This window comes from Carcharhinus amblyrhynchos, chromosome 20 (genome assembly GCF_965287045.1).
Source record: "Carcharhinus amblyrhynchos chromosome 20, sCarAmb.v2.hapA, whole genome shotgun sequence".
In the NCBI taxonomy this organism is placed as follows: domain Eukaryota; kingdom Metazoa; phylum Chordata; class Chondrichthyes; order Carcharhiniformes; family Carcharhinidae; genus Carcharhinus; species Carcharhinus amblyrhynchos.
In genome coordinates this window covers 49,563,069-49,687,771 of record NC_137343.1, presented here as the reverse complement: position 1 = coordinate 49,687,771, position 124,703 = coordinate 49,563,069, and the positions used below count along the sequence as shown (strand labels likewise).

Below are 124,703 nucleotides of genomic sequence, written 5' to 3'. Positions count from 1 at the left end.
CCATGGGACCGGAAATCAAACAGACAGAGCCTTAAAGGGACCGCACCCCCAGACACCAGCCTGCTGTTAAAGGGAACCGCTCCCCCAGACACCAACCTGCTGTTAAAGGGACCGCTCTCCCAGACACCAACCTGCTGTTAAAGGGACCGCTCTCCCAGACACCAACCTGCTGTTAAAGGGACCACTCCTCCAGACACCAGCCTGCTGTTAAAGGGATGGTTCCCCCAATACCCACCTGCTGTTAAAGGGCCCACTCCCACAGATACCCACTTGCTGTTGAAGGGAACGCTCCCACAGACACCAGCCTGCTGTTAATGGGACCGCTCCTCCAGACACCAACCTGCTGTTAAAGGTTCCGCTCCCAGGCACTAGCCTGGCATTGAATTGACTAGAAATCAAACACAGAGAGAGCCTTAAAGGGACTGGTCCCCCAGACAGCAGCCTGGAATTAAAGATAGTGCTCCCCTAGACACTCGCCTGGAATTAAAGGGGCTGGAAATAAACACAAAGAGGGCCTTAAGGGGATCGCTCCTCAGTGAGCAGCCTGGAATTAAAGGGACTGCTCTTCCCTACACCAGTCTGGAATTAAAGGGACCACCACCAGATTTTGATTTATTATTGTCACATGTATTAGTTTACAGTGAAAAGTATTGTTTCTGTGTGCTATACAGATAAAACATACCGTTCATACAGAAGGAAACAAGACAGTGCAGAATAAAATGTTCCAGTCATAACTAGGATGTAGAGAAAGATCAGCTTAGTGCAAGGTAGGTCCATTCAAATGTCTGAATGCAGCAGGGAAGAAGCTGTTCTTGAGTAATTTGGTACGTGACCTCACCTACTTATAATAACTTATAGTGATCCAGACACCAGCCTGGAATTAAAAGGATCCCTCCCTCAGACACCAGCCTGCTGGTAAAGGGCTGGCTCTCCCAGACATCAGCCTTTGTTAAAGGGACCGCTCCCCTAGACACCAGCCTGGAATTAAAGGGACCAGACATCAAACACAGAGAGGGCCTTAACGGGACCCCCAAAGACCAGACTGCAGTTAGAGACTGCTCCCCTAGAGACTAGCCTGGAATTAAAGGGAACATCCACCCAGTGTAGTAAAAATCATCTGTAGAGTTTTTATGGCCAAAAACAATTTGAGTTCAGGTTGTATTTGAGGGGGCAGACACCTCCTTATGACCTTGACCTTATATTCCACGAGGTGTAATCTTTGTGCATCTACATGGTACGCCAGGTAGGTCACCTCAGTGCATGAAAGGTGCACTCTCTTTCTTGAGGTAAACTCCTGGAATCTCTTTTCTGGAATCTCTAAGTTTGTTATAACTGCTTGGCCACACTCAGTCCAGCTGTAAGATATGCTACAACCCTTTTTGAACTGGTGAATAATGCTTAGCTCTTCAATCTGTTTAACTCAGTATCCATTTTCTCTTTTAAGACACTTGGTACTGGTCTTGCTCTAAAGAATCAGGGAGTTGCCACTGGATACACATAAATCATAGAAACCTACGGTGCAGAAAGAGGCCCTTCGGCCCATCGAGTCTGCACCAAACACAATCCCACCCAGGCCCTACCCCCCATATCCCTACATATTATACCCACTAATCCCTCTAACCTACACATCCCTGGATACTAAGGGATACAATTTCTTAGCATGGCCAATCAACCTAACCGCACATCTTTGGACTATGGTGGAAACCGGAGAGCACCTGGAGGAAACCCACGCAGACACGAGGAGAATGTGCAAACTCCACACAGACAGTGACCCGAGCCAGGAATCAAACCCAGGACCCGAAGCTGTTGAAGCAGCAGTGCGAACCCACTGTGCTACTGTGCTGCCCCTTGGCTTGTAGTCCTTTGACTTTGCCTCATTCATCACAGAAGTCCTCTAGTATTTCCTTATCAATTCGGATCGATAATTGTAAAATCTCGGCCCAATTCAACAGGATTTAAGCTAATCATGGTTAAGAAAGCTAGGACCTTCACCTGTAACTGTTAACACTGGGAGCTGAGTAGACTGTTGTCCATGCCTTACAGGCACCATTGTGCTGCCTTTTATTTCTATTGCTTCTCCCGCATAAGTCTTCAACTCAGCAGAAATGCTCTTCAAGTTCAATGCTTGGATTCCCCCTCTCAGGTACTGAAATATCTGCTCACCCATCACAGTGGCTGATGTTCCTGTAGCCACTTCCAACTTAAGAGGCTCCCATTTATCTGCAGCATTATGGTAATAGGGTCTATCTTGCCTATTGTTGGGGCACCAAAGCAGAAAGCGGATGTTATGAAGCCCGACTCGACCCCAACAGTTTTTTCTATTTTGCCATTAGTGTGAGGATGAGGATTTCCAGCTGAATAAATTATGTAAATGCATTTTAATATGTATTTCCATGAGCTCGCTTGTCTTTAATGTTGAGCCTAGAGAGGTTCTCTCCAGCAAGGAGAACACCATGAATGGAGAGTAGTTGTGTTAGCCTCACCGATGGAACCAGAGGCCACTGAGGTCTCCTGTGGAGGCCATGGACAAGGGGGGTGGTGCCCCGGCACTTTGGCACTGCCAGCCTATCACCTTGAAAATGCCCACTGGTCACCTTGGCACTCTCCCCGGGACAGTGCTGGGGATGGGGTGGGGGCGCGGGGGGGGGGGCAAGGCCTATAGGGCGGGGTCTCTGTGGGCAGGGGCTATTGGGGCAGGACTCATAGGGGTGGGACCTGAAGGGGCGGCCCGATGGAGAGTGGGCCACTGCACTCTGCATCACAATCAGATCAAGAGGAGAAAGATGGGCTCGCTGCTGTTCTGCATCGCAATTGGATTTGGGCAGGCATGACAGTCTGCGCGGCTTGTGGGGGGGGGGGGGGAGCGGGCAGCAGGGGTGTTATTTCCCGGCGGCGTGGGGCTCGTGATCGGCTGCGGGCCCCCGCGATTGCAGTGGGGTGGGAAGAGTTTGTGAGGCTGCCTGCAACAGTAGGGGCCTGACAGCTCTTTCTCTACAGCTCCCTCTACAGTTGCTATCACGCATGTGCAGGCACAGAGGTCTGCACATGTGCAATAGCTCCCTCCACAGGCTGGCTGGTGAATTAAGCCCGAAAACCAGAAATGGTCTAGCCCATATTTTCAATGTCTAAGTTGGCAAAACTGGGTGTGAAAACTCGCTCAAAAATATGGATCACGAACCTTCCCATTTCCACATTAGCTAGACACTTATAATCGCTCTCGTAAAATTCCATCCACAGAGTGTGTCACGTGGATATGTTCGAACAGTATTTTGATGGGGAAAGAAAGCAGAAGGATTGTTAGTTGTTACAACTCAGAGTGAAGACCCAAATCCAGATGTTTCAGAATTTGACATCCATCAAATTAAATTGGAAAATAAGGAAGTTATCAAAAATTGGAATAAATTATTGAGTCACCTTCCAGAGGAAAATTAAAATGACCTGAAAGACTTATTAAAATCATACAGAGAGATATGTGACAATAAGCTGGGAGGTACTAAAATAGCTGTGCATGATGTAGATGTAGGAAATGCTGTTCCAATTAAACAACATCCTTATAGGCTTAACCCTCAAAAGTTGGCACAGGTCCAAAAGGAGGTTGAAAGAATGCTTACAACTGGCATAACTGAAGTGAGTTGCAGCAAGTGGAACTCACCCATTTGTAACGGTGCTGAAACCAGATAGTCCCCAACAACTGTGTGGATCATACGAATGTGAATGCAGTTACAAAATCAGATTCATATCCTATTCCTTGGTTGGAGGACTGCATTGAGAAGGTGGGACAAGCAAACTTGACTTGCTCAAAGGAGACAGGCAGGTACCTTTACACAAAACAGCAAAGGAGATTTCAGTTTTCATGACACCAAATGGTTTGTACCATTTCAAAGTCATGCCATTTGGAAATCCAGGTATATTTATTACAAGTACTCATTCCTCTTTATCTCTCGTGCTCGTTATCTCCTCAAAGAATTCTCATAAGTTTGTCTGGCATGATTGCTCCTTCATGAAGCCGTGCTAACTGTGCTTGATTATATTATATATTTCTAAACGCGCTGCTATTTTTCCAATGACAGATGTTAAGCTAACTATAGTTGTCTGTTTCTTATCTCCTTCCCTTTTTGGACACACATATACCCACACAAACAATCACACACGCCCACACATACACACAAACATAAACTCAGAAATGCAAATTCACAAACACACATGCTCACACGCAAAAATACATGCACACAAATACGCATGCACTCACACACACACTCATACATACACAAATATGCAGAAAAACACACGCACACAAACACATGCATGGGGAACAAATACACACACAAACATAGCTATACAAATACATAGAAAACACACATGCATACAAATATGTGTATGCACAGCCTCACAAACACACACATTTTCTCTCTCACACACACACACCCTTTTTTTTTTTACACACACACTCACACTGACTATTGGCCAATGTGGGTCTTATTCAGTCAATGGCTGACAGTAGTATGAGTTTAAATTCTTCAGGTGGAGGGGGAGGGATGGGGATGTCCTTTTCTTCACACATTCTGCTCAGACATGTTAATATTAGAGTCTGCCCTTTCTGACCTCCAGGACCACTGGAGTGAGTGATGTCTTTTTGGTGACAGAGAGCCTCAGAAATAGCATTGGCTGCTTGATGATCCAATGATATTGCACTGGAATTTTGGCCAGCCCACCCCACTGGAAAAGAGTCAGGAACTGACAGTCTCATAGGAGCTCGACTCCAAATGAAATTAATTACTGATAAGTGAGGATGAAGGATTTAGACCCCTGCGTTAGACAGACACAGGGTGAGCCAGGACTCTCCCAGATTTTCATTAAATGTTCCTGGTGCCTTAACAATTTCTGCAACATTTTCCAAATGTCCTGCTCTCCAGCTTTTTCCTTTTGTGATGATGGGAGGAAGGTAGCTGCTGTAACCGGAATGTAAACTGGTGTTGGAGTAAAATCAAAATTAAAGGATACAAGATGGTTACCTGGCACAAAATGGGCTCTGGGAAAGACATTAAGCTGCGCTGACTTGGACACCGATATTGCACAAAGAGTTAAAACCTGTTAGTGTCTAAATTACTGCGGGAGATAGATCAGAGCTTGAGGCACCTGAGCTTGAAATAAAGCAGAGCCAAAACAAAGAGTTTCGGTAACGAGATCAGGCACTGATGGGGGACATAAATGCATAAACATATCTACTCTATGTATAACGATGTGTTACTGTCGATGTCCATACTTGTCTACTCTATGTATAACGATGTGCTAATGGCTAATGTCCGTATTTATCCATTATTTGAAAATGTATAAAAGATGCTCATCTGCCATTTTAAAGTTGAGAAGATTGACTGCATGCAGTGCGGAGTGCCCAGCGCTTCTCCCAAAGCTTTGTTCAATAAACTGCATGTTGAATCTTTAAGTCTGACCCCGAATGGTGATTATCCCACAACAAATTGGCGTAATCAGCAGGATCTCACTGCTGGTGAGTTGATCGGATGGCCTCGATCGATGAACTAGAGTAGAAATTATTGAATCTGTGGGAGTCAGACTGAGCCAAAGATGCAGTTAAAAATGAATGAAAATTAATGGAATCTATGCGACTATCAGATAGATACAGGAATTGATTGCTTGTACTGGTCGACTAAGGACAAGGAAGTGCCTGTCTCAAATGCGCAGCCTTAGACCGGTTGTTAAGAAAGGAAATCCCCCGTGCGAAGGTTAGGACCCTGAAGTGGGCGTAGAGGCACCAAGGCGCTTAGGATCGTGAAACACAAGTAATAAAGGTCATTTAGCATCAAACTCTGTAGTGGCGAACAAACGCAGAGTTTGCCACCTGTTTGCATAACTCTGCCTGTTGAAGTGGTGGAGGCTGCCTCGCTAAATATTTTTAAGACGCGGGTTGATGGGTTTTTGATAAGCAAGGGGATTAAGGGTTACGGGGAGAGGGCAGGAATGTGGAACTGAGCCACGACAGATCAGCCATGATCTTATTGAATGGCAGGGCAGGCTCGAAGGGCTAGATGGCCTACTCCTGCTCCTATTTCTTATGTTCTTATGTTGTAAAGTGGTGCGGTAAGAAGCTGATCACTCTGACCTAGAGCCAGACTCCAGTGGAGGAAACATGTTGCTAAGGAAGTAATCGTGGCCAGGGGGATGTAGAAGTATGCAGGATGGCAGAGAGAGAAACTAAGTGGGGACCTGCAGGTTCTCTTGTTCATAAATATATCTCAGACAGACACACGCTGATTAAGAAGATACAAAGGGATAGCTGTGATGTTTCTCAGACCTTAGAACAACAAAGAAAGTGGGAAGATGGCAAAAGAGAGACAAAACAAAAAGACAGGGGTATTATTAGTGCATCAATAAGCTGGACTAATTGAACAAGTAGTCGCTTCCATTAAAAAGCGGAATGAAGATAAGGATAAGATCAAAAAATTAGAATCCAGAGTAAGGGAGCTGGGGAAAAAGGAATTGAGGATTAGAGTAGAATCAATGGGGAGGGGAAACTGTTCCTCTGCCCCCTTATGAGTCCACACAACAAGGACCAACTGCCCCTCCAGAGGAAGGGGAAGCACTAGAACACAACTTGGCGCCAGTAACCCAAGGGGGAACAGATGCGCAGCCAAAAGCAAATTATAAACCATTGACCCCTGGTGAAAGACAACAGATAATGGCCTCCCTGGGTAAAATACAGCCTAGAAGTGCAAATACGAAGTTTTGGTAAGAATTAGATACAGTTAGGTATGCACCTAAGGGATAGACACCAATTGGTGAGGGCCGCATGTCCAGCGGATAAATGGAGGCAGGTAGCCAGAGGGCCCACCATTCCCCCAGCACAAGACTACAGTGGGGGACATTGGACGCACGAGGTAGCCCTTACAGCAGAAACAGATGCCCAACTGGTACCCTTCACCCTGTTTAAAACAGAATCCAGAGAGTTTTAGGAAATGCTCCCGCTAATTGGAGCAGAATCACAACAACCAAGCAATGAAAGGAGGCAGGAGCTTCTGAATACGGGGAACGGTTGTTCCAAGTATACCAGGAATGCTCAGGGCAGGGAAACCCAGGACGTAGGGTTTGAGCCTTTATTCAAGCTTTCAAGGATGGGGTCTCCAATGCTCACCAAACCATCCTAAAGTTGGGAGTGATCATGTCCCAGGATTATGATGAACTAGTGGGGCGGGTTAGTGGCGTACACAGGGGGGAGGAGGAGAAATCTCAGATGAAGATAGGACAGGGAAGAGTAGCCACCTACGATAGTGGGAGCGGAACTAAGCCCAAACTGACCTGTCACAATTGTGGCTGACAAGGGCACTTTACAAAGGAGTGCTGAGTCCCAAGGAAAGGAAACAAATTTGGAAACAGTGGGAGAGATTATAATTACTGTAATAAAAGAGGACACACAGAAGCAATATGTTGGGACAAACATGAGAGACCCCCGCCCCGATCCACGTCCACAGCCGAATCGGAGGAACCAAGGAACCTCTGAGGTCAGCAAGATTGACGGCCTGCAACCCCCATTCATGAGGGTAAGAAGAAGGGAAGGATCTATGTGTCTGCACCAGTAGGGGGCAGGCAATGTGAGGTGCTGGTGGACACAGGAGCATCCGTATCTGTCACCGACCTTCCCTTACCCACTACAAGTAGGATGATTTATCTAACAGGGATAGAAGGGAACAAAACACTCACCTACCAGAGTGAGACCACGTTAGTGGAAATTAATAATTTGCATATACCGATGAAGTTCTACGTGTGTAAAAATTACGAGGGTACAATAATGAGAAATGATTTAATGAAGGAGAATGAGATTTTGATTGACTGTGGGAAGGGAGAATTAATCTGGCCAAAACAGGATGGCTGGAAAACCAGAATAGGAAAACTCACAAGTCACCTCGAAACGATCAAAATAGCCGCAGCCACTACCAGAGATTGATGACTAAAAACAGGGGGATTTGGAGCCATCTGTGCCTCTGTCCCCAGAGTATGGGCTGAAATGAAATTAGACACTGGCCCCGGAGCAGAGAAGCTACGACATCTTCTCCTGAGTCTTCAACATGTCATTGACCCGATAAAGGTGCCCGAACCGGAGCAGAAGCCCCACCGACAGTACCCAATAAAACCGGAAGCAAAGGCAGCTGTAGTAGAAATAGTTAAAGGCTTAGTGGAGAAAGGAATCCTGAGGGAAACTACGAGTACCACTGACTCCCCAACCTGGCCAGTGAGCAAATCCGACAGAAGTTACTGACTCACAATAGATTACACACCGGCCTCAATAAAGTCACGTTCAAATTGCACCCCATTGTAGCAAACCCCTCGACAATCTTGAATGGATTGTCACTGGAGTATAAAATCTTTACTGTGTTGGATACAGCCAATGGATTCTGGTCCCTACCCTTGGATCCCAGATGACATCAACAAGTTCCATCCCACCATCAGACCCAGCATGGACTATTCTCCAGAATCAGTTGCATTCTTGGACACACGCATCTGCATGAAGAACGGTCACCTCAGCATCTCACTGTACCGCAAGCCCACAGATAACCTCATGATGCTCCACTCTCAAGCTTCCACCCTAAAAACGTTCAAGAAGCTGTCCCCTACGGACAAGCCCTCCGTAAACACAGGATCTGCTCAGATGAGGAGGATCGTAACAGACACCTGCAGACGCTGAAAGATGCCCTCATAAGAACAGGATACGGCGCTTGACTCATCAATCGACAGTTCCGTCGCCCCACAGCGAAAAACCGCACCTCAGAAGACAAACACGGGACACGGTGGACAGAGTACCCTTCGTACTCTCAAAGGGTGGTGACTCAAAGGGTGGTGAATCTCTGGAATTCTCTGCCCGTTGAAGTGGTGGAGGCTGCCTCGCTAAATATTTTTAAGACGCGGGTTGATGGGTTTTTGATAAGCGAGGGGATTAAGGGTTGTGGGGAGAAAGCGGGAAAGTGGAACTGAGCCACGACAGATCAGCCATGATCTTATTGAATGGCGGGGCAGGCTCGAAGGGCTAGATGGCCTACTCCTGCTCCTATTTCTTATGTTCTTACGTCATTCAGTACTTCCCCGGAGCAGAGAAGCTACGACATCTTCTCCTAAGTCTTCAACATGTCATTGATGAAGACGAACATCTCGCCAGGGCCATCCCCACATCCCCACTTCTTGCTTCAAACAATCGCACAACCTCAAACAGACCATTTCCACAGCAAACTACCCAGTCTCCAGAACAGTGACCACAACACCACACAACCCTGCCACAGCAACCTCTGCAAGACATGCTGGATCATCAACATGGATGCCATCATCTCACGTGAGAACACCATCCACCAGCTACACGGCACATACTCTTGCAACTCGGCCAACGTTGTGTACCTGATATGCTGCAGGAAAAGATGTCCCAAGGCTTGGTACATTGGGGAGACCATGCAGACGCTACGACAACAGATGAATGAACATCGCTCGACAATCACCAGGCAAGACTGTTCCCTTCCTGTTGGCAAACACTTCAGCAGTCAAGGGCATTCATAGAATCACAGAAACCCTACAGTGCAGAAAGAGGCCATTCGGCCCATCAAGTCTGCACCAACCACATTCCCACCTAGGCCCTAACCCCATATCCCTACATATTTACCCACTAATCCCTCTAACCTACACATCTCAGGACACTCAGGGCAATTTTTTTTACTATTGCCAATCAACCTAACCCACACATCTTTGGACTGTGAGAGGAAACCGGAGCACCCGGAAGAAACCCACACAGACACGAGGAGAATGTGCAAACTCCACACAAAAAGTGACCCAAGCCGAGGATCGAACCCGGGTCCCTGGAGCTGTGAAGCAGCAGTGCTAGCCACTCTGTTACTCTAACAGATTGGACCTTCTGATAAACGTTCTCCAAGGTGGCCTTCACAACACACGACAGTGCAGTCACTGAGCAGAAACTGATAGCCAAGTTCCACGCACGAGGACAGCCTCAACCGGGATCTTGGGTTCATGTCCCACTATCTGTAACCCCCAAGACTTGCCTGAACTTGCAACAGCTGACTTACTGTCCTGTCTGGAGACAATGCACATCTCTTTAGCCTCTTTAATGCCATTCACATTGTCTGCACCTTCAAGACTTGAATAGCAGATTAGCTGTAAAGACTCGCATTCTAATCGGAATTCTATAAACTGTGCGTGCCTTTATATGCCCTGTTTGTGATCAGAACTCTCTACTCACCAGACGAAGGAACAGCGTTCCAAAAGCTAGTGGCGTTTACTACCAAATAAACCTATTGGACTTTAACCTGGTGTTATGAGACTTCTTACTGTGTTTACCCCAGTCCAACGCTGGCGTCTCCACATCACAATAAACGGTTACTATTCAAACGCAGAAGGGCCAGTAGTAACCGGACTGCCAAGGTGCATAGCCACCTTAGATTGTGCCGTCTGGGCCGTAAAGGTTAGCGAACCTATAGTAATGACAGGGAACATAATCCTCCATGCCAAACACACCTTGGCGGAGATGCTAAATACAGGAAAGTTAAGGTCTGTCTCCAACATGAGCAGGGCTAAATGGGAAGCCATTCTCCAACCTCCCAGCAAATCAGTTAGAATAGCAAGGGACACAGGAGATAACCCAGCAGAAGGAATTTTGGATACAGGAGAACCACATAACTGTGGAGATGTAGATTTGGATGTAGAAGAAGGTAGGATAAAGGATACAGCTTTAGCAACAGCTGAGGAGACCCTTTTTGTAGATGGCTCACGTAAATATGTGGAAGGGTCACCCTGGACAGGGTGGGCAGTAGTAAATGACAAATTAGAAATGGTAAAATCAGAAGGAATTGACGGAGGTCTATCCGCACAGGTGGCGGAACTAGTCGCACTCACAAAGGCACTAGAATTGTCTGAAGGAAAGACGGTAAACATATATACCGATAGTAGGTATGCATTCGGGGTAATACATGATTATATGACGGCATGGGGTAGAAGGAGGTTTGTAACCATGGGAGGAACTCCTATTAAACACCAACAAAGGATCGAGGCATTACTAAAAGCCAGCGAAAAACTCCAAGAAGCAGCAGTAATAAAAAAAGCGCGTCAGAAGGAACTAGAAAGGGATAACCCAGATCGGTTAAATTACAAAGGGAACCAAGCCGCAGATAGAGCAGTGCAGTTAGCATTAGAGCAGGAGGCAGCTGGAGAGCTGCCAGTAGCAGTAAAGGGCCAAATAGGAGACGATATTCAAGACTTACACAAGGATACCTTGAAAGAGGAAAAGGGTAAATCAGAAGCATAGGGAGCGAGCAGAGGGACTGATAACGTTTGGAGACAAAATGACAAGGTAATGGCACGGACTGCATACAAAACACCCTCTTGGAACTACACCACGGATTCTCACATGCGGGAAGAGAGGCCATGATAACTAGTATAGGAAAGGAATGGTAGTGGAAAGGAATGGGAAGGGACATAGCCCGACATTGTCACCGATGCGTGACGTGTGCGGAATACAACCCGGTCTAATCATAAAAATTAAGATGGGACACCAGCCCCGATCAAAAGGGCCCTGGGAACATCTGCAAATAGATTTCACAGGGCCACTACCACAATCCCACGGTAAAACCTATTGTCTGGTTATTAAATAGACCAGTTTACCAGGTGGGCAGGAGTGTTCCCTACCAGGGATTGTAGGAGGTAATCCCTAGATGGGGAATACTCATACAAATTGATTCGGATCGAGGGACGCACTTCACGGGAAAGGTGGGAAAAACAGTGTGCCAACTGATGGGAATAAAACAAAAATTCCATATCCCTCATTACCTGCAGAGTTCTGGAATGGTGGAACGCATGATCAGAACCCTTAAGAATGCCTTGGCCAAGGCCATGCAAGCGTCAGAAAAACATGGACAGAAGTATTACTCACTATATTAGTGAGGTTAAGAGCCACCGCAAACCAGACAACCAGATTATCCCCTTCCGAACTAATGACAGGAAGGATGATGCAACTACCAGAAAGCATCGTAACAGGTGGGGCCGACACAAGTCCGCCAAAAGACAAAATTAAACAATATGTTCTTGGAACTAAGCGCCCAACTAAAAGGGGTGAGTAAATTAGTAAAGGATAATCAGGAAGAAAGAGACGCATAGAGAGAGCTTGAAATGCTCCCTGATGTCCCAACAATGGGAAGTTACTTCATGGTAAAAACATGATCTGAAAAACCAGGGTTTGCACCAAAATGGAATGGGCCATATGAGGTCATAATTACTGGAGATACCTGTACCTGTTCTGGACATAAAGGGGAAAGGTGTATAGAAACATTGGACCCAGCTGAAATTATACAAAGAAATGAATGAGTGATATTAAAGTGACCAGAGCGCTTTCCCCAAAACAGGTGACAGCTACAAGCAAGATTAACTGACACGTTCGGGTTGGCGATACAGCCTTTGGGAAATTGTTAACATAGAGTAATAAGATTGATACTTACCTGTTGTCAACATGTCTAAGATTGTGTATATAATTGCATCACTCTATATTGTCGCAGTTGTAAGATTGACAGGGCTATAGGATAACTTATTCTACACGGCTCATGTACATTTACACATAACTTTCCCACAACACTGGGAATGATACAGCAGAGCTGAGGGGGTGACCACCCTGGGATGACTGACAACTGATCCCCCAAGGAGACAACCCCAGCCAGGTTTCAGCTCCAGGAGCTCTGGTGGCTCCGGGCTCCCAGAGGCAACGTTGACAACATCTCTTATTAGCCATGAGTTAATTGGAGGCACGGTGGCACTGTGGATAGCATCGCCTCCTCACAGCGCCAGGGACCTGGGTTCGATTCCCGGCTTGGGTCACTGACTGTGTGGAGTTTGCACATTCTCCCTGTACCTGTGAGGGTTTCCTCCGGGTGCTCTGGTTTCCTCCCACAGTCCGAAAGACGTGCTGGTTAGGTGCAGTGACCGTGCTAAATTCTCCCTCAGTGGACCCGAACAGGCACCAGAGTGTGGTGACTAGGGGATTTTCACAGTAACTTCATTGCAGTGTTAATGTAAGCCTTACCTGTGACAATAATAAATAAACTTTTCTCTGTTTGTTTTAGCGGAGGATGTGGACATCGCTCCAGGTATAAGTGCTCAATGAGGGAACTGGGGAGAAACTGGTCTGGAGTGCGGCACAATCACGCAGACTCTCACATCCTCACAATGTGAAACTCAGTATGATGAGGAGGTGGTCAGTGTGACCTAGTTTTGATATTGAAAATCAGTGGCACCTTAGGCAGGCAGCAGCTAATCTCCCGATGCCCCAGGGATTCAAACTCAGCAAGACTCACAACTGGGTTAACGTCCTGGAGGAGGGTAACCCAGAGACAGAATCTCATTGAGAATCTGTTTTTTCCAAAGGGGAAATAAAACATAAGAACATAAGAAATAGGAGCAGGAGTAGGCCATCTGGCCCTTCGAGCCTGCCCTGCCATTCAATAAGATCATGGCTGATCTGTCGTGGCTCAGTTCCACTTTCCCGCCCTCTCCCCATAACCCTTAATCCCCTCTCTTATCAAAAACCCATCAACCCGCTTCTTAAAAATATTTAGCGAGGCAGCCTCCACCACTTCAACGGGCAGAGAATTCCAGATATTCGCCACCCTTTGAGTGAAGAAGTTCCTCCTCAACTCCGTTCTAAACCGCCCCCCCTTTATCTTGAGGCTGTGCCCCCTAGTCCTACTGTCTTTTTTGAGCGGGAAGAGTCTCTCCACCTCTATCCTATCCATCCCATTCATCATCTTATACATCTCAATGAGATCTCCCCTCATTCTTCTAAACTCTAACGAGTACAAGCCTAGTTTATTCAGCCTCTCCTCATAGCTCAACCCCCTCAACTCCGGTATCAGCCTAGTAAACCTCCTCTGCACTCCCTCCAAGGCCAAAATATCCTTGCGCAGGTGCGGCGCCCAAAACTGCACACAGTACTCCAGCTGCGGCCTCACCAATGCCCTATACAGCTGCAGCAAGACCTCCCTACTTTTATATTCAATCCCCCTCGCTATGAAGGCCAGCATCCCAAAACAAAATGTAACTTATCGACATACTGGACCGATCAGCACTATTGGGGGATGCTTGTTTTTGTGCAAACCTCCTGGGAACTATCATCACACACGTTAACTATGGAGGCAGCCTTCTGTCTGCTGCTCCATATGTCAGCTCACTCCCAGTGCCTCCACCCCGCTCCCCCACACCCAACTCCAGCCTCCTCATAAACAGGTTGAAGCCTGATTTCCTTCAATGCTCCTGCTCCTGTTGTGGGGTCGCGGTGCGGATACCTGCAAAGAGCAGCTGCAATGAAACAGAGGCTCCCACCTTCAAAACTAGGCCTGAATGTAACCAGAACGACCACCCCCATCTCCAATAGACCATCTCCGATGGTCAAGGCAAGCCAAAGCCGCCTTCCTTTTACTCTGGTCTGGGCTGACTTCTTCCACATCACAGATAGGGTGAGAGCGGAAATGAGGGTGGGAATGAGGTCGAAAGTGTGAGGTGGAAACTGGGAGTGAGGGCGGGAGGGAGTATGAGGCTGTGAATGGGGGTGAGGGTGGAGATGAGAGTGGGGGAGGGACTGAGCGTGGGTGTGGTAACTTGAGGCCACATATAAGGTAATCAAATTCATTGTTGAAAGAATTATCCTCTTTATATAAATAAATAACTAAGTTTAGTAATATCGGTAACTCAGAACAGTGACAACGATGAAAACAGGAGCACTGGTAAAACAGGTTCTGCTTACGGAACACTCTCTTGAAGACTCAAAAAGCCCTCCAAAACCCGCACATGCTCAGAATACTCACGAGATGCCAGGAAAACAATCGCAACTAGTGCCGGAAGCAAATGAATGGGTCAGTGTCCATCCTGTCCTGGCATCTGTCGTGCCGGGAGTGTCCATGTCAATCTATCCCAACACCCCGCAGCCTTCCAGCATCTGGCCCCCTAGCGCCCGCCTCTAATTCCTCTGGCACCCCCCCGTCATAATGATCACGCCTTCTGTTCCCGCAGATGGTCCCTAATTTCCAGCAGCAGGAGACTACAGGAGGTGGTGTCCCTGACCTGTGAATCCATGGTCCCTTTAAGGAGCGTGCTGGAGCTGGTGGGGGAGGGCGAGCAACGACAGCGAGTGATGGCCACGTTGGCGTGCAACCACGAAGTGAGCGTCTGTAAAACCATCATTCAAATGACATATCTCATGACACTGGCCCCTGGGACACTCCAGGGACTAGTGGGGAGGATGGAATCACCTGCCTCTGTCTTGCACTGGACCTTGTGTCCTTTGTTGCAGGAGACGACCCTGGTGCACCCAGCTTGTCTGGTGTCACAGTTTCCCCCACTGCTGAGACACCCCACAACAGATTGGAGGAAACCTCAAAGGAAGGCCCCGAGGACCACCACCACCACACCGCTCCCCCCGCCCCCAACCGAGGCCAGCACACTCCATTCGACACAGGCTTCCACCACACAATCCACCAGCGCAGATATCTCAGTGGAACAAGTTAGTGGTCGGGCTTCTGGATCACTTACTGGTGTACACAACACATAGATGCACATCGAGTGAAGGTGGAATAACTGGTCCCGATGCCGGGCCACTGGGATCCATTATTCTGAAGCTGCTGGAGATGCAGCAGCGGAGCCGGGGTGAGTGCAGGAGGGATGTTAGCATCACTGCAAAAGTTGCACATTTATATGGAAGAGTCCAACAGCCTTAAGTTGCAGGAAATGGTGCTATGGTTGGCAGGGTCCAAAGCATCCTAGAGACAAAGTGGCTCATGGCTGTGGGCCTAGAGAGCTTGGCCCAGACGCAGAGGCTAAACCAGAGGGGTTCCAGAGCATGGCTCAGTCGCAGAGGGCTAAACCAGAGCGGTTCCAGAGCTTGGCCCGATCTCAGAGGGCTAAAGCAGAGGGGTTCGAGAGCTTGGCCCCGTCACACAGGGCTACAGCAGAGGGGTTCCAGAGCTTGGCCCAATCTCAGAGGGCTACAGCAGAGGGGTTCCAGAGCTTGGCCCAATCTCAGAGGGCTACAGCAGAGGGGTTCCAGAGCTTGGCCCAATCTCAGAGGGCTACAGCAGAGGGGATCCAGAGCTTGGCCCCGTCGCAGAAGGCCATTGACTCCAGCTGTCCTACCATCCCATGGAGGGTCCCTGGGACCAATGGGCTAATTCTCCCCTCCTTTATACCAGATCATCTCATGGGCAGGAGGATGAACAGGGCGGCATGGCTACAACCATGATATCCCAAAAGTCAACTAGGGTATGCCCACCAAGGCATCTCAGGCCATAAGGCATGAACAGACAGTAATAGACAGCTTGCCATGGCATCCCCAGCACCCACTGGACCACATGATGATCTACATGTTTAGGGAGTAAAATCCATTCCTATTCATTAAGCACATTGCCTGATTTTGCTGTGACCATAAGGTGACGTACATGGGGCATGCCAGTGATGGCGGTGAAACCTGCAGTCCAGGCTTCCTGTTGGCCTGGCCTGCATCAATGTGAGTGTACTGGCCTGCCTGGGTAAACAGAGCTGTTCTTGGAGGGCATCCCCTGGCCGACTTTTGGGGTGTCCCGGATGTAGCTGTTCCACCCTGTTCATCCTGCAGCCCATGAGATGCACCGGTGTGCAGAATCAGATGGCCCGGCGATGGGGTCCCGGTTAGAAGGTCCTGGCATGAGCTCAAGCTGTTCCACCTCCCTCGATTGCCCATTGACATCCATGGGATGGTGGGGAGGCTGGAATCATCTCACAGATGCACTTATACACAATGGATGAAAGATGCCACAGATATCCCCGCTGGAGGCCTGGAAGGACTCGGCAGTGTAGATGTTTAAGACCGCCATGACCTTCACTGCCATCTGCAGGTGTCCTCCTGTGCCTCAAGGTGCAAGGTCCACTAGGACATAACACACTTGCTGCACTGTCTCCTAAATGAGATGGAGCCTGAAGCAGCGTCCATTAGCCCATTGAGTGACACACGGGGCCCTGTCTGCTGGCCCCTCCCCATGGCCCAATGGGTGGCTATGTCCTGGCCTTGACTGGCAGCCCCCTCTGCCGCAGCCTCTGGCCCAGGCTGGTCATGCAGTGGGCAGATGTCTCCTTCCTCCTCAGTGACCACTGCAATGGTCGCCATCTCTGCTGCCTGGGTTATCCATCCCAGCGTCCTGTGTCCCCATGAGTCTGGACGTTGGCAACCCGACCCCATTCCCATTGCTGTGCGCCACCTCACCACAGCGGACACAGAGAGCATGTGGGTGGTTGTGCAGGGGTATCCCTCGGGAACCCTTGAAGCATAGACATGAGTGCATCCACCTGGATGTCTGGGGCTGTTGCTTCCAGGAATGGCTTACAGTTCAGACTGACAGTGGAGCAGCACCCTCATGCCTAGCACGAGATGGATTCTCATTGAAGGCAGCACCGCTGAGTCCATGCGTTGTGAAGAGCCATGTTAACACCAGGCAAAGTTCCCTTTCTTGGAGCAGCAGCTAACAGAGCTGCTGTTAGTGGGGCTTGGGCTGGAATGTCAGCAGTCAGCCACAGACCCTGTCCAGCAGACAGCTGGCAGGACAACCATAGCGACATTGGGGAGGTTGGTAATCGATCTCATGTGCAACCGTTCGAGGTTGTTCAGTGGGCAGGGAGAAGGGATGGCGACCCCTGACCTGAGGACCCCCAGGCCAACACGAGTCCCTCCCAAACCCCGGCCCCCATGCAAACCCTCACCCATCCTGCAACATGGCCGGGGCTCAGATCTCCCCCACATTCTGGGGTTGGTACTCAGCGGTAGGTACCTCCACACGCCTTTTTGTTACAGCTGCAACTGGCCCCGACATTTATAGACCATCATTCCAGAGAGGTGGGAAACATCTGGGAGGGGGAAAACAGCCCATGCCGAACTCATTAATGATATTGAAATCCATTCAATTGCATTCTAATAAGCTTTACTTCCATTTTGAGCGGGAAGTTGTTCACGCCAGGTAAAAATGGCTGGGAAGATATCAAACCACTTGACACTGGCTCAAATCTGATTGTTAGCATCGCAAACTCTTTTCCAGCTTCGCTATGCTAATCGACGGGCGCAGTGCACTTCTTCTCAAAGTAAGATCGTGCCAATGTCAACAGTGAAATATGGCAATGTCCACAATGATGACTCCACATCCTCTTACAGTTCAAATTCATGCTTTTCATCCCCCACAAGCCCTTCTAACTCTCTGCGGTTAGACACAGTTGCTCAGCCTATGGGGACATTGACAAAGTGGACATTTCGAAAGCAGTCATAGCAAATGTGTGAGGGCCCATTCGACCTTTTCACAGTCACTGCACACAATTAGAGAAACTTCTAACAGAAATGCCTTGATGTATCAGGCCCTCACTCACCCTGATGTCTACGGCCATGGAAAGGGTGGTCACATGGAGGGTATCAGACAGACTTTATCATGGCTTTCATCTCAACGCCACTCTAAAGAGGATTGATGAAATTCTAGCCTGGGCCATTCAGGGCCTGAGTGAAATCTCTCCAGCTCACGGCTAACAGGAAGTGTTGATCGACCATAACAGGAAGGATGGAGAAGGTGGTCATGAAGTGGCCACTCTGCCCAAGCTGCTACCACAAGGCCGGAAAAGAGCGTGCAATGCTAAAAATCAGATTTGCATCAGTGTCCAGTGGCTTGTCTCTATCCCCCTATTCAAAGCCACTCTGATGCTTCCTGTCCCAGTGGCCAGGTCTATCCCTCACCGTGTGAAGATGGGTGGCAGGATTCTCAGTGTTTCAACTTCTAGAGGACTTCAAGTCAGAGCATCTGAAGTGTCAGAGCAGAGATATAAATCACCTGCCTCTATTGATGGGGTAGCACCATGCAGGAGTTGTTGATAAAGGAAGGATAAGGACTTATCGTTACACAAGGGTAGGCACGTGGGTGTCTAACACTGCTGAATTGTAAACTTTCTGTTCATTTTTCTGCACAATAAAATGTATTCGTTTGCTCCACTGTTTGATCTAAACCCATGGAATGGTGTGGCATTCCTCTCAAAGTAAGTCTCTTGAATCTCAAACTTGGTCTATTCTAAACAAAACATTATTGGTCTCGAACAAGTTCTCAGCCACAAGTTGGGGTCTGGCAAAGGATCATGACAGAGTCGATCCTCCTGTTCCCCTCCTCTGTGCCCGGAAGGTAAAGAAGGGAAATCGCTAATCTCAGACACAGCTGCACAAAGCCAACAGCTGCACGCCACCTTTAAACAATGGGGAGCTTGGTGAGCACAGTAAGAAGTCTCACAACACCAGGTTAAAGTCCAACAAGTTTATTTGGTAGTAAACGCCACTAGCTTTCGGAGCACTGCTCCTTCATCAGATGAGTGGGCTACCAAATAAACCTGTAGGGCTTTAACCTGGTGTTGTGAGACTTCTTATTGTGTTTACCTCCATCCGACGCCGGCATCTCCACATCATGACTACCATCGAGCCTGGTGAGATCAGGTTCTCACCAGCCACTGACTTTATCTCGAATGTAGGACTTTATTGAAAACTGTTTCACGTTACTGAGTATTTCTGAGAAAAGAAATACAAGTACGATCCTGCCGCAGGCCCGTGTAAAGGCTGCCATTCCACAAACACACCAATGACTGGAATCGGAATTTCACATCCCATTTCAGTCACTGCGCACTCCGTGTTTCTCTCTCTCTCTTGGGTAAGCCTCACGCTGAGGGCTTCAGGCCTCTGTGGATCCAGTTCCAGGAGGGTGGCAGAGCCAGGTATCTGGACCACTGAGTCAATTCGGTCAGGACCAACATCCGGGAGCCGTCTCACAGCTGATACCAGCCAGTTGATCGAAGAGGTCTGCTGGTATTAGCCTGTGAAAGTGGTGGAACAGGTTGAAAGTTCTGTGTGTAAGTAACTACTGGACGCATATCGCGTGATCTTTAGTAACCCCGTCAAACGGCAGTGCAGCGAGAGTTATTTATTTCAGCCAAGGTGTTAAATAACAAACAAGGTGACAGTACATTGAGTTATACATAGAAACATAGCACATTACAGCACAGTACAAACCCTTCGGCCCTCTATGTTGTGCCAAGTTATGTCCAATCCCAACATCAAGCTATCCCACTCCCTATCATTCTGGTGTGCTCCATGTGCCTATCCAATAACCGCTTGAAAGTTCCTAAAGTGTCCGACTCCACTATCACAGCAGGCAGTGCATTCCACAGCCCAACTACTCTCTGAGTGAAGAATCTACCTCGAACATCCCTCCTTTATCTCCCACCATGAATCTTATAGTTACGCCCCCTAGTAACAGCTACATCCACCCGAGGAAATAGTCCCTGCACGTCCACGCTATCAATTCCTCTCATCATCTTATAAGCCTCTATTAAGTCGCCTCTCATCTTCCTCTGCTCCAAAAAGCCCCAGCTCCCTCAACCTTTCCTCATAAGACCTACCCTCCAAACCAGGCAGCATCCTGGTAAATGTCCTCTGCACTCTCTCCAATTTTATTATATTGTCTGTCTCTGTCAGGTATTTGAATCCTTCCCAGTAATGGTCTTTAATTGTGGGGCTGAGGGAGATGGCTCTCAATGGCAACACCTTCTCTCGATATGCTAAACACTTCCCTCAGATTTCTGCTGCAGGCACCCTGCAGCCTTTTGTTACTTTGGTGCATCTTATCTCGGCGAACGTGGAGGTTATTCTCACTGATAGCGTGCACTGCTCTTACCCACCTCTCCCTTCCTTGCTTTGCTGAGAGATCCTCTGCTTGATGACAATTTTGAAATGGTATAAAATGATGCATCCAAATCCAGCTACTCAATAGTCACTCAATCCAAAATCTGTACCACTTACCTACTGCTCCCTCAGATAGCTGGTTCGCTATTCCTGCCTTGGAGAATTACGACATTTTAAGCCCCCTACCTCCACTCCCCCTCGCCACGTTACAGGGAGTTGAACAATTAACAAGTCAGAACTATGTTAATGAGCTCATTTCACATTTTATGGTGGCTTAAACAGCTCAGTGGAATTTTGGGAATGTAAAACATAGTCAGTAAGTGGACGCTGTTTCCACTCAGTAACCAAAGAATCACTGGATGGCACAGTGGCACAGTGGGTTCGCGCTGCTGCCTCACAGCACCAGGGACCCGGGTCCAATTCCCGGCTCGGGTCACTGTCTGTGTGGAGTTTGCACATTCTCCCTGTGCCTGCGTGTGTTTCCTCCAGGTGCTCTGGTTTCCTCCCACAGTCCAAAGGTGGATTGGCCATGGAAAATGTGTGGGAGGAAGCCAGGTGGGGGGGGTGGTGGTGTAAGGTAACCTGTCGGAGAGCCGGTGCAGACTCGATAGGCCTAATGGTCTCCTTCTACACTATAAGTATTCTATATGTATGACACAGACTGAGCTATGAGGAGAGGCTGAATAAACTAGGCTTGTACTCGTTAGAGTTTAGAAGAATGAGGGCAGATCTCATTGAGACATATAAGATGATGAATGGGATGGTTAGGATAGAGGTGGAGAGGCTCTTCCCGCTCAGAAAGGACAGTAGGACTAGGGGGCACAGCCTCAGGATAAAGGGGGGGCGGTTTAGAATGGAGTTGAGGAGGAACTTCTTCACTCGAAGGGTGGTGAATCTCTGGAATTCTCTGCCCGTTGAAGTGGTGGAGGCTGCCTCGCTAAATATACTTAAGACGCGGGTTGATGGGTTTTTGATAAGAGAGGGGATTAAGGGTTATGGGGAGAGGGCGGGAATGTGGAACTGAGCCACGACAGATCAGCCATGATCTTATTGAATGGCGGGGCAGGCTCGAAGGGCTAGATGGCCTACTCCTGCTCCTATTTCTTATGTTCTTATGTTCTTAATCAGTAAGTGATTTAGTTGAAATCAGACAATGAAACATGTTTTTTTTCACAGTGAGTTGTGATCTGGGATGCCCTGCCTTAAAGGGTGGTGGTAGCAGATTCAATAATGATACCCAAAAGGGAACTGGATAAATACTTAAAAATCAATAACTTCAGAACCAGGAGGAAAGGTCAGGGGATGAGAGTAATTGGATAAACCTTCCAAAGAGCAGTTACAAGCACAATGGGCAGAATGGCCTACTTCAGTGATGCGTGGTTCTGAGGTAATCTTACAGCACTGTAGAAGCCTAATCTCAGTTATGACAGTAGCTGGCTCATTCAGTGGGACTTCCCTGGGCTCGGGAAAGTAATGATGTGGAGATGCCGGTGTTGGACTGGGGTAAACACAGTAAGAAGTCTCACAACACCAGGTTAGGTTCTGAAGAACCTTCCACACACCTGACAAAGGAACACCGTTTCCGAAAGCTTGTGAGATTACTATCAAATAAATTGGTTGGACTCTAACCTGGTGTTGTGAGACTTCTTAATAGGGAAAGTAATGCAGTCTCGATTCACGTGTAAAATGAGGTACCAGAGAGCCGGGGCCCCTCCAGGAACCCTACACAATCTTGAATCAGGTCAGCAACTACATGCTGAGTTCAAAAAATAATAACTAAACAACCAACTGCCCTGTAACCAGGGAGCAACAGTCTGTGTGTAATAGATGTGGAAATATACAGGAGGTGAAGCAACTGCTCCTCTTGTGAAATGGTAACGGAATTTGAGTCGAGCTGGGTCGAATGTGTAACCAGAGAGGGAGGAGAGAAAGAGAGGGAAGCAGGGGAAGAAAAAAGTGGGAAATCAGGAGGAGAAAATAAAGGGGGAGGGGAAGAGCAGAAAGCCAAGAGGCAGGAGTGACACAGAGGAGGAGGGATAAATGGAGGGATATGGGAGGGTAGGGAGAAGGGAAGAAGAGAGGGGAGGAGGAGGGAGAGGCTAGGGGAACAGGAGAGATAAGGAGGAGGAGAGCAGGAAGAGAGGGGAGAGTCGGCAAAAAGGGGAAGGCGAGGGAAAAGAAAGGGGAGGAAACAGGATGGGTGGGAGAAGGGAAAGGAGAAGGGGAAGAGGGCATGAGGCAGAGGGAAAGGGAGGAGGCCTCCAGTTAATTATTCTGATGAGGGAGGGCATGACTACAATAACTCACAGGCTCAATCCCAACCTCACCCTATCAGCCATCCTCCCGTGAAGCTAGGCATACCAGGCACTAAGGGAGGTAGTGAAGGAAGATAGATGTCGCTTACATCCACAGGAAGATTTTGAAATAAATATTATAAGCAATAATGAGATTGAGACAACCTGCCTACTAAGAATGAATATTATCCTTTTTGATTCTCTTCTGTCTCAATCATTCATTCAAGGATCAGGGTTTCCCTGTGCTGAGACTCCAGTTGGGATTTTGTTGGAGTTGATGTTCCCCCGCCTATCTGTTCAAAAATGGATGTCACAAGTGAAAACTGGTCATTAACCAAGGTTCTGGAAGATTCCCAGTGACTGGGTAACTCGTATCTCAGTCAGAATGTAACTGGTTCCTCAAAGGTCACGGCTCCCCGAGCTCACTCACCACATCCATCTCAGTTACCCTCTGTGGAAGCTCAAGTGAATTCACTGAGGAACCACATGGCAGAATAGGTAAACAAACGCAAGACAGGCTTCTAGGACTTTGTCACAATGATGATACGTCACAGTCATTTAAGAGATTGTGACATCAAGAATGGAATTTGTTTGAAGTAAAAATGCTTTAGTTTAATATAATTGCTGCCCTTCACAATTGCCGTGAACACTCTTGATCCGCTGTTTGGAGGCATTACTGTGACGGTGATAGGTGCTGGGAGAGCAGGGGAAGGTTTACGCTCTGGGCAGGGAAGGGATTGTTCAGGGGAAACATTTCCTGCCCTACAGCTCTGACAGCTCATTGTGGGGTGAACATATAGTATCATCCAACTCCTCGAGTACTTCACCACCTTACCCCAACTCTTCCTCCTCAGGCTTCGAGTTCCCCATACGTATAGCAAAACTATGGAATAGGCAGCAAATTATGTTTAACCATAAGATATGCTCTGCGCTGTGCTAAATAAGCCCCATAAACAATCTAAAACTGCTGTTTCAAGTCACCACATAGTTTGTTCAGTCAGAACTTTTGTTGCTGCATTGCTGTGTCTGCCCAGGTTCCTGGCATAAGCCAGTTGGTGAACACCACCTACTATCCAAAGGCCTGTGTGGAACAGAGGGGATAGTGAGAACAGGCACACAGAGTGAAAAGAAACCCTTTTGACAACAGTGCTGCTTGGTGTTTGGGAGGACATAGGGCTACATGCCTGCATTCAATGGTAGCCTGCCCTGCAGAACCCAACAATGTGGGCAAATCCTGGTGCTTTAACTACCAGTCTTCATGGGGAAATTGTCGTGCCACCAGGAAGTGGCCATGTCGCTGAACGTAAAATGTTAAAGCCCCAGAACCTTTGGTGCCTCTGGCAGTGCAGTTCATGCCCTGCTGCTGAGATCCAATTCCAGCTGCAACAGATAGCACAGAGCTGTCACCCTGTAAATAGAATCTGAGAAAATTCTCCCCACTTATCTAAACCATTCTCCTTCTCTGCTTTAAGAACTCCCAATTCTCCATTCTCTCTCACCTCGTCTTCCATGCCTGAACCATTCTAGTAAATCTCTTCAAAGACTTAGAATCTTTGCTAAAGTGTGAGGCTCAGAATGGAACAGAATACTCCAGATGATGCAAAATCAGTTCGGTATAAAGTTTTAACAAACCTTCCCTTGGCTTTGTACTCTTACTCTCCTCTTAATAAAAGATCTGATATGCTTTTTAATGGCCTTCCTAACTTGCCCCACCACTCTGTATACTGTACCTGCACCCTCTTAGAATCGTACAATTTAGTTGGTATCCTTATTCTTCCCACCAAAATGTATCACTTTAGGCTTGGTATGTCTGCCATGTGTCTGTCCACTTAATCAATCTTTTTCTTTATTCTTAATTAGTTTGTCAAGTTTTGTGTCATCTGCAAACTTTGAAAGTATGTCCTCCCTGCAATACAGACATCAGAGAGCTGGGGTCCTATTACCCTGGAACACCAATCTCGATGTGGAGATGCCGGCATTGGATTGAGGTGAGAAGTCTCACAACACCAAGTTAAAGTCCAACAGGTTCATTTGGTAGCACTAGCTTTCAGACTGTTACTCCTTCTTCAGGTGAGTGAGGAGCTGCATTCACAAACAGGGCATACATAGACACAAACTCAATTTACAAAATAATGGTTGGAATGCGAGTCTTTACAGGTAATCAAGTCTTAAAGATAAAGACAATGTGAGTGGAGAGAGAGTTAAGCACAGGTTAAAGAAATGTGTATTGTCTCCAGCCAGGACAGTTAGTGAGGTTTTGCAAGCCCAGGCAAGTCGTGGGGGTTACCATAGTGTGACATGAACCCAAGATCCCGGTTGAGGCCATCCTCATGTGTGCGGAACTTGGCTATCAGTTTCTGCTCAGCGATTCTGCGCTGTCGTGTGTCATGAAGGCCGCTTTGGAGAACGCTTACCCGAAGATCAGAGGCTGAATGCCCGTGACTGCTGAAGTGTTCCCCGACAAGAAGGGAACACTTCTATCTGGTGATTGTCGAGCGGCGTTCATTCATCCATTATCATAGCATCTGCATGGTCTCCCCAATGCACCATGTCTCGAGACATCCTTTCCTGCAGCGTATCAGGTAGACAACGTTGGCCGAGTCACAAGAGTATGTATCGTGTACCTGGTTGGATGGTGTTCTCATGTGAGATGATAGCACCCATGTTGATGATCCAGCATGTCTTGCAGAAGTTGCTGTGGCAGGGTTCTGTGATGTCGTGGTCACTGTTCTCCTGAAGGCTGGGTAGTTTGCTATGGACAATGGTCTGTTTGAACAAATTGGCCTGGCTACCAAATAAACCTGGTGGACTTTGACCTGGTGTTGTGAGACACCAATCTCTCTAGTAAACAACCAGTCATTACTGCTCCCTGCTCTCTGTCCCTTAGCCAATGTTCTATCTATGCTGTCATTGTCTCTTTAATTCCAATGGGCTTCAATTTTGCTAACATGTCTAATATATCAAATGTCTTTACCTGTTTTACAGAACATCAACTATACTACACCCTCAACAGCCCTCTCTAATACTTCCTCAAAGAACTCAATCAAATCAGTCAAACATGATTTTCCTTGAACAAACCAGTGCTGACTTTCACTTATTAATCTGTACTCTTCCAAGTGGCAATTAATTTTATCCAGAATTACAGCTTTACACACTGCTCCTCTTTGAGGTTTGGGTTTAGTTAACAGTGAGGCTGAGTATCTTGGACTACAAGAAGGTATAAATGGAATGGTCAAGTGGGCAGATAAATGGCAGATGAAATTTAACCCTGAAAATTGTGAGGTGATGCACTTTGAAAGAACTAATGTGACCAGGAAGTATTCAATGAATGGCATGACACTCCAAGGTTCTGTGGAACAAAGGGAACTTGGCATGTTTGTACATAGATCACTGAAGGCAGAAGGTCATGTTAGTAGGGTGGAGAAAAAGGCATACGGGACTTTATCAACTGAGGCACTGATTACAAAGAACAAAGAAAATTAGAGCACAGGAACAGGCCCTTTGGCCCTCCAAGCCTGCACCAACAATGCTGCCCGACTAAACTAAAACCTCCTATCCTTCCAGCGGCCATATCCCTCTATTCACATCCTATTTATGTATTTGTCCAGACACCTCTTAAAACTCATTATCGTTTTTGCTTCCACTACCTCCCCCAGCAGCAAGTTCCAGGCACCCACCACCCTCTATGTAAAAGACTTGCCTCATACATTTCCTTTAAACCTTGCCCCTCGCACCATAAACGTGTGCCCCCTAATAAATGACTCTTCCACCCTGGGAAAAAGCTCCTGACTATCCACTCTGTCCATGTCCCTCATAATCTTGTAGACTTCTATCAGGTTGTCCCTCAACCTTTGTCGTTCCAGTGAGAACAAACCAAGTTTCTCCAACCTCTCCTCATAGCTAATGCCCTCCATACCAGGCAATATCCTGGTAAATCTTTTCTGTACCCTCTCCAAAGCCTCCACATCCTTCTGGTAGTGTGGCGACCAGAATTGAACACTATATTCCTAAGATTCTATAATGCTGCGACATGACTTGCCAAATTTTAAACTCAATATCACGGCCGATGAAGCCGAGCATGCCACATGCCTTCTTGACTATCTTCTCTACTTGTGTTACCACTTTCAGTGACCTGTGTACCTGTACACCCAGATCCCTCTGCCTATCAATATTCTTAAGGGTTCTGCCATTTACTGTATATTTCCTACCTGTACTAGACCTTCCAAAATGCATTACCTCACATTTGTCCGGATTAAACTCCATCTGCCATCTCCCCGCCCAAGTCTTCAACCAATCTACATCCTGCTGTATCCTCTGATAGTCCTCGTTGTTATCCGCAAATCCACCAACCCTTGTAAAAGTCTGCAAAGTTATTAATCGAACCAGTTATATTTTCCTCCAAATCATTTATATATATTACAAACAGCAAAGTTCCCAGCACTGATCCCTGAGGAATGCCACTTGTCACAGCCCTCCATTCAGAAACACAGCCTTCCACTGCTACCTTCTGTCCTCTATGGCCAATACAGTAAAAAGTCTGACAACACCAGGTTTTAGTCCAACCTATTTATTTGATAATATACTCACAAGCTTTCGAGGGGACTGCCTCTTCGTCAGGTGAATGGAGAGTTCTGGCCTCAGACAGAGCATATAAAGCACAGACAGTTTAGAGATTACTGATTAAAATGCGAATCCTTACACCTAACCTGCTGTTCAAGACCTGAAGTGGCTGATAATGAAGGTTCATGTCGCACTATCTGTAACCCCCGTGACTTGCCTGGGTTTGCAAAACCTCACTTACTGTACTGTCTGGAGACAATACACATCTCTTTAAACTGTGATCAGTGCTCCTTCCACTCACATTATCAGCCACTTCAGGTCTTGAACAGCAGGTTAGGTGTAAGGATTCGCATTTTAATCAGTAATCTCTAAACTGTCTGTGCTTTATATGCTCTGTCTGAGGCCAGAACTCTCCATTCACCTGACGAAGAGGCAGTCCCCTCGAAAGCTTGTGAGTATGTTATCAAATAAATAGGTTGGACTAAAACCTGGTGTTGTCAGACTTTTTACTGTGTTTACGCCAGTCCAACGCTGGCATACCCACTCTATGGCCAAGCCAGTTCTGTATCCAGCTTGCCAGCTCACCTCCGATCCCATGCGACTTCACCTTCTGCACCAGTGTGCCGTGAGAGACCTTACTGAAGTCCATGTAGACAACATTCACTGCCCTACCCTCATCAATCATCTTTGTCACTTCCTCGAAAAACTCGATCAAGTTTGTGAGAAACGACCTCCCCTTCACAAAACCATGTTGCCTCTCGCTAACATGTCCACTTACTTCTAAGTGGGAGTAAATCCTGTCTTGAAGAATCCTCTCCAATAATTTCTATACCACTGATGCAAGGCTCACTGACCTGTAATTACCTGGATTATTCTTGCTACCCTTCTTAAACAAAGGAACAACATTAGCTATTCTCCAGTCCTCTGGGACCTCCCCTGTAGCCAGTGAGGATACAAAGATTTCTCTCAAGGCCCCAGCAATTTCCTCCCTTTCCTCTCTCTTGGGTATATCCCATCAGGCCCTGGGGACTTGTCTACTTTAATGTTTCTCAAGAACCCCAATACCTCCTTCTTTTAATCTCAACATGACTCAAACTATCTACACATCCTTTCCCGACTCATTATCCCCCAAGTCCTTTTCTTTGGTGAATACTGACACAAAGTACTCAGTTAATATCTCACCCATTTCCTCTGACTCCATGCATTCATTCCCTCTCCTGTCCTTGAGTGGGCCAACCCTCTCCCTGGCTACTCTCTTGCTCTTTATTTATGTGTAAAAAGCCTTGGGATTTTCCTTAATCCTGCTGGCCAATGATTTTTTGTGATACCTTTTAGCCCTCCTTACTCCTTGCTTAAGTTTCTTTCTACTTTCCTTGTATTCCACACTTGCTTCGTGTGTTCCCAGCCTCTTAGTCTTGACAAATGCTTCCTTTTTCTCTTTGACTAGGCTCACAATATCTCTCGTTATCCAAGGTTCCCAAAATTTGCCGAACTTATCCTTCATCCTTACAGGAATGTGCTGATTCTAAATCCCTATCAACTTACACTTGAAAGCCCCCCACATGCCAGATGTTGATTTCCCCTCAAACATCTGCCCCCAGTCTTCAGTTCCTGCCTAATATTGGTGTAATTAACCTTTCCCCAATTTAGTACCTTAACTTGAGGACTACTTATGTTTATCCATCAGTACCTTAAAGTTTACTGAATTATGGTCACTGTTTCTGAACTGCTCCCCTACTGAAACATCGACCACCTGGCCGGGCTCATTCCCCAATGCCAAGTCCAGTCTGGCCCATTCCCTAGTTGAACTATCTACAGAATGTTTCAAGAAGCCCTCCTGGATGCTCCTTACAAACTCTGCCCCATCCACGCTCCTAGCACTAAGTGAGTCTCAGTTAATATAGGGGAAGTTAAAATCTCCCACCACAACAACCCTGTTACTTTTATACCTTGCCAAAATCTGTCTACATATCTGTTCTTCTATCGCTGGCTGTTGGGCGGCCTATAGTAAACCCACAACATTATGACTACACCCTTCCTATTCCTGAGCTCTACCCGTATTGCCTCACTGTATGAGCCCTCCGAGGTGTCCTCCCGCAGTGCATTTGTGATATTCCCCTTAACCAGTAGTGCAACTCCCCCTGTTCTATCCCACTGAAACATCTGTATCGTGGAACGTTAAGCTGCCAATCCTGTCCTTCCCTTAACCAAGTCTCTTTAGTAGCAACAACATCATAGCTCCAAGTACTAATCCAAGTTCGCTAAGTTCGTCTGCCTTATCTGTTACACTTCTCACATTGAAACAAATGCACTTCAGTCCATCAGACCCTCTTTGCTTAGCAACCACATCCTGCCTGCTCTTTCTCTGAGTCTTACTAGCCCTCCTCTCTGGTTCCCCTTCAATTAATTCACCTTTGCTTTGGTTCCCACCCCCCTACCAAGCTAGTTTAAATCCTCCCCTGTGACACTAGCAAACCTCCCAGCCAGAATATTTGTGCTCTTCCAGTTTAAACGCTACCCGTCCTTCTTGACCAGGTCTAGATATCTGAAACCCTCTCTTCTACACCAGTTATTTAGCCACATGTTCAGCTGCATTGTCTTCCTATTCCAAGCCTCACTGGCATGTGGCACAGGGAGTAATCTTGAGATTAGAACCCTACAGGTCCTGCTTTTTAACTTTCTACCTAACTCCCTAAACTGCTGCTGGGCCTCATCACTCTTCCTACCTATGTCGTTAGTACCAATATGTACCATGACCTCTGGCCGTTCATCCTCTCCCTTCAGAATGTTTTCTGTCCATTCAGAGACATCCTGGACCCTGGCACTAGGAAGGCAACATGCCATCCTGGAGTCTCTTCCACGTCCACAGACGTCCTATCTGCACCCCTAACTATAGAGTTCCCAATAACAATTGTTCTGGTGCTCTTTGTCCCTCCTTGTTCAACAACAGAGCTATTTGTGGTGCCACTGCTCTGGCTGCTGTTGCTGTTTTCCCCTGATAGGCCATCCCTCCCAACAGTATCCAAAATGGTATACTTGTTAGAGAGGGGGATGGCCATAGAGGGTTCCTGCACTGGCTGCCTGCCCCTTCTCGCAGTCACCCATCTACCTTATTGCACCTTGGGTGTGACCACATCTGTAAAGCGTCTATCTATGACACTTTCCGCCACCTTCATGCTCCTCAGTGCATCCAACTGCTGCTCCAACTTATCCACGCGGTCTGTAGAGAGCTGCAATTGGATACATTTCCTGCAATGTAGCTGTCCGAGACGCTGGAAGCATCACGGATCTCCCACATTTACAAGGATGTTGCCTGGATTGGGTGGCATGCCTTAGGCCGCAGCTGGAGTACTGTGTACAGTTTTGGTCGCTGCACTTACGCAAGGATATTTTGGCCTTGGAGGGAGTGCAGAGGAGGTTTACTAGGCTGATACCAGAGTTGAGGGGGTTGAACTATGAGGAGAGGCTGAATAAACTAGGCTTGTACTCGTTAGAGTTTAGAAGAATGAGGGGAGATCTCATTGAGACGTATAAGATGATGAATGGGATGGATAGGATAGAGGTGGAGAGGCTCTTCCCGCTCAGAAAGGACAGTAGGACTAGGGGGCACAGCCTCAAGATAAAGGGGGGGGGCGGTTTAGAACGGAGTTGAGGAGGAACTTCTTCACTCAAAGGGTGGTGAATCTCTGGAATTCTCTGCCCGTTGAAGTGGTGGAGGCTGCCTCGCTAAATATTTTTAAGACGCGGGTTGATGGGTTTTTGATAGGCAAGGGGATTAAGGGTTATGGGGAGAGGGCGGGAAAGTGGAACTGAGACACGACAGATCAGTCATGATCTTATTGAATGGCGGGGCGGGCTCGAGGGGCTAGATGGCCTACTCCTGCTCCTATTTCTTATTATGTTCTTATGAGGATAGGTTGAGGGAGCTCGGTCTTTTCTCCTTAGAGAGACAAAGGATGAGAGGTGACCTGATAGAAGTGTATACGATGTTGAGAGGTATAGATCGAGTGGATTCTGAGAGGCTTTTTCCAAGGGCTGGAATGGTTGCTATGAGAGAACACAGGTTTAAGGTGCTGGGGAGTAGGTACAGAGGAGATATCAGGCCTTCATGACACACGACAGCACAGAGTCGCTGAGCAGAGACTGAGAGCCAAGTTCTGCACACATGAGGACGGTCTCAACAGGGATCTTGGGTTCATGTCAAACTATCTGTAACCCCCATGACTTGCCTGGATTTGCAAAACCTCACTTATACTGTACTGTCTGGAGACAATACACATCTCTTTAACCTGTGCTTAATGCTCTTTCCACTCACATTGTCAGCATCTTTAAGACTTGAATAGCAGGTTAGTTGTAAAGACTCGCATTCTAATCAGTAATCTGCAAACTGTCTGTGCTGTTATGCTCTGTCTGAGACCAGAACTCTCCATTCACCTGACAAAGGGGCAAACCCTGAAAGCTTGTGAGTTTACTATCAAATAAATCGGTTGGACTTAAACCTGGTGTGGTCAGACTTCTCACTATCTCACAAGTGCAGCACTTAACCCACTGACAGACATTTCCAGCACCAGCTAAATTAAGAAAATTTATAAAACTCTTACCTTCAGTTTTACCTTCTCACAGTGGCCTTTTTTTGGTTACAGGAGGGAGGGAGGGAGGGAAATACTGATGTAGTGTTTCGGGATTACTACTTCTTGATAGATACTGCTGGGCTGACTTCTCCCAGAATGTACCAGTGAAGTCCCTCAGCCTCCTCTACCGATGCCTGAGGGACTTCACGAGCATTACAGAAGCAGGGAAGTCGTATTTGAGTTGTATAGAATTTGGTGAGTTCCCGTGTGCGGTTCTCAACGTGATAGCACTGGAGGGAGTGCAGAGGAGATTCACCAGGATACTGCCTGAGATGGAACATTTAAGTTACGAAGGCAGTTTGGATAGGCTTGGGTCTTGTTTGTTGGGGTAGAGAAGACTGAGGGGTGACATGATCAAAGTGTACAAGATTATGAACATAGAACATAGAACATTCCAGCGCAGTACAGGCCCTTCGGCCCTCGATGTTGCGCCGGCCAATGGAACCAATCTAATGACCCTCTAACCTAAACTATTCCAATGTTACCCATGTGCCTATCCACTGACCATTTGAACGCCCTTAAAGTTGGCGAGTCCACAACTGTTGCAGGCAGGGCATTCCATGCCCTTACTAACCTCTGAGGAACATGGAGAGAGTGGGTAAGGGGCAGCTGGTTCCTTTAGTTGAAGGGTCAGCCACAGGTTCAAGGCGAGGGGCAAGAGGTTTGGGGGGGGTGGAATGTGAGGAAAACCTTTCTTCCCCAGCGGGTTGTGAAGATATGGACTGTGCTGCCTGGGAGAGTGGTGAATTCCTCACATCCTTTAAAAAATATCTGGATGAGGAGTTAGCACATCGTAACATTCAAGGCTGTGGGCCAAGTGCTGGTAAATGGGATTAGGTAGGTAGGTCAGGTGTTTCTAATGTGTTGGTGCAGACCCAATGGGTCAAAGGGCCTCTTCTGCATTGTGTGATTCTATTGTATGGTGTTCTGTTCCTGAAGATGAAATGCTACAAGGTCTCTTCCTCTTCGGCTCATTCACACTCTTGTAGTACGTGGTCCGCCTTTCTTATTGCTGCTCCTCCTGGTTTGGGAGCCTCATGCTCAGCCTGGCGGCATCACCCCCCACGATCAGCAATTCACAAGAAGCAAATCCTGTGAAACACTCCCCATTTCCTCCAGAATCTCACTCTGTCCAGAAGTACTGGAAACTTCACCAAACAGCCAGAAACTCACCAAAAGCAGCAAAGCTGCAATCAGAGTTTTGCCTTGATGGAGATGAGGCTTAAATACTGCTCGTCAAGGCTGCTTAGTGATTCTGTATAAGCTGCGTGAGTTTATTGATGTCTTTTTTTCACATCCACAGGAGATTTGGTCTGCCTTGTTGCCCAACAAGGGGCATACACGCGGTGGGTCGTGCGAGGGCTGCTCTTGGATGTTGCTTCGAGAGTTGCCTCAGGCTTCATGTCGTTAGTGTACGCTTAAACTGGACCAACTGACGGGCAACACGACAGCTCAGTGACTATCACTGTTTGCTGTGCAGTTACAGGGACCCGCGTCGGATCTCCAGCTTGGGTCGGTGTCTGTGGGAGTTTGCACATTCTCCCCGTGCTTGCGTGGGTTTTCTCCGGGTGCTCTGGTTTCCTCCCACACCCCAAAAACGTGCTTTTAGGCTGATTGGTGTTAACAAATTGTCCCTAAATTAGACCTCCCTTAATCTGGCGCACATAATTCTCAGAACTTGCACACCTTTATTGCGGAGTCCAAGAGGCGTAAGCAAAAGTCATAGGTAGAAGAAGGATTGGAATGAGGCACTCACTGAGTGTTAAAATGGCGGCGTGGGCTTGTTGAGCCGAAGGACCTGTTTCCTGTGCTGTGTTGTTCTTTGTTCTTTGATTCTTCCCAGCATGATTCAGTGGGAGGTTAGGGTGAGCTTTCAGACAGACACCGGTTCAACAAAAGGGCTGAATCAAATACAGGATGCTGTTAATCAGTTACAGACAGCTGTTAGGGCCATTGTGGACTCCTATCGAGTGCCCATTCTGAACATCACCTGGTCTTCCATACACACTGTCACACATTCAACTTTTATGGCACCTGTCTGTCAGCCCTGATAATGTCATAATCTCATCTTTCAAAATGTACGACACTGCTACGTTTTTAGTGAGAAGCCTGACATGTCTGATACCAGCCAGGTAGCAGATAAAAGTGGAGTTTATAGTTTCCTCCGCTATCTGTTTCATGACAGAGCTGGAACCGCTCCAGAGGAAACTTTTGGTGGTTTCTATTTCCTCCTCACACATCAGCAGCTCCACTTGCTCTCAGAGGCACGTACTTGCTGATGCTACTGACCTCGCTTGACTGGGATATTTACATCAAGATAAGAGATAGTGCTGCATGACTAACATACACAGCCCCTGACTGCCTCAAGTAATCCCTGTCCAGGTATAGCGTGCACTAAGTGCAGTGTATCGTAGAATCCCTACAGTGCCAAAGAAGGCGATTCAGCCCATCGAGTATACACCAACTCTCCAATAGAGCATCCCACCCTGGCCCATCCCCATAACCCTACAAATTTACCATGATAATCTCCCTAACCTAATCATCTTTGGACACTAAGGGGTAATTTACCATGGCTGATCTGTCTGCCCTGCACATCTTTGGATTGTGGGATGAAAACGGAGCACCTGGAGGAAACCCATGCAGATATGGAGAGAACGTGCAGAGTCCATATAGACAGTCAGGCAAGGACAGAATCGAACCCGGGTCCCTGGAGCTGTGAGACAGCAGTGCTAACCACTGTGCCACCCTGCCACTCCATTCACTCAGCCTTGTCCTATGCCAGTATGACATTTTTTTCCATTTCTAAGGTACTGCCAATTTGTGCAAAATTATGGTTAATCTGAACTGTCAAAAATAAATAACAAACCCCAATGGTCAAAAAGAGACATTCATCCCAAATAAGGTAGGAGTAGCTTTCTCGCCCAGAGCCTACCCACTATTGTCAGGATGATCTTGGCTGCTATAGAATGCTTTCAGTTCCAAGTATCCTCACCTCAGTACAAATAGAGATGGCTATTTCCTAAATTCTAATGGTCTCACACTCGACTTCGAATCTCAGGGAATTCAGCCTGATTTCAGAAAAGGTTTCTGGGGAAAAGAGGAAAAGGCACAAACATCATCAGATATCTTCCAGCAGGAAGCACTTGCTGAAAGGTGATATTCCAAGAGAAGGACAATATTCAGGCTGGGGTGCCTGGCTGGGTATGTGGGGTCCAGTAATTTATAGTGTATGCATTGGAAGGTCACAGAGCACGGTGAGTTTGTTACAAAAAGGAGGGTATTCCATTCAATTTCAAGACATGTTTGTAAATGTACTCTCAGGATGCGCAAGACACTGTCACAAGGTGCTCTGAGAAGGTGATTTCTCTTCAAATGTTGTATGCTATTCTGTGAAGGCGCTACTAGATCAGGAATTCCCAAATACCGACCCATAAATAATGAAGGAACATCGATGTATTGTCCCAGTGATAGGAAGATAGGAGCGGAAGGAGGCAAATCGATGCAGGAGTAGGCCATTCGGCCTTTTGAGCCAAATATGATCATAGCTGATCATGCATTTTCAGTATCCCATTCCTGCTTTCTCTCCATACCCCTTGATCTCTTTAACTGCAAGGGCCAAGTCCTTCCACTCCTTGGAGTGAAGAAGTTCTTCCTTATCTCAGTCCTGAATGGTTTACCCCTTATTCTTAGATTGTGATCCCTAGTTCTGCACGCTCCCAACATTGGGAACATTCTTCCCGTATGTAGCCTATCCAGTCCCATCAGGATTTTACATGTTTCTATGAGATCCCCTCTTATTCTTCTAAATTCCAGTCAGTACAGGCCCAGTCCAATCCAGTCGCTCTTCATATTTCAATCCTGCCATTCCAGGCATCAATCTGGTGAACCTTCACTGGGCTCCCTCAACAGCAAGAATGTCCTTCCTCACACTAGGAGAACAAAACTGCACACAATACTCAAGGTGTGGCCTTACCAAGGTCTTGTATAACTGCCGCAAGACATCCTTACTCCAAAACTCAAATCCTGAAGGCTCGCATGCCATTGGCTTTCTTCACCTCCCGCTGTATCTGCATGTCAACCTTCAATGATTGTTCCCCCATGACTCCCAGGTCACGTTGCACTTCCCCTTTTCCTAAACCAAGAGAGTCGGAATAAACGGGCTCTGTCCAGAGTGGCAGGCAGTGATTAGTGGGGTTTTGCAGGGTTCAGTGCTGGGACCCCAGCTTTTCACAATATACATTAATGATTTGGACAAAGGAATTGAATGCAACATTTCCACATTTAAATTTTAAATTCACCTCATTCTAGCTGTCTTCACCAGTCTTTCTCTCTTCATATATCTGTAGAAGCTTTTGCAGTCAGGTTTTGTTTTCTGCAAGCTTATTCTCATGTTCTATTTTCCCATTCCGAATTAAATCCTTTGTCCTCCTCTGGTGGATTTTAGATTACTCCCAATCCTCAGGTTTGTTGCTTTCTCTGGCCAATTTATATGCTTCCTCTTGGGCTTTAACATTATCCATGATTTCCCTTGTGAGCCATGGATGAGCCAGGTTCCCATTTTACTCTCATTCCAGACAGCGATGTACAGTTGTTGAAGTTCATCCATTTTAAATGTCGGCCATTGCCTAGCTACTGTCAACCCCTCAAGTATCCTTTGCCAGCTTATCCCACTATCCGTGTACCATACCATCAAGGTTTGCTTTCCTCAAGTTCAGCACCCTAATCTCAGACTTAACTATCACTCTCAATGTTAATGAAGAATTTTACCACATTATGGTTACTCTTCCCCAAAGGATTTTGCACTACAAGGTTGCTAATTAATCCTCTCTCATTACACAATACCCAGTCTAGGATGGCCCGCTCTCTAACTGGTTCCTCTACACCTTGGTCGAGAAAACAATCCCTTACACATTCCAAGAAATCCTCCTCCATCGCCTTGCTACCAGAGCCCAATCAATATGCAGATTGAAGTCATCCATAATAACTGCTAATACCTTACTGCTCGCACCTCTAATTCCCTGCTTGATGCCATTCCAACCTCATTATTTCTGTTTGATGATCTGTACACAACTCTCATTAGCATTTTTTAGTTTTTTTCTTATACAATTAGATCACGGCTGATCTGTTGCCTATCTAGCTGCAAATTTGAATTCCTTGCCTTGTATGCATCTAACCCACGTGTAACATTTTCAGTTAATCCCTAGCTTTAGCATATTTAGAAAGAAAGTTTCAGATTACTGCTGCCCTTTGTGTGAAGAAGTGCTTGCTAACATCACCTCCACACAGCTTCATTCTAAATTGACGCTCCTTCCTTCTGGGCTCCTTCACCAGAAGAAATGGTTTCACTTTGTCTACCCAATCTAATCTGTCAACATTTTCTAAAAAAAACTCACAAATAGCATCCAGGCATCCATGAGCCCGAACAGTCAATCTCATCAACTAAAACAATTACTTGCATTTGTACAGCATCTGTAATGTAGTAAAACATCTCACAGTGTTTCACAGGAGCATTTGATAGGGTCGGCACAGTGGTCAGCACTGCTGCCTCACAGCGCCAGGGGCCCAGGTTCAATTCAGGCCTCAGGTGACGATGTAGAGTCTGCATGGGTTTCCTCCTGGTGCTCCGCTTTCCTCCCACAATCCAAAGATGTGCGAGTTATGTTGATTGGCCATGCTAAATTGCTCCTTTTTGTCGGAGGAACTAGCAGGGTAAATATGTGGGTTTGGGCAATAGGGTCTGGGTGGGACTGTTGTCAGTGCAGACTTGATGGGCTAAATGGCCTCCTTCTGCGCTGTAGGGCTTCTATAATAAGATTGCCCTATGTGCAGAGATTTGTAGCACCATAGAATCCCTGCAGTGCAGGATCTCATTCAGCCCATCGAGCCTGCACCAACAACAATTCAACTCTATCCCCATAACCCCATGTATTTATCCTGCTAGTTTCCTTGACACTAAGGGGCAATTTACCATGGCCAATCAACGTAGCCTGCACATCTTTGGGCTGTGGGGAGAAACCAGAGGACCCTGGGGAATCCATGCAGACACGGAGAGAACGTGCAGAGTCCACATAGACTGTGACCCAAGGCTGGAATTGAACCAGGTCTAGATGCTGTGAGACAGCAGTGCTCAGTGTGCCATCGTGCCGCCCAAATTGAGAAGAACGAGACTATATTCTCTCAAGCATAGATGAGAAGTGATCTTCTCACGTGATGAGAAGTGGGCAACACGGTAGCACAGTGGTTAGCACTGCTGCTTCACAGTTCCAGGGTCCTGGGTTCGATTCCTGGCTCGGGTCACTGTCTGTGTGGAGTTTGCACATTCTCCTCGTGTCTGTGTGGGTTTCTTCTGGGTACTCCAGTTTCCTCCCACAGTCCAAAGATGTGCGGGTTAGGTTGATTGGCCATGCTAAGAAATTGCCCCTTAGTGTCCAGGGATGCATAGGTTAGAGGGATTAGTGGGTATAATATGTAAGGATATGGGTGAGATTGTGTTCGGTGCAGACTCGATGGGCCAAAGGGCCTCTTTCTGCACTGTAGGATTCTACGATTCTACACCAGTACGAGTCAAGATCCACATCTGTGTTATTAGGACATATAGAATTCTTAAGAGGTTTTGACAGGGTAGTTGCTGAAACACTGTTTCCCCTGATGGGCGAGTCGAGAACTCGAATCATAAACTCAGGGTAAGGGGATATAGGAGCAGATTCCTTCACTCAGAAGGCTGTGAAGTTTCAGAATTTGTTCCCAAGGGAGCCATGGTTTCTCAATCATTAACTTGATTCACTATCGAGATTGGGAGCTTTTTAGATACTAAGGAAATCAGGGGATATGTGGATTAGTTGGGATACTTGCAGTTGATGAAGGCAATCAGATCAAAGCTCAAAAGGTCATGTAGCAGACTTGATTTGATTTCTTCAGTTTTTACACAGATTTTTCTATAATTCCACTTTTTTCTACAAAACGCAAGAGCAGAAATTTGGAGCACTGGAATTTTTTTTAAAGTTTGTTCTCTATGTTACCACACATACACGTTAAATAGCACCATTTCTCAGTGCTCCTTTAGACTTGTCTTTTGTTCCAAACATGCCATTCATAGTTCCCTCCTTTCTACCCTTCCCTAGTTACAAATACAGTGATGCATTTCGCCAATGACTACGATTTGCTTTCAACTTTAGTGTAAATGTTTTCTTAGAGTCACTACGGTATACAGTGAGGCCATTCAGCCCACTGAGATCATGCCAGCTCTCCGTAGAGCAATTCAGTAATTGCAACTGATCTGATCTGCACTCTGTAGACTCTGCCACATGTTGGGCAGATGATGTTTGAAGGGTTGGATGGATGGATTTTGGAGGTTTTTGTTCTCCCTCCAATGCCATGACTTTGCCTCTGCACATTCTCAACAACGTCTCTTGATGTGTTTGGTGTCTTCCTGAATGGGTCACTTGCAAGCTAAGGTCTCCCATGGAGATGTTTGATCTTTGAGAACATCCCTTAAGTGATTCCCCTATCCTCCTGGTAGTCTCCTGCCACAACTGACCTCCAAGTCGCGCAATTACTTCAGTTGTGTGCATCATTGCAACTCCAATAGCACTCAAGCAGTTTGACATCATTCAAAACTAAGAATTCCTCTTGATTAATACGACGTCCACATCAAACATTCACTTCCTCCAACACAGTGCACTGTGGTAGCTGTGTGCATCATCTGGGAAGATGGTGGCATAATGGTAATAGCAGTAAAACAGAGATCCAAGGTATTCCCATATCGAAACAGATACAAATTCCACAGAACCTGGTAGAATTTAAAAGGGCCAAATGGTCTACTCCTCCTACCATATTCTTGATAAACATTTAAAATATAAAATTTGTCTTGTATCGTCTCCTCAACTATCATCCTCAAATATTTGGCTACAAGAGACCTAATGGCAATAGTACAGTATTTAGATTAAAAAAAACAAGTTTTAAAGACAGTGATACAACCTGGAATGTAAAGCTTGTCAGAGTAATAGTCACTGCTAAACAATTAATGCGAAAACCCATCTGGTTCACTAATGTTCTTTAGGAAAGGAAATCTGCCAATCCTTACCTGTCTGGCCTCCATCTGACACCAGAGCTACAGCTCGACTCGTAAATACCCTCCAAGGAGGCATGTCAGGAAAAAATATTTTTTTAAAAAATTAATGTTAAATAGAGCAGCAGCAAGGATAAACTACAATAAAACCCTTCTCCAGTTGGGTATGGTTACTAGGGATAAATGCTCCCACCAAATGAACTGATGAGCAAGCTCCAGGATACCCCCACGGGGGGGGAGGTGAAGGGCTGTGAGCTGGTTTTATAAGCCACTCAATTGTCATAAATGTTGGCCTTGTCAGTGATGCCCACATCTCAGGAAATAATATTTGAAACAATAATGTTAAATGGAGCAGCCCCAGAAATAAACTACAATAAAACCCTGGTCCATTTGGATCATGTTCTTTTGGTAGTCAGGAAGGTGTTCATATTCTTCCCGCCAAAAGGGCCACGTACGACGTGACTAACGACGTCACGACGCTGACCTCTTACTCAGAAGACGCCGGGTCGACACGCTACGTCGCGACGCAGGCGGACGTTGGTCGACGTTTTCACCCCCCCCCCCTCCACCCTCCACATTGACGTCGGCACGCCACTCGACCTGCTCTGCTGACGACAGGACGCCGGGCGAAGGCCAAGCCCAGTGCCGCCATCTTGGCCCGGAGGCCAGCGGGAAGGCGGGCGGAGGGAAAGCGGGAACCGGGAGGCAGCTGCAGCCGCCCCCTTCCCCACACAGACAGAGAGAGAGAGAGCCAGCTTTACAACAACCGGCTCCGGGCCATGAAGAGGCGGCTGTGAGGAGGAGGAGGAGGAAGAAGAAGAGGCCGCAGCTAGTGGCACGGTTGTGAGCGGCAGGGCCCTCCCCCCGGGGCAGGAACCACCACCGCCGCCGCGTTACTGAGTGTGTCCCGGGGCCTGGTGTTCAGGCCTGGGCTTCGATTAGCCCAAGAAGGGGGTGAGGGGGTGGGCGGGGGGGGGGCGGCGGCGGCGGGTGGGGTGGGGTGGGGAGGGGAGCTGGGGTGGGGGGTGAAATCTGTGACAGCGGCAGCGCCATGGCCGCCGCCAGGTTCGAGTCGCAGGACCGGACGAGCTGGTACTTTGGCGTGCTGAGCCGGCAGGAGGCCCAGGCCAAGCTGCTGGGCCAGCGGCACGGCACTTTCCTGGTGAGGGACAGCAGCACCTGCCCGGGGGACTACGTGCTGTCCGTCTCCGAGAACTCCAAGGTGTCTCACTACATCATCAACAGCCTGCCCGGCAAGTTCAAGATCGGCGACCAGGAGTTCGACAACCTGCCCGGCCTGCTGGAGTTCTACAAGATCCACTACCTGGACACCACCACCCTGATCGAGCCGGCCCCCCGGGCCGCCAGCACCGGCCCGCCCGCCGCTGCGCTGGCCAAGCAGCAGCAGCAGCAGCATCAGCTCCTGCTGGGAGGGCCCGGCTCGTCCCCGGGCCCGGCCGGCGACGACAGTGCCGAGTACGTGCGGACTCTGTACGACTTCCCCGGCAACGACGTGGAGGACCTGCCCTTCAAGAAGGGCGAGCTGCTGGTGATCGTGGAGAAGCCCGAGGAGCAGTGGTGGAGCGCCCGCAACAAGGACGGCCGACTCGGCATGATCCCCGTGCCCTACGTCGAGGTGGTGGTCAAGTCGTCGCCCCAGCAGCAGCAGGCGGGCGGCTACCGCAACTCCAGCAGCTACGGCATCCCCGAGCCCGCACACGCTTACGCCCAGCCCCAGACCAGCAGCCCCCTGCCCACCGGCGCCAACCCTCTGCCCACCACCCAGAACGGACCCGTCTATGCCAGGGCCATCCAGAAAAGAGTCCCCTGTGCCTATGACAAAACCGCCCTGGCATTGGAGGTAGGTACAGCAATCAAGTCAGCCAACACGAGCACTAACAGTCTTGTAGAGTATATTGAAGTTAGAATTATCTGGTGGCACAGTGGTTAGCATTGCTGCCTTGCATACTGCAGCAGGCGACGGTGCAGAGGGACCTCGGGGTCCTTGTGCATGAGTCGCAAAAGCCCAGCTTGCAGGTGCAGCAGGTGGTCAGGAAGGCGAATGGGATGCTGGCCTTCATAGCGAGGGGGATTGAATATAAAAGTAGGGAGGTCTTGCTGCAGCTGTATAGGGCATTGGTGAGGCCGCAGCTGGAGTACTGTGTGCAGTTTTGGGCGCCGCACCTGCGCAAAGATATTTTGGCCTTGGCGGGAGTGCAGAGGAGGATTACTAGGCTGATACCGGAGTTGAGGGGGTTGAGCTATGAGGAGAGGCTGAATAAACTGGGCTTGTACTCGTTAGAGTTTAGAAGAATGAGGGGAGATCTCATTGAGACGTATAAGATGATGAATGGGATGGATAGGATAGAGGTGTAGAGACTCTTCCCGCTCAAAAAAGACAGTAGGACTAGGGGTAGGGGGCACAGCCTCAAGATAAAAGGGGGGCAGTTTAGAACAGAGTTGAGGAGGAACTTCTTCACTCAAAGGGTGGTGAATCTCTGGAATTCTCTGCCCGTTGAAGTGGTGGAGGCTGCCTCGCTAAATATTTTTAAGACGCGGGTTGATGGGTTTTTGATGGGAGAGGGGATTAAGGGTTATGGGGAGAAAGCGGGAAAGTGGAACTGAGCAGCGACAGATCAGCCATGATCTTATTGAATGGCGGGGCAGGCTCGAAGGGCTAGATGGCCTACTCCTGCTCCTATTTCTTATGTTCTTGCAGCACCAGAGACCCGGGTTTGATTCCCAGCTTGGGTTACTGTCCATGTGTGGTCTGCACCTTCTCCCTGTGTCTGAGTGGGTATCCTCCAGGTTTCCTTCCACAGTCAGAAAGCTGTGCTGGTTAGGTGCATTGACCATATTAAACTCTCCTGCAGTATACCCAAACAGCTACCAGACTGTGGCAACTAGTGGAGTTTCACAGTAACTTCATTGCAGTGTTAATGTAAACCTACTTGTGTCAGTAATAAACTTTATTCTTCCTGCAGCTGAAAGGCTGTGGGGAGATTCAAAAGATACTTATGAGTGAAAAGGGCATAAAACTCTTTTCCCACAGGCAGTATGGTTGATTAGCAGGGCAAGAATGGGTTTGGGGAGGTCTGATAGAAATTATTATTTGGAGCACACTCTCTGAAAAGGAGGTAGAGGCACATTCAGTAACGTCCAAAGTGAATTTTGCATATAATTGGAAACCCAATGGGAAAAGAGTGTTGCACTTTCCAGAGAGGCATTGTACAATGAGATGAGTGGTCATCTTTGCTGTATAACTGTTTAAAAAAATGCAGATGTAAATATGAACCGTTTCATAGGAATACTGATAACCAGTAACACCAGTCATAGAAAGGTTTAATGTTGAATCTCAAATAATACCTGAAATAAGCCAAGAGAGTCAGAGTAAAAGATTTGCATTGTGAATGTTTTAAACTTGTTTGAAAATCTGCGAGGTATGGCACAAACAGGCTGTTCAAGAGGAGTCTGGCCTCTGATAGTTCCCTCTTCAGGAGGGAAGGCCCAGTTTTTGACTGGATGGATAGCTTGGCAAAAGTCTGTTCCTATTAATCTGTATATTTCAAATGATGGGCATTTTGATTGAAGGTCCACCAGTGAGACAGCAGCTCTTTAAACCTACACATTTCCAAGCCTCCCTCATGTAAATCACACTGAGTGAGAAAACAAAGTGTAAGAAAGATTGAGATATATGAGCTTAGTCTAGAGTTAGAGGAACTTTGTCTGGATATCATCTTTGGATACTTGAAATTTGAACACTTCAAGTTTTACCTTTGACTCTTGTTGCATTCCTGCTTAAGAGGATTATTTTAAAAGATGATTTGTGTTGTACATTTTTCAGAGATTTCTCAAACCCACTACCTATTCAGCAGCCGTTACTTTGACTTTACCAATTGCCTGTTTGAGTATTGAGGTTGAATGTAAATTTGCAATTGCTGGTCGCCAGCAGTCCAATTGAGATGCGTGACCTGGAGCTGGCCTGCTTCGTCACAATGCATGGTCAGTGGAGGCCTGTGAGAGGGCAGTTTGTCTGCATTGACAGACAGCCCTGTTGTAAGAGAGCCTACAGCAGCATTAGATAATCTTCATTGAAAGTGCACAGAATATATACAAGTTTAGTGTTTAAAGTTAACTTGAATTTGGAAAGTGTCATGTTTTGAAGAGCCAGATGTAAGAAATATGTTACTGATTCTGCCAAGAGTGGAAACGGTAACAAAAGGGACAATCCACAATAGATGTGTAGACAGCTTTATAACAATTATTTCAGACTGGCTGATTGCCATCTGCTTGTTAACTTTTGATGACTGTATTTATTGCCATCCTTTGAAAACAAGGTGTGTGTTTTTGAAATTGTAAGTATGAAACAAGGGTCAATGGAAGATATTTCTGAGAGGATAGTGTAAAATCTAAGCTGGTCCTTTTCTAACGTGATATAATTCTTCAACTGTGGTCAAGAGAGCCAATCCTCCCATTTGAAGTTGCTCTGTCATTTCCTAAATTTGCATTGTATTTTTGCGTTTGTAAGTTGGTATTGCAGCAAGATTTTCACAATTTTATTAACTGTTGATCAGGCAGTGTGTGGAAGTGCCACCAGACCTTCTGTTTGCAGTATGAGCACTGTAGAAATACATCTACACTGTTTGTATATGCCAGAGTAAATGATGATTGATATAGGTTTTAAGTCTTACACTATGTTCTGGTTGGGTACTATTCATTTGTGTCAAGTAAAAGTGCTGTTTTTGTTTTAAACCAGAGAAATTATATTTATCTTGTCAGTTTGATTTTAGCTTTGGGAACTTGCAGACAGCCATCAACTAAACAGATCATAACCAGGTTATGGGGCTGATGGCATGTCAATGGGAGAATTTCCATGAATATGTTCAATGCAAGTCAAAGAGCTCAGATTCCAATCACCTAAACAGTTCAAGGCAACTTGTGGCATTACAGTCCAAACAGATTGGCCTGTATTTTCATGCATTACACAGTCAATCTGACTTTTTAAAAAGAGAAGTTGAGAATTATAAAGTAGTGCTAAGGATTTCTGGTTAGCCTAGTTTTTCATTTTTTCGACTGTGGTCACAATGTTGAGTTTGTGCTAACGTTGTATCATCAGTTGAAATCATTAACTTGTGCTTCTCATGGTAATAGGTTACCTGGTTCCTCTTAAAATTTTTCCCCTTCTCCCTTTGGAGTTCATTGTTCAAACAAAAATAGAAAGGAATTAAAGTTGATCTAAATTGTTCTTAATTGGCTGGCATTTTTGTAAATTGCTCTGTGCTTCTGTGAATTGTGACTTCATCACTATAATCACTTGGAACTTTAATTATCCATATATAGACTGGGTTAGTGGTAGTGTAAGTGGAGTGAGGGACAAGAGATCTTGGAGTGTGTTCAGTAGAATTTTCTACATGAGTATGTGCTCAGTGAGAAAGGTGACACTGCTGGACTGGGCTGTTAGGAATGAAGTGGGCCAAGTGGATCAGGTTTCAGTGGGAGAACATTTCGGGGACAGTGGTGGTATTCAAGGCTTAGGATGACTCGGCAGTAGGGAATCTTGAGTAAGAATAATTAACTGGGGGGATGTCTACTTTACTGGGGTAAGAACAGATCTAGGCTGAATAAATTGGACTCAAAGATTGGCAGAAAAAACAGTTGTTGAACAAGGGACTACCTTCAAATAAGAGATGGTTTGGACATGTCAAGAAATATTCTCTTAAGGGAAAGGTGGGGCAGATAAATTCAGAGCTCCCTGGGTGATGGAGGGAGAAATTAAGGTCACAAAGAAAAATTGTGCTTATGATATGTGTTGCATAGAAAATACAACTAAGAACCACACTGAACACAAAGTTGAGAGGGTAGGTGAAAAATCAGGAGAAGCAACATGGGAGTATGAAAAGAGACTGGCAGGTAACATAACAGGGAATTCTAAAGACCTGTAGACATATAAATACTGAAAAGGTGATTAAAAAAAGATATGGTTGATTAGGGACCATAAGGGGATTTATAGATGGAGACAGGGAGCTTGGTGATGGATTAAAATAATATTTGCATCTGACTTTACCAAAGAAGAAGATGCTACCCAGGCCATGGTGAACAAGGTGGAAATTCAGTCATTAGATTTAAAATTGATAAGGAGGTGGTATTGGAAAGACTGCGTGTACTTAAGGTGGTCACATGAGATGTCTGCAAGGATACCGAGGGAAATGTGTGGAAATTCTAGTAACACTGGCCAGAATTTTTCAGTCTTTGTTAGACAAGCCCAGCAAATACATTCCAGTCAGTTTAACTTTGTGTGTGTGTGTAAGGGGGGGGGGGGTGGTTTCGAGAGACTGTAGTTCAAGACAAAATTAATAGTCACGTTGTGTTTGGTGCAGACTCGATGGGCCGAAGGGTGTGTCTCTGCACTGTTGGGTTCTGTGTTCTACATGGAGATTTATTTAAGGAGAGCCAGCATGAATTTCACAAGGAAAATCATGTTTAACTTATTGGAGGTTTTCGAACAGTTAACACAGGGTTAATGAGGGCAATGCTGTTGATGTGGCATACATGGACCTACAAAGGGCATTTGATGGTGTCTCACAGCAGACTTGAGAAAAGTTATATCATGGAATAAAAGTAACAGCAGTAACATGGGTACAAAATTGGCTATGTGACAGGAACCAGTAATGGTCAGTAGATGTTTATCGAACTGCTGGTTTGTAGTGGTGATCTCCAGTGATTGGCATTGGAACTCTAGTTCTTCTGATGTATATTAATCTAGACAGTACAGGAACCATTTCAAACTTTGCAGACAAAACAAAACTTTGAGGCATTGTGAACTAAGAAGTGTGCAGAACTTCAAAAGTACATAGGCAAGCTGGTAGAATGGGCAGATAGATGGAGGTTGGTAGATGGAGTTCAAAATGGACAAACGTGAGGTAATGTATTTTTGGTAAGAAGAATGTGGAGAGGAAGTACAAAATAAAGGATGCTACTCTAAAGGGGGTGCAGGAGCAGAGAGACCTGGGTGTAAATGTGCATAAATCATTGGAATGCAAGTTAAAAGTGCATAAAACAGACAATATCCTTGACTATTAACAGGGGCATAGAGTACAAAGGCAAGGAGGTGATGTTGAACTTGTGTAAGACACTGAGGGCTGAGAGGAAATTTGATAAATGTATTCAAAATCATGAGGGGCCTGGGCAGAGTAGCTATGGAGAAACCATGTCTACTTGTGAAAGGATCTAGAATGAGAGGGTATGGGTTGGAAGTAATTGACAAAAGAAGCAAATGAGAAAAAACCTTTTCACAGTGAGTGGTTAAGGCCTGAAAGGCATTGCCTGAGTGTTTGGTGGAGGTACGTTCAATTAAGGCTTTCAAGAGGGAATTAGATAATTGAAGATAATGTACAGGTTCACAGGGAGAGTGTCACTCAGTAAAATGCTGATTTGGATAGCTGGTGCAGAGCTGATGGGCTGAACGGCCTCTGTTTACACTGTAATAATTCTATGATGGTACAGTTATTAATTCTGGAGGAAAAATTTCTTGAAGAGGCAGGTGGGAGATTGATTCTGAATCTATAAAATCACTTGAACTGGATTAACTAGGAACCAAGAGGACATTTAGCCCCTCGAGCTCATTCTCCCATTCAGTGAGATTGTGGCTGATCTGCAGTATACTGGATAGGGATAAATCTTCAAAATGCAGTGATAAAAATGAAAAATGCTGGATAAACTTGGAACTGGAGAGAGAAATCAAGATAACATTTTGAGTCCATACGACTTTTTCAGAATATAGTAATGCCTTGCTGCTGGTTTCTGTGATCCATATTCAAGCTTGTCTTTTAATGTTTGGCTTACGAGGAGTTCCGCTGGCTGCAGCATTTGCAAGATATCCAAGTCCCTGATATTGTGGATTGTCCTCTTGTGTTGAAGGACAGAAGTACTTCTAATAGGTCCTTCTAATAGGTTCTGTTTCACAAAACAATGGTGAAAAATTACATCCTACCATCTTATATCTGGTTTCAGTCATCTTTCTTCAGAGACTCTCCAATTACAATTCTTTTATTAACCCCAATTCTAACTTTGTTTGGAAGAAAATCCTAGAATCCAAGTGTCACTTTCCAGCAACCATTTTCTGCTACCAATGCTAGGGAAATTCCCAGCCGTAGTTGTGAAGCAAACTCTTGAGTCAAGGATACGTTGCAGCTTTACCGTAGAGTTTATTTTTTCATTCTGAACACAATCTCCCCCAGTGCTGAGTATAATTGACTAAAAACTACCAAATGTTTAAAATCCATCAATGGACCTATTAGATACTAACAATGGCCCATGGGATTACATTGACTCCCTGGTAACCTCCTAGGCGATGGGAGGTTAGAACTATCAGTGATTTGTTACGTGACCTAGGCAGGTAAACAAATAACTAGAAATTCAAGGCCAAAGAAAGAGTTAGATGAGGGGAACGGAGCAAAAGACACTGGAGAAACAAAAGAGGAAGACAGAAATAGACTAAGGTGCTGCAAGTTGGAAAGCGCAAAATTCAGGCTTTGAAAGTAGGCAAGGGAAGGCTACAGGCCAACAGGATGAAAGAAACTTCAGTGGTGAGGAAGAAGATGGAGCCTTTTGGTACACTGACAGGTTTGGGGCTCTTTGTGTAATTGTGTGCGGCCCACACATTGGTTCACCTCAAGTTCATTATAATGGCTTTAAATATCCATGCTCAAGATTAATGAACAACTCCTCAATGTCTTAGTGTCTCTTACATTTTCATAAGAACATAAGAAGCAGGAGTAGGCCATCTAGCCCCTTGAGCCTGCCCCGCCATTCAATAAGATCATGGCTGATCTGTCGTGGCTCAGTTCCACATTCCCGCCCTCTCCCCAAAAACCTTAATCCCCTTGCCTATCAAAAACCTATCAATCCGCGTCTTAAAAATATTGAGCGAGGCAGCCTCCACCACTTCAACGGGCAGAGAATTCCAGAGATTCACCACCTTTTGAGTGAAGAAGTTCTTCCTCAACTCCGTTCTAAACCACCCCCCCCCCTTTATCCTGAGGCTGTGCCCTCTAGTCCTACTGTCCTTTCTGAGCGGGAAGAGCCTTTCCACCTCTATCCTATCCATCCCATTCAACATCTTGTACGTCTCAATGCGATCTCCCCTCATTCTTCTAAACTCTAACGAGTATAAGCCTAGTTTATTCAGCCTCTCCTCATAGTTCAACCCCCTCAACTCCGGTATCAGCCTAGTAAACCTCCCCTGCACTCCCTCCAAGGCCAAAATATCCTTGCGTAAGTGCGGCGATCAAAACTGCACACAGTACTCCAGCTGCAGCCTCACCAGTGCCCTGTACAGCTGCAGCAAGACCTCCCTACTTTTATATTCAATCCCCCTCGCTATGAAGGCCAGCATCCCATTCGCCTTCCTGACCGCCTGCTGCACCTGCAGGCTGGGTTTTTGCGACTCATGCACAAGGACCCCGAGGTCCCTCTGCACCGTCACATGCTGCAGTTTTTCGCCACGTAAGTAATAGCCCTTCCTACCATTATTCCTACCAAAGTGGACAACCTCACATTTGCCAGCATTAAATTCCATTTGCGAGTTCCTGACCCATTCGCCCAGCCTATCTAGATCCTTCTGCAGACTCTCCGCACAATTTGCAGTTCCACCAATCTTGGTGTCATCAGCAAATTTCGACACCATACACTCGGTTCCCTCCTCCAGATCATCTATATAAATGGTGAATAGCTAAGGCCCCAGCACCGACCCCTGGGGCACTCCACTAGTCACCAACCGCCAATCCGAATAGCACCCATTGACCCCCACTCTCTGCCTCCTATTTGACAGCCAATCCTCTATCCACACTAACACCCTACCCCCAACTCCATGCCCCCTGACCTTCTGCAATAACCCCTTGTGAGGCACCTTGTCAAACGCCTTCTGAAAATCAAGAAAGACCACATTCACCGGCTCTCCTCTATCCACCGCCCTAGACACATCCTCATAGAACTCCAATAAATTCGTCAGACACGACTTCCCCTTAACGAAGCCGTGCTGCGTCTGCTCTACCAAACAATTCTCCTCAAGATGCCTCGCTATTTTCTCCTTGATCACGGATTCTAACGTTTTTCCTACAACAGACGTTAAACTAACCGGCCTATAATTCCCCGCCTTTTGCCTGCCACCCTTCTTAAACAACGGCGTAACATTAGCCGTTTTCCAATCTTCCGGCACTTCCCCGGAATCCAGCGACGTTTGGAAAATAATCACCAAGGCATCCACTATCACCTCCGCCATTTCCTTCAGAACCCTTGGATGCATTCCATCCAGTCCTGGGGACTTGTCCACAATCAGTCCCTCCAGTCTGTTTTCCTTGTTAAGTTCATTTTTTTTGCTCTTCACTTGATTTCTGTTCTCAATTTAATTTTGGGACTTGAAATTGGTGTTACGTTAATTCCTATTCAACTGATGTATGTTTGGGACAGGATGATAAGTTAGATGCTGGGAAAGTGGAAGCTATCGGAAATGTTTGGGTCAGTCACAATCAGTAACGAATGGAGTACAGTTACAGTGATTTGGGTGAGTACCCTCCAGTTTTGCAGACCAAAAGCTAAGATGATGAAGATTGTGGACTTAACACATAAAGGGGTGTTGTCTGGATGAGGCTTCAGTTGTGGATGTAATTGGGGTCACTGGATGATTATTTTGGCTGTTGGAAAAGTTGTAAGGCCAGGAATAATCTGTTGTAACTTGTTAAATATCCAATCTGGCATCAATATTCTGACTGTCCGCATCAAGCACGTTCTAGCTTGGTTCACTGCATACACTAGGAAATCAATGTTCTAATCAAAAGTCCAGAGAATAAACTGTTCCGCAATCACCCATATTAATTTTTGCATAACTTTTTAGTCATTTTCATATAAATCTAGAGGACTTTATTATTCCTGTCATTTCTAATCAACACTGGCATATTTATGTTTAGCCTGAGCTTTGTAGTGATGGAAAGAATATTGGGGATCTGTATGTAGTCCTGTGCAGGTTTTCAATGAAATATAGTGCTCCACTGCTTTTACAGTTTTATGTTGTGAGAATAATTGGATTAAGAAACATCTTGCATTAAAGTGATGCCTTTTAAAGATACATTGCAAGGCTGGGGAAATGGTATTGACAGGAAGGAAAGCTTTGAGGGACAGCTGCTATGGGCAAGAAATGTGGTTGGGATGCCGGGAAGTTATTTGAAAGACAGAATCAAAATGGCTGGGAGCTTGTGTATATATAGAGCTAGGAATGCAAGCAAAGGGAGAGGATAAAGAGTTCCAGTTTGCAGAGATGAAATAGGTCAAGGCCATGGCAAGACTTGTAGATGAAATTTGACATGTCTCTCCAGCTTTTACAGATGCACCACAGAAAGCATTCTTTCTGGTTGTATCACAGCTTGATGTGGCTCCTGCTCTGCCCAAGTCTGCAAAGAACTACAAAAGGTCATGAGTGTAGCCCAATCCATCACGCAAACCAGCCTCCCATCCATTGATTCTGTCCACACTTCCCACTGCCTCGGCAAAGCATCCAGCATAATTAAGGACCCCACGCACCCCAGACATTCTTTCACCTTCTGTCGGGAAAAAGATACAAAGGTCTGAGGTCACATACCAACTGACTCAAGAACAGCTTCCCTGCTGCTGTCAGATTTTTGAATGGACTTACCTTGCATTATGTTGATTTTTCTCTACATCCTAGCTACGACAGTAACACTACATTCTGCACGCTCATTCCTTTCTCTATGAATGGTATGCTTTGTATAGCGTGCAAGAAACAACACTTTTCACAATGTGAGTACGTGTAACAAATCAAATCAAAAGATGAGGACGAAGGTTTTGAGTTGCATATATTGGGGTAGGCATTGTAGATTGAGGTTAATGGATGTGGAGCTGTTTGGTGAGATGTATGAAGGAATTTAATGCTGGCAAGCATGTGTATAAGGGGTTTTTGGGAAGCGTGGAGTTTGTTTAGGACTGGATGTCCAAAGGGAGGCTGTCCCAATTGTTGAATTTGAAGGTGACACAGTTGTCTAAATCAGTAGTACAAAGATTCTCATTATTTGTGCAATTATACATTCTGCTCTCAAAATTGGGGAACAGTATTTTGAGAGCATTAAGATTATTCTATTTTGGTTACTATTCTATTATTGAAGGTGAAAAATTAATGGTTGAATGTATGAGGTATGTTTTTCGGGACACCCCATCTGCAGCAATTGGTAGATGGTTTCTTGGAGCTTCAACAACTGTCATAGTGTTAGGTGGCTGAGTTGGGGACTAAGGCATTGTCTGTTGGTAACCAGTAAAACATTTTTAATGTTTTAATGCAGGTTGTGTTAGGTCCATGACAGTGTTTTCTGTCAGTGCAGCAACCACTGGATTTCAGCAAAATGATAAATAATGAAGAGTAAACTTCAAACTGCTGCAGGCATGTAAAAAGAGAGAAGTTAACAAACTAAGTGTGTACCATAAGGACATAAGAAATAGTAGCAGGAGTAGACAATACAGACCTGCCAGCCAGCTCTGCCATTTTGCTGGTTTTCTGCCTCTACTTTCCTCCCTGCTCCCCTTAATCTCTTGATACTCTGTCTCAGCCTTAGGTATATTCAGTGGTGGAACATCCACAGCCCTCATGGATCAACAGTTCCAGGGTCCTAAATGACCCCTGATCCTGAGACAGTGACTCCATGTTCTAAATTTCCCAGCCAGGAGAAACAATCTCTATGTCAAGCCCCTTTGGATTATTTTGTATTTCAATGAGATGCCTCTCACTTGTCTAAACTCCAGAGAGTATTAGCCTAATTTACCCAGCCAGTCATATAGAGTCATAGAGGTTTACAGCATGGAAACAGGCCCTTCGGCCCAGATTGTCCATGCCATCCTGTTTTAGACACCCCTAAACTAATCCCGATTGCCTGCATTTAGCCCATACCTTTCTATACTCATTGTACCCATGTAACTATCTAAATGCTTTTTAAAAGATGAAATTGTATCCGCCTCTGACAGTTTGTTCCAGACACTCACCGTCCTCTGAAAAAATTTCCCCTCTGGACGCTTTTGTATATCTCACCTCTTACGTTAAACCTATGTCATCGAGTTTTAGATTCCCCTACCTTTGGGAAAAGATATTGACTATCCACCTTATCTATGCCCCTCGTTATTTTACAGACCTCTATAAGATCACCCCTCAGACTCCTACGCTCCAGAGGAAAAAGTCCCTGTCTATTCAGCCTCTCCTCATAACTCAATCCATCAAGTTTCGGTAGCATTGTAGTAAATCTTTTCTGCGCTCTTCCTACTTCGATAATATCCTTTCTATAATAGGGTGATCAGAATTGTATACAGTATTCCAAATATGGCCTTACCAATGTCTTGTACAACTTCAACAAGACGTCCCAACTTCTGTATTGAATGTTCTGACAGATGAAAACAAGCATGCCAAATGCCTCCTGCACCACTCTGTCCATCTGTGACTCCACTTTCAAGGAGCTATGAACAAGTACCCCTAGATCTCTTTGTAACTGTCCCCAACACCCTGCCATTAACTGAATAAATCCTGCCCTGGTTCAATTACCAAAATGCATTACCTCACATTTGTCTAAATTAAACTCCCATCTGCCGTTCGTCAGCCCACTGGCCCAATTGATCAAGATCCACTGCAATTGGAGATAACCGTCCTCACTGTCCCCCAATCTTGGTGTCATCTGCAAACTTACTAACCATGCCCCCTATATTCTAATCCAAATCATTAATATAAATGACAAATAACAGTGGGCCCAGCACTGATCCCTGAGGCACACTGCTGGTCGCAGGCCTCCAGTTTGAAAAACAACTCTACAACTACCCTCTGAAGCCAAATTTGTATCCAATTAGATACCTCACCCTGGATCCCATGAGATTTAACTTCATGCAACAACCTGCCATGCGGTACTTTGTCAAAGGCCTTGCTAAAGTCGACATAGACAGCATCAACTGTACTGCCCTTATCTACCTTTTTGGTTACTCTAAATATGTGAGACATGATTTTCCACTCTCAAAGCCATGCTGACTATCCCTAATCATCTTACATCTCTCAATGCCTGTAGATCCTGTCTCCAAATACCTTCCAACAGTTTATCCACCACAGATGTGAGACTCACTGGCCTGTAGTTCCCAGGCTTTTCCCTGTAGCCCTTTTTAAACAAAGGCATAACGTTTACCGTTCTCCAATCTTCTGGCACCTCACCTTTGACTATCGATGATTCGAATATCTTGGCTAGGGGACCCGCAATTTCCTCCCTAGCCTCCCACAACGTCCTAGGATATACCTCATCAGGTCCCACAGATTTATTTACCTTGATGCGCTTCAAGACTTCCAGCACCACCACCTCTAATATGTACACTCCTCAGGGCATCACTATTTATTTCCTAACATCCATGCTTTTCTCAACAGTAAATATTGATGATAAATATTTATTTGGGATCTCGCCCATCCCTTGTGTGAATCTGCACATAGATTACCTTGTTGATCCTTAAGAGGCCCTACTCTCTCCCTTGGTTTTCTTTTTTGCCCTTTATGTATTTGTAGAAGTTCTGTGGATTCTCCTTTGTCTTATCTGCCAAAACAATTTTGTGTCCCCTTTTTGCCCTCCTGATTTCTCTCTCAATTCTACTTCTACACTCCGTATACTCCAAGAGATTCACTTGATCCCAGCTGCCTATGCATGTCATGTGCCTCTTTCTTCTTTTTGACCAGGGCTTCAATATCCGAGTCATCCAAGGTTCCTGACTTCTGCCAGCCTTGCCTTTCACCCTAAGAGGAATGTGTTTATCGTGAACCCTGGTTAACACACTTTTGAAAGCATGTCATTTACCAGACATCCCTTTTCCTTCTCACAGACTCCCCCAATTAACTTCTGAAAGTTCCTGCCTGATACCATGAAAATTTTCCACAATTTAGAATATTAACTTTTGGGACAGACCTATATTTTCCATATCTATCTTAAAACTAATAGAATGATGGTCACTGGTCCCAAAGTGATCTCTCAGTAACACTTCTGTTATCTGCCCTTCCTAATTTCCCAAGAGGAGGTCAAGTTTTGCCCCCTCTCTAGTCGGGCCATCCACATATTGAATGAGAAATTCCTCCTGAATACACTCAACAAATTTCTCTCCATCCAACCCTCATCCTGGGAACCAATCTGGTGAACCTTCAGTGTGCAAGTAGTGCGGATACCAAAATTGCAGACTGCGCTGCAGGTATGGTCTCAGCGAAGCACTATACAATTGTAGTAAGAAGTCTTCATTCTTGTACTTTAGTCCCTTCGTAATAAAGGCCATCACACCATTTGTCTTCCTAGTTGCTTGCCAAACCTGCATGCTAACTTTGTTCCTTGTGCAATCTTTCCCAAGTTTCTTTGAACATTAAATATATTCTGCTTTCCTTTTCCCTCTAGAAAAGTGAATAATTTCATACTTTCCCACATTATACTTTCTGACACCTTGTAGCCTGTTAACTTAATCCCTCTATATCTCTTTGCAGTCTCTTTGTATCCTCACAGTTTACAGTTCCACCTAACATAGTATTGTCAGCAAACCTGGCTGTGTTACTTGTTTGAACGTTCTGATGAAATGTCACAGATCAGAAAGGTAAACTTTCTTTCTACCATCACTGCCTGACGTACTAGGTATTTCCAGCACTTTCTGTTCTTATTACGTTTTGATCAGCCTTTTTGTCTAAGTCTTTAATATGGATTATAAATAGCTGCAGACCCAGTACTGATCCTTGTGACATTCCACTATTCTCAGCCTGCCAACTTCCAAATGTCCATTTAACTCCACTCTTTCCTTATAATCTGTTTTCCAATTCTCTATCCATTCTAATACACTGTAATCTCTCCAACCTGGAATGCCTAGGACTAAGTGAATTTCAGAATTTTCTGGATTGTAGAATGACATAAGAATGCCTAAGCCTAGCAGAAAACACCAGAGATGTAAATACTTATTTGAAGTTAAAACAATGATTTATAAAGCAGTAATGAAAATGGTTTCATTATCCACCTCTTCCATGTTTCTGCTTTCAAAGTACTGTGCTAAAATTATGCACATGATGTTCAGGTTCTTTTCAAAGAATTCCTGAGCATCTTGCAAAATAATAGATTTCTAGGCTGGGGAAGTTATTGTGTATAATACGCTAACTTCATGAGCCCTTAGCATGCGTTTTAACCCTCTGTGTGGTATTTGGAAACTAAGGGAATACTGTATCTACTGGTTCCCCTCTATCTTCGTTATATCCTCAATCTGAAATAAATTTGTCCAGTACAGTTTCCCTTTCTTAAAACCCATCTGACTTTGATCATATGATTTTTTTAAGTGCATTGTTAAGACTTAATTGGATTCAGCATTGTCCCGATGACCGCATCAGCTTGCTGTTTACACTTTCCATCCTTCCTAGAATAGTGATTTTCATTTACCAACTTCCAAACCATAGGAACTGTTCTAGAATCCAGCGAATTGCAAAAGAATTTATAATCAGCACATTCACCATCACCATCTCTTTTAGAACCATCAGGAAATGTTAATTACCTTCAGTTCCTGTTATTAGCCCCTTGGCAAATGCAGAATGTGAGTTCAATGTCTTGTCATTTCCGCGTTCCCTGGGATCTGTTCTCCTGTCTTTATTTGTAAGGTAATTTAGCTACTTGCTACTCTCCTTTTTAAATACTTGTGGAAGCTTTCACAATCTGTAAATTCTTGGCTATATTTTACCTTGTCAACCTGGTTGTTCTTTGGTTTCTAAAACACTGCTGATCCTCGGATTTACGACTATTCTCTGCCGCATTATAAGCTTTTAGACTGGTTAGTCTTACCTCGGTGGCCGGTAAGATAATGGAAAAGGTCCTGAGGGATAGGATTTATGACCATTTGGAAAGATGCAGCTTGATCTGGGATAGCCAGCATGGATTTGTGAAGGGTAAGTCTTGCCTCACAAATTTGATTGAATTCTTTGAGGAGGTAACTAAGTGTGTGGATGAAGATAGAACAGTTGATATTGTATACATGGATTTTAGTAAGGCATTTGATAAGGTTCCTCATGGTAGACTCATGAAGAAAGTAAGGAGGTGTGGGATGGAGGGAAATTTGGCCAATTGGATAAGTAACTGGCTATCTCATAGACAGAGGGTGGTGGTGGATAGAAAATCTTTGTACTAGAGACCAGTTACCAGCGGTGTACCACAGGAATCAGTGCTGGGTCCTCTGATATTCGTGATTTTTATCAGTGACTTGGAGAAGGGGGCTGGTGGGTGGGTCAGTAAATTTGCTGATGACACCAAGAGTGGTGGAGGGCTGTTGTAGGCTGCAAAGACATATTGATAGAATGCAGAGCTGGGCCGAAAAGTGGCAGATGGAGCTTAACCCTGATAAGTGCGAGGTGATTCATTTTGGTAGGACAAACTTGAATGTGGATTAAGTGTCAGTGGCAGGGTTCTGAGGAATGTGGAGGAACAGAGATCTTGGTGTTCATATGCACAGATCTCTGAAGGTTGCCGCTGAAGTGGAGAGAGCCGTGAAGAAGGCTTATAGTGTGTTAGCGTTTATTAACAGGGGGTTAGCATTTGAGCTGTGGAGTTATGCTACAATTGTACAGGACCTTGGTGAGACCACATTTGGAATACTGTGTTCAGTTCTGGTCACCTCACTATAAAAAGGATGTGGAAACATTGGAGAGAGTGCAGAAGAAATTTACTAGGATTCTGCCTGGTTTGGAGGGTAGGCCTTATGAGGAAAGGTTGAGGGAGCTGGAGCTTTTCTCTTTAGAGCAGAGGAGAATGAGAAGCGACTTAATAGAAGTTGATAAGATGATGGGGGGATAGATAGAGTGGACGCTCAGAGACCATTTCCTCGGGTGGATATAGCTGTTACTAGGGGGCATAACTATAAGGTTCAGGGTGGAAGATATAGAAGGGATGTCCAAGGTAGATTCTTTATTCAGAGTGGTTGGGGTGTGGAATAGACTGCCTGCTGTGATAGTGGAGTCGGACACTTGAGGAACTTTCAAGCGGTTGTTGGATAGGCACGTGGAGCACACCAGAATGATAGCTTGATCTTGGGTTCGGACATATCTCAGCATAACATCAAGGGCTGAAGGGCCTGTACTGTGCTGTACTGTTCTAATCTAATATTCCTTACCTTTTGTGTTTCAATGGAATGTATTTTTATATAATATTTTGATTTGTTTCTTGTAATGTTTCTATTTACTTATTGTGTTTATCTTTTTAGTCGATTTACCCAATCAGCTTCAGCCAACCTTTATCACATATGTCTAATTAGCTTTGTTTAATACCTTTGTTTGGGACTGAAGCATGTTGATTTTAAGCTGGGATTCATTGGTATTATATCACTTCTTTATCTTTCACTGAGATTAACCTTGCCTAGTTGATTCTACAACATTTTGTTCCAGGAAACCATCACAAATGCTCCACAGTTCTTATGTTCCCTTTATTACAAGCTCCCATTATCTTTTTTATTCTATATCTTTTTTTATCTTGTATCTTTTTAACCCCATAGTATCTATGTTCGATGGTAACTAATGTAACTAAACAGCTCTCATCTGCACTTTCTACTGTTGGTATTGAAATCCCCTGTGTACACCTATTTTGCTTTGAGTCACAATGCTGACTCCCTAAAACCTGTTCACCATCTATAAGAAACAAGTCAGGAATTTGATGGAATAGTCTCCACTTACCTGGATGAGTGCAGCTTGCCCCTCTACCGCAGCTACGTTCACGGCCATGTGTCCCTGGAGAGGGAGCATGCGGTTTCCGCAGGCACAATTGATGCTTTCCGTGCCCGTTGGGCACCACGGGTTGGGGTGCATTATCGACCCTAAAATATTTTAATTTTAGTTTTCAAGTTTCCTTTGTGCTTTGATTTTGTTCAGGCTGTTCCCCTCCTTTTGAGGAGCTATCCCTTTTACTTTGTCCTGATTTAACTTGAGTTTGTTTATTTGGTTTGACCTTGAAAGAGGCCAACGACACTCGAAGTTCTCCACCAGTCGAGACAAAGGAGCCTGTTTGTCTCTCTCTCTCTCTCTTTGTCTCTCTTCCCCCACCCCCTCCCCCAAACAAACAGCAGTGTGTACCATCTATAAAATGCATTACAGCAACTAACCAAGGCTGCTCAGGCAGCACCTTCCAGACCTGCAACATCTACTGCCTAGAAGGACAAAGGCACCATCGCTTGCAGATTTCCCACAAAGCTACAAATCAACCTAACTTGGAACTGTATTACCATTCCTTTGCTGTTGCTGGATCAAAATCCTGGAACTTTGGTGGCGTTATGGGTCTGCCTACAACGCATAAATGACAGCAGTGGTTTAAGGTGATGACTCATTTAGGCTGGGCAACAAATGTTGTCTGGACCAGTGATGTTGGCATCTCTGGGACGAATTAAAACTTCTGTAGTATTAGTGACTGGGGTTGTTGGAGAGCCAGCTTGTTCGTACAGGTCTCCCTTCCTCTTCCCATCCAGCCCAAAATACTGAGCTTTCGAACCAATACATCATGATATAATGTTGAGTTTATTGGGTTAGTTTGCACATCGAAATGTGTTTAGACTGCTGCAGGTGTAGCTCATGTTGTGGCAGGATTCTGTTTCCCAGGGCTTTGTGTGGTTGAAATTTTGCTGGTGAATTCAGCTTCCACCCAGCCATCATTCATTCATTTGTTTAAAGCTTGTGCCGGGGGAAAGGATGAAGAATAAGCAACACAACAATGCTGGTCTGTGAATGCTGTTATGGTGCTTGCAGCTGTTACAAGGGCTATGTTTGGATTTTGGGGGAGGGGAAAGTCTTGATTCCAGAAGATTGCTGATGAAATACTTCCTCAAGCAATGAATATTTGGCTCAAGTTTCTTAATGTTTACTGTCTTCCAGACAGTACAGCATTTAACTGTGTAATTCAGACATCTTTGCCAACTCAGATGGAGTGTAGCCAATTTTGTGTTGGGGCACAATAGTGTTTTAGAAATGGTTTGATTACTAAAGAAAATAACACTTATTTTACCTATTGGCGGGTCTTTGATGTGAGGCTTTGGCATTTACAATTTAGAATATCTGTTTTCCAGTTTTTGCCATTTCTCAAGTTGGTGATATGCAGCTATAGTGTTCGACAGATCTGAGAGATTCCTCAAATATTTCATCTAGGTGCCACTGTGCAGGTATAATGCATGCTGTCAGCATGTGTACTTCATGCTATCAGGCCCAAGCCTAGGCTCCTAAAATATCCACATACACATTACATCTTGAGTTCTGAATAGTGGTCTAGTTTATGAACTGTGGCTGATGCATTCTCTGTCTTCTCTTGTCTCCTTGGGCCTGGAGTTACCAAGGTTCGGTGTCCTGTTCCTTGGTTTGGCAGGAGTACACAGCTGGAGAACTTAGCACCACAGTGGTTTGGACTCCAGCCATTTGCTACTGGCATCTGTGATTCCATCTAGTTTTGGACCATGGGATGAAAATTCAACTTGACCTCAATTCCTTATTCTGTGTGGAATAAAGGGATAGCGCCTGGTGGAATTGTTGTTGGTGCAGACTCAGTGGGCTGAATGGCCTCCTGCACTGTAGGGGTTCTATTAATTCTGTGAAAAAAATTTGGAAATCCTATTTCATTTCCTGGTTAATGTCATTAGCAACAGTTTGCAGCTATAGCAGTCCCTGGTTTAGCACTTAAAATAGGCGCAAGGAAGTAATGACATTGCAGGTGTGAGGCAGAGGCATATTGCACTGATCTAGATAGGGTTGAGGCACACTGAGGTTGACTTTATCTGTGCTTTACCTCGAAGTAATTAATTGGAGGTAGGCCACTTCCAGTGGGAGAGCAAATAGATTTGGGCCTGGCATCAAATCCTGTTGTGTAACCGTTGAATAATTGGCAAAACTAATGCAATAGTGAAGAAGATGGTTTGCATAGTCAAGGTACATTCTCATAAGGGAATAGTGAGACAAACGAAACCAGAGCTCTTGTGATCATGAAAGAGAACATTAATAAAAAAGAATCCAAATTTCTTTTATGGGCATATAAATAGTAAAAGGGTAGCAATAGGAGGAGTGGAGTTGATTAGGGACGGACAACATTTATTTCTGCGTGGAGCATGTTGTACTTATTGAGTATTCAGCAAATGTTTTTAGTAAAGATGATGGTGCTGGCAGTCACAATGAAAGTGGAAATAATTGAGATAGTGGATGAGCTGAAAATTGATAAAGAATGTACTTTACTATTGCCATTTAAAGGGCGAAAAGCTGCAGCATGCTACGGTGCAGAGGGACCTGGCAGTCCTTGTGCACGAGTCGCAAAAACCCAGTCTGCAGGTGCAGCAGGTGGTCAAGAAGGCAAATGGGATGCTGGCCTTTATGGCGAGGGGGATAGAATATAAAAGCAGGGAGGTCTTGCTGCATCTGTACAGGGCACTGGTGAGGCCGCAGCTGGAGTACTGTGTGCAGTTTTGGTTGCCACACTTGCGCAAGGATATTTTGGCAGGAGGGAATTCAGAGGAGGTTCACTAGGCTAATACCGGAGATGAGGGGGTTGGACTATGAAGAGAGGCTGAATAGACTGGGTCTGTACTCGTTGGAGTTTAGAAGGATGAGGGGGGATCTTAGAGACGTATAAGATAATGAAGGGGATGGCTAGGGTAGACGTAGAGAGATTCTTCCTGCTCAAAGGACAGCAGGTCTAGAGGGCACCGCGTCAAGATAAGGGGGGAGCAGTTTAGAACAGAGGAACTTCTTCACTCAAAGGGTGGTGAATTTCTGGAATTCTCTGCCCGTTGAAGTGGTGGAGGCTACCTCGCTAAATATATTTAAGACACAGGTAGATAGGTTTTTGGTAGGCAAGGGAATTAAGGGTTATGGGGAGAAAGTGGGAAAGTGGAACTGATCCACTTCAGATCAGCCATGATCTTATTGAATGGCGGGGCAGGCTCGAAGGTCTAGATGGCCCACTCCTGCTCCTATTTCTTAGGTTCTTACGTAGTAAAAAGACTGGCAATAGCTGATCAGTCACAAGGGCTATATCATCTGTATCTGAAGATACTGCACAAAAGTGAGGGTGGAACTTGTGAATCCACTGGCCATAATCTTCCAATCCACTTTACAAGGGTGATGCCCTGAGTTGGAGAGTTGTAAATGTTTAAATCTTTGTTTTAAAACAGGTGAAATGATAAGCACAGCAATTATAGCCCAGTCTGTTTAACCTCTGTAATGGAAGTGATAATCTAGGATAAAATTGACTGACACGAGGCCAAGTATAGATTAAGGAAGGCTAGTGTGGATGGGTATGTGGACTTCTGAAAAGCATTTAATAAAGTGCCACATAACAGGCTTCTCACCAATTTTGTAGCCCACAGGGCAGTGACAGCGTGGCCAAAGAACAAGGTCCTTTCTGAAACTGGATGAAGGTATGTAGGGCAGTGCCTCAGAAGTCAGTATTAGGACTATTGCTTTCTTAATCTCTATTCATGATCTGGACTTGGATGTGCAGATTACAACTCCAAAATTTGTGAATAACAGACTTCAGAAGAAATTAGTTAAACAAACTGGTACAATAGGTGGGCGCTGGCCAGTGAAATTGAATGCAAAGTGTGCAGTGATGTATTTTGGTAGGAAGTACAAGGAAAGACAATTTAGAATCATAGAGTCCCTACACTGCATTCGGCCCATAGGGTGTAATTCTAAAAGGGATGCAGCAGCTGAGAGATCTGTGGATATGCGTATCCAAATAGTCGGTAGCAGAGTATGTTGAAGAAGCAGTTCATTTAACGTACAGGATCCTCAGCTTTTGTAAATCGAGCCAGAGAGTACAAAAGCAAGGTTATGCTGAACCTTGGCAAAACAATGGTATTGTCCAGCTGTGGGCACCATATTTTAGGAAGGACGTGAAAGCATTTCACAGAATGCAGGAATGATTTCTGAGTAGTTCCAGGGATGAGAGACTTCTGTTATGTGGATAGATGGGAGACGCTGGGGCTGCTCTCTCTCTGTCTAGAAGGGATTTGATAGAGGTGCTCAAATTCCTGAGTCATCTGGACATGGTGGATATAACCATTCTAACCCATCTATCAGCTCTGAAGTGGGCATCCAAGAGGCAGTGTGGACAATCAGCAACAAGATTGTATTCCAGCCCAATCTTTAGCCTCATGGCCAGACATATTCCTTACTCTGCCATTTGCATCAGGTTTGGGGAAGCACAGGTCATCAGTGCCTTTCAGTAGTCAGCAATGGAATTTCACACTGAGTAAATTTCTGCTGGAATCAACAGTAAATTGGATTTGAGCAGAAAACTCTGGAAAATCTCAACAAGTCTGACAGCATCTGTGGAGAGAGTGGAGCCAACATTTCAAGTCAGGATGACCCCCAGACATTTCCTGTTTTTGTTTCAGATTCCAGCACCTGCAGTACTTTTATTATATCAAATTGGACTTGCTGTGTCCAAAACATAGAATGTTTCGATGGGTTCACTAAAGGGGCCAGGGAAGGAACTAAGAGGATAAATTTTAAACTACTCGAGCCCAGTCGCAGTAGTATTCATGAGGGGTAGCCTGCATTCCAGTTTGAACCTGTTTGTCAAATGCTGCATTGTGAATTCTGAAGCAAGAGGAATAATGGTGTTTATTTGCTGACAGCTGCAGCCAGGTTCTCTGCTTCCCTGCAGCACCTGAGCGCCAGCTTTTCCATCAACCTAACCAGAACCTGGTTATTTAGTGGTGGCACTTTCTCCTTTGTAGGAGTTTGGAGCATGAGTTTGAAACATGTGCTGATTTTCTAATTCCGGATGCATTGACAGGGCAGCTGCTGGTCAGCATCTCAAGTTCAAAATCCATTCGATGCTGTTTACGTTATTGGCTCCTAGTTGGTGGGAATACTGAGCTGTTTAGGAGAGAGATTTCACATGGGTAAACTCGTCCCTGCCCCCTCAGCATTTAAGTTCAGGTCAAGTAGGTTTCAAGCTCCAACAGCCTGAGGACTGAGCCAGTCAGGTTTCTGTAACGTGAGCCAAAGCGTTGAGGTTAACCTACCTTTCACCCCCCCCACTCGGGAGTCTTGCTGCACTTTATTTGGGAATTGGTTGGTCCTGACACAAGGTTTACCATTTCAGCATAAGACCAGCATGGGACAGAAATTTGGCAAACTTAACGTTCAAAGCAAACTAAATCTAATTTTCAACATGAATTCTAATCCTCTGGTAGTATTTTGAGGACATGTGAGTTGATACCTAAGGAGTTTAATCCTGGAAGCAGTGACTTTGAGCACAGTTTAGGGATCCTGGGTGAAGATCAGCTCAGCTGTTTTTTTGATACTTCTGGTTTTCTGTTTGTTTGAACATTTGTCTTGTACGTCAGATTCGCAGTGTAGCATGGGAAACTCTGCCAGAAATGAGTGTTGGAAAATTAGTTCTTTCAGTAGGAGGAGAAATACATTAAATTAGCAACTGTGAAACACTGTTGAACATGGGATCAAAACACTTAGCATATTAAACCACCAAACCACAGAAAAGGATGAAGCAACAGCACCAAAGTGGTTTTGCAGATGCTGCAGCGAGAGCAAACAGTCCTCTGGAGCAGTGGAGCATTTCGTAGATCCACACAGCAATTCTGGTTTTCCTGCTGCTCTGTGGCAAAGTTTGTGGCCAGTCAGCTGACTCTGCAACTGGAAGAGAAATCTTTCTTTCCAGGATGGGACCAATTTCAGCTGCTTTACTTGCCCTTTTTTTTAAAAAAGGTTGAGGAACATAATGCAGAGTGATTTTTTTCAATCAGGGTGAAGATGTGCAGCTTTTCGGTTCCGTGTAGGAATAAAATCTTGTGGCTGGTTCTGCTGTCTGGGAATCGAGGCTTCATTCCGAATGGATTAGACGTCCTAACTGTCAGCCAGGTTTTTGATAGTAGAAATGGTGTGATGGTGCTCCTCATTACCAGATTTGAATTAATGTTAGCAACGGGTTACAGGAAAAGTGGTGCACTTCAGCTCAATGCACTGTTCCACTGTAATGCCCCTTACAACCACACTTGGGGTTAGCATGTTACAGCTCAAAATATTTTCATGTGTACACTAGTCAAAAGATATATTCCATCTGATATGCATTTTGTCATATGTTCTCATTTTGTTTCACTTTAGTTTGCACATTCTCCTCATGTCTGCGTGGGTTTCCTCTGGGTGCTCCAGTTTCCCCCCCTCAGTCCAAAGACGTGCAGGTTAGGTTGATTGGCCATACTAAAAAATTACCCCTTGGTGTCCTGAGATGCTTAGGTTAGTGGGTATAATATGTAGGGATATGGGGGTAGGGCCTTGGTGAGATTGTGGTCGGTGCAGACTCGATAAGCCAAAGGGCCTCTTTCTGCGCTGTAGAGTTCTATGATCTATGACTTGTACCAAATTGGATAAAGTTTGTGCACATTAAAATCAACTCAACTGGGCGGGTAAAGAATATGGTGTACTGGTCAGAAGTAGGAGTAGGAAGACAGATGGCTTTGTTTTAAATGGATAAAAATTGTACGTTACGAATAAAGAAGCAGTTAGTAAAACTAGTTTTGGTGCAACACTACGTGTATTTTTAAGAACAGTACAACTAAACTAAAGGAAGGCAGTCATTTGCTTCTGGTTTGTTCAGATCTGTTAATGGGCTACAGGATCTGTGTAAGGAATTATTGATCTGCGATGTTTTCACACTGCAGTGTTAGTGGGATCCAATTCTATACTGCACCAATGCTGTGGCAGTTGCAGTGTAATTGTAACCTGAATCCTAAAGCTGCAAACTGACTCCATAGAGTCACTTCAGGCTTTGACAATTTGAATGTCACTGGTTCCTTGTTCAGAGAAAATCTTGTGTTATGAATGCACTGTAACGGGAAAGTGCCAAAGGGGTATATACAGATTCACCACCATCTGCTGAAAGACATTTGGGGCTGGACAATAAATCCTGGCCTGGCCAGGATTCGTTGAATGAATGACATCCAGATTCCTTGAATGAATGAACGAATACATGTTGCCTCTCGTATTAGTGAGAGGCAACATGGTTTTGTGAAGAGGAGGTCGTGTCTCGCGAACTTGATTGAGTTTTTCAAGGAAGTGACGAAGGTGATTGAGGGTAGGGCAGTAGAGGATTCAGCAGGATATAGATCAGTTGGAGACTTGGACGGAGAGATGGCTGATGGAATTTAATCTGGACAAATGAGAGGTAATGCATTTTGGAAGGCCTAATAGAGATAGGAAATATACAGTAAATGACAATTTGAATATTGATAGGCAGAGGGATTTGGGTGTACAGGTACACAAGTCACTGAAAGAGGCAATGCAAGTGGAGAAGGTAGTCAAGAAGGCTGGGGTATTGAGTTTAAAAATTGGTAAGTTATGCTGCAATTTTATAGAACCTTAGGCTGCTTAGAATATAGTGTTCAATTCTGGTCACCACACTACCAGAAGAATGTTGGAGGCTTTGGAGAGGGCACAAAAGATTTACCAGGATGTTGTCTGGTATGGAAGGCATTAGCTATGAGGAGAGGTTGGAGAAACTTGCTTTGTTCTCACTGAAGCGACAGAGGTTGTGGGGAGACCTGATAGAAGTCTACAAGATTATGAGAGGCATGGACAGTCCAAAGTTTTCCCCAGGGTGGAAGAGTCAGTTACTAGGGGGCATAGATTTAAGGTGCGAGGGGCAAGGTTTAAAGGAGATGTACATGGCAGAGAATAGTGGATGCCTGGAAGTCATTGCCAGGCGAGGTAGTGGAAGCAAATATGGTAGTGACTCTTAAGGGGAGTCTTGACAAATGCATGACTAGGATGGGAATAGAGGGATATGGTCCCCGGAAGGGTAGGGGGTGTTAGTTAAGTTGGGCAGCGTGGTCGGTGCAGGGTTGGAGGGCTGAAGGGCCTGTTTCTGTGCTGTAATTCTTTGTTTTTTTTTTCATTCAAAGAACAATGGACAAGAAGATAGGAGATGGGATACAATATGGGAAGTTATCCACTTTGCTGGGTAGAATGGATAGTAGTTTCTTAATGAGTACAGAAGCAAAATATTTGACCTCATTACCTTTTGTGCAACATCGAGGGCCGAAGGGCCTGTACTGCGCTGTAATGTGTTATTCTATAAATCATAGGATACGTTATAGAGCGAAAGTTCACTAGATTGAATCCTGGGATGAGGATAGAGGGAGAGTTGCTCGATGTAATTCTATATAGTGTTGGAGCAACCTAATATTCCCACCAAAAGGCAAACACGTGGCAAATTGAATGTCATCTTTAAAGCAAAGTTCTAAATTTCTCTGGATGTTTTTACATTGCCAATGTTGTTTCCTAACCTGCTACAAAGAAGTCTTTATCACCTTATTCTGTGCTGAGTTGTCCAGTACTATACAAATGAGCACCTTTCTGACTGGTCAGTAAATTGTCATCAGGAACGAGCTGTTTCTTCCCTTTTCCTAAGCGCACTCCTGAAAAGAGATTTGAATAGATGTCAGAATGATGATAGTTCATGTCCAGCAAGTTTCTTCCTCAGTCATGCTTAGAAATTTGTAGAATCACAGAATGGTTACAGTGCAGAGCGAGGCTATTTGACCTTTGACTGTGCTGGCTTTGAGGGAGCCCTGCAATTTTTTTCTCTTTGGATGCTTATCCAAATCCCTATGAAAGCCATAATAAATCTGCTTCCTCTACATTGCTGGAGTGCATTCCAGATCCTAACCACAGCAGTGTGGGTGTTCTGACAACAAGGGATTGCAGTGGTTCAAGAAGGCAGCGTATCATCACCTCAAGGGTAATTAGGGACAGGGAATAAATGCTGGCCTAGCCAGCAGCACACTCATCCCATGAATGAATAAATTAGAAAACAATTTTAACGGAGTTTTTCCCTTTGTCACCATTGGTTCTTTTGCCATGTGCCTTAAATCTTACTGTTTGATTCTCAAGAGTTTCCTCTTCATTATTTTTTCTCTGAGAATAATTTATTCAATCTATCCATGTAACTGTAGTTCCCCTTTCCCTGGAACTATTTTCTTCAATCTTTTCTGCACCCTCTCTAAAGCCTTTAAATCCTCCCTAAAATGTGCCCAGAAGTAACCCAGTGGTGTAAAGATTATAATGGGGCAGGAGTAAATTATTCTGTTCATTGAACTTGCTCCACTGTTAAATGGATAGTCTGATTGCAATTTTAATTTCACTTTCCTGCCTGTGTCCCATAAGCTTTTACTCCCTTGTTGGTTAAAAATCTCACCCAGCTTTGATTATATTCAACTGGGTTATTTATATTCATGACGCAGCCTCCACTGCTCTCTGTGGAGAGAATTCCAAAGACTAAAGATCCTCTGAGTAGAAATTCTTCCTCATTTTTGTTTTAAATGGGAGGCCCTTATTTTTAAACAGTGACCTCAAAAGGAACCATCCTCCCAACATCTACCCAGTTAAATCCCCTCTCAAATATTGTGTTTCAATAAGGTCACCCCTCATTCTTTAAAACACCACCAATCGGTATAGCCCTGACCTGCTCAGCCTTTCCTCGTAAGACACCCCCCTTCATCTCAGGGATCAATCTAGTGAACCTTCTCTGATCTTCCAGTGCAAGTATATTCCACTTTCAGTAAGGAAACCACTCCTAAGAGCGGTCTCACCAATGCCCTGTACAGTTGTAGCAAGACTTCCCTACTTTTAAAGTCCGTTCTCCTTGGAATAAAAGCCAACATTCCAATTGCTTTCCTGATTAGTTGCTGTACCCAAATGCTCACTTTATGATTTATGTACAAGGACACCAGTATTGCAGCATTCTCAAGTGTGTCTCCATTGAAATAATAATCTGCTTTTCCATTTTTCTGCCAAAGTGGATAACCTTATTTTCTCACATTATACTCTGTCAGCATAACCTACTTATATCCCTTTGCAGATGCTTTCTATTCCTCATCACTTGTTTTCCGATCTGTCTTTGTATCATCAGCATTGTGGTTACAATATAATCAGTCCCTTTTGAAATAATTCATCTACCTGAAAATGACCTATTTATCCCAACTGTTATCTTTTAGTTGGCCAATCCTCTATCCATGCTAATATATCACGCCAACAGCATGAATTCTTAACTTAGGCAGTAACCTTTTATGTGACATCTTATCAAATGCTTTTTGGAAATCCAAATATACTAATATGCTGGTTCCCCTTCATCCTCTTTGTTAGATTGTCAAAGAACTTTTTTGTTAAACATGACCATACTTTCACAAAGCTATGTTGACTCTGATTATATTCTAATTTTCTATATGCCCTGCTATAATCTGCCTAATGATGGATTCTAGCATTTTCCCATTAAGAGTTTGCATATTATCTCTGTGGCTGTATGGTTTTCTCTGGATGCTCCGGTTTCCTCCCACTGTCCAAAAATGTGCAGGTTGGGTTGATTGGCCATGCTACATTGCCTCTTAGTGTCCCAAAGTGTGTAGGTTAGGGGATTAGTGGGGTGGATGTATTGGGCTAAGGGGGTAGGGCAGGGTGTGAGCCTGAGTAAGATACTGTCAGAGGTTAGGTGCATACTCTGCACTGTGGGGGTTTTATGAACTTCTGACTAACTCTTTAGTTTCCTGCTCTGTCTGCTGCCACCTTCCCTGAATAGTGTTGTTAAATTTATGGTTTTCCAATCCTTTCCAGATTGTAGTAAATTCTGGGAGATTACAACCATGCCTGTACTATTGCTGGAGTCTTTTTCTTGAAGACCTTCATCAGGCCTGGGGAGATTTATCACCTTTAGCCTTTCTAGATTTTGCACTTTTTCTTTAGTGACAGTGATGTTTTAAGTTCCTCCCTCCCTTGATTTTCAACTATTCTGGGAAAGCTTTGTGTCTTCCACTGTGAAGACAGATCAAAATACTAGTTTAAAATCTGTGTTTTCCTTATTTCCATTAATTTGCCAGTTTCATCTGCAAAAGGTTCTCCCTTAATTTAGCTATTTTTTTCTATTTTAAAAACTTGTAGAAAGTTTTGCTGTCTATTTTTATCTTGGTTTCTCTCATAGTCTGATTTTTCCCTCTTCATGTTTTTTAATGCCCTTATTAATTTCAAGACACTAGTTTAAAATCAAGATTTCTCAATATAAAACTCTGAAATTCCATGTTATGATCAGTCTTACCTAGAGGATTCTATGCTATGAAATCATTGATTAATCTTGTTTCATTACACATTACCTGGTGTAAAATGACCTGTTCCCTGGTTGGTTCCAGGATGTATTGTTTTAAGAAACTGACCTGAATATATAGAATAAAATCATCCTCCAAGCTACTTTTGCCAATTTGGGTTGTCCAGTTTGAATGAAGATTAAAATCTCTTCAGACTATTGCAGTACCTTTCTTATAGGCCCTGTTTTTTCATGGTTTATACTCTGTCCAGCAATGTAGTTACCGCTAGGGAGCCATTTCTGGAGGTCTAGAATACAAGAGCAAGGACGTACTGCTGAGGCTGTAGAAGGCTGTGGTCAGACCCCATTTGGAATTTTGTGAGCAGTTTTGGGTCCCATACCTGAAGGAGGCTTTGGAGGGAGTCCAGAGGAGGTTCACAAGAATGGTGCCAGGAATAAAGGATTTGTCACATGAGAAGTGGTTGAGGAGTCTGCGTCTAATATCAGTGGAATTTAGGAGGATGAGGGGGGGTATCTAATTGAAACTTCTAGAATACTGAGAGGCCTAGATAGAGTGGATGTGGAGAGGATGCTTCCACTGGTGGGAGAGACTAGAATTTGAGGGCACAACCTCCGAATGAAGGGATGTGCCTTTAAAACTGAGATGAGGGGGGATTTCTTTAGCCTGAGGATGGTGAATCTGTGGATTTCTGTCATAGACAGCTGTGGAGGCCAGGTCATTGAGTGTCTTTAAGACAGCTCCTTGATCAGTAAGGGGGATTAAGAGTTATGGGTGAAGGCAGAAGAATGGGAATGAGAATCATATTAGCCATGATTGAATGGCAGGGTACACTTGATGGGCCAAATGGCCTAATTATGGTCTAAACCACTCCTACCAGTGACTTTTTCTTTTGTTATTCTTAACTCTACCCAAACTATACTGTGATCCTCTGAACAAAAAAAATTCTCATTACTGATCTCATCCTTTCTTGAGTTATCCCCACCGCTTCCTTCCTTTGTCTTTCTGAAATGTCAGATACCCATGACTGTTCCTATAGTCCTAATTATGCGATTTTCTAGGGCCCTGGTCCCAACATGGTTCAGGATGAAGACCATCCGAAAGATACAGCTCACACTTTCCCCACTACTGGTGCTAGTACACCATGAATCAAAGCCCAGTGAGCCACACATTGGGCACTCTGATTTGATTACCCTGTGCCAATGTGTCTCTGGCTCTGGTGGTATTCCAGAGATGGTTGCCTTTGTGGTTCCATTTTTTTTGTTTAAATTTACCCCCTAACTGCTTGCACTCCTTCAGCGGAAACGCTTTCTTAGTCCTACCTATGTTGTTGGTACTCACCTGTACCACAACCAGATCTTTCACTTCCCACTGCAATTCCTCTCTGCAGTGCTGCACCAGTACTTCACCTAGCTAAACTGCAAATTTAATTGGTTTTAACTCCAGCCCATGTTTAGCGGGATGAAATCTTAAACCCACTAAACAATCATCTCTTGGCTCAATTTATTAAACCTTGAGCACTCAGCGGTTTCCAGGGACTGAAAAAATAGTTGCGGTGTCCTTAATCCCAGCATCAGCAGGCTTCATTGCCTTCAGGATTTGTGCTCTTGGCTACAGCGAACAACCATTTGGCCCATCTAGTCTGCTGGATCATTCAATTAAATTATGACTTGTACAGCGTATCTGCTGTCAGAGCACTGAACATTTCATAAGCTGACATGCACCAATTTTAATTGTTGTTAAGTAAGTAAAATAACTTAAAAGGACAATTTGGCAAAGTCCTGCATTGATGCAACTGTGTGCCAGACTAGCTGTTGGTCTTTTTCTGTACTCTGAGAAGTTGGACACCCGAGCCTACAAGTCAGCCTTAATTTTTATTTTGCAGTGTTATTTCTTCACTATTATTGTTTTTTTTTTCAAGCTTTAGTACAGTTAAACATTCACTTAATTTCATGCCTGCCCCATTTAATTTAAGATTCCAATGTTTTTCTCTGAAACTGGTGAGATCTGAAATCCTGTGTGGACTCGGTCTGTAGGTTGCTGTTTTGAGACACTTCACCGAGTTAAACTGTAAACTTAATTGGTTTTAATCCTGCCTATGTTTAGAGGGATGAAATCTTAAAACTCACTAAACAATCATCTGTCAGCTCAATTAATTAAAACTTGAGCACTCACCGGTTTCCAGAGATTGAAAAAATACCATAAAAAGCAGCACCTTCTTCTTTCGCTTCCCCCAGCAAGGAATTTCCGTTTGCTCCATGTTCCTAAATTAGGACACATACCTCATTGCACTTGAGCCCTGTCGCAATCTGTGCACCCACATTCTGGAACTCTTCAACTCCAGTTGAGGTCAAACCAGTGTTTCATAAAGATTCAGTATAACTTCCTTGCTTTGTACTTCATGCTTCTATTTATAAAGTTCAGGATCCCCAAAGCTCGTTTTTAACCACTTTATCACCATACTCTGCCAGCTTCATTGATTTGTGCACATACACCTTACATCCCTTTAGAATTGTATTCTTGGATTTCATCTGAGTGTTCACTACTTTACCAGTCCTCTTAAAGTCCATCATTAGCCTCCTCATAAATTACAGTACTTCAAGTTTTGTGACATCTACAAATGTTGAAATGACACCTTGTACACCTAAATATGAACTTGCCTTATTAATTTGAATCAATATTTTGACATATGTACTTGCTAGGATGTTCACTCTACTTTTTTCATATTCAATGATTTCATTCAACAAATAACAGCAGCAACAGAACAACTTGCATTTATATTGTACCTCTGCTACAACAGTGCCTCAAGACGCCTCACAGAAACATGATAAAGTAAAATTCATAAAGTGAGAAAGGGAAGTAGAGATTTAAGATAGAAATTCCACAGCTTAACACCTTGGGAGCTGAAGACATGGTCAGCAGTGATGGAGCAGTTAAAATCTGGGAAGCTCAAGCAGCTGGAATTTAATGAAGGGAGAAAACTTAGAGGATGGTGGGACTGAAGAGACTAAAAATAGGCAAGGGTGAGGCCGTGGAGCAATTTGAAAATGAGGATAAGAATTTAAGAAATAGACATGTTGCTTAACCAGGCCAACTGTTAGCTAGTGAGTGCAGCAGATGACAGCTGAATGGAATTTGGTCATCTCCCCGAGTCTGCATGGGTTTCCTCCCACTCCAAAGATGTGCAGGTCAGGTGGATTGGCCATGCCAAATTGCCCAAAGGTGTTGAAAAAAGATGTGGGTTAGCCATGGTAAATGCATGGGGTTACAGGATAGGAAAGAGGCAAGGCCTGGGTAAGAAGCTCCATCGGCAAGTTGGTGCAGACTCAATGGGCTGAATAGATTCTGTGATTTTAGATCTATATTTGATTTAATCCCTCTCTTGCGCTTCCCACATATCAGTGGTCACACAAACCCACTAGATCTAGCTGGTAAAAGACCAACTGATCACTCAACTGTAAAGCTGCAGTCAAACAAGATGATGAAAAGGAATGTGGTGAAGTGGCTTTCTTCAGCATCATCACACAACTTGCTCAGACACAGACTGTGATTTATCTCCAGGGATCAGGTTGTAATCTTTCCCAAATTTTGACTCAGGTTGTCAGTGTTGCAGTTGCTGGGTGAGTATAACATGGGCTCTCTGCAGTTTAAAGATTCAGTATCCTGTATGCACTTGTGTGATGGAGAGCTGACAAATGTGCAAGTCAATGAGGCAGTTCCTTGAACTGCCCTTCTTATTCAGCTGTTCATTGCACTTGTCACTGCAGCAATGGGGTCAGCTGCTATTATCTTCATTCATCTGGGGATTTTTTAATCTATCCTAAAACCCAAAACCTGTGGCTGCGCTGCATCAAGAATGCCTCAGCATTAACAGATTGCAATTGTTGGGGCTGTTGTGTATCCCTAACATTATGGATTCTAGAATCATGCCAGGTCAACAGAATTAGGGTAACTGGCTGAATAGGCTTGAGGATCTGCTGCTGTTCCTATGTCCCAAGCATCGCCAACTTCCATTACACTGTCTATTCTGTCATTAGGAATGATGTAACTGTTGGATTTGTGTATACACAAGAGAAAAATTTAATGTAACAGCCCTTCAGTCCCCCACTGTGGTTAAGTGCACTTTCGTGTTGTTGCCTTGGCCAGGTAGGTTCCTCATTCTTGCTGTTGTCATGTGGAAGTGCCAAATGGTGGTTAGACACAGGCCCACAGGAAGGAACATTAGTGGGAGAGTTGTTTGTACATCCCATTCCACAGCATCCTGAAATGTAAGGGAGACAGCAGAGGGTTTTCAGATCCATTTGTAGGACATGGGCAGCGTTTATTGCCCATCCCTTGTTGCCTTTGAGAAGGCGGTGATGAGCTGCAGTCCACGTGCTGTGGGTTGACACACAATGCCATTAGGGAAGGAATTCCAGGATGTTTGACCCAGCAACTGCGAAGGAACAGTGAAATTTCCAAGTCCAAAGGCTTGGAGGGGAACTTGCAGGTGGTGGTGTTCCCATATGTCTGCTGTCCTTGTCCTTCAAGATGGAAGTGGTCGTGGATTTGGAAGGTGATGTCTCAGGATCTTTAGTGAATTGCTGCAGTGCATCTTTCAGATAGTAGCAGCACTGTGTACTGAGTGTTGCTGATGGAGAGAGTGAATGTTTGTGGATGTGGTGTCAATCACATGGGCTGCTTTGTCCTTGATGGTGGTGAATTTCTTGTGTGGTTGGAGCTGCACCCATCCAGGCAAGTGGGAAATATTCCATCACGCGTGCCTTGAGATGGTGGACAAGCTTTGGCTGAGTGGCAGTATGTTCAAATGTATCACTTGGAAGGGAAAGAAACTGGCAGCGAGAAAAATAAACTGGGTGATTAAAGAACGATGCACTTTTTTTTAGCTAACTGGAGAGCCAAGTATTTTAAGTAGCCCTAGTCCACTTGCTCTAATTATTAGAAAAAATAGCGTCCTATTTAAATATTAAGTGACAACCAAAACCAATTTTGGAAAGAAATGATTGTTATGCCAAAGTTCAGAACTACGCAATCTAGCTAACGTGTCTGTGCAAAATACTGTATCGAGCTGCTCCTCATCTTTGCAAATTTTCTTGAGGTATCCCAACTCTCCTTTTCATTTCAAAGAAAAAAGTTGTCAAATTTGTTTTGAGTTTGTGAAGTATTTAGCACGCTGGTTGATACTCTTTTTTTAACGTCTTTGAGTCTGGGCAACATGGTGTTGCTTGAGTTATTGCAAGGTTTAAGTTTAATTCAGATATTTGTTTTCCATCAGGTGAACATGTTTCTCTACCTGCTGTACAAAGTTGTGTAGAGGTTAGTTTTGTTGACTTTATAGAGCATACACTGTTTGACTGTTATGGATCTTAGGTACTTGTTTCTCCATTGTTCTCTCCTCCATTTCGCCAATGTTCACTCCCCTGCTGAATGTTGTTCTGTGAATTGAGCCAAACAAGGTAAGATCCAAGGCTGTACTGAGTTAGCTAGTCACAGCTAAGTAGTAATAGCACGTAACTGGGCTGGGAAGGGAGAAATTTAGGCAAGATTCTAAAGGGTCAGCATAGATAGGTATTGAGTAATGACTGATTTGGATTGTGCTGTGCTTCTCTTTGTGTACTATGCTTGGGATCTTAACCATTCAACATTACCTCCCAGCTAATCGTAGAGTTGAAGTTACCTTCCTTGTCTAGGAGAGTTATTGATTTGTCTGCTTTCATAAGAGGAAACTTAGGAAATTACAATATTAACATTAAAGTATATTAGATGATGTGTATATCTCCAGATACCATTTTTCATTGAGTATGTAGTTAAGAGCAGCCAATTATATCCTGCTCTGGTGTTTATCCAAATAGGATTGACTTGAATGCCATTGGGATTGGACAAAAAGATTTAATCTTGGACAGCAGGACACTGCCCAAAGCAGGTGCTGCTCCATTCTCAATCACTGTGGTTGCTGCCTGATCAGGGTCCACTCCAGGAGAAAGTTCACTCAAGATCTCTTAAAAACGCACTTCGAAGAGGTGCCTAAAATTCTAGGCTCTGTTGTTCTCTGTCCATGAAGCTTACTGACTTGCACTTGTGTTGTCCTGTTCACGATTTTGTTTTCTGATTGAATTGTATGCTTGTGCAGAAGGAGTGAATGGGAAGCCACTCAGTAAAAGGATGCTCATTTTCTTCTTTCTGCTGGTGTTCAGCCCTGAAGATACAGGGGGTGTGCCTTTGGAGTGTCTGTGAAGGTTTTTGAACCTGTGAAGGGATCTCAGGCAAGCTGAATTCTACCATCACCACCTATCTGAAAATGCAGTCTGCAGGTGGAATCTAATTGTGTGGGGTGGGTGGGTGCTACATACATACAGTCACCCCTGCTGGGCTCAAATGAAGAATGGGGAACATGTGGGAAATCTGGCAGAGAGCTTCAGGTGCCATGAAAACATGCAATGTTTTTAGACAGTTGAAAACGTCCCTCGTTTCCTTGAACGAAAGGAGTGTGATTAACTTCTAGGTAGCTAAGGAGACGCACTGTCAACCCTTGCTGCTTTGTTTCCCAGGTGCTTTTTCATGCCATTTCCTGCTATAATATTCAGCCTTGGGCACCAGTTAGAGGAAGGTACTCGTAGCAGCAAGACTATTGTAGCCCAGCTGTTGAATTAGCAAAATTTGTTTAAACTGAGCTAGCCTTGTTGCTTTGCTGTCTTAATGCAGCACTAATTTTGTCAAGACTTTAAGCAAGATTTAAAAAAGGGTTGCATTTATGATATTTGGCTAGTGAGTGCACTGATGAGCAGGCCCAAGCACAGGTTACACCTTCATCTGCCTCCTGAACTGCCTGCAAGAGGATAAAATAAATCTCTTAATAGCTCTAGGAAATTAGAACACAAGAACATAAGAAATAGGAGCAGGAGTAGGCCATCTAGCCCTTCGAGCCTGCCCCGCCATTCAATAAGATCATGGCTGATCTGTCGTGGCTCAGTTCCACATTCCCGCCCTCTCCCCATAACCCTTAATCCCCTCTCATCAAAAACCCATCAACCCGCGTCTTAATATTTAGCGAGGTAGCCTCCACCACTTCAACGGGCAGAGAATGCCAGAGATTCACCACCCTTTGAGTGAAGAAGTTCCTCCTCAACTCCGTTCTAACCCCCCCCCCCCATCTTGGGGCTGTGCCCCCTAGTCCTATTATCCTTTCTGAGCGGGAAGAGTCTCTCCACCTCTATCCTATCCATCCCATTCATCATCTTATACGTCTCAATGAGATCTCCCCTCATTCTTCTAAACTCTAACGAGTACAAGCCTAGTTTATTCATCCTCTCCTCGTAGCTCAACCCCCTCAACTCTGGCATCAGCCTAGTAAACCTCCTCTGCACTCCCTCCAAGGCCAAAATATCCTTGCATAAGTACGGCGCCCAAAACTGCACACAGTGCTCCAGCTGCGGCCTCACCAATGCCCTATACAGCCGCAGCAAGACCTCCCTACTTTTATATTCAATCCCCCTCGCTATGAAGGCCAGCATCCCATTCGCCTTCCTGATCACCTGCTGCACCTGCAAGCTGGGTTTTTGCGACTCATGCACAAGGACCCCAAGGTCCCTCTGCACCGCTGCCTGCTGCAGTCTTTTGCCACATAAGTGATAATCCTTCCTACCATTATTCCTACCAAAGTGGACCACCTCGCACTTGCCAACATTAAATTCCATTTGCCATTTCCTGGCCCATTCGCCCAGCCTATCTAGATCCTTCTGTAGACTCTCCACACCCTCCGCACAATTTACCTTTCCTCCAATCTTGGTGTCATCAGCAAATTTCGACACCATACACTCGGTTCCCTCCTCCAGATCATCTATATAAATGGTAAATAGCTGAGGCCCCAGCACCGACCCCTGAGGCACTCCACTAGTCACCATCCGCCAATCCGAATAGCACCCATTGACCCCCACTCTCTGCCTCCTATTTGACAACCAATCCTCTATCCATGCTAACACCCTACCCCCAACTCCCTGTCCCCTGACCTTCTGCAATAACCTCCTGTGAGGCACCTTGTCAAACGCCTTCTGAAAATCCAGAAAGACCACATCCACCGGCTCTCCTCTATCCACCGCCCTAGACACATCCTCATAGAACTCCAGTAAATTTGTCAGACACGACTTCCCTTTAACGAAACCGTGCTGCGCCTGCTCTATCAAGGAATTCCTCTCAAGATGCCTCGCTGTTTCCTCCTTGATGATGGATTCTAACGTTTTACCCACAACAGACGTTAAACTAACCGGCCTATAATTCCCTGCCTTTTGCCTGGCACCCTTCTTAAACAACGGCGTAACATTAGCCGTTTTCCAATCTTCCGGCACTTCCCCGGAATCCAGCGACGTCTGGAAAATAACCACCAAGGCATCCACTATCACCTCCGCCATTTCTTTCGGAACCCTCAGATGCATTTCATCCGGTCCTGGCGACTTGTCCACAATCAGTCCCTCCAGTCTGTCGAGCACCTCCTCTCTAGTAACAGTAATGTCATTAAGACCCTCCAGTCCTACCACCTTTCCATCTCTAATACCCGGCAAATTATTCACATCTTCCTCCGTGAAGACAGAAACAAAAAACTTATTCAGGACCTCAGCCATATCCCCATCCCCTACCACTAAGTCCCCCTTCTCATCCTCTAAGGGACCAACGTTCACCCTAGCCAGCCTCTTGCTTTTTATATTCCTTTTAAATTCCTCTTTGATACCCTTGGGCAAAGTTTCTGGAGTGTATGGAAACTTCCAGTCACAGCTAGTGAACAGTGTATCCTCAAAACATCATGCAGGAATTTCCCAGTGACCATAGAATTGGTCTGTTCCACTTGTACAAATAGTCTTTCCAGAAGATAATTCTCTATTGGTGTAAGGAATCAACTGTGGGCCAGTACTGTGATCCAACTGCACACCAGTTGTTCTAGCTCTGCTAGACAGTATGCTTTCTCTCCATTGCAGTTAGTTTCTCTTCTACACAAGTCAGGAGTGTGATGGGATTCTCTCCCTTTGCCTGAATGAGTGCAGCTTCAATAATATTTGACAAGCTTGACACCATCCAGGACAAAGCAGTCCAGTTGATTGGTGGCGGAGGGTGTGCCAATGCAACTGCAGCATTGTGTACCATCTACAAAATGTATTGTAGCAACTCACTAAGGCCCCTAGGACGGCACCTTCCAAACCCATGACCACTACCATCTAGAAGGACGAGGGTAGCAAATACATGGGAACACCAGCTGGATGTTCGCCTCCCAACCATTCACCAACCTGACTTGGAAATATATCGGTGTTTCTTCACAGTCATGGAGTCAAAATCCTGGAACTTGCTCCTTAACAACATCTGGGATGGGCAATAAATGCTAGCCTAGCCAGCAACGCCCACCTCCCATCAATGAATAAATAAAATTCCACCCTATCCTTACCTGTCTAAAGTATTTGACTTGTTCTCTGTCGTTGAATTCATTTGATTTTTATTACCGTCAATTCTGATTTGTTCCAGAGAAATTACTTTGTGCCTGTCCCAACTTGTTAAAACACCTCCCAGTGAGAGTTGAGTCATTAAGGGCCAGTATTTCACCCCATGTTGAGTATTATTGAACCCTATCCAAAGGATTACCATCTCCAGGTGCTGTCTTCTAGCCATCTAGAAAACAAAAGCTTTCCCAGATGATCCGACACTACTGCTATCTTGTCAGCAAGCCAGGACAAAATCTATCAATCTTTGGTTGAAAAGTAACAGTCAATCTAGTGCCAATCGTGTACATTAGTGTGTTACAAACTTCTGGCACCCTCTGCGTGAAGTAGTATTTCCTAATTTCACTTCTGAAAGGCTTTTACCCGCTCTGGATGCTTAATTGTAATAGCTCAATGTCTCTCGCCGTTTTGGACTTGGTGTTAGTTGGCGTAAAGTTGGAAAAGGCAGTTGAAATTTTACTGAATTGAGAAATGCCTACCTAATATTTCAACTCTGACATCTTGAGTCGCGTGTGTTTCCTTTTTTTTAAGGATGCGATTCTAATCGGGGCAAGTAAGCTGAGTTCTAACATTTTCAATGGCCCTTCTGTCCACTTTCCAAAAAACTTTGCCAAAAAGTGTGCACATCACAGTCCTTGTATTGGTGCTCTTTTCCATGTCTGTCCTGCTCAGACCGGGTACAATTCAGGAAGGATTACAGTAAGTAGAGCTAAATCTCCAAGGGCAAAATGCCAAGTGGTTAGTCAAAAGGAAAAAGCGTACAATAGGTTTCGGTATCTAAAAACTGACAAAACTTTGAGTATAGTGAAAATAGGAAGGAACTTAAATGTTCAATTAGGAGGGCTAAAGGGGTCTATGAAATATCTTTAGCAAATGGGGTAAAGGAGAATCCCAAAATATTTTATGCATATATTCCGAGCAAGAGGATAGCGAAAGAGAGAGTAGGCCCACTCGACAATGGAGGGAAGTTATATGCAGAATCCAGGAAGTGGTTGAAATCCTTAGAGTACTTCATATTGGTAGTCACCAAGGAGAAGGACATGATGATGTTGAGTTTAGGGATAGGTGTGTGAATGCGCTAGAGGACATCAGTATATCAAAGGAGAAAATGTTGAGTATCCTAAATTGCATTAAGGTAGACAAGTCCCCAGGGCCGGAGAGGATCTATCCCAGTTATGTAGAGGCAAGGGAACAAATTGCTACGGCCTTAACAGATATCTTCACATCCTCTTTGACCACAAGCGAGGCTCCAGAGGACTGGAGAATAGCCAATATTATTCTCTTTTTTAAGAAAGGAAGCAGGGACAATCCAGGAAATTATAGGCCGGTGAGCCTGACATCAGTGGTGGGGAAGCTTTTAGAGAAGAGACAGGGCTAGGATATATGCACATTTGGAGGATAATGGACTAGTTAGTGACAGGCAGTAGTTTGTACAGGGAATCACCTAACTTGATTTAATTTTTTGAGGAGATGACACAGAAAATTGATGAGGGAATGGTTGTGGATATAAGTTTATGTGGATATAAGATGTTTGGCCAGGTCCCATATGGCAGATAGTACAAATGCGAGGTGATGCATTTTGGAGGATCAGATTTAGGTATAAATGGCAGAACCTTAGGAACATTAACATTTGAGAGGGATCTGAGCATGCAGGTCCACAGTTCCCTAAAAGTGGCAGCACAGATGACCAAATGATTAAGAAGACATGGGGAATGCATGCCTTCAACTGGGACACTGAGTACAGGAGTTGTTGCAGTGAGATAAAATCTTAATTAAGTTGCATTTGAATTATTGTGTGCAGTTCTGATCATCACACTATATCAGAAGGATGTGGAAGCTTTGGACAGTGCAAAGAAGGTTCACCAGGATGTTGCCTGCACTCGAGGGTGTTGGTATGAGAAGTTGAATAAACTAGGATTCACTGGAGAGACAGTGGCTGAGGGGAAACCTGATGATAAATCCACAAAATTGAGCAGCATAAAGAGGGTATATGATCAGAAGCTTTTTTCCCCAGGGTGGAAGTGTCAATTACAAGGGGGGGCACAGGTAAAGGGGGAAGATTAAAGAGAGATGTGTGGGGGGAGTTTTTCATGCAGAGTGTGGTGGGTACCTGAAACATGAGGTGATGGTGGAAACACACACATTAGCAATGTTTAAGAGGCATCTGGATGGGTATATGAATAGAGAGGAAATAGAGGGATATGGAACGAGTAAAGACAGAAGGTTTTTTTTTAGTTGGGGCATCATGACACAGATTTGGAGGGCTGAAGGGCCTGTTCCTGTGTTGCACTTCTGTGTTCTTTGGTCACAGTCCCTGATGGAGAAGGGGTTTCCTTACGCTGCCTGAACTGCGCCTCTCAAGTTTCTCAAGTGAGCTGTAGAAATCATAAATATAACCAGTCACAAAATAATATCTAGCATTATGACAGCTTGGCTCAATTGTCTGAGTTTGAAAGTCATGAATTTGTTCGATTCCAGACAGTGTAAGTACAGTACTGTACATCTGGAGTGATCAGGTTCAACTTTCAGATGAAGCATTAAACAAAGGTCTTTTTATATCAATGTAAAAGTTCCCAGTGCCGTGGGGATTGTTGATCTGAATGGATATGTGCAATGAGGATGGGGGGAGGAAGTGGTTGAGGCAGGGACATTGACAACATTTGAAAGACGTGGACAGATACATGGATAGGAAAGGTGTAGAGGGATATGGGCCAAATGCAGGCAAATGGAGTTAGCTTACATGGAATTTTGGTCGGCATGGACCAGTTTGGGCCGAAGGGCCTGTCTCTGTGCCATAGTTTCTATGATTAGATGAACTAGGAGTTCTGGTGTCTTGGCCAACATTTAGCCTGCAACATCAAAACCAATTGATTGGACATATGGAACAAGGAAGCTATGATAAACCTCTATAAAACTCTGATTCAGCTTTCATTGGAATATTGTGACAACACTTTAGGAAAGATGTGAAGGCATTAGCAAGGGTCATAGAATGCCTACAGTACAGACAGAGGCCATTCAGCCTATCGAGTCTGCACAGACCATACTCCCACCCAGGCCCTATTCTCGTAAACCATCATATTTACCCTGCTAATCCCCCGACACTAGGGTTAATTTAGCATGGTCAATCAACCTAACCCGCACATCTTTGGACTGTGGGAGGAAACCGGAGCACCCAGTGGAAACCCATGCAGACACTGGGAGAACCTGTGAACTCCGCACAGACAGTGACCCAAGGCCGAATTGAACTTGGGTTCCTGGTGTTGAGAGTCAGCAGTGCTAACCACTATGCCACCATGCTACCCCAAAATGGAAATGTCAGGAGTGGGATTTGAACCCACGCCCTGAGAAAGAGACCAGAATTCACCAGCCTTAACACAAGGCAAGGAATCACACTCCTTGGAATCTGATGTCTTACACCACTCAGCCGTCATGACAAATTGCTTGTGGAAGCCTTTGAGAATGGTAATGTGGATAGACTGGAGAAACTGGAGTTCTTCTTAGAAATGATTGAGAAGATTTGCTCAAGATGTTCAGAATGATCAGGGGCCTAGATAGGAGTGTCAATAACCAATTTAAGATGTTTGGCAAAAGCAATACAAGATAAATATTTTGCACAGCGAGTGGTTTGGGTCTGGAATGCATGATCTCGTATGGTGGAGGCAGGTTCGTGATTTATCTGGGGAAAGAGCAGGGAGTGAGGTTAGATAATTTGCTCTTGCAGAGACCTGGTAAGGGCCCAATAGGCCAATTTGCTGCCTCCTGGACTGTTTAACCACTCTGGCTCCTGTTTTTGGGTCTTTTGTGCTAATTGCCTACCATACTTTCCTGTGGAAGCAGTCACACTTTCAAAGTAATTCATTGCTTGTTGAGTGCTTTCGGGCATCTTGAGGATGACCGGTGTTGCCTCTTTTTCCCTGTTTTTCTCTGACGCTGTTGCTCTTCCTTCCTTCCTCCCTCCCCCCACCAATAATCAAATGATTAGTATGCTATTATAAGGACATTGTCCAGGTTTCTAAAATTACAAATGGTGCACGTTTGAGTTTCTCAGTTTCTTCTTGTACTACAACTGTAATCCCCTCTTTCAGCAGCTTCAGGTTATCTCTCAATGGGGAAGTTGTAGATGCTAATGTGGAAATAACGGCACATCATCCAGTTAGCATTGCTGCAATAAACTGGCATGATGTGTAGTCGAGAATATCTGCTGCAAATGAAGTTACTGTTTCTGTTTCATGCCAATCCATAGATATGGCTGTGTACTTCTCATTGAAACAATATAAACCACAAAGTGATTCAGCCACTGTGACTGTACTCAAGGTAAAGGGAGGAATGCATGTCTGTTCACTGTTACAGATACTTGTGGATGTTGTGCCATTGAGTATTTTCAAGGCAGTTTGATAGATTCTTTGGATGCTGAAGGATCTAGGTATAAAGTTGAAAGGGAGAGTTGAGGTAACAGATCAGACAGCATACTGAAGGCAGTAAAGGCTCTCAGGGCTGAATGGCCTAATCCTGCCCCTATTTTTTCTTAAAATCTGTGGGTCTAATTCAATCTTCTATCAGCTGGGGATACTGGTAGATATCAGGAGCATTTGGAACAAGTCCTGTGAGTTGATTCATTCATTCTGATGCAGTGATTTGTGGCGTGTCTTTCCATGTGCAAAAGATTGGAGCAGCTGAGCTGCTGTGACACAAGTTTTAATCGTAAGGGAGTGACTGGCTTGTAGCTGTCTTCCTGCATTTTCTTATTAAAAGTAGTTCTGTTAACTTCGGAAATTTTTTTGTCGATGTGATTCTGTTCTTGTCACAAGTTTAGTTTATTAATGTCACAAGTAGGTTTACATAAGCCATAGAGGTTTACAAGCATGGAAACAGGCCCTTCAGCCCAACCTGTCCAGGCTGCCCAGTTTTTACCGTTAAGCTGGTACCAGTTGCCCATGTTTGGCCCATATCCCTCTATACCCATGTAACTGTCTAAATGCTTTTTAAAAGACAGTTGTACCAGCCTCTACTACTACCTCTGGCAGCTCATTACAGACACTCATCATCCTCTGTGTGGAAAAAAATTGCCCCTCTTGATCCTTCTCTATCTCTCCCCTCTCACTTTAAGCCAATGCCCTCTAATCTTAGACTCTCCTACCTTTGAGAAAAATGTTAACTATCTATGCCCCTCGTTATTTTATAGACCTCCTATAAGATCACCCCTCAGCCTCCTAGTGTCCAGGGAAAAAGGTCCCAGTCTTTCCTGCCTCTCCATACAACTCAAACCATCAAGTCCCGGTAGCATCCTAGTAAATCTTTTTGGTTTCTACTTTAATAATATCCTTTCTATAATAGGTGACCAGAAGTGTACATCATATTCTAAGTATAGCTTTACCAATGTCTTGTACAACTTTAACAAGACGTCCCAATTCCTGTATTCAACGTTCTGACCAATGAAACCAAGCATGCCGAATGCCACCTTCACCACTGTATCCACCTGTGAGCTATGAACCTGTACTCCTAATTCTTTGTTCTATAACTCTCCCCAATGCCCTACCATTAACTAAGTCCCACCCTGGTTTGATCTGTCAAAATGCAATACCTCGCATTTCTCTAAACTAAACTCCATCTGCCAATCATCAGCCCACTGGCCCAACTGATCAAGATCCCATTGCAATTGGAGATAACTACTGTCCACTATGCCACAAAAGTTGGTGTCATCTGCAAACTTACTAACCATGCCTCCTATATTCTTATTCAAATCCTTAATATAAATGACAAATAAGTGGACTCAGCACTGATCCCTGAGGCGCACAGCTGGTCACAGCCTCCAGTTTGAACAACCATCCCACGTCTTCTGTCGTCAAGCCAATTTTGTATCCAATTGGCTACCTCACCCTGGATCCCAAGATTTAATCTTATGCAACAACTTACCATGTGGTACTTTGTCAAAAGCCTTGCTAAAGTCCATATAAACAACAACAACTGCACTGCCCTCATCTACCTTCTTGGTTATTCCTTCAAAAAACTCAATCAAATTCATGAGATATGATTTTCCACTCACAAAGCCATACTGACTGACCTTAATCAGTCCTTGCCTCTCAATGTGTGTAATCATGTCTCTCAGAATACCTTCTAACATCTTACCCACTACAAACATTAGGCTCACTGGCCTCTACTTCCCAAGCTTTTCCCTGCAGCCCTTTCAAACGAAGGCACAACGTTTGCTACCCGTCAATCTTCAGGCATCTCAGCTGTGGATGTTGGTGATTCAAATATCTCTGCTAGGGGACCCGCAATTTCCTCCCCAGTCTCCCACGATGTCCTGGGATACGCTTCTTCAGGTCTGGGGATTTATCTATATTGATGCTGTTTAAGACTTCCAGCCTCCTATGTAATATGTACACACCTCAAGACATCACTATTAATTTCTCCAAGTTCCCTAACATGCATGCTTTTCTCAACAGTAAATACTGATGAGAAATGTTCATTTAGGATCTCACCTATCTCTAGTGGATCCACACACACATGATCTTGTTGATCCTTAAGAGGCCCTGTACTCTCTAGTTATTCTTTTTGTTCTTTGTATTTGTAGAAGCTGTTTGGATTCTCTTATCTGCCAAAGCAATCTTGTTTCCCTTTTTGCCCTCCTGATTAGTTCATACTGCAATTAGCTTACTGTGAAAATTCCCAAGTTGCCACACTCCGGTGCGTGGTCAGGTACACTGAGGGAGAACTTAGCACGACCAATGGACTCAACCAGCACATCTTTCGACTGTGGGAGGAAACTGGAGCACCCGGAGGAAACCCACGCTGATAAGGGAAGAACATGCAGACTCCACACAGACAGTGACCCAAGCTTGGAACCGAACCCTGGTCCTGAGTGCTAGGAGGCAGCAGCGCTAACCACTGTGCCACCATGCTACCCTTGGGGATGGGGGGGGGGGCTGCGTGCGTGCGGGGAAGTGTTGATGGCAGATGTCAGACACAACCTAAGGAAAATATTGATGTGAAGATGACTAAGAAAGGATGTTAATTGGAATAATGGGAACTCCTCTGCTGTTAGAAGTAGGGAGTGGGGAGCTTCCATTTAAAAAGTATGCGTCATCCTCTTGGCAGTGTTCAGAGATGGTAAGAAATCTCACAACACCAGGTCAGAGTCCAAGCCCAGTGTTTACCCCAGTCCAACGCCGGCATCTCTACATCATGAGTGTTCAGAGATACCATGACTCGCTGTACATTGGTCAGGGTGTGTGTTGGTTTTAATGCTTAAGTGCATGGATTGCCTGTGCAAAAATCAGCTGATGTTAAGTGGAAATAAAGCTGCAGGATTTGTGAATGCTGACAGCCAGAACGCTTGGTTCTAGAGTGAGTGTTCTTTGAGCGCTATTTACTTCAGGGCTTCTGTTGGCACCTCAGGTTCACAGGCTGCCTCCAAAATCACTATACAAACAGCCAGCACATCAAACTTCTGTTTACAACAGTGATCTGGAGGCCTTTGCACTATCATTGTGCATGTGGAGGGAAGGTTAAACTATGATGGTAAACACTGAATTGCCTGCTCAGCTCCAATGATGAACCCTCTATTTAATGACCAGATAACTGTGTGGTCACTGTATAAAAAGATCAGTACACTAAACAGTAAACAAAAATGTGAAGTTTTCTTAAACACTATATGACGTTAAAGTAGGTAAGACACACGTGTTCAATTTCTAACCATTCCCTCATACATGGGCAGTGGCTGCCAGGTTAGCTTGTTGAATGTTCATTTGTTTTGCATTGAGCTATCATTCCTGACCCCATCTGATGGAATAACTGCAGAATATTTTGGATATTGTTCTTTTGGGATTGTATAGCTTGTCTTTGGACAGTACACCCAGAGACCAACAAGCTCCGTAATCCAAGCTTTATGATGATATTGTCTGGTGATGCTGATGTCAGTAAATATTTGAACCTGTCTCTGAAAACAGGTCTGAAGTATCTGGCTAAATGACTGCAGCAACAACTTGTCAATAGATAGCACCTTTGTTTGGTAAAAGGTACTTCACAGAAGTGGAAAGGTTCAGGGAGGGAATTCCAAGTTTGGGGCAACTAGACTAGTGGAAATCAGAGGATTTAGTGTGTTAGAATACAGCCAGCCGACCTTTTGTATGAACTCCACTTTATGGATAAGGTACAAGGACGTTCAAGTTCATCTTTGATTTAACTGAATGTATTAACAAACTCCAGTTTGAGCTGGAGAGGCAAAGCCCTGGAACTTTCTATAGTTGTGGACCAAATCCTAAGTTGCCTGTAAACTCGGAGCAAATTGTATAGTATATCATGCAAAATGTTGCCCCCTCATTTAAACTTCCAGTGGTTATGCTCAGTCGACGCTGAACCATTCTGGGAACTTGTGTTTACCCCATTGAGATTCAGAGAAAGCTGTGCTCAGAGAGCAGTGAGCTGTGATGCCAGAGTCTGCCAAATGCTGGCCCATTACTGCTACTTGTGGCTTGACGTGTCTTTAGCAGGAAGTATGTTTTAGATTAATTATGCTGCTTCATTGCTCTGGTTGGTGTATATTTAACCTTAACCCTTGTGCTGGAAAATCCCCATTTCAATTCAAACTGCTGAAATTGTGGTGTGATGTTTGGGAAGATGAGTTGGAGATCGTGTAATACGAACTGGCTGCAATGGGGAATGTGATCTCGCTCACTTGCTGGCTCAGAGCTCCTCTCTTTTGGTACATCAGGAGTATCATCACTGTCCTCAGTAGGATTTTAATTACAAGATTCAGTGTCTGTGCACACCCTTCAACCTTCTCACTGTTCAGCTTCACTCTAGTTCAATGGACCATCACTGGAAGATAATCTTTGTCAACAAGGAACATTATTGTGTTCTGTGCACCAACCCCTGAATTTGCCCCAAATAAAAATACACAAGCTCGCCAGCAGGATGAAGTAGTGGTGTATTTAGGACACTGCTTATTGATACACCACTGTTAACATTTAAAAAGAAAGGGATCCTGTAGAAATTTACAGCGTTTAAGTTGGTTCTTTCCCACCGTACCATTCTGGTTTTTTGTTAGTGTAATTCCAAATGAATCCTATTGTTCTGATCTTTTTCGTAGCCCTTTCACGTCGCCTTTGAATATTTATTTATGCAATAGTCTACATAAACCATACCCAGGCCAAAGCGTTCCAGACTGCCAACACCTCTAAGCACTTCTCCTAATCTCATTTGTTCCTCATTTTCTCACTCAAATTAATGGCAACTCTTTGCTGACCCTTCAACCGTCAGAAATAGTTATGGGGAGATGGTGGCAAAGTGGTATTGTCACTGAACTAATAATCTGGAGACCTAGGTGAAAGCTCTGGGGGCCTGGGTTCGAATCCCGTCATGGAAGCTGGTGAGTTTTGCATTATAAGTCTACTAATGACAATGAAACCATTGTCAATTGTTATAAAAAAAAAACCCATCTGGTTCTCTAATGTCCTTTTTGGAAAGGAAATCTGCAGCCCTGGCCTACATGTGACTGCAGATCCAAAGTTGACTGTTAAATGCCCCCTGAAATGGCTGACTAAGCAACTCAGTTCAACAGCAATTAGAGATGGGCAATAAATGCTGAACTTGCTAATGATGCCTGCATCTCTCGAACAAAATTTTTAATAACTCAAATCCTTCAAAATTTTAAATATCTGAAATTTTAGTTTTCTGAATGCTTGTAAAATGAGTTAAAGTAACCCGTGTCTTTGTGCGATCAGTGCACTAGTTTAACTGCAAGTGTAGTTAATTTTTAATTCAAGAACCTTGGGGTGGTTTTTTTTCTGTGTAGATAAATAAATGTTAATGCAGCAGAGTGGCAGTAACTGGATTTTTGTATACCTGACCCCTTGATCTAGGCACCTGCTTTCTTTTTTCCATAGTTACCTTTTATAAGAGGAGTTTGTGTCGATGATCAACTTTCGTACTGTCGGTCACCACTCGTTTTGGACCGTTATGATAGGAAATGATTAATAATTAATTGGGTATGTCTTTTCCACTTTCCCTCATCCCAAAAATCCCCAAATGATTCATTCTATTCGATAGGCTGCTCCGGCCAGTGCTGCCGCTTGGTTGATTTAGCTGTGAGCAATACAGGAAGGGGTCCATAGTGCTGTTAGGGTGGGAGTTCCAGCATTTTGAACCTGTAGGTGGTGGAGTTCCCATGGAGTTTGCTGCCCTTGTCCTTCTAGAGTCATTCCCTCATTTCAGCCCTCTTCTTTCCTTCATGTCATTGGAGCGCTGAGATAGACAGGAGTTGCTCTTCCTCAACTCACCAAGATTACTCATCCCTCTTTCTGTACTCCCTTTTCTGGTAGATTCTTCTGGTAAATCTATGCTGTATCCCGACAGTTTGAAAGTTTAGCCTGGGACTAATGACTGCCATGCTGGAGGTTAAAAACTGAGCCAGCCACAAAAATGCTAAGGCTACAGAGATTTCTCAGAACATATACAAGGCACATCAGGAGTGTGATGGAGCATCAACCACATACCTGGATGAGTGCAGTTATATAGAATCCCTACCATGCACAAGGAGGACATTCAGCCCCTTGAGTCTGCTCCCGAGCTTCAACAGAGCATCTTAACCAGGCTGTATCCTGTAACCCCTTGTGTTTATCCCACAAATCCCCCTAACCTACACATCTTGGGATACTAAGGGGGCAATTTAGCATGACCAATCCACCTAATCCGCACATCTTTGGAGTGTGGGAGGGAACTGGAGCACCCAGAAGAAACCCACACAGACAGAGAATGTGCAAACTCCACACGGACAGTCACCTAAGGCTGGAGTTGAATCTAGGTCTCTGGGGCTGCGAGGCAGCAGTGCTAACCAAATGCATTGCAGCAACTTGCCACGGTTTCTTTGACAGCATCTTCCAAGCTTGTGACCTCTACCAAGATAAAACAGTTGGTAGCAGGCTGTTAATATCCTAATTCTCTACCAAACCGAACAGCACAGTGTTGGAAGTAAATTCCTATTATTTCATTGTTGCTGGCTCAGAATTCTGGGTCTCCCTCCCTAAGAGCACATAGGCTGCAGCACAAGAAGGTCTTACCAACTACACTGAATTGATGTGAATGGATTGAAGAAAGTGAATACATGTCGAACATACTGTTTGTCACGTGTTGCAAACCGGTACTTGTTTGCAAAGTCTTTGAAGAAAATTTGGGTCAATTCAGAACATTTTTACATTTTGACAGCTTTCACCCTTGACCTGATGGTTGCTGCGGTATGATTCAATAACTTTTCTGCTTTACTTTGCTCAAGTAGCTGCAATTCATATGAGCCTGGATAGCTGGGAGGAGAGGGGAACATCATTGCCTGGTTATAATTTGTAATAAGGAAAGCTTACCGCAAAGAATAAAATGTACCCTGTGTAACTTTCAAAATAACTAAATGGTTAGAGCTGGCGGAAGAGACTCAAGAAGTTAAAAACTAAAAACATTTGCACACCTTTGGATTATCACCATGCTTGTGAAGGTACATTTGGTCCCCTATCTGGGCTGTTAAGGGTGACAACAGCCAGTGTGAGATGGCAAAGCAGGAGGGTGTGATCCCAAGACCCTTTCTGTTCTGATCCCTACAAATTTATTACTAAACCCTCCCACTTTACTACTTCTCCTTCTTATTAACTATTGCCTTTAGTTACTTCCTCTAATTTGTCCCCTGCAATTTCATGGTATACACTTCACTCACCCACCCACCATGTATATTTGCCATTTTGTTCATTAGAGAAGGAACTGTTTCTTAATGTAGCTTACAATGTAAAGTCTGATTCACAGCCTGCCTTCTGAGAGTTACCACTTTTGTTTTTTGTAGGCTAATGCAGCAGCCAGTTTGTTCCACTAACAAAATGTCTGAACCGACCAACTAACTTGTGTTTTAAGATGAATGTTGACCAGGACTCTTGGCTTGGAGCTACATGTAAAAGTTGAGTATGGGGATGGTACAGATGGTGGCACAAAGGCTTGTTGCCAAATTAAGATGCAACAGTGTCCATACTGTATACTCTTCCCCCTTCTCTCTCCTAGTGTGCTCTACCTACAAAGACACTGGCCATATCAGTGAAGAATGAGTTTGGCTTTGAGATCTTGTATTACTGCACTGACGATTTCTCGCCACATATCTTGATGATTTTTAATGGAAATTGAGTCAACAGATTTTACTCGATGTCCTCTGAGTCATCGGCTTTTTCAGTGTAAATATACTTATTTTATTTTCAATGCTGAGTTTTTTCTATAGATAAATTATTTGGAGTTTTCAAAAATGTTATTCCTTTGCTAAAGTTATGACGCCAATGCTCATTGTGGACTGGGCATGCCTGTAATCAACTCGCTTGGACCAAAAATAGTTCAAAAACAAATTGAATCCAATTCATGGTGCCCACAAGCGAGACATAGCAGATCCAAACTGACACGAAAAAGCATTGGACCTGATCTTGGGCTTGATCTGACATTTGATCTTAACCAAAGGCTGAGAAATGGTTTGGAATTGATGTTCCTGCTGTATTTCTGAACTTCCCTCATCGATTTGTCCTGTTGCACAACCCAATTCAATGATGCAACACATTGGGTTATGGTAATGCTTACCACACAAGATTCTCCTATAAATCTGGACATATGCCAAATTTGCAACATCTTGTAAACAGCATTGTACTTTGCACATTGGCTAATGATTGTACATAGATTAAGAAAGAATGACGTCTAAGCTTTTGAAAATTGTTATTTGAATTTTACTTGTTGAATTAAATTGCATGGACTGATTCTGCCAGTTTACATATTAAGAAGAGATTTTAACATGGGTTCCAGGAATGGGCTTTTCCCAGAAATACAATTAGCTGGGAAAACTATATTGTTGTACTTGAAATTTGTTGTTCTGTTTTGCTGGTTATGTCAAACCTTTGAAACGTGTTGCAGGTAGTGTCTCAAAACTGGCAACCTCAGGTTTGAGGCCTGGCTAGATTTCACATCCTGCCCAATTTTGGGTTAGGCTATATTTGGGCTATGGACAATTCAGATCAACCAGTGGGATCAAGACTGGCGTGCAACCAGCCAAGGCGCGAACTGGTTAGCACCCACTCTGCTGATCTAAATGGAGCTCCGAACTTAATCACTCAGTTTTTGCATCTTACTCAAAGTTGATGCATGGCATGTTCTGAAAAAAGGCTCAGTTTTCAGAATGCAGTTTTTGGACAGTCTGATTTGAGACTGTTCTGCTGGACATGGTTCAGCTGGTAGTCATCCGAGTTCCCTCTGTCATTATGATTTGATTTATTATTGTCACATGTATTAACATTCAGTGAGAAGTATTGTTTCTTGCGTGCTGTACAGACAAAACATACTGTCCATAGAGAAGGAAACGAGAGAGTGCAGAATGTAGTGTTAGTCAAAGCTAGGGTGTAGAGAAAGATCAACTTAATGCAAGGTAAGTCCATTCAAAAATCTGACAGCAGCAGGGAAGAAGCTGTTCTTGAGTCGGTTGGTACATGACCTCAGACTTGCGTATCTTTTTTCCAAAGGAAGAAGATGGAAGAGAGAATGTCTGGAGTGCGTGGGGGTCCTTAATTATGCTAGCTGCTCTGCCAAGGCAGTGGGAAGTGTAGAGAATCAGTGGATGGGAGGCTGGTTTGCATGATGGATTGGGCTACATTCATGACCTTTTGTAGTTCCTTGTGGTCTTGGGCAGAGCAGGAGCCCAGACCAAGCTGTGATACAACCAAAAAGAATGCTTTCTATGGTACATCTGTAAAAGTTGGTGAGAGTTGTAGTTGACATGCCAAATTTCCTTAGTCTTCTGAGAAAGTAGAGGCATTGGTGGGCTTTCTTAACTATAGTGTTGGCATGGGGGGGACCAGGACAGGTTGTTGCTGATCTGGACACCTAAAAACTTGAAGCTCTCGACCCTTTTTACTTCGTCCCTGTTGCTGTAGAGGGAGAGATTATTGTTGCCGTACCAGTTCACCAGATCCTCTATCTCATTCCTGTACTCTGTCTCGTCATTGTTTGAGATCTGACCCACTACGGTGGTGTCAGTAAACTTGAAAATCGAATTGGGGGGGAATTTGGCCACACAATCAAAGGTGTATAAGGAGTATAGTAGGGGGCTGAGAACACAGTCTTGTGGGGCACCAGTGTTGAGAATGACCATGGAGGTGGTACTGTTGCCTATTCTTACTGATTGTGGCCTATGAGTTAGGAAGCTCAGGATCCAGTCAGAGGGCGGTGCCGAGGGCCGGGCCATGGAGTTTGGAGATGTGTTTTGTAGTACTAATAGTGTTGAAGGCTGAGCTGTCAGGAGTCTGACAAAGGTGACCAAGATTAATTTCACAATTTAGGACATCCCATGAAGTTATTTTCATTTTTTAAGAAAGATGAGAGGTCTCACGGCACCAGCTTATAATCCAACAGGTTTATTTGAAATCGCAAGCTTTCGGAGCACTGCTCCTTAATCAGGTGTCAGCCTTCACCCGATGAAGGAGCAGCGCTCCGAAAGCTTGTGATTTCAAATAAACCTGTTGGATTATAACCTGGTGTCATGAGACCTCTCATTTTGTCACCCCAGTCCAACACCGGCATCTCACATTGTAAAATAAGATGCTCGATCTTTAGTTTTCTGATTCAGATAGCACTGTTTTCGTGCTTACGCTAGTTTGTAGACACTGGTATCGTAAATAAAAATGCTGTCAGCACTCAGCAGACAGCATCCATGGAAAGAAAAGATGTTGATGTTTCTGATCTGACTCTTGCTCAGTTCAGAGACATTGTGTCCCCAGACGCTGCCTGACCTGCTGAGTATTGAGAACATTATCTGTTCCTAATTGGCAAATTAATGTGTCTGGGAAGGCATGGAGAGTAATGTCTGGCCAGTGTCTACACCATTTCATGTCATCATTGTCTGAGTGCTATTGCAGAAGCATAGTGTAAATAGCAATAGCGTTGAATAATAACAATGAAAATGTCACAGTGCATTAAAACAAGCTGGAAAAACAATGGTGAAGAAGGGTAGGCAAGGTCTAATATTAAATACACTGACAAGCAGATCAATATCCCATTGCTGGTTTTATTGCATTTCCAACTAGTGGCTGCATTATATTGACGGTGAGGCACTGAGGTTTTGAAAAGATGATTTAGAAATGCAGGTACAGGTATTTCCTTTCGTGTTTAGTACACTAGCAGGGGGAGACGATGGTACAGTGGCATTGTCACTGGACTTGGAATCCAGAGGCTGAGGGTAATGTTCGGGGGACCTGGGTTCCAATCCCACCATGACAAACAGTGACATATAAATTTAATAACAATCTGATTACTACTGAAATTCTCTATGAAGGAAGGAAATCTGCTCTCCTTATGTGGTCTGGCTTGTATGTGACCCGAGACCCAGAGAATCATAGAAATCATAGAAACCGTACAGTGCAGAAAGAGGCTATTTGGCCCATCGAGTCTGCACCGACCACAATAATCCCAGCCACGGATTATTTCATGGGATGACATTGCTCTGGGTGGCACAGTGGTTAGCACTGCTGCTTCACAGCTCCAGGGACCTGGGTTCGATTCCTGGCTTGGGTCACTGTCTGTGGAGTTTGCACATTCTCCTCATGTCTGCGTGGGTTTCCTCCAGGTGCTCCAGTTTCCTCCCACAGTCCAAAGATGTGCAGGTTAGGTTGATTGGCCATGCTAACAAATTGCCCCTTGGTGTCCTGAGATGCGTAGGTTAGAGGGAATTAGCGGGTAAAATATATAAGCATATGGGGGTAGGGCCTGGGTGGGATTGTGGTTGGTGCAGACTCGATGGGCCAAATAGCCTCTTTCTGCACTGTAGGGTTTCTATGATTTGTATGATTCTCTGGGTCTCGGATCACATACAAGCCAGGAGGGCAGATTTCCTTCCCTCAAAGAGAATCTCAGTAGTCATCAGATTATTATTAAATTCATGTCACTGTCTGTCATGGTGGGATTGGAACCCAGGTCCCCCGAGCATTACCCTCAGCCTCCGGATTCCAAGTCCAGTGACAATGCCACTGTGCCATCGTCTCCCCCTGCTAGTGTACTAAATGATTTGTTTGGGATTTTTTGGTAAAAAATGTACAGAGATAATTTACCATGACAGGTGCAACCTTAGCACAGTGTATCCAGCTAACAGAGGAAATATCTGTTTGGTCTGAAATCAATAAAATGGCCTTGTACAACATTAGAAGAAGCTGGAATCTATGACCTGTCATTCAGAAGTGTTTGACAGGGGAACAGAAGGTAGTCATGCCAGATGTTCCTGCTGGAATGAGCTTCTCAAAATTGAAATTCTTCTTCAGTCGTGAAGCCCATGGAATAAATGGACACTGGCATGATAACAGGAAACAGTAATGGTGAAAGGCTGCACTTTGAGTCTGCACTTACAGGTGACCTGCCTACCTAATCCTTTCTGCCAGCACTTGGCCTATAGCCCTGAATGTTATGAAGGATGTGAGGCAACTCGCCTTCACCACCCTCCCAGGTGGTATATTCCAGACTGTTGCCACCCTCTGGATAAAAATGATTTTCCTCATGTCCCTCCTGCCCCTCACCTTGAACCTGTGTCCCCTTGTGACTTATCTTTCAACTAAGGAGAACAACTGCTCCTTATCCACTCTGTCCATGCCCCTCATGGACAGAGGCTATAACTGACCTCAGGCTACCTGGCGGCAGAGAGAATCAGACCCTCTTCAGAACTGCTGGTCCAGTTCCTAGCAGCAACAAATTGTATTTAGACATTTATCATCCTTAACATAGTAACCCGTCCCACAGGGACATTTTGATGAATAATTTGATACTGAGCTACATGAGAAGTTTGGCCAGCTGCCAGTAGCTCAGTCTAGGGGATAGATTTCAAGCAGCTTCTGAGTGGAGTGTGTGTGCTGGGGAAGTTTATAGTGGGTATTACAGAGCTTTGATGCCTTAGCAGCTGATGGTACGTCAGAGGCAAATGAAATCCAGAGGTGCACAAGAGGCCAGAATTGATGGACTGTGGAGATCGTGAAGGGTTGTACTTGGAGGAGGTTACAGAGACAGGGAGGGGTAAGATGATAAGGCGCTACCTAAATAGAAACTGAAACTTGTAGCTATTTGAGCATAGTACTTGTGAGCCATATTTGTATTTTAACAGTGCCCTTCTGGGAAAGGGAAACAAAAAGCAAGAAAAGGACTTATTTTCTGAAGATGGCACTTTCTAGGTGAGACATTTAACCGCAGTTCATCTGCCTGCTCGCCTGGGTGTGAAAGATCCACTATTCAAAGAAGAGCAGGGGATTAGCACCCGTGTCCTGACCATTATTTATCTCTCGAGGAACATCAGGAAAACATGTTATCTGGCCCATGTTGCATTGTTTGTGGGAACTTGCTGTACACAATTTGGCTGTTGTATTTCCTACATTCCAACAGTGACTTCATTTCACAAGCCCTGCATTGGCTGTGAAGGACATTGGAATGTTCTGAATTTGTGAAAGGTGCTTTTTGAATGCGAGTCTTTGTCTAAAAAAAAAATTGCTCTGCAGTAGCATCTGCAATTAATTGCATCATTAGTTGCATCTTGCTGTAACTTCCAAAGGAAGGATTCCAATGGCAAAGCCCAAAGATGTGGGGGTTAGGTTGATTAAAGTAACCCTTACTGTCCCAGGATGTGATAGGTTAGAGGGATTAGCAGGGTAACTAAGCTGGGATAGGGTGGGACTGTTGGTGTAGACTCGATGGGCCGAATGGCCACCTCCTGCACTGTAGGGTTTGTATGATTCTATGATTGGCTGAGAGAGAATGGACAGGCACAAGAACAGTCACAAACTCACAACTCTGCATTTAGCGAGAGTTTTCTCTGCCAATACTAAAACATTTCATGGTCATCGAAGCTTCTCCTATACTAGTTCACACACGGTCTTACTAGAATTTGTTTCCAGTCCTTATCAGTGGCAACTCCCTCACCAATAGATCAAATTCTCAAAAAGCTGAGATTCTCACCATAAATTGTTTTCTGCAAATCTCTGCTATTACAGGACTGGCCTGTCTTGCGTGCTGATTTAGTGAGCACGATATGGGTATGGGCTTGGTTTCTAGACTGAATGCGTGATCCTTCTATTGTGACCAAGACCATAAATCTAGCATTTTCACAGAAAAAATGCACAGGTTTTAAAAAAATTGATGGTCAGTACTGCTGTTTAGAAACTAGAAATTCCATTTAATTAACAGCAATTGAGTAATGTTGGTCAGTGTTGAACTATGATCTATCTACATTTAACATTACATATCATACGTGGGTCTTAAGATTTGTCTAGAGTCCATACCAAAAGTTGCTTCCCAGTTTAATTTGGGCAGATAGTTTTATCCTTCAGAATATTATGTTTTAACAAGATTATCTCTCATTCTTCTAAATTGCAATGAGTACAAACCAAACCCGCTCAACCTTAACTTATAAGACAATCCCTTCATCTCCAGAATCATCCAAGTGAATCTTCTCTGAACTGCTTCCAATGCTGTAAATCCCTTCCCAAATAAGGAGACCAAAACTGTACTCCAGGTGTGATATATACAATGTCCTGATAAGTTGTAGCAAGACTTTTAAACTCCACGCATGCACACCTGCCCACAATACAGGCCAACATTCCATTGGCCTTCCTAGTTACTTACTGAAGCTGCATGCTAATCTTTTTTAATTTAAGCACAAGGACACCTAGATCCCTCTGTACTGCAGCATTCTCTGGATCCTCTCCATTGAAATAATATTCTGCTTCTCCAATCTTCCTGTCAAACTGGACAACCTTGCATTTTCCACATTATACTCCCATCTACCAATTTTTTTGCCCCCACTCAGCCTATTGATATCCTTTTGCAGACTCTTTGTCCTTAAACCTGCTTTCTTCCCTATCTTTGTATTGTCAGCAAATTTGTCTACAATACACTTGGTTCCTTCATCAGAGTCACTAATCTAAATTGTGAGGCCCCAGCACTGATTCCTGTCTGTTACATTTTATGGTAAAAATGACCCATTTATCTCTATTTCCCGTTAGTCAATTCTCTACCTATGCTAATATATCACCCTCAACACCATGAACTCTTGTGCAGTTATCTTTGATGTGGCACTTTATTGAATGTCTTTTGGAAATCCAAATGCACTACATCTACAGGTTCCCTTTACCCACCCTGCTCATTACATTCCCCAAGATCACTCATAAATTTGTCAAACACAATTTCCCTTTCATTAAACCAGGGAGTGGAAAGGGAATGGGAGGTGGTTTGCCAGGGTGGAGGGATTAAGGGTTTTTTGACAGGGTGATGACATCCCAACTTGTTGAAACAATCACAGCCACAGTTGATAAAATACTGCCATCCAGAGTTGCAAACTTTCAAAAGCAAGGATTTCCTTGAGAGTTAGTGTGTAACTAACAGCTAGTTCCCTAGATTCCAGGATTCACCCCAACCAAATGAAGCATTGAACTACTGTTCATCGTCCAGTCATTTGATCAAACATCGGGGGTGCAAAGCCGGCAAGTCCAGGGTGCATCAAGTGACAAGCTTCCAAATTCCCCACCATTCCTGAATATTCCTATATGGCTCACATATGGGACTGACAAGCCTCCATAAATTATCCAAAATGGTGAAAGTCAGCAATTTGTTTCATTGTGCTACAAGGACACTCGGACGGGGCTCCAGCCTCCAGCAGCACCCCCACATACCTTTCTGAACTCAGTAGTGGACTGTATGCAGTTGGCATTTCGGCAGTGAGACTTGCAACTGTAACAAACGGAGCTTATTTTCTCTCATGGTTGCTTTTGAGCCTGTGAAGTGTATGATTCCTCAGGACCACTGGCATCAGTTTATGTCCTTAATCAAACTGCATTGCCTAGTCAGCATAAAGGTTATTTTGCTGCTTTAGGATCACTGGTTTTTACATTTTATCTTTTGAACTGAAATGAGGAAGGATGTCAAGTTGACGTGAGGTTTTTATGGGTGCAAGTTTCCTCAATTTCTTAAACAATTGCTCTTCACAGACTAAGCTTATATCAATTTATCTATTGTCTTCATGACTAACAGCTTGGAGCTATGTTTCCTTCATGGTGAGTGTTACTGAGGGCAGGTCAAACTTTGGCAGCAGTGTGTTATTGGAGAGGTGCAGAGCTACCTGAGGCGGTAGTATTTAGGCTGCATTGGTTAGCACTATGTACTGAGCATTGCCAGATGTTCAGGCTGGCCCTGCTAGACACAGGCTTTTGCCTCACTAGATTATGAATGTTCTCTGCCTTTCTCTGTCGTTTTGGTCTTCACACTGGCTTCCTTTTATCTTATTACTATCTCTAATAAAAGCCTGAATCCTGGAGAAAGGCTACTAGGCCGGGGCCTGGCTGGGTGTTGGTGTCTTGCACATGCCAAGTGGAGGATGGGAGAAGGAAGATTTTATTTGCAATGAGTGGACTGCCACCTGCTGCTTTAGGGTTGTCTCAATTACAGGCACTCTGTGCCAAGCCACTCTTCAACTTCCAGTGAAGCAGCTGTTCAGTTTATTTTCCTAGTGCCAATACCTCAGGAGCTGCTTGTAAACAGGCCAGCAGCAATTTAAGTTAAACATTGACTACAGGGATAAGGAGGAAGAAAAACCTGGTGAGTTGCTGCAGTGCATCTTGTAGATGGTGCACACAGTTGCCACTGTGTGTCAGTGCTAGAGGGAGTGAATGTTTGTGGAAGGGGTAGCAATAAAGCAGGGCTGTTTTGCCCTGGATGGTGTTGAACTTCTGCAGTGTTGTTGGAGCTGCGCTCATCCAGGCAAGCGGGGAGAATTCCATCACACTCCTGACTTGCCTTGTAGATGATGGATGGGTTGCAAGGAGTCAGGAGGTGGGTTACTGGCTGCAAGATTCCCAAGTCTCTTGAGGAAGCTCAGCCGCACACTGAGGATTAATATCCATGTCACAGTTTCGGAGTAATCTTACAACTTTTCTAAGGAGTTTTAAACATTTTCTTTATCTTTGGGCTCTGGTTTCCTTTGTGGTTCGTCAGAAGCAGTTGTTCTATTTTGGGTATAGTGCTGTGTAAAAGGCTGCATAAGATCTGGGTAGAGAACTCAGTACAGAGCTTGCCTGGTTCTGGTGTGCCAGTAGAGAGAGACCCAGTAAATGCTGAGGTTTATTGTGGTTTGTGTTTTGCCACCCATCTTCAAGACAAATTAATTGTTTTTATTCATTCATGGGACTTGGGCGTCACTGGCTAAGTCGGTATGTATTGTCCATCCCGTGGTATAGTACAGCCACAGTGCTGAGAGGGATGAAGTACCAGGCATTTGATCTAGTAACAGTGAGGGAACAGCGATATATTTCAAGTCAGGATGTTGAGTGACTTGGAGGGGAACCTCTAGGCAGTGGTGTTCCCAGGTATCTGCTACCTTTGTCCTTCTAGGTGGTAGTGGTCATGAGTTTGGAAGGTGCTGTCTAAAGAGCCTTGATGAGTTCCTGCAATGTATATTGTAGATGCACACCGCTAGCACTGTATATTGGTGATGGGTGGAGTGAATGTGGATGGGGTAGATAAGGTTGGTCTGTTGTATTTACAGCAGGAACTTGGTTAGCACTGTAAATTGTGAAATGTGCTGTACTACCAGGTCAGCACCAATGAAGATGGGCACGGACCCATTAATGAAACAGTTAAAATGTCACACAATGAAAAATCCATTAGCTTGTTTTTTTTTCAGATATGAAATCTACAAAGAGAGCTCCCAAGTTGTCTGTTTTCACTTCAATCCCAGATTACACAATAATTGCAGTTGAGTGATGTAAATAAGGCAGCTTGGGCAGAATTTTGTTAAAACTAGTTTGAATTATCAGATGGTTTGAATGAAGCAGCTTTGAATTGAGAGTGCACTGTTCATGGTGATAGGTACCTACAGTAAGAGGCACAATTCCATGTCGCTGTGACTGTCCATCACCAGTGAATTGTGCAGACTGGTTTAATTCTGATTCCACCATTAAGTTGAATTCTGTTTATTTTTCTCTGTAACAGGTTGGTGACCTTGTGAAAGTGACCAGGATGAACATCAGCGGCCAATGGGAAGGTGAGGTGAATGGCCGGCAAGGACTGTTCCCTTTCACTCACGTCCAGATAATCGACCCCCAAAACCCTGAAGAAAACGAGTGACCTAAAGGTCGGGGAACATGTGGTCACCTCCATCTGCCTGTTCATCGCACACGGTATCAGCATCACATCCGGTGCATCGCTTCCAGACTAATGGGAAAACCATCATTTTGCCATGGAACTGCCAATGGCTTTTTGAGTATCTGCTTACCTGCTGGAATTTAATGTTTCTGTCTGAGCTCTTCCCACGTACCATTAAAGCTATCTGATTACTAACAAATGGAGAAAAGGACGGGAGAGACAGTCTCAATCTCAGTGCCGCAATAGATGATGCTTCAGTACAAGTCTGAAGCCAGCTGGAATAATCAAGTGTATACTTGGCGGCACCCCTGACTCTGGGAACACTTGCTGCATATTCCTTCTGCCTGTGATAGGCATGTAAATGTGGCGATAACTTGCCAACTTATAGATTGTGGTATTTAGGGATGCTGCTGGGACTAGATTCAATTTGTCTAGCCTCAGTTATTATCTTGAGTGCGTACTTAATGTAAAGGAGCGGAGTGAAAACTGAGGCATTGGACTCGTGAGAATGATTTGAAATGGTTTGGAGTACAGCCGATGTAACGTTAGTCTGTGGTGCCATATCCAATATGTAGAGGAGTCACAATTTTTTTTGGATACAATCAGATAGATAGCTGTAGAAAACAATCATGAATAAGTCACTTTTACAGCTTTGTAACACCTGTAAAGACGGAGCTTTAGAAAGAGGAAACACTGGCTGAATGGGAACAGAATTGCTCACACTTGGGAATCTGGATAGGTTGCCAGTTGTAGGCTGGGTGAGGCACAAGGATCTTAGATATGCTAATGATTCACAGCCTGGGCTAAGTAATCTGCAAAAGGATTGGCTCGTGGGTGACTGATCCTGCAAGGCAGAATCTTTTCATAAACTTAAACATGGAGGTTGTGGGGTCAGAGTTTAGTAAATAGCCTTCAGATAATCTGGAATGAGATGAAAACATCTGGCTAATGGGCAGAAGTATTCCAATGGAGATATTAGTGCCTTCCCCTTTTGGAAGTTTTCTCTAAAAGCAGTTTGTTGATCTGCATTTCTGTGACGATACTCAGTGTTGGACAGTTCCCTTAGTAAACTCATGTCCAGCACATACAGTTTGCCTGACTGATACCAATGACCAGCAAGTCAGAGGGTCTTCATCTGCTCAAAATGGCCAGAAAGATTTGTGTGGAGTCTGAGTGCCAGTTTGATATGGATGCAGTGCAGAGCCAGTGGGTGTCCAGTTTGATATGGATGCAGTGTGCTTTTCAGACTCCCCTGTTTGATCTCTGACTGCTGGAATGGACTTGTTCACTGGCACGCGCGCACACACTGGTTTCTGGTGCATGTGCTCAATTCTGTCCCTCCCTCGCCCGCCCATTCCTCGGACCCCTTCCTCGCCCGCCCACTCCTCCGACCCCTCCCTCTCTGGCTCTCTCTAGCCCTCATCTGCCATGCGTCACCCTTTTACTCACTCACTGGTGACCTCGCTCGCCGGTGACCCCTCTCGCCGGCATGTCTTTTTTGCACTGCACACTGGAGTCAGGATTCTTTCCCTCCTCCAAACAATCTTTTTACAAAATGAGTAGCTCAAGGTAATCTGGTTTGAAATTGGTGTCTGTTGACTGACTAATTCAGATGAAGAACCTTGCGCCTTCTGTGTATTAATATCTGTGCACTGACCGTGTTCTATTTAATAATTGGGTGAAAGAATTGTCACCTGCAGTGCAACACTAAATTCAAACACTGTCGACAAGTTTCACGCCACCCTGCCGTTACTGAGACTGCTATACTCAGTTTGAGGTAGTAATTCTGATCCTTTGCTGTGGAAGTGCTACTTCCTCTATAATAGCAATATAGATGATGCTTGTGGAGTAATTGTACATGAACTGTTTTGACGAATTGAGCAGTAAGGCACCATTGACACACCCCCAGAGGTAACTGTGGGGAATTCATCATCTCCATTGCTGCCCTGTTCCAGGCAGCACAGCACATTGCAACTGAACCAGCTGGGTGTATGGTAGCTGCCAGTAATGGGTATTTGCAGTTATTTCCCTTTTGGAAAATTGTTATTGATTGGATTATATCCAGTTGCAGTGTGTTTATAACAAATCCATGTGAGCTTTTCTCCTCTTCCACCTGGTAGCTTTGAGCGGTCCTGCCCCACGGACAGCTATAGGCGAGTGTGTGCTGTTATAACTGGTTGCTTAGTGTGGATGCTTCACTGTTCTCACTGTAGACCATAGTTACTGGTTATTAAAATGAAGCCTTGACGGTCTGCATCTTCCTGGAGCTAACAGCGTATTCTGAACATTGAGTGAATCACCCTGGTGTAATGGTGGGGGAGGGGTACTGGACAATTCCTGAGGTCAGTTCACCATCAAACCAAAGTATGCACCGAGTGCCTAAAATCAGAGTGTCCACTCTGGGTGGGGCAGGTGGGGATAGTTTAGTTATCACTGTCCTGGTTACTTTTTGAAGGAGATTTTTAGAATTCATATTTTCATAGGGGTGACCATGTTGTGGTTTCAGACATTCTAGAACAAACATTTTTATTTGCCTTTCCCTCCACTTCTCACCTTGCTGAGGTCTCCAGTTAGTTGAACAGATCCTAGGTGTAGGATTAACCATGACGTAACAGTATTGACCCAAAAGTTTTTTCATTACAGAATCAGATTCTTTGGATATGCCTCTGTTTTGCTTTTCATACTAATGTGACTAGCTTTGTGCCTTGTTCTGTTTTTTCGTTTCCTTTATCAAACCACTATAGCTCCCTTGGCCTGCCTGCCAAGCTATTACACTGGACTCCTAAAATTCTGTCTAGTTATGTCTAGAAATGCCTCGTGAGAATGGACAATGCCCTACATTTCCTTCCCCCTCCCTCTCCTGCCCTTGATGATTCGGTTCCAGTTTGAGTGTTTCCCCTTTCAGGTTATTAGTACCTGGCCTGCTTCTTTTCCTCCTTGGCTTATCAGCTTCCATAATATTGTAACCAGGCTTGTGCACTACAGGAAGGAAATAAAACACGTCTGCGCCTCTTGTAAATGCTGCGCAGAGAGTCAAGCGATGAATCATATTTGGAGGGTGAGCGTGTATTCAGCCTGCATCACTTGCCTGCCTTCCCACTGCATTTGTCGCCAATAAACAATTGTTTACAACACAGCAAATTCACAGCAGGTTTTTAATACATGCTAATAGCTTAAAGAACTATTGAAAATGTTTGTCTGTGTCCTCCATGCATGCTAGTTTCTTATTTTTGTAGAAAGCTTTGTGCTGTCAGTTCCAGGAGAATTATTAATACATTTTGTTTAACATTCTGGGAATGGGAGCTTTTTGCCTATGTACAGATCATGTCTAACCCTGATTGAATAAATCTAGTGTTTGGAATTGCAAGTGTCTAGAACTGTAAACTCTGCTCACAAACCTCAGTAATCTATAAAATGTCATTTGTTTAAACAGGCTTTTAGTTTGTGTGTTTGATAAGTTTACCAGTATTACAGTATCTGCAGGTTTCACTGAGGGGATTATGTTGATTTCCTTAGTTTTCATTTTAATTAAACGCAGAAAAGTCCCGTTGTTGAAGCCAGTGTTTGTACGTACTAAATAAAATTGACAATTCACTTCTCCCCTCTGCAATCTTGAAGCAACAGTAATAGTAGAAGCTGATGTGGACATCAGGAGCGTGAAGGGAAAATACAACCTGCGTAAAATACACCCAGTACAATGACTTCAACAGCATGGGTCTGGAATCAAGGCTGGCCTTCCGGTGGACTCTAGAAATGTGAACAATTCAGAAGGTAGAATGGAAGGCTCGGATTATGTGAAAAAGGAACTTTTTCAGCGAAGCAACCCAGCTTGTACTAGGTTTATATTTCTGCTGTCTACCTGTAACCCATGTTCTACGTCGTCAGATGTGAGTTTGATATCAACTGTTGAAGTTGAATGTTTGTGGAAACCACAAGATGCTAGAAAAGTATCAAATTTCATGCCATGCAGATGCATCTTTCAATTTGCAGCGTAACTTCAACGGCAATGTGACTCATTACTGAAGTGGTAATGCTACTGCTGAGCTAATTTTAGCTCGAGCTTTGCTGCTCTGTAGTGCTGTGGCAAAACACACCTGTCTCTCTTGAACTACAGTTTCTGTCCCATTAAACTAGCGACCCATTCTTGGAAATACTACCATTGGGTGACTTAAATTGCAATAGCCTCCAACCTCCCCATTTTTATTCTTCAGTGCTGTAGCCCTGGTGACCCACAAGTTCCACGGGCAGCTGAGTAATTAATCCATAAGGAATATCCATAATCCATAAGGACATACATTTAGGGACAGCCCTCTCCATTATTGTGGAAAGTATACCCTTCCCAGCTGAAAGGCAGCCTCTTGCTTGTTTGGCTTCTATGTCAGCAGGTGGACCTTGTTTTGCAGCTCAGTTGGATAGTGTACAGAAAGTAAAAGCCTTTGGTTTGGTTTGTAAAGATTTGGTGAGTTATGGTGCAGCCCTCAAGGTTTTCTGGGCCCTAAGCCTGGCTCGATAGTAACAGCTTCACAGCTTTTCATATATAGCTTTCAAATAATGTTTGCCTGCTGGAACAAATCTAATATTTCCTAGCTAAACCTCAACTCTATCTCTTCAATTACGGTATGGGTTTTCTATTCCCATTTCACCCTGTTCCAGATATTTTTGGTCATATGAACATTTTAATAAATAGTTTTTGAGGTGTTTAAAAATTATCAATGCTGAACCAGAAATTGATGCTAATGGTGTGAAATGACACTGGGGCTGTTTGGACTAAACTGTGTACAATAAAATGAAATTAACTTTGCTCTGTAACCATACAGTTGTTTTTCAAACCAATCCAGAATTGTTTCATTTTTACAAGTTATTTTATCTCAAGGTATCCAACAGCACTTGAGAAGCTGGACATCATTCAGAACAAAGCAGCCTCATTGGTGCCCCATTCACTCTCTCCACCACCAACACAGTTGCAGCAATGTGTACCATCTGCAGCAACTCACCGAGGCTCTTTCATCATTTAGATTTGATTTATTATTGTCACATGTGTTAGCATATAGTGAAAAGTATTGTTTCTTGTGCACTATACAGCCAAACTATACTGTTCTTAGAGGAGAGTGCAAAATGTAGAGTTACAGTCATAGCTAAGGTGTAGAGAAAGATCAACTTAGTTTAACAGAGTTAGAATGAAGTTCTAGAAGCATAAAACGCATGTAAAATATAGAATTAGAGGTATGCTGGCCATAGCTTGCAAGAAGTCACCTCGTTCTGGCACCATCTTGGATAAATAACAAGACCCCCCTGTTTAAGGATTTACAAGTTGAAACTATACCAATTTCACCACATTATGAACACAGTTTTCTTAGCCATATATAGTGCCAAAGTGGGACTTAAACCCAGAGCTGCTAACTGAAAGGCAGGAACACTTCCCACTCCACCACAAGACCTCCCACAAGTGTGTCTTTATATTCTTGAGTAAATCAAACAAATGAACTAATACTTAACTGATTAACTACAGCCCTCCCTATTTATGTAATTTCCTTCGATCCCGACAGCCCTTCCTACCTCTGAATTCTCCTGTAGTTCTTACAATCCTCCCTATCTCAGTAAGCTCCTCCAGCCCCTCGTCTCTTATAACATCCTCCAGCCCTTACAACTACTCAATTCTGTAACCTCCTCGACCCACTCGATCGATGTAAGCTTCCTCTACCATCTCGAAGGACAAGGGCAACATGGGAATACTACCACCATCCTCACTTGGAAATATATCACCATTCCTTCCCTATCATTGGGTCAAAATTCTGGAACTCCCTCAGTACAGTGGGTGTACCTAAACTTCATGGACTAACAGTTCAAGAAGGCACCTCCAGGGACAATTGGAGATGGGCAATAAATGCTGGTCTAGCCAGTGACACCTCCATTTCCCCCCCCGCCCCCCCCCCCCCCCAACAAAATTACAGGGCAATGATGGTGGAGTAGCAGTGGGCTGGACTTAGGGCTGGGGGCTGGAGCAGCATCAGACAGGGAATGGGATCATTGGCTCCACTTCGGCATTCACAACTGGTTTGTTTCAGGACTCTGATTGCAAGGGATGAAAAGTAGCCAATTCATCTTTTAAAATTACAAGTTTGCTCTCACGAGAGGAGAAAGTTGAAGGGAAAAGAACTAAGCTGTTTGAACTAATTGGGTTCAAATTGGAGATAAGATCCTGGTGCTTTCTAATCGCCAGCTCATTTATACTGAACCATTCCAAATGTCTAGCTCCTGTCCCTGTACCTTGTCAACATTACTTTTGACAGAAGGTGTTTCTGTTTTAGTTGACGAGTTTAGTGCTTCTGTTGGAGCTGTGTTTCAGAAACATACTGTCTCGAGAAAGATATCCTACCAATACAAAGTTGTGTCTGAAGAAGTCATATTAAACTCGACATGAACTCAGCTACTCTCCACGGACACTGCCAGATCTGCTGAGTTTTTCCAGCACTTTATTTTTAGCACGAAGTTCTGTCCTGGAGATGTTTTTTCAGAAGTTCACAGCCAGCAGTAGTTGTATTTTCTTGGTCAGATGATGTTTTATGCACGTCCTGTTCTGGATGTTGCTGTTCCACTCCCGTAGAATTACTATATGTGTCAGGCCATCTTATTTTTCTATTGGTTCTGACGCTTAACAATGGCAGGCAAATATCTGGTTAGATATAAGTAAAGTTAACATCAGTAATGTTTTAAGTATTCACTGGGGTAGGACTCTTCTGGTTCTTGTGCTTCCTCTCAGGTTAGGACAGCATATTGTGTGAAACAAGCTGCCACCTACAGCTTTACTGCTCTTTTGAGTCATTTCTGAGCAGCCTGGACATAATTAATGATGCAGAGACTAATTTAGTAATTCATGTGTCAACGGAACTGGCTTTGTGTCAGAATGAACGGTGTTGTTGGATGGACACCATTCTTTTATTTGTGGGTTCACCAGTGTATTTCTTTTGTATACCCACAGTCTCCAACAAGCAGTAGAGATGCTGGGTTATAGAATTCCTTTGCACAATTCACGTGGTGTTGTTCTGTTCCAGGGTTATAGTTTAGCCCACTTCAATTAACAATTGGAGATTAATTCAGAAAATACTGCTCACTTTTCACAGACTGGCTTTCAGCCAATGGATTAAACCTGGTTAAGTGAAAACATGCTGCTTATATATCTCCTCTGGAAAAAGCAGTGCATGGATGTCAAGTTATTCTGGAGATTGGAATTGTTATTTAGCTGCAGTGTAACATCATTTTTCATGTTGTCTGGGAAAGCCTGTGTATCCCATTACCCTGTAGCATTTAAAAATCTCTTCAGAATTGTGAATTCTTCAATCACCTCAGATTCGTTTACAGAATACAAATACACCATGGGGGCAGCACAGTGGTTAGCACTGCTGCCTGACAGCACCAGGAACCTGGGTTCAATTCTGGCCTCAGGTCACTGTTTGTATGAAGTCTGCATGTTCTCCCCATTTCTGTGTGGGTTCCTCGAGGTGCTCCTGTTTCCTCCCACTGTCCAAAGATGTGCTGGTTAGGTGCATTGGCCATGCTAAATTCTCCTGCAGTGTACCTGAACAGGTGCCAGAGTGTGATGACTAGGGAATTTTCACAGTAACTTAATTGCAGTGTTAATGTAAACCTACCTGTGACACTAATAAACAAACTGTGAATAAACTTGACCTTTCCGTGGTCATGCTCATTCTCACTGATTTTACAGTTAACTACAACTGGGAGCAGCACTTGTCTTGAGTTAGTTTGGTGAGTTCAGGTTCCTTTCCAGAGACCTCTGCTGATAATCAGTGCTGCACTGTCAAGACATATCTTTCCAATGAGATATTATACTGCGGGCATGCCTGCATCTGGAATGGATGTAAAAAAATCCCCTGGCACAATTTGAAGAAGAGCTGGGAGGCTATCCTCAATGTTCTGCTATCTCTTGATTAACATCATTAAAACAGACTATCTGGTCAGTATCATATTGTTGGAACTTGCCATTTTTCTCAAGTTACAACAGACTACACTTCAAAGGAGCTTCCTTGGCTGTTCAGCACCTCAGGCAGTACAAACTTATTTAAATGCAAGTCTTCCTTTGCCAGGGAACTTTAAAGACTGGCTTGTGATGTAGTTCGCACTCTACGCTTGTCAGGCAAGTTCAATAACTTTGCAGTAATGTTACCTTACAGACCAGGTCTTCAGATTCCTTCCTTGCAATGCCTTCATTCTCCAGAGTGAGAAGCTGCAGCAATTAGTGATCTGGCACAATGTTGAGGTGGAATTTACATCAGTGGAATGGCAGGAAGCAGTCCCACAATGATGCCCTCCTTTCTGTTTTCAGAGAAGTGGTTTTTGGGTGCTGGAAAGAGTGAAGTACTGATCTGTGTGATGTGAGTCCTGTTCCTTTTGAGTGTCACTGAGGGAAAGACTGACGAGGACTGCTCAGCTCTCTATGCCAGCAGATCACTATGATGGTGTCTTTATATCCTGCTTCCCACGCTATAGCACAGGGATTCAAGCTGTCACATTTGACAGTTTGATGGGACTGAATCACCTTAATTTTAATATGTGAATTGGAAGGACCCAGCTCGGGTCACTGTCTGTGTGGAGTTTGCACATTCTCCTTGTGTCTGCATGGGTTTCCTCCTGGTGCTCTGGTTTCCTCCCACAGTCCAAAGATGTGTGGGTTAGGTTGCTTGGCCATGCTAAAAAATTTCCCCTTAGTGTCCAGGGATAGAGGAATTGTGGGTATAATATGTAGGGATATGGGGGGGGTAGGGCCTGGGTGGGATTGTGTTCGGTGCAGACGCGATGGGTCGAAGGGCCTCTTTCTGCACTGTAGGGTTCTATGATTCTATTCTAAGCAACATTGCTGATTAGACCTCATTCTGAACTTGAACACTGAACTCAGTAGCTGTTTCAGTTACCCACCCTGATGGCAAAGCAACCCAATCATTTCAGGTGAGATGATTTTCCTGGTCAAATCAAACATTTTATGAGTTGGCAGGTCTGAAATTCAACATTTCACTTTGTGAGGTAATATTGCTAGTGCAAGGAATCTGGTGGAATGCACTCCTATATAATGTTCTGTAAACTTCTTTAAACGTGAGTTGATGTAATCTGCAAATTTACTTAGCATTCCACCCACATTACAGATTACACCAAAATTGGTAGAGTTGTTAATAGTGTAGAAGATGGTTGTAGATTACAGGAGGACATATGGGTTGGTCAAATGGGCAGAGCAGTGGCAGATGGATTTTACCCCAGATAAATGTGTGGTGATGTGTTTTGGAAGAAGAAGCAAGGCAGCCTGTCTGTACAGGAGTTGGGTGGAGGGGGGGAGAGGGGAAGAGAGGCAGGGCAGTATTTAATAGGGAATTCGATAGTCAGGGATACAGATAGGCACTACTGTGGCCATCAATGTGACTCCAGGAGGTCAGGGATGTTGCTGAATAGCTACAGGACATCCTGAGGGATGAGAGTGATAAGGCAGAAGTCATGGTATATGTTGGTATCAATGACATTGGTAGAAAAAGGGATGAGATTTTGCATCAAGAATTCAGGGAGTTAGGCAGTAGACTAAAAAGCAAGAACTCTCAGGTTGTAATCTTGGGATTATTCTGTGTCACATGCTAGTGAGCACAGAAATGGGAGGATAATGCAGATGAATGCGTAGCTTAGGGGTTGGTGCAGTGGGGAAAGTTTTAGATTCTTTGGATCACTGGGACCATTTCTGGGGAAGGTGGGACCTGTACAAGTGGGCTGGTTTATGTCTGAACCGGAGTGGGACTAACAGCCTTGTGGGATGTTTTGCTCTTGGTGTTGGGAGGAGTTTAAACTAATTTGGCAAGGGGAGGGACACAGATTGTTAGCAGGATAAGAGCACGGAATCATACAGCAGAACAAACAAGTCAAGGGGAGTGCAACTATATTAAGTTTCAAGAGAGTAAGGCCAGGCTGGATGGCCTCTATTTTAACACCAGGAATATTGTAGGTAAAATGGATGAGTTGAGAGCAATGATTGACACGTGGTTGTGTGATATAGCAGCTATCACAGAGATGTGGTTGAAGGAAGGACACAATTGGCAACTCAACATTCCGGGATATAGAATCTTCAGGCGAGACAAGGGAGGAGGTAAAAGGGGAGGAGGCATTGCATTATTAGTTAAAGAGTCAGTTTTGCAATAAGGCGAGATGATACATTGGAAAGGGCATCAAATGAAACTTTGTGGGCAGATCTTAGGTATAAAGGGGCACCCACGCTGTTCGTGTTTATTATAGAGCCCCAGATAGTTAGAGGGATAGTGAAGAGCAATATTATGCTCAGTTTGTGGAGGTGTGTAAAAACAATAATAGGATTATTATATTAGGTGATTTCAACTTTCCCAACATTAACTGGGATAGACATAGTGTTAAGGGCTTGGATGGAGTAGATTTCTTGAAATGTGTAAGGAGAACTTTATAATTCGATATGTGGCAGGTCCAACAAGAGAGGGAGCTGTGAAGCTGGACAGGTGGTTGTGGTGGTGGGGGAGCATTTTACTGATAGTGATCACAACATTGTACAATTTAAGCTTGATATACACAAGGAAATAGACAAACTGCAAAAAGATTTTGGATTGGGGAGAGCGGATTTAGTAGTGGTCTAGTGGTATTATGGCTAGACTATTAATCCAGAAACTCAGCTAATGTTTTGGGGGCCTGGGTTCAAATCCTGCCACAGCAGCTGGTGGAATTTGAATTCAATAAAAAAAAATCTGGAATTAAGAATCTACTGCTGAAACCATTGTCGATTTTGGAACATCCCATCTGGTTCATTAACATACTTGAGGTAAGGACAGGTTTCCTTTCCTAATCAGGTCTACATGTGACTCCACAGCCACAGCAATGTGGTTGACTCTCAGCTGCCCTCAGGCAACTAGGGATGGGCAATAAATGCTGGTCAGCGAGCGCTGCCCATGTCCCAGGAATGAATTTAAAAAACGGAACTTCTCTCATTCACAACTGGACTGTTTTAAAACACGCTATTAAATTTGTTATGATGTGGAGATGCCGGTGTTAGACTGGAGTAAACACAGTAAGAAGTCTCACAACAGCAGGTTAGAGTCCAACCAGTTTATTTGATAGTAAACCCAAAGCTTTCAGAAACGCTGTTCCTGCGCCAGGTGAGTGGAAAGTTCTGATCAGAGAAGGGCATATAAAGTCACACACAGTTTACAGAGTACTGATTAGAATAGCAGGTTAGCTGTAAAGACTCACATTCTAATCAGTATTCTGTAAACTGTGTGTGACTTTATATGCTCTAATCAGAACTTTCCACTCACCTGACGAAGGGACACCATTTCCGAAAGCTTGTGGATTTACTATCAAATAAACTGGTTGGACTCTAACCTGGTGTTGTGAGACTTCTTACTGTATTAAATTTGTTAGGCATGACCTCCCTCTGACAAAGCCATGGCAATTATCCCTAAGCAACCCATAGCTTTGCAAGTGACGATTAATTCTCTCCAGAATTTTCTCTGCTAGTTCCACTCCCACTGACGTAAGACTCACCTGTTCATTCTCTACCATCCCCCGAGCAGCCCAACAATAAGATTCATGGAGACCAACAGCCTGGAATGGCAGTCTCATCACCTACTGAACACTGGGACTACTTGACCCAGTACCCCCCAGTACCCCTGGAGCATTGGGCCACGCAGTGATGCCCTTGACCCTCACTAACACATGGTCCAAGTGTGTGTGCAGTCAGAGGGCAGGCAGGAGTCAGAGTTCAGCAGCATAGCTTGCCTGACAGCAAGTTATCATCACCCCTCTGCCTGGAAAGTCACTCACTGGTCCAGCCAACCCAGACCCATCATCTAATGTGATGTCAATGAGACCCTTGGAAGGGGAGAGGGAGTGTGCTATTTCAGGGAGTGTGGACAAGGGTTCTTGAAGGGGACCTGGAGGGATCTCTTGGAGGGTGGGAGGAATGGCTGGGGAATGGAGTTGCCAACATCACGCCACTTAATTAGAGAAGCTTGCAGCAATGAGGGCCTCCCTGGGCCTCCTGGCATGATGGACTCTTGCTGCTGCCAATTCCCCATTTTCTGGATCCTCTTTGGACTCGTCATCCACTCCCTCCTGCTCCTTCTGCAGAATGTTGGCTCATTGCTCTGCCAGTTTGTGGAGTGCACAGCAGACCTCCACAATGCGGGAGACCCTCTGGGGACTGAACACTCACCTTGGGGCCCAGGCAGTGGAACCACATCCTGAGCAGGCCAACGCACCGGAGTGCGGAGAGGGAGTGACAGTCCATAAGGTTATCCGTCTCAGGCCCCTCAATCCCTCTCAGCACCCTGTGTCATGACTCTGGAAGCTGGCACCATCCCTGGTGCCATGTGCCACCTCAATTGACTGCCTCAGGCACTGCAGTCCCCAATGGTAACCCACATGACTGTGTGCTCCCTTTACATGATACGGCACGATGCCTTCTGCGCCCCCTAATGTGGTCACTGGTGTGAGGCACAAAGCAGGCTGTCCGAATGGCCATATTCAGACCCCTGATACCAAAGGACATTAGCCAACTGAGCCCAGTGCTCTGGCACTCCCGTAATGCATAAGGGTGGCTGTGAGGAATCCTTGCAGTATAAACTTGCATGCACCTACCTGGACATTTTGGTGCAAACCAGTTTCCAGACATGATGTGGGGTCAGACAGACAGTATGAGGCACCCTCCTGACTTCCATGTCACGAGTGCCCATTGTAGGAAGCACTGTAGGGTTCATGCTGTGTGAAGTGCCATGTTAATGCCTGGCAAGCTCCCTTGCTTGGGGCAGACCTGGTGCTTGCTACTGTTAGTGGGGTTTGGGATGGAATGTCAGTCGTAGAGCAAACAGCTGGCAGGGTGAGCAGTGTGACATCAGTGCAATTTGAATTCAGCTTCATCTCAAACCCTTTGAAGGTCTCTCAGTGGACAGGGAGAAAGCTCCAACCCCACAGTGACTGCCAACCTGGGGACCCCGGGCCCAGGTCACAGCCCTTCCCACCCCTTGTACCTTTGAAGTCCCTCCATCTCGCACTGTGGGAGCGGCTGACCTGCCCCTTTTGTGCTCTGGAGGTTGGTGCTAAATGGTACTCACCTCCTCACCCATCCTTGCAACTGTTTCACCTGAACCACACTTCAAGGGACCAGTAGTGATTCACACCCATGTAAAGTCCTGCTGGAGGGGTGGGAACATTCCAGAAGAGGGGAGGATTGCATGCTAAATTCCCTAATGAGATTGAAATCTAGTACTAATGCTGATCAGTCAAGAAATCAAAAGACAGAAAAATAGGAAAAATGGCAAATTCAGGAACAGAAAGATAACTAAAACCAACTGATCTCAAAAGTGATTATGTATTGAAGCTTTCTACTTGAACTGAATTCAAAAAGGAATTAAATCACAATATAAAGAATTACAAACAAAATGTTACGTTAAATAAAACTGAAATTGATATTGAATCCAAGAACTTTACAAGACTGGCAACAGAGGAAACCACAGCACTGGCACTGGTATCAGTAATAAACTACAACACTGGGCTCTACAACTGGGGAACCAGGTAGTGGGGTTCCAGTAACAGCTCCAGGCTGAAGGTATTTCTTCCCCTCCCTGATGGGTTGAAGGTGCTCCTTGCTCTCTGTTATCTTGCTCAAATGTTTGTTTGTCTGGGAGTGTAAGCCTTTACTGTGTACGTGAGCAGGCTATTCAGCTGCAACTAGCTTCATATCTGAATGTAACCCTGTCCTCACTGTATACTGGTGGGGAGCGTGTGGGGGGTGCTTTTATCTGTATTTGGAATCAGTTATCAAAATCTTGGCCACTCCATCTCCACAGGGCACTGAGGTCAATTCTAGCAGCCCTACTGCCCCACATTGACCAACATTGGCTTCGATTGCAGGACTACGTAGCCTCAGCTAATCAGTGAAGCACTGAGGGAACCTCTCAAACTGCGCCATTGAAGAATGTGCAGTGTGCAAAATGCAAGCCAGTTGCCATTTGGTGCAAAAGTGTTGCAGCAGTTGAGGCGTTAACCGGGGACTGACCTACTTACTGGCTGAAAGCCATGGCTCTGGACAGGGCTGGTTTTTATCACATCATTTTCCAATTGGGTTTAATGCAGACACTATTCTGCAAAGCACTCAATGCAGAATCAGTGAGGAAGTGGTTGAGCAGAACAGTACCCAAGCCAACTGTCCAGCTCACTGGCCCACGACTATAGGAAGGCAGCTTTTGTTTAATTTTTTAGCGCAACATAAGCAGTTTTTGATACGGCTTGAGATATTGGACCACATTAGAGAGCTGTAGTGCATAAAAACAGGCACAGATCTGATGATAAAACCAGTTGTTTGAGCATCACCGTTTGGTGTGCTCTAACCTTTGAGAGCAGCCAGCTCAGGTGTAGACTGACACGAGTGTCTCATCTCAGACAGATCTGCGCTCCACGTAGCCACTTTCATAACCTCAGGATGTTCCACAATGCTGCACAGCCAATTGATTGTTTAGAACATAGAACACTACAGCATAAACAGGCCCTCCGGCCCACAAGTTGCGCCGATCACATCTATACCTACTAAACCATAGAACCCCCAATCCCATTAAATCCCATGTACTCATCCAGAAATCTCTTAAAAGACTCCAGTGAGTTCGTCTCTACCACCACTGACGGCAGCCGATTCCACTCACTCGCCACCCTCTGAGTGAAAAACTTACCCCTAACACCTCCTCTGTACTTGCTTCCCTGCACCTTAAATCTGTGTCCTCTCATAGCGACCATTTCAGCCCTGGGAAATAGCCCCCGAGAATCCACCCTATCTATTCCTCTCAACATCTTATAAACCTCTATCAGGTCACCTCTCAACCTTCGTCTCTCCAGGGAGAAGAGTCCCAGCTCCCTCAACCTATCCTCATAAAGCATGCCTCCCAATCCAGGCAACATCCTTGTAAATCTCCTCTGCACCCTTTCAATAGCTTCCACATCCTTCCTATAGTGAGGCAACCAGAGCTGCGCACAGTACTCCTGTTGTAATTTAGAAAACACAACCAACTGGCTTACAGCAAGCTCCCACAAACAGCAATAAGATAAAAGACAAGTAATTTACTGGTTAGTTGAGGGTAAATATTGCTCAAGGCCAATATTCCTCCTATAGTTTCCATCCAAGTACAGAATGAATTTTGTTCTGTGCACCAACATTGATTGTAGGCCGCATCAGTAGTAACATCAAACATGACACTACCCACTCTGAAATACATGTAACTCCACAGTCACAGCAATGTGGTTGATCCTTAACTGCTAACTAAGATGGTCTAGCAACCATGTACATGTCAAGAAGGTAGCTCACCACCACCTTCTTGATGGCAATTAAGGATGAGCAACAATTGCTGGCTTTGCCAGCAATGTCCGCACCTCATAAATGAAGAAAAGTACTTTAATTTTGTCTTTGGGATGCCCTGAGATCATGAAAGGTGGTGCATAAATGTAAATTCTGACAGAATGGTTGCAGCACAGGAGGTCATTTGTCCCATCGTGTCACTGCTAGCCCTCTGCAGGTGCAGCTTAGCTCGCCTCACTTTCTTGTCTTTTCCCTGTAGTCCGGCATTTTTGTTTCTCTTCCGATAACGATGGAACTCCCCTCTGTAAACCACGACTGAACCTCCCTCGGGATTGCATTCCGGATCCTGCTCACTGTGTAGAAACACTTCCCCATCACGCCATTGGTTCTTTTGCCACTTCTTCTGTGCCCTCTGGTTCTCGACCTTTCCACCCACAGAAACTGTGTCACTTTATCTACTCTGTTCAGACCCATCATCATTTTGAACACCTCCATCAAATCACCTCTTCATCAACTGGAAGGAGAACTGCTTCCAGCTTCTTTAATCTTTCCACATAACTGAAGTCCCTCATTCCAGCAACCTTTCTCGTAAATCAGTTCTGCACCCTCTCTAATGTCTACCCAGTGAAACACCCATTATTGAAGCATTGTCAGAGAAATCATCTTGTTGCATCTTCTCATATTAGGGCCTGAGCTTCTATGGAGTGGCTATCAGAGTCAGATCACCACTCCAGTCTTAGTTTCATACCTTGAAATCCAGAAAATCCTTTCTTGTCTGACCTTCTAACTCAAGCTGGGTGGGAACTATGTAGGGCAGTGCTCTCCTGAGGTCTATGGCCAAGGACTACAAGTCTGAGGTAAGGAGACCACACTCCTTTTTACATGAAGGGAATAAATTTAAAGGTCCAGTTACTTTCATGCCAGGGATAAAATAGGTTTGTTAAGTGGGATAGGATTGAATGGCGGGGTGGGGGGGGGGAGCAGCGGTGTGGATGGTGAGGAGCTGCTGCATCAGTCAGGAGGGGGCTGAGGATTTGGTGGTTGGTCAGACAGTGTCAGATGGTCAGTCATGGGGTGGGGGTTGGGGGATGGGTGGTCAGCAGGAAGCTGTTGGGAGGTCAGTCGGGGGCAAAGAAACACAGAGTTTGCCACCTGTTCACATAAAAGTTTGTGTAGTTTATGTACTTGTCTGTCACGTTTTAAAGTGGTGCGGTAAGAAGCTGATCACTCTGACCTAGAGCCAGACTCCAGTGGAGGAAACACGTTACTAAGGAAGTAATCGTGGCCAGGGGGTGTAGAAGTATGCAGGATGGCAGAGAGAGAAACTAAGTGGGGACCTGTGGGTTCTCTTATTGATAAATATATCTCAGACAGACACACGCTGATTAAGAAGATGCAAAGGGATGGCTGGGATGTTTCTCAGACCTTAGAACAACAGAGAAAGTGGGTAGATGGGGAAAAGAGAGACAAAACAAAAAGACAGGGGTATTATCAATAAGCTGGACTAATTGAACAAGTAGTCGCTTCCATTAAAAAGTGGAACGAAGATAAGGATAAGATCAAAAAATTAGAATCCAGAGTAAGGGAGCTGGGGAAAAGGAATCGAGTATTAGAGGAGAATCAATGGGGAGGGGAAACTGTTCTTCTGTCCCCTTATGAACCCACACAAGGACCAACGTTCCTCCAGAGGAAGGGGAAGCACTAGAACACAACTTGGCACCAGTAACCTGAGGGGGCACGGACGCACAGCCAACAGCAAATTACAAACCATTCACCCCGGGCGAAAGACACCAGATAATGGCCTCCCTAGGTAAATTACAACCTAGAAGCGCGAATACAAACTTTTGGGAAGAATTAGATATGGTTTGGGTAGGACACCAACTGCATCTAAGGGATATACACCAACTGGTGAGGGCCACATGTCCAGCAGATAAATGGAGGGAGGTAGCCGGACAGCCCGCTGTTCCCCCAGCAGAAGATTACATTGGGGGCCGTTAGACACATGAGGTAGCCCGAACAGCAGAAACAGATGCCGAAAAGGCACCCTTCGGCCTGTTTAAAACAGAAGACCAGAGAATTTTAGGAACTGCTCCCACTAATTAGAGCAGAATCATAATGACCAAGCAACGAAAGGGGGAAGTAGCTTCTGAATACGGGGAACGGTTGTTCCAAGTATACCAGGAATGCTCAGGGCAGGGAAACCCAGGACGTAGGGTTTGAGCCTTTATTCAAGCTTTCAAGGATGGGGTCTCCAACGCTCACCAAACCATCCTAAAGTTGGGAGTGAACATGTCCCAGGATTTTGGTGAACTAGTGGAGTGGGTTAGTGGCGTACACAGGGGGGAAGAGGAGAAATCTCAGACGAGGATAATATCAAGGGTAGGACTCTTAGCAGTGTAGAAGATCAGAAGGACCTTGGGGTCCGGGTCCATAGGACTCTTAAATTGGCCTTGCAGGTGGAGGATGTGGTCAAGAAGGCATGGTGTACTGGCCTTCATTAATCGAGGGATTGAGTTTAGGAGTCAGGAGATAATGCTGCAGCTTTATAAGACCCTTGTCAGACCCCACTTGGAGATTTACAAGGATGTTGCCTGGATTGGGAGGCATGCCTTATGAAGACAGGTTGAGGGAGCTGGGACTCTTCTCCCTGGAGAGATGAAGGATGAGAGGCGACCTGATAGAGGTTTATAAGATGTTGAGAGGAATAGATAGGGTGGATTCTCGGAGGCTATTTCCCAGGGCTGAAATGGTTGCCACAAGAGGACACAGGTTTAAGGTGCTGGGGAGCAGGTACAGAGGAGATGTTAGGGGTAAGTTTTTCACTCAGAGGGTGGTGGGTGAGTGGAATTGGCTGCCGTCGGTGGTGGTGGAGGCGAATTCGTTGGGGTCTTTTAAGAGACTTCTGGATGAGTACATGGGGTTTAACGGGATTGAGGGTTATAGATAGGCCTGGTAGGTAGGGATATGATCGGTGCAACTTGTGGGCCGAAGGGCCTGTTTGTGCCGTAGTGTTCTATGTTCTTTGATAAGACAGGAAACAGTAGCCACCGATGATAGTGGGAGCGGAACTAAGCCCAAACTGACCTGTCACAATTGTGGCCGACAAGGGCACTTTACAAAGGAGTGCTGAGTCCCAAGGAAAGGAAACAAATTTGGAAACAGTGGGAGACATTGTAATCATTGTAATAAAAATGGACACACAGAAGCAGTGTGTTGGGACAAACATGAGAGACCCCCCCACCCGATCCATGGGAGACCCCCAACCTGATCCATGGGAAACCCCGACCCGATCCACATCCACAGCAGAATCAGAGGAACCACAGGACCTCCGGGGTCAGCAAGATTGATGGTCTGCAGCCCCCATTCATAAGGGAAAGAAGAAGGGAAGGATTTATGTGTCTGCACCAGTAGGGGGCAGGCAATGTGAGATGCTGGTGGACACAGGAGCATCCATATCTGTCACCGACCTTCCCTTACCCACTACAAGTAGGATGATTTATCTAACAGGGATAGAAGGGAACAAAACACTCACCTACCAGAGTGAGACCACGTTAGTGGAAATTAATAATTTGTGTATACCGATGAGATTCTATGTGTGTAAAAATAACGAGGGTACAATAATGGGAAATGATTTAATGAAGGAGTATGAGATTTTGATTGACTGTAGGAGGGGAGAATTAATCTGGCCAAAACAGGACGGCTGGAAAACTGGAATAGGAAAACTCACAAGTCACCTCAAAACTATCAAGGTGGCCACAGCCACCACCAGAGATTGGCGACTAGAAACAGGGATTTGGAGCCATCTGTGCCTCTGTCCCCGGGCTGTGGGCCAAAATGAAATTAGACACTGGCCTAACCAAAACTGACCCGATAAAGGTGCCCAAACTGGAGCATAAGCCCCACCGACAGGACCCGATAAAACTGGAACCAAAGGCATGAGGATTTCTGAGTGCTGGGGGTGGGGGTGTTCACAAGGGCTCACCAGCGCATCTTTGGGGTAATCTCCTCCCTTCCGCTCACAGAGGCTCAGAAGTTATCGGCCAGTGTTTCTTGTTGAGGGGGTTGTTGTGCCTTATGTTTGAAGATTAATTGTTGAAGATTCTTGATGAGCTACAGTGGAGAAGGATGCCCAAATTGCCCATCTGAGATAATGGAATAACAAATATCAAGCCTCTGCCACCACCCAGTCCCATCAGAAAAAAACAAAAGCACAGTCAGAAGAAAAATGTCTCAATTTGACAACTTTTAGTGTCTTTGGTTGTTAGGCATGAGAAGAAACAAGTAATGAATAATTGGTGTCTTCTGGCAGCCATTTGGTTCTGTCCTGACATGTCTGACAGAACTGGAACAATACACAAAAGAACACAGAATCCCCACAGTGAAGAAGAGGGCCATTCAGCCCATCATTCTGCACCAACCCTCCAAAAGAGCACTCTATGTAGGCCAACACCCCCTCCCTATCCCCGTAATCCCACACATTTACCATGACCAATCCATCTAACCCCCACATCTTTGGAAACTAAGGGACAATTTACCATGACCAACCAATCTAACCCGCACACCGTAGGAGTGTGGGAGGAAACTGAAGCACCCGAAGGAACACATGCAGACATGGAACAAATATGCAAACACCATACAGTTACCTGAGGCCGGAATTAAACCTGGGTCCCTGGTGTTGTAAAGCAGCAGTGCTAATCACTGTGCCACCATGTCACATAAATGCACCTTACGTGTTTTACCACAAAAAACAGTACAGCACAGGAACAGGCACTTCAGGCACCAAGATTGCGCTGATCACGTTGTCCTATCTAGGCCTGTTTCTCTCTATTCCCTGCCTGTTCGTGTGTCTATCCAGATAATTCTTAAACATCATTACCGTGTCTGCCTCAACCACCTCACGTGACAGTACATTCCAGGCCCCCACCACGCACTGTGTAAAAAACTTACCCCACAAATTTCCATTGAACTTTTCCCCCCTTACCTTGAACATCATCTGGGCTGAGTTATCTGATATCTGCAGTTAGCTGGGCAATATGACTATACTCACAGGAAGAGAGTTAATCAAAGTCTATGTTTGGTACAAGAAACAGGGTTAGGTTGATCTGAACATTCACTGTTCATGGATTTCAGCACTTTCATTTGGTCCAAGCCTGCCTTCCCTCCCCTCACAGACTGACTAGCAGAGTATGTCCCCTGAGTCTGACCCCCTCACTTTCCAGTCTTCACACTTCAGGACAACCTGCTTCTCCCTCCAGTTCCACTTTGCTGCTTGTTCAATCAAAGCTACATGTTTTTAAGCCTTTGCATCTCCTCCAATAAGATTCCTCTCTCTCGCACATTAAAATTCTCTAATCCTAGCTGTATTCTTTTCCCACTCTCTCTTTCTGATGGGCTGAATGGCCTCTTCTGCACTGTAAGGATTCTATGATTCCAAATAGCTGTGCAGTTGACCCTTTGCGGGTACATAGGTCAGGATATCAGGAAACTTGCCTTTCCCTTTTTTGAAATAGAGCAGTAGGATATTTAGCATCCATCTGTGAGGGAGGTAGGCTCTCGGTTTAAGGTCTCACCCAAAAGAAGGCATCTCTAACAGTAAAGCTCTCTCTTCACACTTCATTGCAGCATTAGCCCAGAGTTTGAACCCATGGTGTCTATGACTATAACTCAAGGGAGTTCCCAGTATTGGGTAAACTGGCTGAGCCTGTGGAGGTCAGTCTGTATCTCACAAGAACAGAGATTTCAATCTTTGACTATTGAAACCCATGATGAAGTCTCTCCAAACCTGCCTGAGTGCCCCACTAGAGCTCCACAAACCCCTCAGTCTTGGAGGTTAAGCATTTTTAGAACAGCTTTCCTTTTGAGAGAAAGCTGTTTACTGGATAAGCTCATGTCAAGATAATATTGCAAGTCAATTTAAGGATCACGAAGAGTGAGGCAGATTGAAAATCCATTCAAACTTTAAAATGTTATGTTTATTGTTGCAAGTAATACAGCAGAGTTGGCTCTATTTTTAGAACAATGAGTGGTGTTTCTAATGTGTGAAACTTCACAGCGCTGTAAAATGGAGTAAATTTCACTCAATGTCAACACTCCAGCAGCTTCATGATTTGAAGAATTCTATAAAACATTTTCCAATTATATTCATGACATCACCAGCTGATTAATCTTTGATAAATCAGAATTTCACACATTTAACGAGCTCTTACCAAGCAAATGACATGCATTTTCAAAAACACACACAAGCCTTTCCCACTCTTTCCAGATCCTTACAAACTGTCCTCAGTTATATAGCTCTTTGCCTGAATCTTTGGACCAATTTAAGTTTTAAACAAAGCCCCTCTTGTTTATCTGGTCAGACAATTTTTCAACCATTATGAGTGGCTAATAGATTATCAGCCACCTCCCAGGCTTGGCTTGGAGCACATTTAATTGAGATGAACCTCAAATCTTATCACTCATAAAAGGTACGAGAGAGTTGACATGCGTGCAGGGAAATGTGGAAAAACAATGCTAGCAGATGTCTGACGGGATTGCTCATGGATAGTACAAACTTTAAAAAGTTAACCATGCATGAACTGTGTACCTATTAAACATAAACACTTTATGCCCCTTAAAACATGTCAATAAATTAAATATATAATAATCAATTCATCACCACCCCATCTCAGCATCCCGCACTTATATAGCACCTTGAATGTGGATACAAATCCCAAGGCACTTCACAGAAGCAAGGGAAGTGAATGCTGAGCCCAAGGAAGACATACAGTATTAAGAGGATACAAGGTACTTCATGTCCACAGCTGGGCACAGAAGATGAACATCAAGGTCAATTAGAAAGCTCTTTAATTTTTGGACCAGAACAGGGAAATTGGATCTAGTAAACACTGACCAAGTACAGCCAGCAATCTCATCACTCTGAATCTGTTGAGAAAATAAATAAGGTAATGGACTATGGAGCTCTCAGAGCGAAGGAAAGCATGAAAAAGTGTGTAAAGATAAAATCAATTAAATATAGACTTGCACCTCAGAATGTTCCAAGGCACTTAAGAGCCAATGAATTATTTGTGAAATACATTGTTCTTGGAAGCCAATTTGCACATAGCAAGATTCCACAAACAGCAACATGATAATGGTCAGATCATCGGTTTTAGACGTTGAAGAAGCAAATATTGGCCTGGATGCTAAAGCAGCACGGTGGCACAGTGATTAGTACTGCTGCCTCACAGGGCCAGGGAGCC

At 44.6% G+C, this 124,703-nt stretch overlaps 1 protein-coding gene across 1 annotated transcript; it reads left to right on the top strand.

Annotated features, from left to right (window-relative positions):
* The first annotated feature begins 41,343 nt into the window (after window positions 1–41,343).
* On the top strand, window positions 41,344–106,914 carry crkl (CRK like proto-oncogene, adaptor protein). Its single transcript, XM_080208585.1, has 2 exons — window positions 41,344–42,178; window positions 101,961–106,914. Exons 1-2 carry the CDS (start codon window positions 41,369–41,371, stop codon window positions 102,093–102,095), a joined length of 945 nt encoding a protein of 314 aa, XP_080064711.1. The 5' UTR covers window positions 41,344–41,368; the 3' UTR covers window positions 102,096–106,914.
* Window positions 106,915–124,703: the final 17,789 nt, after the last annotated feature.

Excerpts from the sequence above, each read along its gene's own strand:
- crkl (XM_080208585.1), top strand. The coding sequence starts at position 41,369 with ATGGCCGCCGCCAGGTTCGAGTCGCAGGACCGGACGAGCTGGTACTTT. Across the intron at positions 42,179-101,960 it reads AAACCGCCCTGGCATTGGAG|GTTGGTGACCTTGTGAAAGT; the intron begins GTAGGTACAGCA and ends TCTCTGTAACAG.